At 38.1% G+C, this 144179-nt stretch overlaps 5 protein-coding genes and 3 long non-coding RNA genes across 26 annotated transcripts; 6 read left to right on the top strand and 2 right to left on the bottom strand.

Annotated features, from left to right (window-relative positions):
* Window positions 1-4626: 4626 nt before the first annotated feature.
* LOC136244731 (uncharacterized) lies at window positions 4627-6229 on the bottom strand. Its single transcript, XR_010695552.1, has 4 exons — window positions 5581-6229; window positions 5098-5250; window positions 4821-5009; window positions 4627-4760 (listed from the first exon to the last, which is right to left on the bottom strand). It is a non-coding gene; the product is annotated as an uncharacterized lncRNA (long non-coding RNA).
* Window positions 6230-44307: 38078 nt separating this feature from the next.
* LOC136244402 (uncharacterized) lies at window positions 44308-51523 on the bottom strand. Of its 2 annotated transcripts, XM_066035983.1 has the most exons (11): window positions 51403-51523; window positions 50507-50549; window positions 50277-50351; window positions 49380-49462; window positions 48215-48262; window positions 47880-47927; window positions 46955-46984; window positions 46858-46902; window positions 45633-45785; window positions 44587-44806; window positions 44308-44537 (listed from the first exon to the last, which is right to left on the bottom strand). In XM_066035983.1, the coding sequence occupies exons 2-11, from the start codon at window positions 50547-50549 to the stop codon at window positions 44428-44430; spliced, it is 855 nt and encodes a 284-aa protein (XP_065892055.1). In that variant the 5' UTR covers window positions 51403-51523; the 3' UTR covers window positions 44308-44427. The 2 variants fall into 2 exon arrangements, with proteins under 2 accessions (XP_065892055.1, XP_065892056.1); XM_066035984.1 differs by lacking the exons at window positions 50507-50549; window positions 51403-51523 and adding an exon at window positions 48812-48849 and having other exon boundaries at window positions 50277-50292.
* Window positions 51524-59473: 7950 nt separating this feature from the next.
* Window positions 59474-67547, top strand: LOC136244866 (uncharacterized). The gene is made up of 4 exons (XM_066036405.1): window positions 59474-59639; window positions 59742-59840; window positions 63523-63664; window positions 67284-67547. Coding segments are annotated over exons 1-4 (357 nt in total). The 5' UTR covers window positions 59474-59637; the 3' UTR covers window positions 67398-67547.
* Window positions 64832-66053, top strand: LOC136244363 (uncharacterized). 7 transcript variants are annotated; one of them, XM_066035935.1, is made up of 6 exons: window positions 64832-65062; window positions 65209-65252; window positions 65303-65455; window positions 65535-65586; window positions 65718-65826; window positions 65866-66053. In XM_066035935.1, exons 2-6 carry the CDS (start codon window positions 65212-65214, stop codon window positions 65997-65999), a joined length of 489 nt encoding a protein of 162 aa, XP_065892007.1. In that variant the 5' UTR covers window positions 64832-65062; window positions 65209-65211; the 3' UTR covers window positions 66000-66053. The 7 variants fall into 7 exon arrangements, 3 of the variants coding, with proteins under 3 accessions (XP_065892007.1, XP_065892008.1, XP_065892006.1); XR_010695177.1 differs by lacking the exon at window positions 64832-65062 and having other exon boundaries at window positions 65069-65252; window positions 65303-65480; window positions 65530-65586; window positions 65877-66053; XR_010695175.1 differs by lacking the exon at window positions 64832-65062 and having other exon boundaries at window positions 65069-65252; window positions 65303-65480; window positions 65530-65586; window positions 65642-65826; window positions 65877-66053.
* Window positions 66077-66960, top strand: LOC136244365 (uncharacterized). The gene is made up of 4 exons (XR_010695179.1): window positions 66077-66147; window positions 66199-66286; window positions 66340-66408; window positions 66837-66960. It is a non-coding gene; the product is annotated as an uncharacterized lncRNA (long non-coding RNA).
* A 3635-nt stretch (window positions 67548-71182) lies between the features above and the next one.
* Window positions 71183-107216, top strand: LOC136244396 (integumentary mucin C.1-like). Of its 11 annotated transcripts, none has more exons than XR_010695223.1 (6): window positions 104484-105746; window positions 105805-105847; window positions 105906-106007; window positions 106276-106512; window positions 106564-106661; window positions 106712-107216. XR_010695223.1 is itself a non-coding variant. In XM_066035977.1 (4 exons), the coding sequence occupies exons 1-4, from the start codon at window positions 71198-71200 to the stop codon at window positions 106722-106724; spliced, it is 414 nt and encodes a 137-aa protein (XP_065892049.1). In that variant the 5' UTR covers window positions 71183-71197; the 3' UTR covers window positions 106725-107216. The 11 variants fall into 11 exon arrangements, 4 of the variants coding, with proteins under 4 accessions (XP_065892049.1, XP_065892050.1, XP_065892051.1 ...); XR_010695222.1 differs by having other exon boundaries at window positions 104484-105754; XR_010695220.1 differs by having other exon boundaries at window positions 104483-105746; window positions 105805-106007.
* On the top strand, window positions 72208-73892 carry LOC136244403 (uncharacterized). The gene has a single exon (XM_066035985.1). It carries the CDS (start codon window positions 72223-72225, stop codon window positions 73747-73749), a length of 1527 nt encoding a protein of 508 aa, XP_065892057.1. The 5' UTR covers window positions 72208-72222; the 3' UTR covers window positions 73750-73892.
* A 4854-nt stretch (window positions 107217-112070) lies between the features above and the next one.
* Window positions 112071-116429, top strand: LOC136244684 (uncharacterized). 2 transcript variants are annotated; one of them, XR_010695521.1, is made up of 9 exons: window positions 112071-112310; window positions 112404-112791; window positions 112841-112882; window positions 114193-114225; window positions 114535-114638; window positions 114689-114750; window positions 114814-114884; window positions 116185-116258; window positions 116310-116429. It is a non-coding gene; the product is annotated as an uncharacterized lncRNA (long non-coding RNA). The 2 variants fall into 2 exon arrangements; XR_010695520.1 differs by having other exon boundaries at window positions 112075-112791.
* Window positions 116430-144179: the final 27750 nt, after the last annotated feature.

The following is a 144179-nucleotide window of genomic DNA, read 5'->3' as shown; positions in this document are numbered from 1 at the left end:
TTTAAATCAACACTAAAATGTACAATAATTATACATACCTCAAAAACTTTACATTTTGTGGCTCAATTTCACCTGTCAAGTTTCCACTCTGAATTTAGGCGATCCAAATGAAAATATCACAGTTGTAGTGCCTAATCCAGCAGTATCCAGTCAACTTCTGAAGGAGATACAGTCATGGAAAAATGAAGGAGCCTCAACAGATGATGTGATTACCAGATTGAGAATGAGAACAGTGCTGCCTGGATATGTTGGTACCATTCATAACTGGTGTGATGGTATGTACATACGTGTTGTGTAAGTTATTCAAGCAAATCATGTGTACTTCAGGTAAGGAAGAAACGACTGTTGAAAAGCTACGTTCCATCATGGCACAGCTTGAATACAGTCACCAGATAAACACTTGGCATGCAAAGGAGTCCCTTTTAAGTATCATGTTTACGTTCCAGAAGTCCATCCAGTGACTGGAATAGAATTTTGTGAACGAGAGGATGAAGGACATGTGCTTAAGGTGAGTAGCTCATGACTAATCCTTGTTACTTGCATGTACTTACCTGTATAGCGTATTGGTCAAAGCTTGCGACAAGGTAGTCCAAATAATCTTGAACTAGAAAGATTTGAAGAAGCTCTGCATGATCCATCTGCACAGTTAAAATATGCTGCTCTTGCAGGTACTTTCACTGAAACAGGCTTACTTCTATACACATTTTGCATTTTCTTAGGTGTGCGAAAGCAGTCTGTTGAGGACGTGGAGAGACTGTTTAGCAGTTCATTAATCACATGGATGGAATATAAGTCATATACCTCAGAAGCAGAATATCTTCGGGTTGTACGTAATTGGAGAGGAGCATGTCATGAGAGAGGGGATTCCAGATGCTCACCGTAGTCAGTACCAACAGGATATGCTAGATTATATATTGGATGACCTTATGCCACATCATAGAGAATGTATAGACTTCAGTCTTCTAGAAGTCAACAGGTATAAGTTCATAGTAATATTCAATATCTCCAAGTGATGTGTATATCTACAGAAGCATTTCTGGTGTCAGAGGATTTAGCAGGGAAACACTTGTGGAATTATTTGCTAACATTGAATCTAGACAGTGGAGGCATGCTTACAATGCAAAGAACAACATGCTACCTGAACATCCGAGGTCATCCACTACTGATGACGTGGAATGCTTTTTTAGTGTCCTCCGTGATAGCGTTGGTAAAGATTTTACATTACAAGAGGTAAAACACTAAAATATACTGCGTAACAACACACTTTGGTAGACATACTGTTTCCTAATCATGCTTTGTAATCTGCCATCTATACTCAGTTGTTAATGTTATAGTTTCCTTTGCCTTTCAAACCCTTTTCTCCAACACTTATAATAAAAACTACCTCCCACCATTGTGCATGCAGATTCCAAATGGAAACAAATTAAATGATCATGAGCTGGTGTGACACAGGGTAATGCCTACTGATCCATTGACTTAATTCTTTTTCTACTTAAAGTTCAACAGGTTTACTTTTTATTCTTCTTTCTTATTCTTATTCAGCTTTACAGTGACCAGCACTGAAGGTCTTCTTACAGCAACATGTTTTTTAGTTTGTTTACATGTACAAAATTTTGTGCGTTAGTAAATGAATTACAGTGCAGCACAGTTTTATAGTGCTAAGCGGATTCCTAGATACGAATTGCTTGGTTCAAATGACCGAGTCACAATGGCTGTCCGTGGTGCCACTTCCATACGAACCAAGTTTCACAATACACCAATTGAATTGCCACCAACTCCAGGAAATCATAATGTAATAATACATGATCATTCATATTTAACATGAAATCAATGAATAAATAACTGAAACTGTATTAATGAAATCCAGTAGCTTGACTGCGCTGCACAACTTGAGACCATTCCCCACTTCTTGTAATTATGATTGCTGCATACCACCCAGGATTTCTGTAGTCAAGCACCTTTTGTATTCTATCAAAGTATACATTGATGACTTTGTTCTCATCCATGGCTTGGTGAACATCTGGCAATGCTTCTTTTACCACATTCCCTTTTCTTTCCCAGTCATGTTCTGCTTTGCACATAAAAGCTATGGCCCGTGCATCATACTGATTGTCAGGTTCTTTCTGAAATTTTACTGGGACAGTCTCTCCCTGTTTGAATTTCTTACTGGCAATTGCCAGCAATTCCTGGTATCGATTCTCTTTTAAATGGCCAATGCATTTAAATGCTATGGAATGGGTAATACTGGGAATGGGTCATCATCTAATTTTTCCTCTTCACTTGACTGCGACTCTTCTAAATGATCATTGCCCAACTCTTCATCACTGGAACTGCCATCATCAACCCAACACCAATCCCACATAACAAATACCACATGGTTTTCAAATAACTGGTAGTTGAAAAACGTTTGACAAGGGATTCCATCATAGAGAGTAGAACCTAGATACATTTTTATAACTACTTTCATAACAGCAAAACTTTATCCGTTGCCGACGAGGAAGTCGCCATTTTTCAATTGCAACTGATCAAGAATATTCGAGAAATGCAATTACTACAAATTGTTAAAAGAGGCGCTTATATCGTGTCCAACCATAGATAATATAGTATAGGGATTCACAATGGTGACCTCACTGCGGACAATCCTCGTTACGGGTAGTGGTTACTAGGGTCTTAGTTAAAACATTACAGGGGATGGAGGTGCATCCACCACACACAACACTCTGTGTACGTCCAGTCAGAAAAGATGTGATTCAGTTTAGTATATTACCTCTAACTCCATAATAGTTCAATTATAAAAGTAAGTGACGATGTGATACTTTGTCGAAAGCTTTACTGAAATCAAGTAAAATCATGTCTGTTTGGCTTTTTTGATTTAAATTGTAAGCTAGATCATGGATTGTTTGCAATAACTGTAACTCAGCAGAACGCCGTTTCCGAAATCCAAATTGCATGTCTGACAAGATATTTTTTTTGATTCTATGTGTTACATGATATTGCTGTATATAATATGTTCCATGACTTTACTGCATACGCTAGTAAGAGACACTGGCCGATAATTTGATGGATCCTTTCTGTTTCCTTTTGTGAACAGTGGGCAAACTAATGCTTTTTTCCATTCTGATGGTACTGTACATTGATTTAAGGAGGCAGAAAAAAGTAGCTGGAGACAAGGAGATACCTCAGTTGCTAGAACTTTCAGTAGTTTGGTAGGGATGAGGTCTAGACCTCAATCCAATGCATGAAATAGGCACTCACGTGATCGAAATTAAAATCGCAGAAATACCCACGAAATTGCTTTCATTTCTGAATAGGAACCATGCAGTGTGCTCCTTTTGTAAATATTTATGTTAATTGTTCACTCAGGCGTGGTCTGGGCCAGTGCAGGTCTGTTTTATGCTGTGATGGCATCATAGGGAGAGTGTCAGACTGCTGGGCTAATCGAGATGTTGAACCTAATGTACACAAACTGATTGTCACCTGATTCCAAGTGATTTTAATGTCATTGGAATAAATTATGGTTGTATTTTCCGAGATTTGAATATCGATCACGTGAGTGCCTATTTCATGCATTGGATTGCTCTATGCGTTTACTGGGCGAGATAGCCGTATTGTTAGGTGTTTATAAGCTTCGTATCCTTGCTGTTGGAGACTGTCTCACTGATGTATCAACCATTCTGGTATTTGTTTGCAAAAATGGCGTCATTTAGGCCGAATTTCAGCATATAGATGGCTAACAAGCTTCAATTATAACCATACTCCACATGCAGGTACTTTACCTAGTACTGGTCATTGCTGACCCACGGCGCAGTTGCTGCTCTGCTTGTCCTGTGCTTCAGAGCAAGAAACATTTTTGTCTGTCGCCAAAATGCTGCACAGGTCGTGCTTCCACCGGAAACTGACCAATAAAATCAAACCACCAATACTTTGAGTTGATGATAGACTACTTGAACAATGTTGAGAGTGAATATCGTGGCATACGAAGAACCCTACCGACTGCTGCAACGAAAAATCACGTGATTTTAAGACATTTGTATCGTTTTCTACCAGAGGAAAGTGACAAACTTGGCTGCCACGCTGGTGTTATTCAAGTTACACTTAGCCTAACACATGACAATAGTTAGGTAGTTGATTGGAGGATATCGATTTTTCGCGTTGCGGACCCTACCATGGTTTCTTTAAATGTGTATCTATACTGCAATAAAATGATTTGTAAATCATTATTATTCACAATAAATTGTAACTGCTGTCATATAACAGAGTCTGTATTTATTAAAGCTCAGGTGCCTTTAATGCCTTCCGGGGACGTTTTGGCAAAGGTTCACAGTTTTCCTTGTCTTCCACATCTTGCCTTCCACCTCGACAGTTGCCTCTCAATGGAGCTCTAGCAACACTATCAACAATTCTCATTGTTTGGGCATTCTTTGAAAACTCTTCAATATTTGAATTGTCATGTACTGAACCTCTCTGTCTCTGGCAGCCAAAATATCTTTCTATTGAATCCTGGCATAGTCTTTGACTTAGAAAGGAATCCAAATCTTCCAACGTGAACAAGTAATGGACTAATTCAATGAAGGATTTGCCTGCGAACATCGTATAATTTCAATCACATACCACTGAAATTACTCACATGTCGTTTTTAAACCTAATCGTGTAGGTTGACTTAACAACATTTTCCCCTTTTCTGTCTTACTAAAGCCCTCACGTTTCTCCACACTTTCTTCCCAGTCTGTTAGGTATTTCATAAATTCTTCCTCTAACCACTATGTTGTACACAAGATCATAAATGTATGGGAGAAATGTACTATATGCTTATCTCGTACAGTTAGGCGAGTGTCCTTGGCTGATCTGTAAGGCATTTGGAACTTCTTTTTTGCATGCATTTCATGGTCATAATTATGGACATTAAGGGTGTCAAAGAATTTATCCATCATCAACACAAACTTAGCTGTTTCTGAACCTTCTTCTCCAACTATTTTTGAAATTCCATTGTTCACTGTCTCACTTAAAACCTATAGTTATGGAAATGTCAGACAGTATAAAGTTACAGGTCTGTAATAGGAGGCTTTTAAAATAATTATTACATTAAAGTTCACTGACCTGAGTAGCAAGGTAAACTCTCATTTTTGAAAAGGATGTTAACGAAATATGTTCCAGTTTGACTTTAGGAATCAACCTAATACCAGAGCCTGAAGCAGTATCTTTGTTATACACTGCCACAAGATGCTTCCACAGGATGTGCTTTCCATTGTTCTATTATGTACACGGGAATATATAGAATATACTGTATATATATATATATACGTAGATATGTGACCGGATTTGCGAAAAGGTACCTTTTCCACACATTTGACATACCAGCAAACAAAATGTCATAACTGTTGACTTCTTGCACTGATTGACTTTCTGTTTGTATCAAAATGTAACCAACTAATGTAGGCATATTCATGGAAAAGTTCAGACACATACTTGCAATGATACAAAAGTTACAACGTTTAGAAGTTGAAAAAATGGGTCAAATTTTATGTGTGAAAAAGGTACCTTTTCGCAAATCCGGTCACATATATTATTCTGCATGCTTACCCACATACACCGTTTTGTGGAGTTCCAGCAATTTCTCACTGTCTTCATTAAATGAAGAGGATCTGCAAAGAAATAAAGATCTTTCTTATTTTGAGAATAAGGATTTCGTGTTTTGTACATCAGTTGTTTTTGGCCATGCATTTTAACCAGACGTCAATTGACACTGCAACCATCCATTGTAGCACCAAGCACCTATCATAACATTTGAGAATACCTGAATAGTAAGTATTGTATGGCAAACCTTCAATCCACAATTCTCAATTCTTCTAACTGCTTCCCAAAATGGATCATAAAGCATCTCTCCACTAACATCAGTACCAGGAAAGTGTGGATAAGGGAACTGCAGACTACTGAACAGTCCCTGAACCATGAACACCGTCATAGTCTTAGCAATTTTAGGACTTGGTGTATCATTACTGACCCTCTCCTCAAATTCAGCTAGATGGTTTACAATTTCACTAATGTTGACATAGCCAATGATAGACCCAGAGTGTTTATCAAAAACAAGCTGTTGCCTGATGTGCATCTCATCTAACAATAGGAGAACACACTTTTCTCGTTCTGGACAAGAATTTGCTTTTGATGCTTTGATTAGCATTTTATCAACATCTACAGAAAACCCAGACTTGTTATCAACATAGTGTGTGTAGTCCTGAGATTCATCATCAACTACTATGCCTTCAGATTGCACTATTTTATCCAGCTTTGTCTTCAGGCGATCTAATTTCTTAGCTAAACTTGTTGCATGGCGTAGTGCACCCTCCAGTCGCTTTATCACAGTAGGGAGAGGTTGATACCTGCTTTGTTAATAAACACTATAAATCTAAAGTTAAGCCCTGTGTACTTGTAACTGATATGACTGGAATGTGAAGTGTCTTCAGCTACTTTAGTTGAACGACTGCTTTGCGCCCTTAGAGCAGATTGGTGTTTTATGCATATGCTACACCTCTTGCACCGAGTTGATCCTTTTAAAATAAGATGGTGACAATTAATATGGCGAACTGTTGGAATATGAAGAGTAGATTCATCAAGTTTTTTATACTTCACGTGACCTACGGAAATATTCACGGTACAGAATTGATTTTTCAATAATTCTGCAATCGGCTGTATGGACCTTATCCGTAATGACGTCACAAATAAAAATGGACGCTATAGTAGGGGGACTTTGTACAGAGAGTGATGTGAGAGATTAGCGTAACGCCACAATTGTTGTGAATAATTCCTCCATATCGACTGGTAAGGTTTATAAGTTATAATCCGATGTAGGCACACATGTCATTCCGCTTGTTATCAGCGTGATGGTTGTTTTGTGGCACGAATTATTTTGAACCGAATCGGGAGGGAGAGCAATCGCTAGTAAAACTGTGTGTCAAGGAACGCTTGCTTCTTAACTTGTCCATATGTGCATTTTAGGCAGTTTTTCACCAAGTTGCAAGGTGTTCTGGGGCATGGTCAGTCTGTACTGGTTGTGCATGAATGGGCTGACTGCAATGGCACTCCACTGGCTATATAAATGTGTCTCTGGAACATTAATGATCGTTATTTTACCATTAAAGGTTACAAAGATAGTAAAACTGACCAAGATTAAGGTGCTGCCTCACTGACTGTCGGAGGAGACGATGAGTACTTATCACACGATGGTACTGCAATGTTTTTTCAAGCTTAACTCTTGCTATATATTGCACTCTGTTTTGTAGATTACAATGACAACGTACTGCCTAGAGATGGCAGTGACAAGCCTGATTGTGGTGAGTAAAAGTAGTAGAGGTGCATTTATCCCATAGATTGTCTGTTGTAGTGAGCAATGACACACTTCACACCGAACCATCCACAGAAATAAACAAAAGTTTAGACCATGGTATGATGGTTCGTAGCTCTAGATGCCTATTACTATTTTATTCAATAGGCCTACCAGAAGTAGTGAGCAGTGACACAGTCAAAACTGAATTGTCTGCAGAAATAAATGAAGGTCTAACTCAGAGTAAGATGTGAATGGTAGAGCGTTTTGATATAAACATATGCGCTGTAGATCATGAAGATTTCGTCAGGACAGAACCAACAGGTAGAGTCTAATTTAAAACAAATGTAATTATGTATGTATACATAGATAAACAACAAGATCGAGTTATTATGAAAACCCTGAAGAGTGTATAAGCAGCAAACAGTTATGGCGGGGTGACTACTGTTGTGTTCCAAAATGTAAAAACTCATCGACAATTGCATCAACCAAAAATATCATCTATATCAGACCGTAAATTAGTAGAAGTTAGTGGATTGTTACAAAAATTGGAACCAGGTGATGAAATCATGGCGGATAAGGGATTTACCATTCAAGATCTGTTAATTCCCTATGGTATTCGCCTGAATATGCCTCCATTCCTTTCATCAAACAGTCAGATGGCAGCTAGTGATGTATTTTGAACAAAAAAAATTGCTTGCTTGAGAGTACATGTAGAAAGAGCCATAGGACGTGTCAAGGAATCTCGTATATTACGAGGTGAAATCCCTGCATCCATGTGGGATTGTGCTAGTAATTTGATTTATGTCTGTTGCATGCTTAGTAATTTTGGACCACCTCTGGTATGTTAACACTTAGAATTATAAGAAAAATTTATGTCATCAATATTTATTTAATTTGTCAATGAAAATTGTTGAGTCATAATGATTAATGCCATTGTATATAATAAGTAGAGGTAATGGATTGTAGCATTTCCACTGATCAAGTAATTCAGCAGCAATCATAGGAATAAAAATTCCACCTTTCTTCTTCAGAATAGGGGGTGGGTGACAAGGAAACCGTCATGCAAATGTAGATTTATTCATTGAGCTAGTAATCACAATGATTTCTCTGCTTAATCCAATGGCAAGCAACCGTACCTCTAAATCACCTCCCCACTCTCCATGACATAAAATCTGCAACTTCTTTTCTTCCCACTGATGAGGTGTCATGCCATCTTCTAAGCACACATCCGGATATTTTTGCATACAGATTAATGCCAGAGTTCTTAACTGGTTTGCAATGGAATGATCACCATGACAATCCTGCCCAATTAAACTGGACTGGTGTGCAACCAAATAATACAGGCAATTGTCATCACCATTAACTGGGTGACGAATACATCCTAGTTGTTGTAACAAACAGATCGACGGTCTGTTTGTTGGTGAAACTGATAAAAGCTGGTCTTCTTTTGAAACACAAGTAGTTACAGATGAAGATGCTACACGAGGTGAAGTAATTGAAATAATAGTGCACGGAACTTCAGATGGCAAAAATGTGTCAAATAAAATGTGCGTGCCTTGGAAACCATTTGCTTACTAAATTCCTCATCATAGTTGATTCTCTCAACTAAAATACCTTCACTAAGGGACCATACCACAAAATCGCACCACAACATTTGAGTGACAAACAATTGAGTTTGTATCTGGTAATAATACTGGTGTTTCCTTTTCAATTGCAATTTTCCATCATTACCTTCTAAGCAGAATGAAGGAACCTCTGCTGAAGCTACACAAAAAAGCTTCTTCAAACAAACAAAAGGACATTTCACCTCCAGACACCCAGTATCTTGGCCAATTTCAACTATGGAATCTGGGGTAGCAGCTAGCTATGGAATAGCTGGATTCACTAACAGTCCACACTTTTGGACATTCAGTATAACTCCCTTCTCTTCCTGATACTTGATGTAACACTGAATTGCAATTTCCTCGTTCCTTTGTCCATATCTAATAGCAGGTGAGTTTATATCCTTGGGAAACAGCTTATTATTTAAGAAAACTTTTACATCAGATTTTACTCGTCTGTTACAAACCATCTTCATTATTGATGACGTTATTCTCAATTTCCGTTCTTCATGCCAAAGATTTGACTGTGATTGATGGTGAGTAGTCATTTCTAATTCTGTAGCTTCGGATGGTCCTATACAGATGTGTTCTTCGTAAAGATGTCTAATAAGGTGTGGAGGTGCAGGTTTATCCTTTACTTCATGTTGACTGGTGGCACTGGCATCTGAGCTGCAGTAACAGTGGTCATGGCCCACATTGTCAACCAGCCTTGACAAATCTTGTTTGAATTTAAGTTGCTTTGACACTACCCTGGCTCTTCTCTCTTCCCTTGTCTGCTGTGTTCTGTTTACTGACGGAGCTGGCTCATCATCAAACAATTGGATAAAGCAAGAACTTCCATACCTAATTAACTTTGATTGAGTTGCAATTGCTTTCTTTTTGCCAGCATTATCGGTAGCAGAGTAAATGGCAGTGGTAGAAGCAACTTTCTTAGATTGATCTAATGTCACCAATCGTCTCCATAAATTAGCTTTTTGCTCTGATTGCATGACTCTCCTCGATGTTGGACGGCAATCCCAGCTGTTCACCGTATGAACCTTTGGTCTCTTTTCAATACCATAAACTTTCTTTGTTAGACGAACCAAATCAGTTGGCCATTCATCAACCTTCTTGCTCCTTGGCTGAATCCATGTTTGAAGTTTCTCTGTGCAGCCCTTTCTGTCTTCCTCGTCCATGCCTAATCGGAAGTACTCTTCAATGTAGTACAGTGTGGCAGTCATGTGATTGCAACACCCAGACAGTCCAGCTGGGCAAACACAAAATGCTATTTTAACCTGAGCAGTAAGCTTGGATAACACAATGAACACATCATACATCTTGTTCTTTCACATTGAAGGTAAAACTAAAGCTCCAATACAAGTAAAATCTAGCTGAGATGGCATTGGATGGTATCTAATTTTCTGGACATGTCCGTCCAGGAAAAAACGATAAGCCTTGTCCAATGTGCGAGTATATGCAATCGGATCACCATCATTAAGATCTAATGGTTCGCCATCTTGACAATACAGTGGTGAACTGTTTCTTCTGTCTATGATATTATTGACATGGTCAGCTTTCTGAACCAGCACCTTACGCTCAACTAAAAATTGGTAGATTGTACTGAAAGTAATTTTTGGAATTTTGTATATTTCTTTTGACCATTGTTTGTCGTTAGGCTTTGGAATGGACTGCAGTAAAACAGTTTCTTTATTTGAGGGTGTTTCCTGTAACCTCTTCTTAATGTTGGCACCACCATCTGGATCGATTACGTAGCTATCCCAGCCGTATTTGATATAAACGTGTATTGTATAAAGTACAAATACATAAAGCATGGTAAAAGCTGACTTGTAAGTAGCCTAAATATTACTCCAGAGACATTCCTTTCGCTAACTGCAGTACGTACAATACACTCTCACAGACTTACCTGTGTCCTCCTTTGTTTCCCAGCTCTTTTTGCTGACATCACAAGGATTCATGGTAGTGCAATATAGTTTCCCTGGTAGTTATGATGCATATTGCCTGTATTTTCCATGACAATTACAGAGGCATTCTCATACTGTTCTACATTTGTGTAGTTGCGTAAAGGGTGATAATTGTATAATTTTGACTTGACAAAATCAAATACTATACTATACTATAATATACATATACCACTTTCACACCTCAGATCAAAGGCAAGCCAGTGCACATATATCACATATTGCACTGACTCAAAATGTTAACGAGATATATGCACTGCTACCAAGGGAATCAAGCAAGCTGTGATTGTGGGATTGTACTATTTTAGCAAAGTAATGGGTCTATGTACAGGTGAATAAGTTTGGCAATATGAAAAAGATTGTCAGAAGTAACCCCGAGAATTTCCCTAAATTTTAACCTAATATGTTCTTCAGTATTCACATTTTGCATGCATTATGCTCCTAGGTTAGCAAAATTTCATACAGTAATCTTAGAACATTTTGATCAGTGAATTCTTTATTAAAGCATTTCACTACATATTGACTGTTCTATCAGAGAGTATCGATCAAAGGACTGTACACAATGCATTTGAGTAATCTATGAAGTTTGCAGCTTCCACTGACTGCTGTATTAGGGAGTATTGATGTATATTCATGGAATTAAGGTTCACAATTTGAAATATCCACCTAATGTGCTAGCAGTATACCGGCATAACACTCCGGATCCCTACTACGCTTTTCATTGTGCTGGTATATTTGATGCAGGCCTAGTCAGAAGTTTGACCCTCAGATATGTATTATAACACAGAACTTAGCATCACCTGCTACTAGTTACTATGAACATTACGTGATGTGATTACATATTGGATATAAGATAAATGGAGTTTTAACCCTGTGAATATTTTGCATTTGTGTTCATCAACAAAATCAATTGTAATTTAAATTGAGATGCAAGCAACATACATTTATGTATTCTATGTATACCAAATTATGAGTGATTTAATATAGCCATAACAGAGATATGACACAAAGTATCTACATAGCTGTGTCAAAAATGCATATGGGGTAGCTTCCATGAATTACTGATACAAAAGCCAGCAACATCACCAATCTTGTTATAATTCAAGAAAATGATCTTATACTTTGTTAGAAAAACATGCCAGAAAAGCATATCAGTCCTTAATAAAGATGCCAGCTTACGAAGTTACCTCCATTTTATATGTCTCTCATACACACAAGGATTTTACAATTTCCTCACTGTTGCTCGGTACGTCACCATACTTTCAGCAGGAACCTCGCAAATGTGGTGCCGTTTTCCATATCCCAGCTGCTTTGGCAGCTTCACGTATAACAATCCATTGGGATAGCAAATAGAGTATTATACGTAGTAATAGGCATGGTCATGAATATATCCTAGAAAATGTTAAGGTTAGAGAAACTAAAATCAAAACTATATAGACTAACCAATATACCAGCTACAATGTAGCCATAACAATAGACCAGTGTCATGACAAATTTGTGACCCAATTTTGGAAAACCATCCTATTGGGCACATACAAAATTTGCAGGAAAACTCAATTCAAAATTTCAGCAATATTTTTTTAAATAATTTTTTTTTGCATATTTGGACAAAGCAACTATTAAACCTTCCTGCTGTAAAATTTCACAACCAATGCTTCTTTCTGCTATATAGGAGATATGGATGATTTTATCAGACCATGTAGTGATTTCACCATGCGTGGGACACCAATTAACTTACAAATGGGGTGATTTGTTCAGGTGCTAGAATGGTCTAAACTAAGTCTTAGACAATGATACAAGGCATTTAATTGAAGAAAATGACCAGGAACACTTGATTTAACTATCAGAAGCCTTAAAAGTTACTTTGTAATGTATTAGACAATAAATTGACCATATCTCTGGAACCCTTTAAGATATCAAGATGAAATTTTGACACAAGATGGACAAACACCCAGTTCCTCATTTTAGCTACAAAACAGAAAATTGACCAATGTGCCAAAAAGGATGGTTTTCCAAATTGGGTCACATCTTTGTTTGGACTACATGCCACCAAAGAAACAGAACAATTGGATTCTCCAAAAAGTAAGTCTCTGAAATGTAAATGAAAAGTAAGTCCTTACTGCAACCATGCCAAATAACACAGATATAATGCCTTAGACTAAGTAGAACAGCAGTTATATTCTATACCGAATGCTCTGTTAGAGTATTGCATTGACCGTTCTATTGGAGTATATTATGATGACTGCTCTATTAGAGTATCTCAATCTTTTTACAAATCCAAGTAGCTGAAAAGCGGTCCGAGACCATGAGCTCTGGCCCTGCCTCAGTGAGTGGTATATGTAAGTCATTGACATATTTCTACACTAAAACACCACCTGCAGCTACAAAACGTACTATATACAGCAAAGCTACTTACATGACAGTAGCTGTGTGCTTCTGAAGACTTGCTATTCTTTTGTTTCGTTGAAAACAGATCTTTGTATGAATATTTTGGGCTCTTGCATAAGCCCTTGCCATTAGGCTTACTGCTTTCTGTCCGGCTCATTTCTGTCTCTTCTGGCTCTAGCTCTTTATCTGGTGTTTCTTCCAAGTCACTGTGTTCTTGCTCTTCTGACTCACTGAAGCTGCCTGTGTTAACCTGCCGGGTTGCTTCTAACTGGGTTTCCTCAGGGTCCAGGCTCTTCTCGCCAAATTTCATTTTAAGCAATGACATAAACAAATGAGCTTGTTGCTTGCTTAAGGCATTAATTAGTACTTCCATAGGCTAAGCTCCAAAGCCCCAGGTAAAACTCCTAAATTACCGCTGGTTTCCGTAGTGATGGTTTAGCTCACACCACGGTTTCCGTAGTGACAGTTTAGCCCGCGCGCCAATTTAAATAATTCCAGCTGGACATGAGCAAACTACTGTGCCCTTGCCATTTATGCAATGGTGAATTGATCTCATATTATCTTCAATGTCAACACATGAAGATCTTCGCGGCTAATACAGAAGAACGGCTCGAAGATGGTGCAGCGGAGCTTTCTTGCCAGGTAGCTAATGCAGTTAATCTATTCAGTATGCTAAAACTTGTGCAGGCATAGCTACACTAATCGTACACGGCCAAATTAGAGATGGTAGGGTAATAAGTTATTATGTTTAGGTGATCATGTTTCACTCATGTAGATATTTGCAGATGAACAGGATAATAATGACTGCAGAATTAGCCAATCAGGTGAGAGAGGTATGCATCCACAGCCTATTACAGATTTTCAGGCATTGGCAAGTCATGAAGTTCTAGTTGATAATTGTGTCATTGGCAGTATGGCCAGCAACATTTGTGACTTTGAGAAAAACTCTCAATCGTCCACCATTATGTTGGTTAATCAATTTGATAATGCAGAAGCTACTCCGAATTATAGCCAACACCAATCACTGCTAGAATTGTCTTCACAGTCTCCCACAAATTTATCATATGAAAAAGATACAGTATCATTTTCAAGTAATCATTCTAATGAGGAAATATATACCGATAGTGATAGCTCACATTCCATTGAAAATGTTTCAATTGAAGTACATCATCAGATCAGCTAGAGTTACCCTTTGAGCATTCCGACAGCATCGACTTCTCACAATCTTCATGTTTGTATGACACTTCAATATATGGTACTGAAACATTGTCTACTACTCCTTTGTATGATGGTAGTGAAGTTACTCTGATGGAAGCATTAGTTAAGCACCTGCTTTGGTTTAGTGATCATCCTGGAATCAGCAAGGAAGTACTTTCTGATTTTCTTAGCATGCAGCACACTGATATTCTTCCCTTTGGAAATAAATTACCATCTTCATAATTATTGTGATGCCATGAAATTAATTGAACCATATCTCATTCAACCAATTACTTTTCATGTGTGCCCAAATGATTGCATGGTTTTTAGGAAACAGTACATCAATCACACAGAATGTCCAAAATGTGGAGCATCCAGATATATCCCAAAAAAGATTGCAGCAAAATGATTCATATACCTACCTGTTGGCCCAAGGTTGGTAAGGTTATTTGGTACTTTTGAACTTTCAAAAATAGTTCAAGATCATGGCCTTTGTATTATCTTTATCTTTATTATTAATTACTAGGCAGGCAGCACAGCTGGTTTACCTAGGATGTAAATCACAGAACACATTACAATCAATAAGTTAAAGTATGTATGCTACAATGTGTATGTTACAGTTACTAATAATAAACAGTACATGTGTTGATTACAATTACTATTCATAAATAATAAGTTACAGCATACAGTACATACATATAATTGCTAGTTATAATCAATCAGTGAGTTATAGTGCATATATTACAATAAAAAGAAAAGTTACGATAATATAGTTATACAATTAATAACTTACATAGTTGATTAGTAAAATTATCTAGAGTAGCAGCTTCGATAGCAGAAATGGGTAGTAAGTTCCAATCACGAAAGGATTTTAGAAAGTAACTATTATGATAATAATTAGTTCTAGCAGTAGGTATATTGAAGTGAAAATAATGTTGAAATCTAGTGAAGGGTGTGGTGGTAGTGGCTGTAATATAGGTAGGTATTTCTAGTGAAACTGAATTGTGTAGTCCTTGGTATAAGATAGAGAGCCTTGAAATTTGTCTTCTAATGTTCAATGCGGGCCATTGCAACTCTGAAAGCATGCTGGTCACACTGTTTTCCCAGTTGTAGTTAGATTTTACCCATCTGGCAGCAATTCTCTGCACCCTCTCAATGGCTTGGATATCTTTAGATAAGTGAGGATCCCAGACTGAGGATGCATACTCTAGTTTTGGTCGAATTAGTCCCAGGTAGGCAGCGGATTTAACTGATTCATCACAATTGTTTAAGTTACGTCTCACAAAGTTTAGTGACTTTATTGCATTACTAGTGATGTTGCTAATGTGTGGAGAGAATGACATTGATGAGTGGAATAGGACTCCGAGATATAGATGCTGATTTGTACGAGTAAGTGCTTCATTGTCTATGTAATACTGGAACTCAGGTGGTGAGGTAGATCTAGAACAGGTGAGTATAGCACATTTGTTGGTATTTAGGCTCATCTGCCATCGCTTAGTCCATTGGATGATGTAGTTTAAGTCCTGTTGTAAAAGATGATGATCTTGTTCTGAGTGAATGACACGGTATAGTACACAGTCATCTGCAAATAGCCTGACACTGGATGTGATGTTAGTAGTAATGTCATTGATGTATAATAAAAACATTAGTGGGCCTAAGACTGTACCCTGTGGAACTCCTGAATCAACATGAATAGATGTTGAACTGTGACCCTTGATGACTACCCTTTGCGTTCTCTTTGTTAGCCAGCTGAATATCCAATTATAGATGTTACCTTGAATTCCATAATGGTGTAGTTTCTTCATTAAGCGTTGGTGTGGTACAGTATCAAATGCTTTACGGAAATCGATGAACACTAGGTCAACTGCATGGTGATGATCCAGTGATAGCTGGATTACTTCTACAATATTAAGTAATTGGGTCTCGCAAGAGTGATTGGGTCTGAAGCCGTACTGTTTATCACAAAGTATTTGGTAAGCAGTCAAGTGATCCATTATGCTGTGGTAGAGGATGTGTTCTAACAGTTTACTACATATGGAAGTTAAGGAGATAGGTCGATAGTTACTGGGATTAGCTCTATCTCCCTTTTTGAATGTTGGTGTGACATTGGCTGTAAGCCAATCTTCTGGTAGGTTGCCAGAGTTCAAGGACTGAGTGAATATTACTGTCAAGATTGGAGCTATTTCATCACAACAGTGCTTGAGAATGCGAGCTGGTATGTTATCAGGGCCACACGATTTGGAGGAGTCCAGGGTAGAAAGCAACTTTTTAACTCCGTCAACTGAGATTGGTATATTGAGCAATGGTGTTATGGGAAGTTCAGGGCTTTCAGGAATATAAGGTAGGTCTTCTTTAGTAAAACAGATTGAAATTGTTTGTTGAGAATCTCAGCCTGGTCTTTAGAATGGTACACAAGTGAACCCTTCACTTTATGAGGTGCAATTCCATGAGTATCTTTACGAATGGTTTTGACATACCTACAGAATTTCTTATAATTAACACCACCATTATTAGAGAACATCTTGTTTTGATACTTGCTATGAGCTTCACGGATAAGATTAGTTATGCTGTTCTTTATGCTGCGATAGTTATGCCATGCTTCTTCTGTTTGTAAACGTCTTGCCTTATTGTATAATTTTTTACGTTGTTTCATTTGTTTCTTGATGTTGCTAGTTATCCATGGTAATTCTTTATTAGGTTTAGACATTGTTTGAGGTATAGTAGTGGTTATTGCATTATTAATGGCCTGCTTGAATTTGTCCCAGTTTTCTTGAACACTATTAGAGTAAGGGTCAGAGGAAAGAAATTCAGCCTGAAAGGTTGAAATATCAGATCTGAGTTGAGTCATGTTACCCCTGTCATAAAGAAATATTGGGTGCACAATATCGTCAGATTCTTGTTTGTTGTTTAGCATTAGTTCACAGTACACAGCTTCATGATCTGAGATACCAGGAATGATCTCCAAATTATTGACTGATTCAGGGTGTGATGAAAAGATTAGATCAAGGATGTTTTCTCCGCGGGTAGGTTCAGTAACTAGTTGATCTAACCCAAACTCGTTTATGGATTCTAACAGTAACTGGTTTACATCAGTACCATAAGTCGGATTAGGGCTGATTTGGCCTGTACCATCTATCCAAGAGATACTAGGAAGATTGAAATCTCCTGCTAATAGTATTTGCGGTGTTTGAGATGATTCATTATGGGACATGTTTGAAAGAAAGTTATTTAACATGGTAATAGGTGTGACATTGTTATTAGGAGGTCTATAAAATGAACACAGACACAAAGGTTTGCTATTTAAGATTTGGAGTTTCGCCCAGATCATTTCTGCTTCATTAGATGGATTTGAAAGAACTGAGATAATAATACTGTCTCTAAAACCTATAAATACGCCACCACCACCCAATGAACGGTCTTTTCTGATAATTTTGTAATAGCTAGGTAAGATTTCGGATGATAAAAATGTTGAATCGATATGAGATTCATTTCCAAGGACGATATCAATGTTGTAGTGTAAAAGTAGTGCAGATAACTCATTTCTTTTATTTTGGCTTCTAATACTTCGACAATTGATGATTAAAAATTTGAGGGTATGATTACTTTGATTTTTACATTGTACTAGTGGGTCTAGTTAATTGCTTGATGATTCCATTTGATCATCTGGCAATACAGCTTGAGATAGAACAAGATTACGGTTTTTGACTTCACCATGGAGCTTGTTGTTAACAAAGATCCTATTACCGCGAATTTTAATTACTTTACAATTGATGTCTTTTTGGATTAGACTCCATCTTTCCTTGAGGAGAAGAGATTCAATTTGTCGTGGTCTGCACAGCAGTACTAATGTCTATGACATTCATGCTTCATCTACCTGGAAGTCAGTGTATTCAAATGATGGGTACTTTTCTTCTGATTGCCAAGGGATATCTTTTGCTTTGAATACAGATGGAGTCAATCCATTTAGTCATAACAAAACTCAATACTCCATGTGGCCAATTATTATGACGGTGTTGAACTTGTGTAGAGATATTACGTTCAGCTTCAGCAACTTTTGGCTAGTTGGTACAGTCCCAGGAAATGGAAACAAAGAGCCAAACAACCTGGATCCCTACTTAAGCATTCTTGTAGATGAGCTGTTAGCACTGACTGATTTAAACATTTATGATTCTTACCAAAATGCACCATTTAAGCTCAAGGTTAATGTGCTTATGTACATTTTGGATTACCCAGGAATCAGCAAAATGTTTACCATTAAAGGCTCTAATGCTTACCAAGGATGTGCCTGGTGTGAGATAGAGGGTAGATATTATATGTGTGTGGTTTCAGTGCTATTAAAGTTTAGAAAGCAGAATGTTAATGTGGTTCATGTCTTTAGTTTTATGTTTATATACTTTCTTGTTTAGGAACATACTCCCCTAAGTTGCACAAGACAGTCTATTTACAAAATAGGAGATATCTGCCAGAAGATGACGAACTTCGACTTGATGTTAAGAGCTTTTCAATTAAGGTAATTGAGCAACGACCAGCTCCTAACAAGCGGCAGTTTGAGATCTTAAGCCAAACCCACCTAGCTTATGATGTAGTAAAGTCTAGGTAAGACGATTACTTGCACTTTTGAGTATAATAATTAAGTGGTAAAATGTGATCTATAGTTTAATCAAAATCTATAGTTTAATCAAAATAAATTTTGCAAAGCTAACTATACTACTATCAATGCATTGCCAAGCATACACACATTAAAGTATATCGAATGATAGTATAAAGTTTTACGTACAGCATATATGCAGTGCATGTCTTAATGGCCTTAGAAATGCTTCATGGTTAATAATTATTAAATATAATGATAATAAATTCAAGAAATCATGAAACATTGTCACCAGTAAAATATATCTTATAACATACAGTATCACCACATTCACAGGATTCACATTATTTCCTAGGCATTGATGTCTTCTAAATTCAATTTTATGTACCTGGAAATACATACACACTGAAAAAAAACTGACTACTAACATATGTCACCAAATCAGTTTTATAGCCGGAAATGCTGTAAGTTTTTGGAAAATCTGCATAAATTTCTACATAAGTGATGAAAATGTTTAAATAGTTTCATGTTCACAGAAAAGTAAATCATGGTGAAAAATTGATGATAATGTGCATGCACTTACATCAAATCACATTACTTATGCACTTACTCTAATTATGTAGTGTGTGATAATATGCACTTATATTACTTAGGGCAGAATTACCAGCAGTAGCTGCCGAATCACTTGCCAAGTTTACTGGTTGCAAACAGTCTTACAGATTAGTGGATCTTCCCAATCACAACAGGGTTCTGCAAATTTCCCTGATGCAATGCACACTATTAAAGATTGCATTGAGCGAATCTGTAACCTTATTTTTGGAAAAGCAAATCTAGACACTATACTGGAATGTGAATCATCACTACAAAGATTTGGTCTGAAGAGAAAACGTAATGGGAGAAAAATAACTTCTAAAGCAAGCCAACCTTACATTTTAAGTAAAGATAAAATGACACTTGCTACTCAACGCTCAAGGGAAATAGTTTTGCCAATCAGCGGTTTTAATCCCAGTTTGCTGTTTTTAAGACCATCTAGTCTAAAATCACATGATTGGAAAGAGGTTTGTGTGTTTTATTTATAATTTTGAGTTTAAAATAAACAGTAGGGCTGCCAGCTAATATCTGGCCACAACTGAAAGTGTTTAGACCACATGAAAATGTACAAAAGTTATAGTTTGCCACTGGTAAAGCAGCTTTTGAAATGACTAGTCACTTTACAAATATATTAAGCAAGATATTAGGTCATTTGAAATCATTCACCATTGTATGTTATTTTGAACTCTGATATATGTGCATATACTACATATAGATCCATCATGATACTGTTTTTGGTACATATAGGTAGTTGCTAAGAACATTTTAAAGTTCTGCATTCGTGGATTGCTTAAGGAACGTCAAAGAACAACCCTTTTCAAATTTTTGGATGCACTGAGCAAGATACTAGTGGAGTATGTGAATGATGACTACTTGGAAGATCTGCAAAAAGAGTTAAACATAGCTATGGCTTTGATGGAAAGAGATTTTCCTATTAGTATTCCATTATAATATTGTACATGATCATAAATGGGCATGCAACACTATAGCAAAACTGTAAGATTCTACATGTCCGTATACATTGCTTAGCCTAATTTACTCAGCAACACATGTATGTATAAACATACATACATGCATACATACACATACAAACATACATACATACGTACGTACATACATACATACATACATACATACATACATACATACATACATACATACATACATACATACATACATACATACATACACATACATACATACATACATACATACACATACAAACATACATACATACATACACATACATACATACATACATACATACATACTATACATCGCTTGTGTGTTTCTTTGCAGGTCATTACTACTCACATAGTACGCCACATTGTTGAAGGCCTGGCCCAGTTTACAATACTTGGATGTTTGCATATGAGTGGTTCAATAGTTGGTTACACAGACGTGTGTTGAATCGAAGGTATCCAGAGGCCACTTTGACGGAAACATGTAGGGTATGATTAAGAATAAAATATTATAGTATAGTGTCCAGGAATATTAACATCAAATAGCAAATTACAGTTAAATAAGTTTTTAAAAATGTGTCCTGCACACAATATACATACCGATTGGCAATTGGTGTGTATATTGTGACATTTTGGTGAGCAGGACACACATACGTTACACTTTTTACACACTTCATTTTTTACAGTGCATGATAAAAGATTACATAAATAATACTGATATTATAGCAATTTTTATATATGTAAAATGGTAATTTGATAAGTAGTGTTATTTGATCGAATGTTTACAAGTTACAGCATATGTACACTGTTCTTGTTAGGACTGTACCTCTAACATTAACCAATCCTCATTAATGGTTTCCAGTTTTCACTTGGTTTAGTGGCCAAAGTAGGCTAAATACAAATGAAGTAAGTAACCATGTTGAATCATTTATCACGAGGAAATATTTTATGCTGTTCAGTATTCTTGGTTACTACTACACTACTCTTGGTATGATATAAGTATAGCTGTGATATATCAGACTATATGGTAGTACTGTCTAAGGATAGGCATCACTTGATGCACATGACCTTCATCATCCTAGAAACATTTACACAACAAAAACCACCTTCACAGCATTACATAAGTCCACCTCACATCAAATACAGGAAAAACACTTACAGGAAGTAAGATATAGAATTTTACTAACTAATTTTTTTGACTCTGCTTGCCTGCCTGACCACGGTCACAAGACTGGAGGAATAAGTTGAGTTCTGATGAGTGTTTGCCCTCTACGCCTAGTCTTTCCTCTTGATCTTATTTTTAACCAGGCTGATTCTGAGACCCTGTCATCCTTTTGCTATGTTCGAGTTTGTAAGGAGGGGAATTCACCAATGTTTGGTATAGTCACTTCATGCCTGAGTCATAACTTTCTTAATGTTACTACACAGTTTGATCTAATAAGTCTTTTTGAAGAAGCACAGCAAGATTTTGAGTCCAGTTTGTGGTGGGTCAGCACAATGCGCCTATCTACAACAAAGATGACTAAACTTGCATTGCCACTAAAATCTCTTTCAGCACCTTTATTAGTGGCTATATCCTCCTCTGAATAGAGACTGTGGTTCTTGACAACGTGATTTTGTGGACTAATAATATTTATATTTGTAGCTACGTAGTATAAGACATGTATATTTATATGTGTACATACACTGTAATGGTATTGTTCACGCATATACCACATTATGTAGCCATATTATGCATCATAATAATATTGTACACTACTAAAAAACTTAGAGCTTGCACACTGCAGCAGTTAATAATTTGTTATAATGTTCTATTTAATTTGTCCAAATCACTTAAATAACTATGCACATGATCATCACATAAAGTGTTTACGAGGATACAATTTACATATAAGGCATATCAGAACATAGATAATAGGTTCCCTCTTCTTTGAATTGGAAACCGTAGAAATGCATATCATTCTACCCCAATATCATCTATAGGTAGCTATATAGCTTAACACTCATCTGTCGGTTAGCCAGTTATTACAGTGTAATGAAGATATCATTAATAGAGGTAGTAAAATTGGAAAGCTAAAGTAATCTGCTTTTCACAAACCCATGGTCCATGAAAAAATCGTAAAAAAATGTTTTCAAAAATTCATCACATTATATAATATGCTTTAAACCATAGTTTGTGAAAATGTCATGATTTTTCTCTCAAAAATTCATTACATTTTCAGTGCATGAAAATGATGTGAAAAGATACTACTAAAATCAAGCAGTGACAGAAGTCGCCATTCATTATTTTTTCATTACCTTTTCATTCATATGTGTATCTAATGAAAATGCAATGAAACGTGAAATCACAACACATGGCATAATTTAAATATAAATTCATTACATTTTAATACCTTTCACTGTCTCAAATGCTGTATGTGAAAATGTTGTGAAATGTGAATTCACAACATTTTAATTTATTTAGGGAGAGTTTAATTACATTTTAATTCAATTTTCAAAGTAAAAATCCTAGTAGTGATTAAACATAAGATAAAAAGAATTAAAAGATCGATTGTGGGTTCTTGTTGGTTGTCATTAGTAACGAAGTATTAATAGTGGGATGAGCTGTGTCAGTGATGTTCATCCATGGTTCATCTACGGATATATACTTTATGTGAGCTGTTTTGCTTATTTTGACTTTAGAAAACAGTCAGGGCCAGCTTTTCAAGTCATAAGTCAGTGTACAAATAAAGCAATCAAGAAGACAATGGTAACAGGAAAGAGCCAACTGAATTAAAACTTGAAGAATTTTGTGCAGTTTGTGAGGAGCAAATATTTTGCAAGGCAGCTATATTCTGCAAACATCACTGAAGTGTATGCATGGAGTTATTAACAGCCGGTGCAATGGACTAATGCCATGTTCAATAATAAAGAAGAAGTGATTTTTTCTGCTACACAAATTCAAGGATGTGTCTGACTACTAGCCTTGAATCAGGCTAAATGCCAAAACTCCAAGATCTCAATTATAAGCCTTCTATGCATGTGAAACTATGCCCATAGCCACCAGGTAAATGTGATTTGAACCAAGATGTGTGTGTAATTTCGGTGTATCTAGTCAGATCTGAAAATGGAACACTCACATTAATTTAATTACATACCACCTAAGAATCCTAGTATTTCTTAAGTGTAGCATTTCACATGCTTCACTTCTAACAAAACAGGTTAAATTTGTTCGTCTATTTTCAAGTGATTCCCAATCCAGCTGGTCCATGAAATTACAGTGGGATCACATGTATTTGTACTCTAGAGTTGAGATTTCAAGGTAGACTGCCAATGTACCGACACTGTTGTAGCATATTTAAGTGGAGGACAAATGAATACAGTAATGCTAGATTATTTATGTATACAAATTTTTCATAATGAAATTGATATCCCATTTTGATTTGTACCTCTACTTTGCAACATATTCAAGAAGTTACCACCCTTTTAATCTCCAACCACTGTCGTTAATTAACCAAGATCTCACCAGTCTTTGTTTTTTTCCATCTACAATTTTGCTTTGGAATAATAATTATCTAAAGGCTCTAATTCATATGAAGTATTTAAATGTGTAATTCACCTTATTGTAGTTGTAATAATTTCATTGATTTGTCTGTATGCTTTCTTCATTTTCTTTGAAGTTGTAGAAGTTGTTATAGGTAAACAGAGATAAAATTTCTCTCCCATCTTATTCTAGTATTTCTATTGCCTAAGAAAAAGTTAATTATTTGTAGACAGGCTCAAAATATAAAGAAAGTGAATAATATAATATCACCTTATTGTAGTTGTACTAATTTTATTGATTTGTCTGTATATTTTCTTCATTTTCCTTTGAAGTTGTACTGTATAGGTAAACAAAGATAATTTTCTCTCCCAGCTTATTCTAGGATTTCTATATTGACTAAGAAAAATTTTATTATTTGTATACAGGCTCAAAATTGAGAAATTATAAAGAAAGTGAACTAATATATTATACAGTCAATTTGCTTTTGGATATTTAATGTCTCCAACCGCAACAAAAATTCGATGAATCCATGCATCTCATCGCTGGTTGCCTGAACATTCTGAAAGTGATACCTCAATCAATCAACCATAAATTATATTCTGTTCGTTAGACTGAATAAAGTCATGATCACCTAGGCTTTTCCCCCTGTCACCAGTAACTTTCTAGTTAATTTCTCTGTGGATATTATGCTCTGAAACTGAAGAAATTGAGTGGTCTTCTACACTATTTATCTTGTCAAGATCAGCAGAAACAACTGACATCCAATCGGCTACTGTATTGTAGTAACAAAACTTGCCTTGGTCATGCAATAAATGAATTGAAGAGACCTGCTTGATATATCAGGTAGTAGAACAATCACTGCATGAGACAGCTATTAAAATTTTATTATTATGCTATTTCATTTTCCTGGAGGCTCTACTGATAAAAGCAATTTCAGCAATGATAGCAGCTAGCCAAGCTGCAAGTTTTGATTCAGAAAGCATTCCATTCTGTAGAATACACCCCATCCTGGATTCAACTCACTACTCAGGCTGAGATATCTGGCATTAGTCAACTACTCTGTCCACGAATCATTGATGTTCACACAATATAGCCTCCTTGAGGTATCTGAATGTTTGCTCCTCACACACTGCACAAAATTCCTTTAGATTCTGCTTAGACTGAGTTGATTCAGCTTGTCACCCATACCTGTTTCCTTTGTAGTGTAGCTATATACTGATTTATGCCGTCCCAGACTGTGCATTCTAAAGTCAAAGTAAGCAAAAACAACTCACATATTAGCAAAAACAAGTCATGCATTAAGTTCCCTACTTGATACATCCGAAGATGAACACATTGAGTCGTTACTAATGCCACAATCGATCCTTAAATTCGTTTTATCTTTCTTGGGAGGTGTTTGATTACCTGCAGGAAGCGCCACCAATAACTTGTACAGCAATGGTAGCTAAGCTGCAAGCTTCAATTTGAGAAAGCATTCTGTTCCGTAGTTTAGTCCCGTAGTTTAGTCCATTGTTCATTGATGTTCACACAATATAGCCTCCTTGAGGTATCTGAATGTTTGCTCCTCACACACTGCACAAAATTGCTTTAGATTCTGCTTAGACTGAGTTGATTCAGCTTGTCACCCATACTTGTTCAAGGGCGTAGGCAAGGGGGGTTCAGATGGTTCGGACAAACCCCCCTTTCAGAAGCAGATTTTTTAAAAATTAAAAATCACACCAAATCTTACAGCCCTGGAGCTCTCCGGTAGCTACTTTCCAACTGGCGCTCCTCTGTACTACTCTTGAGGGTCACATCACATTAATGCTGAACCCTGCAAATCATATCTATTGCATCACGTGATCACTTGCGCACGTGAAACGGCGAAGGACAGTTCAGTGATTGGTTGAGACATATTACAAGCTTAAGGCAGCAGCTACTAAACTTGAGTGGTCGAGTTATACATCTGTCAGGTTAGCACGAACTGTGAATTGTTGATGTATATTTACCTGATGAATTGTTTGTTTATTTATTACATGTTGTGGTCACGTGATGTCTCGAACATATTGGAGTACAAGCCAAGTCTGAAGTTATTGACCATCAACAGGAGGACCGGCCGAGAATAATGTATATAGCTGGAAAGAAGTATTGCCAACTAAGGGACTCAAGTGTGGAGGGCTTCTGTGTGCCAGGAAATTGAAGTTGGCTGTCAGTATGCTGTCTGGAAGTGAAGATTAGTTAGTATTACAATAGGTTTATAGTTTCTATAAGCTGCATAAACAACAGTGTGTAGGTTTTAGCTAGTTAGATGCACAAACATCTTTTAATGTTACTGCCTAAGGGCACATTTTGTGTATGCAAAATTTTCATTCAAACGTGGTCTAGGGGAAGCACCCAGGCCTTCCCCTTAAGACATTCCAGTTACTTTAAATCCAAACCCCCTTCAAACTATTCCTGGCTACGCCCCTGTTGTTTCCTTTGTAGTGTAGCTATATACTGATTTATGCCGCCCCAGACTGTGCATTCTAAAGTCAAAGTAAGTAAAAACAACTCACATACTATAGTAAAAACAAGTCATGCATTAAGTTCCCTACTTGATACATCCGAAGATGAACACATTGAGTCGTTACTAATGCCACAATCGATCCTTAAATTCGTTTTATCTTTCTTGGGAGGTGTTTTATTACCTGCAGGAAGCGCCACCGATAACTTGTACAGCAATGGTAGCTAAGCTGCAAGCTTCAATTTGAGAAAGCATTCTGTTCCGTAGTTTAGTCCATCGTTCCGTTCCGTTCCTTTCCGTAGAATAGACCACACCTCTTAGTTAGCTGTTTTAGTGTTTTTTTCCTCCCGACCGACCCATTTTGTTGAATACATTCAAGCAACAACTTTTCAGACATTACAAAAGTCTACAGCCACGTGATTTAGGAATAACATAATCAGAAAGCCAATGGCACACGTGCTCCCTCACGCTCGTGATGGTTTCTGGTGAGGTTTCTGGTACTGTACGAAAAGCCTTGTAGGCTGACTGTCGTTCAGGTTCGCTTTGTAATGTTAGTTTATACGGTGTTTAGGGACCCGCCGATTATGCTCATAATCTTACCTATTATGCTATGCTGCACTGCTCAAAAATTTACCTATTATGCTTAAATATATGCTCAATACTTACCCATTATGCTCAAATTATGCCCAATTATTTATGCTTCAGTTCCCATGCTCTAGTAATAATTTCCAATTCATGGATAAATAATAAGTGGCTGAAGCACAAACTTACTTGTCAAAATGTATATCACAGAAAAATCGATATACTCTAATAGAACAGTCAGTTATATGATTGTTCTATTAGAGTTACTGACTGTTCTATTAGAGTATATTGATCTTTTTGTGATAGCTATTTTTATAAGCAAGAATTCATACTATTACACAAATATTCTACCTATTATGCTAGCATTATGCTCAATGCTTTCAGGCACCTATTATGCTCATAATTATGCCAGCATAATCAGCGGGTCCCTAACGGTGTTGCTTGACAGTGGATTTCTTTCAGCGCTTCAGAAGTTTGGGAGCATGGTGCGAAAACCAGTCTTGATGGCCATGCAGTGATGCAAGGAAGGGAGCAGGCACCAGTAAACCGGTGAGCAGTTAATAAGTGTGTTGCATGGCCTGCCATTTTCTAGCCCAGCCACTGCATGCTGTCACTAGTCTGGCGGCGCCCGCCCCTTCGCATAGAGTAAGGGTCTGGTACACTTAGTATCACCGAGTTGTTCTTGAGGAATTTAATTTGAATGTAATGACGTAACGAAAATGGTCTTAACGGAAGTGCCTCACCCAAAACTGTGGCAGTGATATTGAACTTTCTTTGCCTTTACACAGGCGAAAGTTGGTCTACTTTTATAGAATACACATGTCTCCCTACTGTGGTACCTAGGAAATCAGCGTAACCCGGATTTTTTGCGTATCAAACAAGGCGAAAAGCCCTTCCCGAAATAACACCATTCTAAGGGAGTGAGGATTACTTGTTAATTTGTTTCCTGGAGAAGAATCTGTCTTATGATTATGATTATAATTACTGAAAACACAGTTATAAACTGATATGTTCAGGTAAGGAAAAACATTACAAATCACATAGATAAGAGTCAGTTATAATTTATCTAAAAATACTTGTAGAGATTGGGATTCTATTGTGTCAGTAAATTGTTCCAATTGCAGATAGATTTGGGATAATAGCTAAATTTATAATGATCTGTTCTAGCAAACCTCAAAATGGAAGGGGTGGTAGTGGCGGGTGGGATATGTGGTGTTAGTGAAGTAATTTGGGACTGTCAAGACTGATGAGGAGTAAACAATGTCTTGATGGCCATCTGAAAAATATTTGACCTCGTAAGGGTACCATGGGTACACAAGTACCTGCGGCACAATTCTTAAATGCACTAGCATCTTGGAGAGCACTGTGAGCTTTAAAAAACTTTTTTTTTTATTGGATCACATCAGAACAATTGAGAAAACAATATTTGTCATCATTTGTGATTCATACCATTAAAAAAATATCATACAGTACAATAGTACTGTATATTAGGGACATCGAAGGTGTGGGGGCGATCCGTGATATAATATAACCCAAAAACCTGCCACAATTTTTTCCTCACAACGACATGACAGTATTGGTTGGGTAAAACCAAGCCCAAAAGTGTCTTCAGATTAACACAAAACATTTCCATCAAGTTGCTACAGAATTTAAAAAAAAAATTATTATAGTCAATGGAATTTTCTATCGCCTGCCTGCCTGACGCCTTTAGTCAAGCGTAGCGGAAAACTGGCTATAGCTACAGCCCTAATTCTTTCGCAGAAACGTTTCTAGATCGCTTAAGAAAAAACCTTTGGTATATTGATAAACATACAATGCTTACGCTATTGTCTTACCTTTTATCCTTCTTTACCATGGCCATCAGTCAAGGTTCTACCGCTGAGTGTTAATAGACTACAGTACGGCTTCCACACCAGTGTATATTGCATCAAACTATTTGAATACACATGGTCGCCGGTTGTACCAAAAACACGCGTACGTCAGACTCGCTGTTGATATTGATCAGAGAGAGCAACTCACTGCGAACTATATAGCAATGTGTAAGTCAATAAATATAGTTTATTTAGTAACAATGCTAAACCGAGTCGGGTCATCCAGGTCCTGCTTTACAGATTATTTGGGTCTGACACCACGTGCTAAATTAAATGTGGACATGTTACCACACGTCATAGCGTAGCTCTGCTTCTTTAGTGAGCCACGCCCACTTACGTAACTTACAGTCTGTAGACATATGGTAGCCACGTCCATTCATCAGTGTGTAGGTATGCACAAATCCATGCAAATTACTGTCTGTAGACATATGGTAGCCACGCCCATGTAGATATGCACGAATCCACGTCCATTATTGCCTGCAGGCTTATGTAGAGCCACGCCCACTGATCAGTTGTTATTGTATGAGTCATAATCCAGTATAATAGTGCTGTGAGTAACTCAGCAGATATTTAGTGGTCATGAGCTTGCATAAAAACTTCACAAACAAGTATAAGAAAAAAATTGGAATTTTAAATTAGATTAGGGACAGTGTATAATGCTGCAATAAAAAGTACTGAAACAAGCTGGATCGGAGTAGTACATAATGTCCAAATACTGTAAAACAATAAGAAGTGAATATCCCTACTGTGCATTGAGTTGTTATAATTAAGTTTTACTCACCAAATTTGTGAAACTGGAGGCAATGTGTTAATGCTGCTTTTGGCACCATAAAAGGTCATGGGAAGATATGGAAGAAATAAAACAAGTGAAGTCTCCAGGGAATTTATTTGAGCATAGAGGTTTACTGCATTTAAAATTGATGGTTTGACAAGGGCCTGAAGGGTATTGTGTGTCTATATCTGTGATGTGGCATGACCCTGGGCATGCAACCATAGGTGTGGTTGTTATAATATGGTACTATGTGTAGGAGGTAATTAGTTGGTAATACTCCCCAATCAGCCACAAAGTCAAATAGTACCTAAAGTTGGGTAATAATAATAATGTTTCTGTATGGGAGTGTATAAACAGTGGAATGGACTACTGGAATGGACTACTGGTATGGTGGAATACTGGAATGGTGGAATACTGGAATGGTGGAATGGGATTTTTTAAGTTCAATATCATTTTTTACATCCAAATAAGTACAACTCCTCCCCTTATGTAAGCAAATAAATAGGATTCCCCTTGAAGTCAGCATACTTTTCCTCACCACAACACTTGTTTGACTTAGTTTCCACTTTATTACTTGTGTGAAACTAACTGTGGTTCAGTTCAGTGTGCAATGTGGCACTGCCACAATGAACTTTGGCTTAAATTTTGTTTTCTGGCATAATTGTGTAGCTAACTTTTTATCATTTGGGAACAAGGGTTAAGTCAGGAGGCTTCTTGGTGTTCCCAATAAACTGCTATTGTGCATGTTCATAACTGACTTTACAGTACAATACACTGGTAAACTTTGTCTATGGTGAGGTGAAGTATGCTAAATAAGCTGACTTCAAGGGAAATCCTATTTATTTGCTTACATAAGGGGGGGGAGTTGTACTTATTTGGATGTATAAACTGATATTGAACTTTAAAAAATTCCATTCCACCATTCCAGTAGTCCATTCCACTGTTTATACACTCCCTTTCTGTATCCCATGGTGGACAATAGCTAATATATCAGGTGTTTGTTCACCATAGGGTAGCATTGTTAATTGTAAACAGGGTGGTGGTGTTCACACTTTTCCATCAATTACAAGGTCACATTAAAACAATTTTGTACAATCAGAATATTATAAACAGTGATCATGATGCCATTGACAAACATGACTAATACAAAATACACTTTCTTGATGACTTAACTATTCCTCATTACAGTTGTGGTGTGTATGCACACTCTAAACCAGTAGGTAGTGATCACCCACAAGAGTATACAGAAGAAATATCTTTGAGAATAAATAGCTTCAAGAGTTTATCATTGTGTAATCGTCAGTTTTCTCTTGAAAAGCATGATCTTCACACTCGTACATTCTTTACATGCTGCACAGTTGGAGAGTAAAACAGGGTTTCTTTTTCTTCTTTTGCAAAGATGGACGGTCTTTCTCAGATGTAGTGCAACATGATTATCGAATGTAAAGTTAACTGAGTTAACAGTTGCTGAATCAAGTACTGTGTCATTAATAGGTTAAGCTAACTTCATTAGCTTTAAATATTGAAATCGATGATAGTTGATTAATGACCAGTTTTTGTTCCAAATGATCATTACAGTTCTGTGCCCTTCTAAAGTTGGAACGTAATTCTAATGTACGTACTCTTGCAATTGCTGGACCAGACAACAGCTGGATTGGATCTATATAGTGAACATTCCAATGGTAGATAATTCTCTTCGTATTTCTTGATTACATTGTGAACTATTCTGTATGTATCAAAATCTGCAAAATTTCAGTGACATTTTTATGAACTACTTATCAGTGCTCATACTAACCTGTGAGTTTAAATAGCATACACTTCCACTTCGTAACTATGATGTGTGCCTCAACATCACCAGGCAAAAGCTGTGCTCACCCTACCATCAGACTGTACCCTATAAAACATTCCTCGCAATCTAAAAGTGGCTTTACTAAAGAACTGGATTTGAGTTATACGAAACCGTGTAACTGGTTTCAACCCTTTACTGTCCATAAGATGGCCTAATTCATCTTTGTGCCAGCCTTATTAATAGAAATTTTTAAAAGCACCTGCTTGCTCACACTAACAGTAGTTCAAGGAAAACAAGAACACTAAACTACAGTTACAAACTTACAATAGTCAAGTAATCAAGTTACAAACTTAATAACTATACCGGTTACCAACCAATTCTGTTTCTCTATCATCATGCAGGTTACCTGCTGGTGAGAACAATCGTTCTGAAGGAACAGAAGTTGCTGGTGGACACAAGTAATGCTGTGCTAGCTTTGACAGTACAGGAAACCGTTTATTGTTCTGGCCCCACCATGTGTAAGAGTTTCCGGTCTTGTGATCCAACAAAGACTCAGATAAGAATTTCTCTACTTCTGTTGTGGTAGCAGGAGTGTCACCAGTGGAGTCACTAATTATTTCTGATATTACGTCAAGTAAGACTGCACTTTTAAGTGGACACATTCTCTTTGGTTGGCTAGGACCAGGCTCATCACTTTCTCTTGTGGAATCAGTAAATCAGCTCATTTCCTCAATCAGCATTTACTTGACTGTAGCCTTGATGATATTACCTGAAAAAAATTTATCTTTGAACCTGGGATCCAATAAAGTAATTCTTTTCTTTCTTCAATCCCCACAAACCGAGACGTTAGAGATTTCAGTAACTCCCCCTTCATTGTACGGATGCCACTGTCATTTTTATTCTCTCAAGTGTTTTGGTCAGTATCCTTATGTATGGATTGACAATGGATATTGAAGCCAAGTCAGCTGATATAGAATCTGTAATTTCTTCTATGGGGCTCAAAATATCGACACCTTTCTTCATCAATTCCAGCTGATAGGGTGTAAGCTGCTGGGTAGTGCCACTTTCTGCACAGTAGGATGCCAGCACCATTTTTTGCTCCAAGACAGATTGAAACATATATAAAGTGAAATTCCATCTAGTAGTGACATCTAATTTGAGCTTATGTTGAGGTATACTTAAACTTTCCTGTATTCTTTTTAGATTGTGGCTGGCAACTGAAGAGTGATGAAAGTGTCCCACTATGTTTCGGCATATTGCAAGTATATCATTTATGGCCCTTTATACAAACAGCCCATCTTTTACTACAAGTTGCAGAGAACGTGCAAAGCACCCGAAACGTGTAAAAGAGGCATCATTCATGGCTTTAACCATATTGCTTGCATTGTCACTAATAACTATATGCACTTTATCACAAGGTATCTCCCAGTTTTGAAGCATCTGCTCCATTTGTGCTGCAACGTGCTCACCAGTATGAGATTCTTCCACTGCCTGTGCATGCAGGACTGCAGAAACCTTAACAAATGCATCATCAATCCAGTGTGCAGTTAAACTTAGTAAAGAAGTTATATTAACCCTACTGCTCCATAGATCTGTGGTGAAACTTATGTACTTGGCTGTACCAATCAGCTTAGACACTTCTTCAATTGTATCTGTACAATACTTACGGCTTGGACATTTGTAGTGAGGTTCCAAAACTTGTAGGACTCTTTTGAAACCAACATCTTCAACCATCCATAACGGCTGGCAATCTACTGCTAACATCTTACCAATTCTCTTGTGCACATGCTGAGATCTGGTGTCATTTATGTCCCAAGGCTTTGATAGTTCTTGTGCTTCCTGTATAGAGAGTTGGTGCTTGATTTTTCTTTTACAGGTTTCTTTCCGAGGTGGAGTTTCTTCAGCAGCTTTACGTTCACTATAATGTGTGTTTATGTCCGGGTGTTTAGTGAGATGGCTCACTAAGTTTGTAGTTGTATACGACTTCGTACTGCTCCCTCCCCTTGAAACCTTTGCCTGGCAAGTATTACAAATAATTACAAACTGCATATTTTGTGTCTTCATCCACCACAAAGAACTCCCAAATGACAGAGTGTTTCTTTGCCATTTTATTTTGTTTATTTCAAGAACAAATGAAATAATACGCATGCGCAAATATCACATGATTATATCATATCGGCTAACTTTTAAAACTTCGATCTGATCTGATACTGATATACAAAAATCTTACTGTTATATGGGTTAAACCGTTACCCGATTCGATTATCGGTGCAACACTACTGCCATCAGTGCCATGGTAGACAGTGATGTTGTTACTGTGTGTAGTAGAAACTACCTCTGCCATAGTAGTTAATGTGGGAGGAGCTGCTGCTATAGTGCTGAGTTGGTGCTGTGCAATTGTGGACAGCAAGCCTATTATTTGCCCCTGTTGCTCTGCGAGCTTGTCTTGTTGCTCCACGAGTTTGTTTAGTACCTCAGTATTTTCACCTACAGGGTGTACGTTAATGATTACCTATGTGATAATGTCTTTAGCTATCAATTGTTATAGCTTCCTCTCAAATGGTAACCAGTCCCTTTATAGAGAGTGATTTGGTCTCTTAAGAAAAATTTAGTAAGGGAAAAGGTTAATTAAGGTATTTGCATATGATAATTTTACAAGCTGTGCTTTGCCAAACCATACAATACTAGTATATTAAAATTATAAATGAAGTAGGAATCCAAGTGATAAAAAGTAGTGAAACTAGATGAACAATGGTAGCTATTACAGTATAGCTCAGTGGGAAATCCTACTTTGGCATTGAACACAAAATAATTGTTATACCATGCCAAAGTAGGGATTTCCCACTGAGCTATACTGTAATAGCTACCACCGTTCATCTCTTGTTTCACTACTTTTTATTGCTTGGATTCCTAATTCATTTATAAATTTATAATATACTAGTTTGTTTAGTTTTTTTGATAAGCATACAGCTAGCTATAAACATGTGACTGTTCTATTAGGGTGACTGCTGTATTAGAGTATCTCGAGTCAGCCTGCAAAGATGTTTGCATTCCCAAAAGGGGTGTGGTCACAAATACAGCTAGAGTAAAAGGGGCATGGTCTCGATTGATAGATCGATAATACGTAGAATAAAGAATGGACGTGATATTGTGACCTATTGTGGAGTACTGGTACCTCCATACAGTAGTGTAGCCTAAGCACCTTAAATAATTTTGTGGCTTCTATTATGCTACTTAAAGAAAGTGTTGATATGGAAAATTAATGCCTCGATATGGTTTCGTTGGATGAAGAAGACAAGCAGCCTGATTGAAGATAAAATAAAGTCAACTGTGCATGGCTCATGGTACATGCCAATAGTAACGTATTTCGCTGTGCTTACCAAGTGAGATCAAATGTGGAACTATTGCTCAATGATTGTATCTTAGTATTCGGTCACATAAAGACTACCTCAGTGGTGCTCAGAAATTTTCTTGATGCTGTATGATTGTGTCCAGCCATTCCTCTATACAGGTCCTTCCCTTATTGCTCATAAAATTGATATCTAATTGTGGTCCTAGTGTTCACCATCAGAGTCATTCACACACAGAGTGATTTTGAGGGTGACAACTAGCCCACCACAGTTAATAGACTAACACTGTCACATGTGTAACTAACATAGTCCTGGGTATCAACTCTTGTAAAGAATTGTGTGACCTTGAGAGTCTAGCTAGCTATGCTATTGAGATTTTATTATTAAGTATTACTACTGTTGTAACTAAAACATTTGCGGTTTAATTGCAGCAACTGTTACTATACAGTACTTCCCTTGTTGTATACATAGTGGGCTCTAAATTATCAAATGGTATGTCCACACTACTAAATTATCAAATGGTATGTCCATATTATCAAATTATCAAATGGTATATCCACACTACTTCAATCTTAGCTTAAAGTAGTGTGGATATACATCGCAAAAATGCAAAATGTATGCTCTAATATAAACTGAACTCTCTCTGGTGCATAGGAATGGCATTCTCAGGTCTAGGACTTGATGTGTCTGCGGACGGTAAAGTGGCCAACTAACTGTAAAATAAACACAAGATAAAATAACAATGAAAATTACACCATATTGTAGAGTTTATGAACTGATTACTTTCCTTGTTGTATATACAGCTGACCATAGGTTATCAAATGTGACCGTCTCTGGGACAACCGGTCTTATCGCCCATTTTAAAGTATCGAGAAACGTCGGTTTTAAGTATTCAAGGTGTTGTAGCTGGCCAATGATGGTACTGTATAGTAAAAAACTTTGGCGAATTTGACGAATAGCATTCAATTTGCCAAAGTTTTGTTTTTGCCAATTATTTTAGATGATCACATGCGCACATTGCATAACTAGAACTTGAAATGAAGGTCAGCTCGTACCACTGCACAATAAAGATCGAGCTGACTTGGAGATCTTCAAAATGTGTCCCACAGTTGTAAGCACTCCTTGGGATAGCATTTACAACCGGCTTGCTATTCGCACGTCAGCTACTTCATCGTCTCGCGATGGATTTGGCCAAATACTTTGATATACGTGATAACCTCTGCTACTGAAAAAGTAAAATACATGTAGTCGTTCTCGGCTTTGCAGGATATAGTGAAGCATGCCTTTGGTAACATGTCGTCAGATCAGTAGCTACAAAAGTACTGCCACTACAAAACAATGCTAGCTACCTATACACTTACTACACTACTTAACTAATGAGTTGACAACTTGTCATTATCCTTACGTACCATACAGTAAAAACTTTGGCAGTAAAATCTTTGGCAAATATTATTGCAATTGCCAAAGTTTTTCCACCAATTTTTTCAACAGAGAGGTTTTGTCACACTTTTCCGCTAAAGTTTTTAACTATACGGTAGCTACGCATACCAAATTTTCTCACATTTTACAACAATTTCTTGCCTTCCTGATCATATACTGAAGAAATAGTCAACAGCTAAGTTTCCTGCCATTTTAGATAATTTTAAAACCAAGGTTGACTGTATCAGGCGAGCTGCAAAATGGGTGGGAGCTGGGGCCCTGGAAGGTGGACAAAGTGGTGTTCAAAAATTGTAAAGGAACGTGTTGGGATGAATTAGGCCAAGTTATGGGCCATTCAGGCTCAGAACTAGCTAAATTGAAAGGAAATTTACAGCACAGGTCATTGTCCACATCACAGAACTGTACAGCCACACAGTCATGGCCAGGGCTCCATCAATACTCCAGACCACTCGTATAGCTCGCCACTGTGCTTTAAAAAAAGCAGCCAGCAAAAGCAGACCACTTTATTCTGGTCGACTGTGACTGTGAAATTTGTTAGTGCATTCATTAAGCTTTGTGTTTGTGTGAAAAAAATCAAACTTCCTGTCTTGGGTTATAAAAACGGTTTTCGCAGATCCAGTCACAAATGGTTATGTAATAACAGTTCAATCTTAAGCTGAGAATGGTTAAAGTGGAAAGCCAACTTCTCCATTAACATAACATGGTGATATATCAAGGTGGAGATGAAGAAGTGGTTGTCTCGGTTGATCCACTGAGTCATGACCTGCATGGAGTGTCTATTGGGTCGATAATATATATCAACCTCTTTCCATTCAGTTACTACCTTTTTAGAGATGATTTTGTCCTTAGCATCTAGGAGCAGTCTTGCTTCACTTTGTCGTTCATCTGCGTGGTGCTCTTGAATAGCGATAGTCTCATCTGTAGGTTCTAAAAGCAGTTGTACTCTACTTCTTTTCTCCAGTAGTCACGCTTAGCAACTCCACCATCACCAACCAAGACATATACACCTCTGGTGACACACTTACTATAAATAACACTCAAAAATAGATTGCTATTTATATTATTATTCATGAAAGCAGGTTGCTATTAGTAGCAAGCATTTATACTTTGTACATTTTTTGGCTAATATTTTGCAAAGTACACGTAACAGGTTGTGACATGATTTGTAATTAATAGTGATTTAACTTCCGTAATACGCATCGTGATACAAATAGTAGTTCATAACATATTATAGTGTATGAAAATAGTGCCAGTGCACCTAGTTAAGCAGAGAGTTTATCAAGATAGCTACAATGTTGTACATATCAACTCATATCAAAAACTTTATCACATTTACTGTGCAGTTAATTTTTTATGAATTAAAAATTACAGAAAATAACACCATCTTTCAAACAATGCATCATAACTTCAGCATACTTCAGTTTATGGAGATGGGGTTGAATTTATCAGAATCCTTGATAAATTGTGCATCAGGTGATATGCAAGATTTTGTATAGTGAACAACAGAAAAGAGAGGCGAGAGCCTTACGGCACGAGGTGGGGACCCATCTGTGATGGGTCTTCACCTCATATCAGGCGTAAAAGTGACTTCTAAGTTACCAGTCTAGAATTAATCTCACGATTTTGTTATTGAGTTTCTGTTCAGTTCTTGCTGCGATCTCAAAAGTTAGAAAGGTGACCTCGGTTTTACAGTCTTTCTGCTTTAGTTGGTCCAGTTCCTCCTTTAATTGACACATCTCCTTCTCCAATAATAAAAATAAAAGCCCAAGAGCAGGCCCTATCCACAAATGCTGTTAAAGTTCATATATATAAAACCCCATGCTCAGCTAGATGCCGGCTTTGTGGCTCTTTTGTTGAGACCATTGACCACCTTGTAAGCTGTTGTTCCTTTTTAGCACAAAAGGAATAAGAGCCGGCATGATCATGTTGCTGCTCATGTTCACTGGATGCTAGCAAAGCAAGCTGGATTCCCTAAATCAATATGGTAATTATCATAACAAGTTGTGTGTTGTTTGTACATGTTGAATATTGTCTGATAATAATAATAATTTACCAAACATACCAATAGTGAACAGATAGTATCATTCACACTAATACATGCACAATTTTCTTGAATCGTCACTTGTTACACAGTCAGGTCCAATATGATGATTCCACCTTTACTTTCCACCACTCTTCCATGTTTTTTTTGCTAAGAAACAAAATAGTAGTTTTAGGTCATCAGAATAGTAGCGGGGCAGAGAGAGCCCCACAGTGGAAATCTGCTAATAAGAAAATCATCAGCCTGTTATTGTGGCTACTTGCAATCACTTGGTATGTCTACAGAATCACTGGGTTTATGGCGACTGTGAATATCTTTAATAGAACATTTGCTGCAATCGCTGGGTTACTGGTGACTTAATATGTTTACTATATATAATACAACATTGCTACAATAGTAGAAGCTTCTGTAACTTGCTAGGTTTGTGGTGAATATGAATTTCTTTAACAGAAACCTCATCTGCATCTCTGGGTTTAAATCGGGTCACATATACCAAGCTATACATTTTACATCGAGTATCTTAAGTTCTCTCTTTTCTATTGATTTTGTTTCAGTGATTTGACCACCTCTTTCTCCACTAGCCCACACCCATCGAAGGTGATTAAGTATTCCTGCTTGCTATAACCAATAATGGTTCCCTTGTACCATGTAATCTTCTTGCAATCTTCATTGGTGTAAAATTCCACACTGATGCAGGTTCCTATTGCCCTCTTTCCTGATGGGATGGTAGTGGCGCACAGTTGATTTTGTTTCTCTGGAGGCGTAACTAGTCGATATCTCCTTCTCCTCTTTATTGTGTGGTAGCTAATTGTGATATTGGCTGTTGTTACCAATTGTAAGATAGTTTGTCTCCTGTCCTCTAAGTAAAAGTGTTCCACCAATGGCCTAAGAGAGACAGGCTTAACATTCTGGAGAACACTCTGACGATTGATGGACTCTACTGGATTAGTAGTACCAGGGAGATCTTCCCAATCCAGGGTTCTGTCCAGAAATTCCTGAGTGGTGACCTAAAGTTAACATAAACTGATAATGCTGTGTGCGTATATTAGAGTATATTGCATGTGTATCAGTGATATATGTAAGAATTGTACTGGTCAGATTTAAGAGGGTACTGGTCGGATTTTAGAGGTACTGGTTGGATTTTAGAGGTACTGGTTGCTTTGAACCACTGCCGACCAGTGTGGGCAGAACCCTGCCAATCTTCTGAAGACAGGAGACTGTACGCATTAGACAGTATCTTCAGTACACAAGGTTGCTTCTTCCAATCTGCCAATGTCTTGATTCCTTTCCATGTACTAGTATCAACCTGGGTATCGTCATACTTCCTTAAATCTGGTGGCAATTTGTCTGAAATGACTCCAATCCACATAATACATTGAATGCTGTGTCAATGATTTGCTGCGTTGGCTCATCTGGTATCCTCTTTGCAATGGACACAAATATGTTATATCCAGTTGAAACTGTCAAGGAATTGAGAAACCGTCAAGGAATTGACTTGCTTTGCAACTTGCATTGCTGACCTTATAAAATGCACAGAGCATCCACACAGGCTATTTGACATGTCCCTACTGAAACTTTCTGTAAAAGCATTAGCCTCAGTATCGCCAAAGTCCACCAGTATTTCCTTGTGTGCGGTCTTAATTTTATATTGATTTTTAACATTTTTAGCTAACTTAAAACAATACCATCCCTATTGAACTAGCATCTTGCTGGTTCAGTAATCTTTGTCCACAGGCCATGTATTTGGATGATACTTTGTTTAAGCACACAACATTTAAGAGGTATGAGAGGTGGTGGCAACCTGTATGTTCTATGTCTACAAACAGCACCTCTGCTTTACTCCAATGGAATGCTTTGATAGGACATTGAAACAAAGCAAACTGCTTTTCCCGGCCTAAACAAAACATGTCATTTCTATCAAGCTGATAAATGCCAACTAACTTGTTAATTTCTTTGCTATTCTCACACACACTGCTTTTGTCTATTCTTTCCTTTATTGATGGAAATGATGCTATTATCTTGAAAGGGTTCACCCTTTCATTATCAATCTTTTCCACATCTTGTCTAGCTTTCTTCACATGAGCTCTTACGCATTCAATGTTGGCAGCTGGTAGCAAAACTTCCATAGGAATGTAACTCATCCCTACTCTATTTTAAAACTCTTTTGGAGTAACTCGGCTATTGTTTTGAGCAGTTCTTGTAATATCTCTTAACACTTTTGGTGATATCTTCCATTCTGAAGGAAGAGCATGGTTATGTAGTTCATCCAGTCTCTCAGCATTTAGCAAAACAAACCATCTCCTCTGCATTCTTTGGATAAACATAAGTAATATAACATGGACATGGGCCAGATGGGATCAGAGCCACACTCTTGTGATCAGTGCAACGATTACTCTTTGTTTAGTTGATACAGAGTATGTACATCCTTCCCTGCACATACCTTAACACCTGAGCAATAAGAGTGATTGGCCACGAGACTTGTTGCAACTCCATCTATACCAAAGGTTATTTCCTTAACCCCAGCTTGTGTTCTAGAAAACTAAATACAGTTAAAAAGATAATGCAATAAAAAATACTTTAACTACACTGTTATAGGAACAGTACTTGTATACTACCCATCTTTTACAGTAGATATCTGTAGGGACCCGCCGATTATGCTGGCGCAATTTTGAGCATAATAGGTACCTAAAAGCATTGAGCATAATAGGTTAAATATTTGTACGATAGTATAAATTCTTGCTGGAAAAATGACAATTGCAAAATAGATCGATATACTCTAATAGAGCACTCAGTAACTCTAATAGAACAATCATCAAACTGACTGTTCTATTAGAGTATATCGATCTTTTCTCTTTATATGCAGCAAGAATTTATTATTTGTGTTCCAGCCACTCATTTTTTTTCTTTCTATACAGTGTTAAACTAGTAGCAAAGCATATGAACTAAGGCATGAACATTGAGCATAATCGAGCATAATAGGTAAATATTGAGCATTAATTTAAGCATAATAGGTGAATTTTTGAGCAGTGCAGCATAGCATAATAGGTAAAATTATGAGCATAATCGGCGGGTCCCTAGATATCTGTCATATTCTACTAATCTTGAGAGAGCCGTCAACCTTCCCAAAGAATCACGGTCATCTGTTCAACAACCACTACCTCCGCCGACACAAACAGCATCAATAAAGGCTGTACTTGAAGATGTTGCCAGTTGATGTGATTCAATAGTGGCCATAGACTGTGAAATGGTTGGAGTTTGGAAAATGCAGCCAGCTGTGGTATAGTAGGGTATAATGGAGAAGTGTTATACCATTCTTACATCAAGCAATCAAAACTGATAACTGCTTATCGAACTAGATGGAGTGTTATTAAGCCATATCATATGAAGTTTGCTGTAACTGTGAAACAAGCCTTAAAATGGATACAGTCAATTCTAAAGCACAAAATTAATGTAGGTCATGATTTAAAGTGTGATTCTAGGGTGTTAGGCATCACGGTTCATCCTGATATTTTATTAAGATATACAATGAAGTGTCCAGTAATTTACAGATTAACTGGTAAAAAGCAGCCATCACTAAAGTTTCTTTATAAAGTTGTTTAATATGAGTGGGAGGAACTTTGTTTAGTTTCATCTGGCAATGTAAAGCAATTGTCAAAGTACAAGCAGATACTACCATGTATACCAATACCTAGGTACTTCAGCTTATCAATAGTCCCTTGAATCCACAGCCCTTGTAGAGTGTCAATCACTAGTGGCTTTAATTGCTTGCCACGGTTTTGATGACATTTTCTAAATGGAACAGTTTCCATAGCTCCTAGCAGTATATCAATTACATTGGACTGAAGATCAATGAACATCACTGGATAGGGTTTGCTAACATATTCCTTACCAGACAAGGACAAGAAGTATCTACAGTGTACGTCATGATGACTATCATAAGGTCGAAAATCAAACATCTTATTCTGCAAGCCAATATGCACACTAATGTAAATAACTTGGCATGTTGGTTTTGTAACCCTCAAGTTGTTCACATACAATCCACTTCCCCAGCAGGATTCATCATTTTCAGATATGTCTTTAAGGGAATCAAATTTCTTCTCGTTGGTTTGAAGCAACAAATATGCAAGGTTTTAGTGACATTCTTAATTCCTATTCATGTATTTGTTTAACTGCACCAAGCAAAATCACTGAAAAGAGCTCTATATCTATTCTACATTGACAGATATCTTCGGAGTGTCTGCAAACTACCACAGAGGACTATTGGTAATGAAACATGTTGGAGGATCAACATCTCCAGCTCTTCCATAGAGCACAGAAAGTTCCCTAGATGAGCATTTGCCATGGTAAATAGAATAAATGAATTTCCACACCTGAATATATGTGTGTGTGTGTGTGTGAGTGAATCAGAGCATGCGAATCATATCTGATCGCTTTTTGTCATTTTCAGCTGTTTTATTGCTATCTTTCGAACTTAATGCCAACTTAAGCCATAAACCCAACCCTATCATCAATAACTTCATTAAAGTACACAACACCGATCCAGGCTTTCTACAGGCTCAACCTACGTCTTGTAATAACCCAGGTAAAATGATCCTGCAAGATCTTGCACAATAATCTTGCAGGAATCCTGCTATATGCAAGAGATTCCGGTCATTTCTTGCGGGAATCTTGTAAGAATGTGCTGGATCCTGCAGGAATCTTGCAATGAAATCTTGAAAGAGCTCTTGCAAGAATGTACATATTGCAAAATTTCAATTGTGCATGAAATCTTGCAAGAAATACTGGTCAAATTGTGCAGGAAATTTACCTACAATCTTGCAGGAAATTGTGGTGAAATCTTGCAAACACTTGCAGGAAATTGCAGTCAAATCTTGCAGGAAATTGTGGTGAAATCTTGCAGGAAATAGATCTTGTCTTACAAACTTGCAGGAAATTGCAGTCAAATCTTGCAAAAAAATGTGGTGAAATTGCAGTCAAATCTTGCAGGAAATGGCCCGGATCTCATCTTACAAACTTGCAAGAATTTGTGGTCAAATCTTACAAGAAATTGCAGTCAAATTTTGCAGGAAATAATGATTGTACATATAATAAACTAGCTGTGCTGAATCTTTGCAAGATGTATATACATGTGATTATAAATTTTGTGCAAAAAATTTCATGATCATTTTTTGTGTATATGTTTATGCATCCATGCATGTATGCGTACATGAATGAAATTAAGGTAATCTTGAAGTACTTGCATGCACCTTGCAAGAGTTCTGCAAGCTTTACAATAGATTGCCTTTGTCTTGAGGATTTTGTTCAGATTTGAATCCTATATGTAGTCTTCAAATGGACACTATATTATATATGTGCAGTCTACATCAGAGTTCCTCCCTAGCATGTCATGCATATTTCACTGCATGGATTGATACCACAAAGTTGGTGACATGGTCATATCATAATTAGCTACACACAAAAAACCATGTGTACAGCTCATGTGTGTGCTTTACAATTAGTTTATATAAGTGCATGCAGGCATGCATACATGTTGTTTTGCTGCTATATAAACAGTATATGTACATGCATGGTCTTCTACATGCTGATGTATTTTCAAGGTATACCGTTCACCATACATACCTAGAGAGGGAAACTTTGAATTTTGGTGAACAGCAAGCTAAACTGCACATGGCGAAATAAACTTTGGCAAATCTGTTTAGCTACCAAGATGCTAAATGTGAGGTGCTACAAGTAATTGACAGGTTATAACATTGGCAAATTTGTATCAAATCACCAAATTTGCCAAAGTTTTCCCCCGCCAAAGTTTCCCTCTATACAGTAATACATGCACGTGTGAAATTAAACTGTGTTCATATCAGAGTATAATATGTATACATACATGCATATTACTGCTCTATTGCCTGAAGAAATAAATATGTCAGCTATATACAGTTTGATATTAAACAAGTTACAGTATATTCTACAGAACCTATTACTTGAGCCTTAGTTCTTTATGGTTTTTGTACATGTCTGTACACTTTTGTATGAGGCTTTTCATTAGTGGCCCAAAATGTCTTTTACCAAATTTATGCTCAATGTGGTCTGTAAAAATAATAATTATCATTCAGTAAACGGCATACAGTTTAGATACCTTTGATGTAATTTATTCTTCTAGGGTCCAGTTGACAAATGTTTTTCTTCCTTGCCTTGTCGCTGGAATTTGTAACCCCCCTGGGGTTACCATTGACAAGCTCCTCATCAGAAAAAAGCATCCCGAGTAGCTGGAGTGCAGCGTTTCCTTTATTGCTGTTGAGTTTTGCACTCTCTGGCTGTAGTCGATTAACCTTCTTTCCAAAAATCTGGATGTGGTCCTTTAACAAAATAATACAACATAACATGCGTAAAGTTACAAATTATCACTCTTTTATTTATTTTGAATATGGAGATACAAGTGTGCGCAGATAATATGTAAACTAGTATAATTCAACCAGTGCTTGTTCTATACTTTTTTCTACAAAGACTTTAGTTTCACAAACTGCTGTAATTAAATTTTAATCCTTCTAGTGGCAATGACAATGTCTTCTTGCACCTGTCTCTCTGCACAAAATTGTGCTACAAGTACATACCATGAAACCAGTAAAGAACAAACTGCACATCCTTGGGAGGGTACATACATGGCATGGATACTGTCTAAGTGTAGTCATACAACTACCTTATATTTTTTCGACGGGAAAATATCACTACCTTCAAAAATTTCAAGAGAATTTTTTTTGCATTTAAAAGACACATTAATGCTTAAACAATGCCGTTTTGATCAAGCTGCAAATTTTGAGTAGGTACATTCTTATGGATAACTGCCAATTCACGAAATAAAATTTCCCCCTCAAAAAACACTATTATTATGGTATGTAAACAATATTATGTTCATCACATTCCCCACTTCTCTATTGCAAGTAAGCTCTTCACCAATGACAGGAGTCCAAATGTCTTATAAACATGGTAAACATGTTAACAACTACTTAACTTTCCTCTTCCACCATGAATAATTGACATGAATTTTTAGTAGGTTTTTCTACATGAATAATTGACATGAATTTTTAGTAGGTTTTTCTACAGTGAGCTGCAGTTGCAGAAATTTGTTTAAAGATTACTGATTAATTATAGAAGTGGTACAAAATATGGTATATGAGGACTTACATCATCGATAACAATCTCATTTGTTTCAGAAGCATCCTCTGCATCAACATCTATCGACGCATTGCTAGCTTCAGATGGTGGATATTTTTGCATAAGTGATTTAAGCAACTTCCCTTGCTTCTTGACTCTTGCTTTAATTTCAAAGATCATTGTCTGTGTACTATATTAAAAGAACAGTTTTACAATACTACTATACACTATACAGTACGATAGTAACCATAAACAAGCCCAAAAGTGTATTGAGAATAGCCAAAAACACTTCAGATTAATTACTAAGTAAGTTTAAAAAGTAGTAGAATTGTATACGGACTGCTTTATGTCTTCAGCCAAGTGTAATGTGATAACTGTTAAGGTTATAGGCTTGATTTTTTCACTGTTTAAACATTGCTTCATCTGGACTGGTACCTTTTAGGGGTACTGCAGTACATATAATGCATGAATCATGAACCTACCATTTCCCTCCATTGTGCCCCATTTCTTTTCAGTTGCCGAAAGGCCTAGGTTAAAAAGGCCTTTTCAAGGTAAATCCATGCTTAATGCACTGTGGCAACTGTGATTGGAAAACGACCCTATATACACATATCAGACTAAGGAGATATCAAACAGTGAAGAAATCGATCTTGTAGCCCGTAACCATAGTTGTATACTTGGCTGGAGGCATCAGTTAGTTAGTTGGTTAACAGAAAATTCATTGAATTTACAATTCCACAGAAAATTGTTGGGATCACTCTGCAGGCATTTTTGGGTTTCATTACCGCATTGCCTCAAATAGTGGCTGGTCTTGAATAAACGCCTGGTCTTTCTTTAAATTAACCTCAATCCATTCCTATGAGTAGATATTGTTCTACGCACTATGCATGACTGTTGTAAGAGTATATAGATCTTTTCAATACAAAATGTGACAAGTTACTGTTCCCAAATGTCCAGTTTTATAAATTTCCAATAATTTTCCAGCATTTTGCTCTTTGGTTTTGCTGACGTATTTTTCCAAACAAAATTTCTGGTAAAATTGGTGCATCCCTAATGTGAGGCAATATGGTATATAAGCTAAGCTGTCATAAAGGGAAAATGAGGAGATTTTAGGGTAATATTGTTGGCCAGAAAGCCCAAACCTTTTCAGAAATGCTGCAACAAATACTTATAGTATATATTAACACATTAACTGGTTTGCACACACAGGTTATCAGATAATACAAGTACATATATATATATAAAATATACATACCTCCAACTCATCTGCTTTTCCTTCAAGAATGCTAATCCTGTTATCCTACATCATTCAGTTCTAATATAATTGCATGTACATTGGTATTGATTCTTACATTCATTGACTGATCATGAGATGTAGTTTTCTGTATAAAAATAAAATGAACATAAGGTATACTAACTACTTGCACAAACATGGACATGCAGATTTTTTAAAATAACATGATGAGTTCAAGGCAAACTAGGGTTGGCCTGCGAAGTGGTGTACAGTATTCAGTTAGGATCACTGTACTGCCTTGGGTTTACAAATCTGGCTTACACACGTAACATTGCATGAAAGACTGAAATAGTAACTTGTATAAAGAAGTCAACAACTCTATAACCTTCTATTAGTACTAGTAATAGCATGGGTAGCAGTGAAATTTGGGATAAATACCACAAGTGTTGGATTGAAAATGGGTAAAATTTCATAAGGCGAAGCCAAGTGAAATTTCTATTTTCAATGCAACAAGAGTGGTATTTATCCCAAATTTCATTGCTATACCCATGCTATTCCCAGTTAATACCATACTCGCTGCATATACGCATGCTGTGCATTAGCGTTGCTATGTACACAATTTGTCACTATGTACGTACTAAACACGTGTCAACACTAAATGGCGCTACATTGTTAACATGGATTCTAGCCAATGAAATTGCAATTACAACTTTTTCACTGCTACCAGTGATAAATTTCACTGCTACTATTAAGACTTGTATGGGCAGTGAAACAGGTATGGTATTAAAATATATATTCATATTGAAAGATTGTCAACTGTACAAAACACCATGATATGTATCTGTATTGTAGAGAAGTAGAATACCCTTGAACAGGCTGAGCCATTCCTGTCTTTTGGATAATTACGTAAACAAAACTACGATTATATCTAGGTTGTGAAAATATATAATTCTCGTACAATACCCGACCCTACTGTAGTCTTAGAGTTACTGAACTCTTTATCCACATGTGTTTTGAAATCTGTATAAGTATTGTTTGTTTACCTCAACTAAATCTTTTGATCCTCTCCCATTATCACCTTCACTTGTACTCTATACAATAAGACAACAATCTAAGTAGAGTGTATAAGTATTCTTGTACAGTCTGAGCCATTTGGTACAGCAGCAGCTCTAGATCTGTCCTTTTGACAAATTTGATGGTAAGTAAAATAAAAACTTTACAAATAACAAATAAATTACAATACATTTATATAGCAGTTTCGTGATATTATTCCATGGTATAATATGCCACTACAATACTTTAAAGCCTTAGTGTTAACCTTCGTTACTGAACTTCTTATCTGCATAATTATTTGTAAAAGCATTGTTTGCGTGTTTACCTCATCAAAACTTTTAGATCCTCTTCCACTATCACCTTCACTTGAACTCTATAAATGCAATAAAACAGCAATCTAAGTAGAGTGCAGGGGAAAAGGCCACATAACTTGTAGGGAACAAGTTTGAGAACTTGTTCCCTATATACAAGTTATGTGGTACAATACAGAAATATTACACTAAATGTTTGTCTATACCGTACATAATTAAGGTATTGTCTTTCAAATATTTTGCAAACTGTAGCAGCAGTTTGGACAAAAACCAACCATGTGTAATGTGATGTACCACAATTGAGACACTCCAATAGAGCACTCATTAAAAATAAAAAATACTTTGCCTCTTTACGTTACAGCTTATCTTTGTGCCATATATACAAATAACCTAATATGGATTGTAATGAACAAAATATGTTAGGCAAATTTTAGTTTTTGAAATGCCCTGCCAAATTCCCAGACTTTCTTCTGGTCAAACGTATCAAATTAACTGCATGAGTACATACTCATGGCATATTTGTTAAAACCTATTTAAGTATACACAAGTACAGTAGCTAATTGCATTGTTATATCTATTCCATATGTACATTTGAACATAGCTTAACGTACCTCAGCCATATCTTTCCACTTTCACTCTCTGTTGATCTCTAAACAACAAGTATGTGTTATTTTGTATCTAATATTTAAACCATGCAATATCCATGCATGAAATTAACATCTCAGACCCAAACAGGAATGAGTCCCAGTAATGTCCGTATAAGCGAGTACATTGCTGAGTCAGTTTACAAGGCAGAAATTTATAGAAAACATATAGGATTACTCTAAAAGCACAATCAGTCTTGGCTATACCCAGTCAAGCAATGTGAGGCTGGTTTTGAGTAATATTTTTGGTAGGAAAGTTCAAAGTGTCCAAGTTACTTAGACCTTTTTATGTTCACTTAACTTAGATGGTCCTTTTCATGTTTAGTTACTATGTGCACCAACACTGGTAGTGCTTACAACAAATCATACAATGATAAAATTAATGTATAGCATAATTACGTATTAGAAACACGCCCATCTACTTTACCCATGACTTAATTGTCATGTGGTGAAGCACATTCCTAACACTTAATGTATGCACTAAGTTAAAAGTGAATATCTCAAGCAATACACTAACTATTCTGCTTATAAATACCTCCATAAACATTTGGTGTTGCAACTCTTTAGTAGTGGCTGCAATAAGGCTCTTCCTCTTCTTCTCGATTACACTAGCAGAGTCTTTAGAAAGAGATATACCATTAAAACACAGCCAAGAAAGGTATTACAGTGAATCCTCACTAATCTGAACAGCTTTTTTCAAGTTAACGAAAGTCTATTCAGATTTGTGAATTTGTTCAGATTGAACCCACTGATCACGACCAGAGACTAGTTCAATTTCCCTAATAGAACATACACTTTTGCCTAATAGAACAGTCACTTCTACTGTTTGGATTAGTGAGTGTTTAGATTACTGGAGTTCAGATTAGTGAGGATCCACACATGTATACTAAATGTCAGATATACAATGTAATGTAGCATAGCAGTGAAGCATCCACAATAGAAGAAACCTGACAATGTAAAAATATTTTAAAGCAACTTTCAACCTGCTTATAGTAATTCATCACCTACACACAACAGCATCATTAGTACAGTGGTTCCTTTATTATCCCAACTCGTGTACATTCAGATAATTAAAAGTTGGGATAAACAAAGCCCATTCGTTTATACACAGAACCTTGTTCAACTACTATAATGGATCACATACTTTAGACAAAATACTCTAATAAAACAACCATTTCTACATGTGGGAAACAGAATATTTAGCTGATCGACAACCAGATAATGGAGGGACCATTGAATTAATTTTGTCACAATAAATATGAGTGCAGTTTGCATCATAGCAGTATAATCAAATAGCTAGAGAATGTTTCCTCTTTCAAAGGTAAAAATTGGATCGATCAGACAAGTCATGATCCAGACCAAACTTTTTGTCGTTAATTTGGAGAGTTTGTTAAGCGAGGTACCAGTACGTATGTGTATAATCACAGTGTACCTGTAAAGTCTTCACGTGTCTCAGCAGTTGCACCAAGGCTATACAAATCTATTATGCTTGTTTGACTGCTACTTCCTATTAAATACAGAATTACATGGTGTAAAATTTGAAGACAAAAGCATACAATAGCAAATAAAATCTGTGCATGAACTAGTGAGAGTTTCTCATTTATGTATATAGCATAACCAGCATTATTATACTTAAGTCTGCAGCGTGCGTGCTTACTGTACCTGCAGTTGGTGTTGCTACACAATGACTTATCCCTTTAACCATCTAAATAAAATCATATTTAACAAGTAATTGTACATTACACTATACTATTAAGAATAAAACAAACAGTAGAGTGACTATACAATATATGCAATAAAATCATTTACGCTTTACGCTTTTTCAGTCAAGTTACGCTTACCTGAATGCTAGTAGAAAATTCAGTTCAAGTTCATTATAGAAATTTGCTCCAAGGATTTGGTTTTGCCTAACTAGCTAACACTGCCAAGCTGGTGTGAAGACCGCTTTTTGGGGTAGGATAACCCGGAAAATGACTTAGCCATTATGCTTCGTTGTCAGCTATGTGCTCAGCCCATTACACAGTATTACGAATGGAAAACTGCTTGAGAAATTGACCCTGCATGCAGTCAAAGTAACCATGGAAAATAAGGACAGTATTTGTTACAAAGTAAAGCTGGGAACCATCACATGCTACCACGAATCAACATCTTTCACTTTCAACAAAGATAAATGGGACACAAAGGAGGACACAGGCAAGTCCATGAAACATGCATTGTGTGTATGGTAGTGTGCCAAATGGCACCTACGTATATATTATTATTGAGATGAAGTGACATCGAACCAAGCCCAAAGCCTAGCCATTATCAAGTTGCACCTGTCTGAAGGCATCAGTCAGTCCTTTAGGCAGCCAGTCAGTCAGTAGAAAATTTCACTGAGTAAATTAAAAAGTTTGTAGCAACCTATTGGTATTCTTACTGAAGGCACTTTTGGTAAAATCTGGTTATATTTACAATATCGTCAAGGAACTGATGAAGCTGATTTCTTGTTAGTGAAAAAGTGTAAACCTCCATGATCCCTAACTACATGTACCATACTGTATGATGTGAAATCATCTTACCTTTCTTTATTTCTTTTGATTGCCGACATCTGGTGCACTTCTCTTCTTGCCAGCTGTAGCTTCTGTTTCACGTTTCTTCTCTTCATCCTTTTTCTTCTTGTTGGATACCTCTTCACTTTTTCCTGTATCAAAAATGGGATTCATAAAACTTTCTGTTTACACTGACACTCCAGCATATACACTCTATACATTCCCATGCATGTGGTAAGTTTGCAATAATATAATGGAATTTGTGTCTCAATATTTCTGTTGCACTGAGACATGCATGTCACTTTCCCTCATTGATATAGGCCTACACCAACATCACATATTGTATCTGGGTCTTCTCCCTGCAGATTATAATATTATACACTTGCATATTGTGTCCTCACTATGTGAGGCCTCAACCACCCAACCACCACACCGTGACTCAGAAGATACCGCATGTAAGTTTTTTGGGTTACCAATGGGCCAACTGAGGAGGGCAATATGGGCACTTTGACGGATCTAACACATCAGCATACACGTGCCGGGTAGTGATTATCAGCACACACATGTGCCAGGTAGGACACATCAGCACACACGTGCCGGAAAGAACACATCAGCACACACACGTGCCGGGTAGGAAACATTACATCAGCACACACACGTGCCGGGAAAAAAGGACACATCAGCACACCCACGTGCCGAACAGGACACCTCAGCACACACACGTGCCGGATAGGACATATTAGCACACACACGTACCAGATAGGACATGTCAGCACACACACGTGCCGACAAGGGACATATCAGCACACACACGTGCCAGGAAGGGAATATCAGCACACACACGTGCTGGGAGGGGACATCTCAGCACACACACGTGCCAGGAAGGGACTTATCAGCACACACACGTGCTGGGAAGGGACATATAAGCACATACACGTGCCAGGAAGGAACATATCAGCACACACACGTGCTGGTAAGGACACATCAGTACACATGTACTAGATAGAGTTTATCTACTTTGTATTTTAATAATGAATTTGCAAGCTTCACCGCCCACCCCTTCCTCGGTCGCCAGGTATTTACAACATACAGGGATAGGGTGGGACGGGATAATTGTATTGCTAGTATCCCGCTGCTGTTATTGACAGGTGAGCAAAACGTGGCTGGAAACTTGCTTGACTGGTTTTTGTAACCGGTTTATTGTAGTGCGCGATCTGGTATTTTAGCGCATGTGACTTATACTAGCTGTAGCGCAATAAATCCCTTGACAGTGATCCCTGCATGTTAACTTAAATTTATTGTGAACAATAAATTACACTTATTTAGCTTGACGACAGCAAAGAGTTTTTATTTATCTGAGTGGGGTAGGGATCAATCTTGGGTCCTTTACTCTTTCCTTTAGCTGTATATTAATAATTTGCCTTCTGTTGTCAATTACTGTTTGTTAGATCTTAATGTGCTGATGATGCAGAGATACACTGTAGCCATTCAGATTTGCATGTAGTCGAGTCATGTTTGCAGTATGACCTGGATTCTCTGTCTATACCTGGCTTCATAGTTCTCATTTATGTTGATAATTGCATGCTTATTGGAGCCGTCAAAGAGTGTCAGGTAAAGCTCTGAGTGTCTCAGTTGGTGGTAACATGTTGACTCAAGTTAACTCTGTTCGGTAGCTACTTGGGTGTTTTGATTGACTCTGTGTTGTCTTAGAACTTACATTTTCGTAGCATGGTCTCTAGAGTCAGATCAAGACTTAATTGCTTCAGTTGCTCACTGTAGGTCACTGCTGCCTGCAGTGCTGTGTGTACTATTTATATGTGTACTATAATCACATGCATACGTATCATTCAAAATTGAAATTTAGCATTCTACATTGCAGCATGGGTTAGGATGTAGCTAGCCAAACAGCTGATTATATGCTAAAATAAAATTTCAATGTTGCAATTTGAAAAATGTGTGCCAAGTGAAGCGCAAAATGTTTATTATTTATATGATGTAAGATTTATGTGTGTTATTTAGACAGAATACTTCATGCATACTCTATACACTTTTGGTACAGGAAAGAAGTGAATGGTCTGTCGCTATGTTATCAATGATGCAGAAGCATAGCTTGACTAATGCATGCATGAATAATATACTCAAGCTGTTCACTATGACATCTACTACATTATTACCTCCATCACTGTATATGCTGCAGAAAAGCTTTGTGGATTTTAATGAATTTACAATAACTCATCAGCGCTGTGGTCACTGTACTCGCCCAATACTAAAAGGGCAGAAGTGTTCTTCTGCCGATTGCCAAAGAGCATCATCTACGTGCTCCTCATTCTTACAAGTAGATCTTTGCAAGCAATTACAGATTCTGTTTTCAGGTAATTGAATTGTGAGTGACTAAAAAAGCACTCTAATTATCCAGCACCATAATTGTATACTTATACCCATGTATGTGGATTTTTAAGCCAAGGTCTTCATGCGGGCAAAGTATGAAATGGTTAATTGGATGTAGGTGTATGGCAATGCACTCTTTGACATGGCATAAAAGATTTAAAAACCTTATTTCTTTATAGCCTGCATGTACAAACGTTCCATATACATGCAGGCAAACAGTATTATAAGAAAGATTCTCCAACCAAATCTGGTCAAAATGCTCATTATTACACGTACTAGCTGTATTATATAGATTAATGTAGCTTATACGTAGTTACACCATCACAAATTCTATACGCATATACCATCTTATTGCCAAGCCATAGAGCTAAATAGGTACATACTGTGTCACGTGAAATTCTAAAATTTGATGTGCATTGAAGCCATGTGCTTTGAACTGTGATACTATATCCTACTGTAATACATATAGTTACAATTGTATTATGAGTGATTGACTAATTGTACTACATAATACACAAGTATTGTCATGAAGCCACATAAAATTTGCATTAATGTGTGTATAAATTATGTATTATCAGATAATAACTTTGTGGAATTGCTACAGTACAGATTCAAGAGGGTCGACAATGGTGGACAAATACTTTCTGACATTTACGATGGGTGTATTTATAAAGAGCAATCTTCTTTCTTTTCATCAGTATACAATATCTCTTTCACCCTAAACTTTGATGGTGCACCAAAATTCAAGTCCTCCAATATGCAAATATGGCCAGTTCATTTATCTATAAATGAGCTCCCTCCATCTGAAAGGTATGCTACTATCATACATGTACATCTATTAATACAAGGAAATAATATTATTAGAAAAAATGAGCACTACATGGACTATGGTGTGCTAAGGAAAAGCCACCATGCTTTACATTTCTAGGTCCACTTGTCAGTTCCCTTAAGTCATTGGAACAGAATGGTACATGTACCTGTGAGTGCATAGCATAGTAATATATAATATACTTACCATCTAGGAGTTGAGATCACCATTCCTGAGCATGGTACTCAAATTGTGAAAGCAACTCTTTTGTGTGTGGTGGTTGATTTACCGGCCAAGGCTGCACTGCTAAACTGCATTCAGTTCAATGGGAAACATGGTTGTTTAACATGCAAAACACCTGGATGTTCGGTAATTGCATTACCAAATAAATTATTGGACATGTGTATAAAAATGTCATTCAAATGTAGATTGCGGTAGGTAGAGGAAACACACAACACTATTTAGGTTGTTTTGGGTGAGTAATAAATCCCATGTACTCCACCTTGTTTTTTTCCTATATACTCCACGTTTTCAGGCACAATATAATATAAACTTTGTCCCATGCAAAATGCATGTGCATAAAGAGTGTTGTATGAGAATCTCTAACATTGCAACCTTTACCATTATATATATATAATAGATCTCCGAATATTCTGCAATCTGCAGAATATGGATCGGCATCATTTCTTGGAAAAGGGAAGTACTGTCTCCTAACATCTACAGAAAAGGACGATATAAACTATCTCATGATGAAGAACAACTTTGAAGAAATTTCAAATACTGAAGCAAGAAGCTATAACAGATGCATCGTAAACAACAGAAAAATATGCACAAGATGTTATGGTAGTGACAAGAAGCGAAATAACTACACAATTTCTTTTGAAAACGATGGTACAATGAACTACGCAATAGAAAAATTTATCTATGTTGGAAACCATCACCTTGCTTTTGTAACAAGCCTAAAAGTTGTTGGAAAAGGGCTTGATAGAAGCTTTGATGATTGCATTACAGAACAAACAAAAAGAATTATTATTTGAAGATTACCTAGCCTTTGAAGAAGACCACGGGATGGTTATTTTTAGTAACCAAATTAGGAAGTTGTGTTGTAACCTTAGTAGTTCTAGCTGTAACCTTATAACATTACCTGTAAATAGTATTGAAATAGAGTGATTTGTCAACAAATAGCTGACATATTTTTGTACACAATATTATATTATGTGATACTTCAATATACTGTATGTATAATTATCACATTATAATGACTATGTGTTATATAGCTAAACTCTCTATATCAATTTCAAGTATGTCTGAGAGGCAACGGTTAGCCATTACTATAAAATTTGTGCAACAAAAATTATATGGGTAATATAATACTAAATGGAAAATTTCATGGCTAAGCAATAATTCAATACTAAGTTATGATGCATCAAAATTTTAAAAAGTAGGGCAATTTATGTGTCCATGTATCCTATTTTTTCATGCAGGCATGGAACCTTCCTTATCTGGACCTCTCTATTATTCAGGCACCTCCATTGTCCGGACAGCCCAAATTGGTCACGTGGCTTGTAGTTTATTGACCATAATGAAGTTTGGTTTAGATGAAAGCACAAGGAAGGAGCCTAAAGGTTGCTGTTTACCTGTTTGGTAGCTTGTTTATTCTACTACCACTTGGTTGCTAGGTGATATTGCATTTTATACCCCAGGGGGAGTGACCTTGAATGTTCTGTAGTGACTTCCCCCTCTGCCCACTAAACTGCATAGCACTAACTGATAGCAATAACAACACTACTTGTATTTAAGTTAGTCACTTTAGCGCAATGGCATGTTATTTTTAGTTACGGACATTTTTGAGATACGGACAGTAGTATGTACCAGACCGCCCAGATAAGAGAGATTCCACTGTATATAGTATTATGTAAGCAAGCAATAACTAGGTTGGAGCCAATTATGCTTTGAAAATAACCTATTGTGCTTTTGAGCAGTGCTCAAAAATCCAGCCTATTATGCTCAAAATTATGCTTTCAATATATATCAAGATTATGCTCTAGAGTTGGCTGAATTATTAGAGTATATCAGTCCTTCCTGGCTGCTGTATTAGAGTAAATGACTACTCTATTAGAGTATCTCGATATTATTTCCATGAAGTGTATAATCAGCTAGCTATAACTAGTTGGATATATTGCACAATTCAATGAGAAGGATTCTTGCAAGAAAACAAATTTTTGATCATATTACGTACAAGATATAGTCCTATATATTTTCTTGCAAGAGATATACATAAGTAATATTTTCTTGCAAGACTTCTGCAAAATCTGTTTAAGTATTATTTTCTTGCAGGATTCTTGCAGGAAATCATAGCACAGGTACATTCCTGCAAGACTGTGCAAGATCTTGATGAAATAGTACTATTCTTGCAAGATTCTTGCAAGAACATTTAGACACATCTTGCTACATCTACTATCCTGCAAGAATGGTCAAGATCTTGCAGGATCCTGCACAGTCTTGCAGGATCATTTTGCCTGGGAACACCCCAAGGTCTCGTGGATACCCTATTCAAATTACTTGGGTAATGTTGGGATTATCAACCCCTAGCTCAAATGCTTCTGTAGCTACAAGCACAGGGGTGTCACATCACCCTGAGGAAAGTTCTCGTCAGCCAACCTGCAACTTCATCTTGCCTGTTGTACACAAGTCTATGTTTGTCAAATATGACAACTTGTAAATCTTCAGTCACAAAGATGAAGGCCAATAGCAATTCTCATTGGATTCTGTACTGGTTTATGCGGTATCTGTAAATACCATCTAGTGTAAGTGTGTGTATACAGTTAGCACAGCAGTCAGCAATGAGTACACCCTCACCACAGATTTCCTTTTGTAAAGTTCTTAGCAAACTCTACCTCTAGATTCTTCGTATCCTAGGTCTTCTGCCATCTGTTCTTTTTTTCTGGCCTTTCTGTCAGTTCTGATTCCTCATTTCCAGTCTCTCCCATTGCTTACTAGCTGTGTATTACACAATATACAATAGAATATTGTCATTGCTGTTTACCTGATACACATACAATGTGTATACAATTACTCTTTATAAACAGTTTTCTAGTTCAAGGGTTTTCTGTAGGCTTTCTTGACAATTTATAAATGCCTTTTTGCATTCATTTAACACCTATGTGTGTAAGTACATTCCTACTTCAGCTACTTTATCCCTTCATACAGTTTCTTGTTAACTGTCACTTTTAACCCTTTAAGGACCAGCGTCATACATGTATGTCCAAATATATCCTCCAGTGAAACCCCAACGTCGTACATGTACGTCCAATATGTTAAGCAGTAAACAAAGAGCTATATCTTCGCAGTATTAGAAACTATGAGCTTTAAACAAAGATGATTTTGTTCGCCATTAGTAGGCAATTCTTTTGATATACAATGCCAATATAGTACGTGAAACTATACTAGAAAGAACTAGCCCTCTATTTTTAAGTATATTAGCTATATTTACATAACAACAAAACTAACCTTGTACAAATCCGTACATAACTTTCACCTTGCACGGGTGTAGCAAAGCAAAACACTATAGGGGGGCCACTACTGGTAACTAAAGCAGTGGTGGAGGAGGGTGTAGCTACTTGTGGTGGGTACATGCACAGTGCGCGAAGTGCACTCAGAGCATGCACTCCTTCTAGGGGGGTCTGGGGGCATGCCCCCCCCCCCCCCCCAAGAAAAAATTTTGAAAAATAGGAGCTATGAGGTTGAATCTGGAGGCAATTTTAGCCAATAATCGTAATCACAGTTATGCTAGATAAGTAATCTTATAGCAACCTTGTATACCACGTTAATGATGTGATAGAATGATGACATCACAAAACACAATTAATAAGGCCTTTAAGGGGCTGTTACTTGAACTAATTTCATGTTGTTAAATATACCCCCAGAAATACACATAGATAGGATAGCTAGTTATAAATTACTAATATGGATGAAGTAATGAATTAACATCTACCCTCCTGAGTAGCTATTAGCTACATTCTGTATTAGTTCGCAGATCCGTAGTTGTCTGGGAAGTGCAAGGGGAAGTGGGACTGCTCTGATTCAGCTTCCTCCATCACAGGTTCATTATTAGGGCTAGAGCCAGGGCTAGAACAATACTACCTCTGCTAGAACCGCTTGGGAACCGCTAGAAGCTCCTTCAGTATCACTAACAACTGGACTCAGGTCTACCACGACTATGAATTAATTCTGACAAAGTTTTCTGGCAGTGAGACTGAGATATAAGTTAACTCTCTGCAGCTGCACAGTTCTTTAATTATTTTCAATAGTTTATTTTCACCGGAAACTAAAAATGGCGTTCTAGACCCGTGGTGGATTTTTAAGGTTTTCAACCATTCCGGACTTGACTGATAGACAGTAGTAAAAGAAATGAAAGGTGTAACTGTATGTAAGTTTTCCTGTGTTATAAAATTCGTGAAACTTGACGTTGTGTTTCCAAACTCAGATGACAGTTATAATATCGCGAATCTTTGACTTGCTTGTGGAGTTGCAGTGGGTAATACAAGCCTCGTTTTATCATAACACTTTGGTCCTATGCATAGGCCTTCTATGTGGAAAAGATTAACCATTTGCGTACTTTTATATGGAAGTGTACTGCACTTTTATGAGCACGTACATAATGGATTGCAGTATTGGAGCTTGTAACTTAGCCTTTCCATGCAAGATTCTAGAATATAACATAATCATTGTTCAGCTGATTAATGATGATTAGTTTGTATTCAAATACCTTAGATATCTACCTTTGTAACTATAAGCTATATAGATTATATAATACAAATAATACTAAGTCACTATAGTATTGTTAAACAAGTTCAGAAATTTCAAAATCATCAGTGACTACTTCTGTTTGCAGGGTATCATCATCTGAGTCCACATCGAAGTCATTGTCGCTGCTACTACTACTGCTGTTGTCACTTTCAAAATTACTGTTGTCACGGGAATTATGGGAATTGTCAGTGCGTACATTTGTGCAACCTAGGCACAAGCATCCTGGACCACAAAAGCTGTTTTTCTTTCAGCATCCACAAATGTGAGTCTTGCACCCCTTTTTACAACTGCATCCTTAAGTAAAAAATCTATACTACGTTGGATTTTTTGCTGTACTTCACTTGATTCCCAATCAATTGTATAGGTGCCATCAGAGAATCTCCAACCGGATTGTTCTGGAGGAGGAAGAGATGAATAGATATCTGGAAGAAATGAATTCCTCCACATTTCTACTATCCAACATGTACGTAGCCAGTGTCTCCATAAAGATGTATAAGATGGCACTTTCTCATCCTCAGTAATGATTCTAATATTGACTACAGACTGTATTTCATGAAGCCACTTCTTATGCTTTGCTTCTGGATCCAACGATTCCTCTAGTGAATTAAACAGATGCTTTGGTGTTTCGTGACCATATTGTGATGTAAAAGCTGATAAATGTTTTTTTAAAATAGCTGGTGCCTACCAATCTAATAAAAGCCAAAAATCCATCATCTTTATTACTTGGCAGAGTCTTGTGTAGGCAACCTATGAATTCTGCATACTGATAAAAGTTATTAAGTATAGTTGCCTTCCCTAGTGATTTGAAGAACGATAGAAAGTCACACCCAGTGCAAATAAACAAAACCTGTAAAATTTCAGAAATATTGTGGCTTGGTAAGGTAGCTAAGTCAGGATCGTTCAGCAGTGCTGTTTGTAGATTGTTTAGGTATAAATACTTCCTTTCAGTTGTATGAAAAACATTCAGCTGGATTACGTATTGTTTGGTGTCTCTGTTTAGTAAACCTAAACCTATGTTCAGTGTTGGGAGTAACGCGCTACTTATGTATCGCGTTACGTAATATTATTACTTTTGTGGTAACAAAGTAATATAACGAAATACACTATAAAAACAGGTAATATAACTCAAGTTACTTTACTTACAAGTGTAACGCGTTACCTAAGTAATATAGTTACTGTAACGGATCTAATATTACATAATATTATTACTACAAGTAACGAAGTTACTAATCTCGTTAGTAATCCATTGAGTAATGTCTAGCCACAACGAAGTAATGAAGCCTACTGAATGAAGCTTATTCACCAGCTTCTTACTTATAACCAACATTTACACATTGCCCAACAACGCAATCATGTCACGTGATAAGGTGGTAGTTTCACACGTGACAGCTTAAGGCTGTGGACACAAAGTAATATAATATGTAATATTATTACAGTTACTTTATTTTATGGGTAATATGTAACTGTAACTAAATAGTTCAGTTGCAAGTAATATGTAATATATAACTAGTTACTTGTAAAAAGTAACTTGCCCAACACTGCAGATAGCAAGCTGGCTGCCTTAGTGAACCATCTGTAGGGTCAAACAGCCTGCGAAATGACTAGCTTTGGTTGTTTCAATATATAATACTTTACATATGTTTCAAAAGACTGGTTACCTATTTGTCGACAGTTTAACATATCAGTTGCTTGTTCTGTTGTTGCTTTTTGTCCTGTAAATACATTAAGTATTCCTCTGTTGTTAGTAGTCAGTTGTAATTCAAATAGTTTGTTGGTTTTAATTGCTGTGCACATTTGTATGATGTTCTCTTCTTGCTGCTTAGTTAATGGTGTGGTATCTGTAGTGGTGTTGGTCTGTGCGGCTACTTTACCTTTCTCAGGAAATAACTGTTCTTCTAGGTTCTTATAAATCTTAATTCTATCATTGTGAAATAGTGTAGTCTTCTGTATGTAAGCATCAGTGGGGCGCACAACAGCAACCTTTAGGTCTTTATTTATGCACATTTCATGTGCCTCATCAAGTGCTAGTGCGTGCCACTTCTGTCCTGTAATGTTGACTGTAATCCCACCAGACTGTAAGCATGTTAAAATTGATCCAGGATATTTTTGGATATCTGCCAAGTGATGTGGAATTATTCTTTGGTATGTAGTGTGGTCAAATACTCCAAACAGAGGGGCCATCAATTTTAGGCTAGATATGCGCATGTCCCAGTTGCTAGTACTTGCTACCTCTAATTGCTAAGTAGAGACTAATGTAGCAGTAGCAATCGTGAAATAAAAATTGCACCCATAATTTCCATGCATCGTCCATTTGTTGCTGGGCAAAATTAAGAAACTTATTGTATACATTAGAATCATTTAGTAATTGTTTGATTCGTAAAGCTATACCGTCTGTTGTTTGGTTTTCTTGTATAGCAGTGGCTATAATACACCTAACACTTTCAACAATATTCTTTGAATCAGTGTTTGTAATGTACACATTTAACATTTCTCTGTACAGAGCTTCCCAAACTTGCAGTAAAAATCGGTGTGTGCACTTAAAGTTACTGCAACCTTCCAGTGAAGTAAGTGTTGCACCCTGAAAACCTAATGCCTTAGCTAGCTCCCTTAGGCCAGCATTATAATATAGCTTCATAAGAACTGGTTGAAAATTCTTTAATATGTGCCAGTCACCAGGAAAATCAATAGTTTATGTAATGCCTTGCCATACGTAGTTTTTATGTTCATTAAATGCTGGTATGTTTTTCCATCCCCAACAAGCACTATCCAGCCTTCTTGTACTTTTTCTTCAAACTTTTCTAACACTTCCTCTGCTACCAAAGACATTGTTTTGTCACTATCAGGGTTTTCATTGATCAATTCCATATAGTGTACACGTGAAGCTTGTAGTTGAATAGGAAAACTTGCATTTAAAAAGTACCGCATGTCTCTCAAAATGGTGGCTTCATTGGAATGTTGGTAAAGTGAACATTTTTGAAATACATACATTAACATATTTTCTTTGAGTTCCTCTTGTTTTTTGTGTTTGTTTACATTCTCAAAAAAATTGTTAAGCGTTAATGTTGTTACAGGTGGCTGTCCAATCAAGTTAATCCCTACAGACTGGGTATCTGACAACCGGCTCTCCAGGCTACTTTCACTAATGGATTTTGTTATATCTCTTGGTGTAACTGTTCTCATTCGTTTCGGTCCAACTTTACCCAACTTATGTGGAGAGGTACCTGGAGATGATGATCTCCTTCAATGTTGAGTGTATGTCAGTGGCTGTGGTGTGTCTTCTATAGCAGGTTGTGGTGTCATAACATTGTCTTCCATGGCTATAGGATGGTAAATAAGTGATGGATCTGGCTGTACAAGTTGTAAGGTAGTACCATGATAGCTACGATTTTGATCTCCACAGTATACTGCTGAATGGCTTTTTAGTATATCAAAATTATCGACAGATGCTATTGTAAATACATTGCTGTTCAGCTCGTCCCATACATCTTTACACCATCTACTTTCTGCATGTTGGGTAACAAATCTGTCGTGTGTATCTGATGAACGTGTACACCCTAGTCTGTTTAGTATCTTTAATAGATGACGTGATCCAGAACAAACTTCTACTGCATCAGCAAGGATGTTGTGTATTGGTGTTGGCTGTTTGGGGTTTTTACAAAAAAAGCAGTAGACATAGTATAAAGTAAATGCGAACCTTTTTAACATGGCTGCTTATCTGTCTTTCTGAGGCACTTGCTTCTTGCCTTGTACTTACCGCTGATGTTTAAAAATTGCACCAGTAAAGAGTTTATATTGTCTAAGTATGTGTCCACATTAAAGTACAATAAACTTTCATCTTTTGGTAACTTCTTGGATTCTTCTTGCAGTAAGCGATTCACAATTTTGCTTGCCTTGTAGAGTATTAGTTTATCTGTCGTTTCGTGCTCAAGAATAGTAGCGTGAATTGTTTCATCATCATCAACATGCATGTTACTGTTACTTAGTGCCCATGAAAGACTAGTGAGTATGTCTCCTCCCTTACGATACAATATTGTTCCAAATCTTTTGTGTATGCATTTGTATGACATGTGTTGGTTAAGGTATAAAATCAGCTGGTTAAGGAGCCAGCGTGAACTAAACTTAACAGTGCTTTCTCCAACCTCCAGGATTGGTGACGGTGTTGGCTTACTTCCTGCTAGTGCCTGTGAGTGTGTGTCCAGAAATACATTGCACACCCATGGAAGAAGCACTGCTTTCTGGTGTATCAAATGTTCAGCCACAAATATGACTGCATTCAAAATGGACTTGGTAAGTATGTTTGTTCCTTTATCATTAACAGTGGATGCCCATTCATGCCTTTTGTCCTGTAGTGTACCATTTGACCCTGCATTGCCTGGGTTCCTCATTTCTTTTAGTATGTTGTTATGTAGCTTATAACAACTGTGGCACAGTATGTCTTGTGGGGTAATATTGATATCACTATCTATTGTTTTCCTAAGTGCTCGGTTACTTTTCCTGAATGAGGACTGTGTCGGTTGAAAGTTTCACCTGCCTTAGGGACGGCTCCACATGATTTACAAATTTCCTTGGGATGGAATACATTATATGCATAGCAGTAGCATTTTTGACACAGCACAAAAGTGCTCTCAAGACTGCGTAGATTAAACAAGGCCTTAATCTCATTTAGTGGTGCAAATGATGGTTTTATTACCCTTTCACACTCCAAATTGGCACAAATTGGATTACCACACCTTTTATTAATATCTGGGGGTGTCCTACAGGTGCTGACCCTTTTCCACTTAGGCACATAGCCATCATTATTACAGTACCTCTGTGCCTCTATCACATGCTTCCTACAGATCCATTCCTCACCTTGTAAACTTTGATCACAGTGTTGTGTGATGAAGCTTTTTACTTGTGCTCCAACACTGTGAAAAAAGAGGAATATAAGATGGTATATCTAATGGCTTAAACTATACAAATAATCTCAGTATAGTCTTGCATTATACTAACTATCTTATACTTTAGTATAAACCCCATCTTATATTATGAGAAACAGATTATACTTTAGTTTAATACACATTCTTTGTATGGCTTTGTTTACTTAACTAAATGTGATAACTTTTTAGCTTCACCATCAGATCTCATTATTGTCTTATTTTTATAGCTTCACCATCCCATGTGACTTGAGATTTTTTTACTGTACCAAACAAAGTCATGATGATTTTACAATAAGTAGCTACGCTTCTGTTAATCACTATATCTAGCTAACTAGCTTCAGTTTGTTGTGATAATTTCATACACACACATTTTCATATGGCAAAGCATATAATACCAGAAAAATTAATTATTAAATCTAAGATCTAGATTTTCTGGCACAGTTAGCACACCTGCAAAACTTCGTAGTAATGCTTGTCTAAAATTGATGGGGTCAGTGGTGTGCGCATGCGTATTAGATGCAATTAAGTTGCCATCTTTGTCGCTATTGTTGTATCATAGGTTGTAAATGTGAGTGATATGGTGGTGTGCTCGGACGGTGTATCTCGCGGAGAGAGTGTGTGCGATCGGCGCCATCGCCCAATGAGCCACGATGATAGTTATGGACCACAACTGTACATCCCTGCTGGCCTGTCATAGTAGTGGTGAAGTGGCGCAGCCAAGTGGACAATTCCTTCAATGGCAGCCATCGAAAACAGCTCTAGATGAGTAAGTATTAGACTAAAATGATAGCTTGTACGATAGGTTTAGCCGTATTAAATTGTTTATTGTGTATTGTATGACAATGGCCTGCAAATGATTCAACTTTGGTGTTGCTGTGTACGTATTACATGTTTTATATCCTGTTATCTCAGCTTATGGCGGATGACGAGTGGACACAGTTCATCAGCCATCAACGGTAAGAGTATGCATGGTCTGCTCATATGATTTTGTATATTATCTCTTCAGAGGTACAGTTTCTTGTCGAACCTCTTGGTTCTACAGGCTGTCAGTGTACAACATCTGCAGTGTTAGTTTCCTTCAATGGCAGCTGCTTCCGTTAAAGAATCTGGTAGCGACCATGTGTGGACTTTTTGGTTCTTTTTTCACGGAGTTGTTCAACGTCATCTTCTAATTACTTACAGCTGTAAGTGCAATAAACCTGATTGTGTTTTTATTCATTTTCTTTTCAATAGGGTAGGAATTACAGACTTGGTCTCAGTTCTAGGAGATTCTTTGTATTGCTAACATCTGTAAGTAAATACACTGAGAGTGTCCAGTATACAATTTATATTTACCTTCGCTTAGGTTTGTGGAAACTGGTCTCATTTCTTCTGGGAACCGGTCTCATTTCTTCATGTTTTTCACTACTTTTTATCAACAGCTGACGGCTGCTACCTCGTCTGGCACTGTAAATGAGTTGAGTGCTTTCAAGAACCTGTTCCATCTTGTTTGTCCTTATTTCACTGACCATGCTCATATTGCTAACAAAAGTAAGTTCACTGAGAATATGCAAATTATATTATATTTAGTCTTGTTTCAGTTGTACTTAGTGATTACAAGATTCTTGGACTTGGTTATCAGTGTATCAGATGCTTCTTGTGAGCTTACGTACACATTAGCCCAACAAAGTCACATACTAAGTGGCTGTTTTATGTCTGGTTAGACTCACTGATAACACCTGTAAGTACACCAAGTAATCCAGAATATGAATTATGTTTGCCTCCTTTTGGGGTTGCGAGACCTGGTCTTATCAGACTTGTCTTAGTTGTACATGGATTGTCGGTCTCAGTTTTAAAAGATTGTTACAAACTGTAAGTACAATGATTGTTCAGTATACGCATTATATTTACCATCTTTAATAGAGTTGTGGGACCTAGCCGTCATTCTACATGGTAATGCTAGGCTTCCAGACAAGGTCTCGGTTTTATGAGATTCTTATTGTTACAAACTGTAAGTCCAACGATTGTCCAGAATAAACATTATATTTACCATCTTTGTATTAGAGCTGTGCGACAGTTCTACCAGACGGCTAACAGATTGTCATAGAGTTCTACATAGTGATGATAATACAGGTAATTTGTACTAGTAATAGCATGGGTAGCAGTGAAATTTGGGATAAATATCACGAGTGTTGTATTGGAAATGGGGATAAATTTCACGAGGCGGAGCCGAGTGAAATTTTCCAATACAACAAGAATGGTATTTATCCCAAATTTCACTGCTACCCATGCTATTCCCAGTTAATACCATACTCGCTGCATATGCTGCATTAGCTTTGCTATGTACGCAATTTGTCACTATGTACTAAACACGCATCGACACTAATTGGCGCTACATTAAATTCTAGCCAATGAAATTGCAATTACAACTTTTTCACTGCTACCAGTGAAATACGGGATAAATTTCACTGCTACTATTGAGACTTTTGTACGAGCAGTGAAACAGGTATGGTATTAGTAATGGAACTTGTGAATTGTATTTACTGTCTTACCTGCTGCAGTTGGATAAAGACTGATAAATGATGAAATTGATTTGATACTGTCATGGCCAAGGAGACATTGATTTACTAGCTGTACCTATTGTGGTTTAACATATTTACAGAATTAAATTCATTACAAATATAATTATAGAAATTATTTAATTAAGGTAGCCACAGATTATAGGAAAGTAAAAAAGTACAGTAGTATAGTAACCAATATATGGTTGAAATAGGCTTAGTATAGTCTGATAATACACCGCACTATACTAGTGATTTAATCTCTAATATATGACTGTCTTAAATGTATTCAATAAGCTTGTTATAGTAAAGTCTTAATCTATTAATATATGCTGTACTATTTCATTCCAATACTAACATAATAAGACTGTTATAGACCTTATTATTCTGAGCTTTTTTCACAGTGCAACCTTTTTGTATTGTGACATTGTACTGTCTTTCCCCCCACAGAGACAGCACTGCTTATCATTTCTGGCTGCACTGGAGCATGGTGATGAGTGGTTGTCGCCAGATACTGGAGACTTGGAAGTCATAGAAGATGAGACTTGGAAGTCATCAAATTGACCTGTTTTTTTTTGTAAAATTTTTATCAACTCTTGTAACAGTGGGACACATTATTTAACTATACTATAGGCTAGTGTAAACATTATTGTTGCTAACAATGTTTGAAAATACTGTATGCAATGTATAATACAAAAGTGTACCAAGCTTGAATGCGGTACTTACCTTTTTAAAACTCTGCGATGTAGCTACCTCACGAAAGCAGCTTCGTTGCTAATTAACTACCACGTGTTAGAACGATGATGTAACGTTATGTATGTAGAATTACGTATGGATCAAGACTTTCAAGGCAAGTTACGATGGCGCTAGTGACGGTTGCGGACTTAGCGCGTATGGTATTTAGAAATTTTATTTTAATGGCGTTAGCAAATAAAACTGACGAAATATGCGTTTTTTGGAGAGGTTGCGTTTTGACTGGAATCACACGTGAGGTGTAGCTTATTATCATAGCATTTTAAGCGCCTCTAATATTATTTCAAATAAACTAGGACCATAGATAATCTATGCTAGGACCAACATTTCACTAGTTAAGGAAGGAACATAAGGTAGGGACGGGCGTTTCCGGACAAACTTTGCATGTACTTCAAAGAATCGTTTGTATTTTCTGTAAACCAAGGCTGTTTCTAATACTTTTGGGCTATAACGATAGCCAATAGATAGGCGTATCAACGTGCAAAATTTCAGCCCTGCACGTTTACTGTGGCTGCAGAACGAATGACGTAAACTTAAAGTTTCAATTTTTGTAATAATTTTGTGGGGCGGGGGTTTCCGGACACTATAGTTTTGTGTTCATTTGGCAGGCTTGGTGACTGTGATGGCTCGTATTAATACTTATAACGATTTTCAATTATGTAAAGGTGTATAAGAAGTAGAGATATATAGTTTACAATGTCAGAAGTGAATGATTTGAATGCGGATTTCAGGACGGATTTGAACCCCAGACGGAAAATCAACAAAACTCTCTACAGAATTAACACTGTTGTGTATGGACTCAGAAAGTCTTCAGCAATATTTGCAGATGAACTGCTTCCAAGAACTCCGCTTTCTGCGGAAACCAGCACACCAATAATGGAACCATCGCCCACAATCGTCATTGTCACAGCCAATCCATGCCTCAGGGTGCTCATCATTATCATAAAGGCAGCCGCACTCCTGGCACTTATTTTCATCCACATCTGCACTGGCTTCTGTGAAATAAGGAAACTGTGAGATCACTGTACAGAAATTTATTTGCATTAGCTGTATGACACTAATAGCACATACCTGCAACTTGTTCCTCACCGTGACACTTCTTCGCTTTTCCTTTGCTTTTGCCCTTCTCCTTGGTGCTTTTTTCCTCTTCTAGAAGCTCAATCAACTCATCAGTTGTCAGCACTTCACCTTCAAGACGGATTTCAAATTGTTTCTCTCCCCAACTTTTGGCTTATGCTTTTGTATTTCTAAAATACCAGCAAAGTACGATGTAATGCACATCTTCACTGTGGGAGTTGTGGGCACCATTTCATTTCCACAACTGGTGCATGTAACTTTTGTTGTACGTTGCTTGGGTGGATTGACTGGATTGACCTTGTCAATTTGTTTGTCTTGCTCTGGTTCAAGCTCTAGTGCTGGTGCAGTCATGGATGGGCATTAGCTTTTGCAGCACATGCTCTGGAGAGAATGGAGTGAGACCTGCAGAACGAAATCCGCCTATGCAGTGTTTTGGCATGAAGGATGTTTCCCACAACTTGGCAATTAAACTTGGGAAAACCTCTTTGCTGGCATGTTCTCCTCTGGTTTCCAGCTTGTACTGCTTAAGGATAGCTCGCCATGCATTCTTCAATGGTGCAAATACTCCAACATCAAGAGGCTGGAGCAAGTGTGTGGTGTTTGGTGGAAAGTACATAAGCACATCTTTATTGGCTCTAGCTTGATTAATTAGTTCTATGCTGATGTGTGAGTAGTGACCATCAAAGAATAATACTACTGGTGCAGTTTTGGTCAAATGTGCCACAGCAGGTAAAAACAACTTACAAAACCATGATAAGAAGTTGCTTGCATCCATCCAACCTGACTCACTTATACCATAAACTGCACCTGCAGGACCACCCTGCATCCATCTCTGATACATGTTTTCCCCTTGTAGAGAATAAATGGCGGCAGCCTTTCCCCATGAGCATTACCAGCACAATACACTGTGATATACTGCCGACCTGATCCACCTCCAATCTCATGGACTGTCCTCATTCCACGTCTTGCTAACAGTTTCTGGGAGGACACTGAAGTACAAAAGGCTGTTTCATCACAGTTCCATAGCCTAGTAGAAATAGCCTCATCATCAATTTGTAAGCAGTTCTTGGATAGTGCCTCCTTCACCTTATCAAACCAAGCTCTCAGAATCTCTTCATTCCCTGCTTGAGCCCTTTTTAAGCTTAAATGCTGAGGCTTCCTTTCACTGATCATTGGCCACCTTCTCTTAAAGCGTTGCCACCAATCTTTCCCAGGTACTCCTCCACGAAAGGGATTCTCAATACCATTATCTTTCAGGTAGTCAAATATAACTACTTCAACCAGTGCACGAGTTATTCCAAACCCTATCTCAGCAAGTGCAACGCATGTCATGGCAATTTCTCTCTCTTCAGACATGGTCAATACAGTCGGACCACCAGCTCCAACTTTCTTTACAGTTCCATGTAAAATTAATGATCATGCAGTGTACTGGAAGCCAAACCATACTTCCTTGCTGCTGCACGAGCAGTTAATCCATCCGTTTTACGAACCTCAGAAAGTGCCTTCTCAATGTCGTTCCCACTATAACTCTTCTGCATGCTAAATAGGTAAATAGCTATTGAAATTCCCGCGCAGAAATTCAAATACATTTTGTGCGCATGTGTGTTTACAATACCGGGGTTTTCAAGTCCGTTGTCCTATGTATTTTGGCGCATGCGCTTAGCAGTGCGAAAGAAATGGCAGATTCAAGTGAGATCAGGTAACTGTGTGTGCCCTATTATGGATGATTGTAAATGTGGTAAAACTATTACTCACTGTGTTGTTGTGACTCCTTTATCACCAGCGAATGGCGCTTCGGTTAGTAGGTTTTTAGCGCATGCGCAATTATAATAGGACAACGGACTTGAAAACCCCCGTACGAAACAACGTAATGCTCGGTAATGCTACTGTGTGCAGTGATTGTAACAACTTTACAGGCTTGATACATCACAAACAATGATTGCTAAGTGTAGTGAATTCCTTTATTCATGCTTATTGGGTTTAATTTTGTCGTGAGGGTTCTCAAAAAAAAGTTTTTGAGCGAAAATACTAATGCATCTTTTAGGAGTTCGCAAGCCCCTGCTACAGTCAAAAGCGTTTGGAGTCTGTTTATACCACTATCGAAGAGAGCAATGTTACAGCATTGCTAGCTCCAAATTTCAGCAAAATCGGTTTCGTTTGTGTGATGTAAGAGCAAGTTGACTGTGAAATGTCCGGAAACCACAGCTGTCCGGAAACCCCCTTACTTACCTCAGCTTATCAGCGTCCAAGTAGGCCAGTGATATATAATTATTACGTGTCACATGGTGCATTACTGTAAAAATGATTCCTGCTGCAAACTGGAGGGGCCCTGGCCTGTTCTATCTATCCATGGCCACAGACTAGGGGGGCCCTGGCCCCTGTGGCCTCCCCTGTTCCTGTGGCATCCCCTGTTCCTACGCCTATGCCTTGTAGCTCATATTGAACTACAATAAACTTCACGGTGTTCTTCATTTAGAGATGCATATAATGATATACAAGATCACATGATGGCGCTCTTTAAAAGGAGTAAAGCAATGGTTTGTAACAGATCGCATCGTGAAGAAGACAGATCGTCACCAGTGTTAACAAAGCTTAAAATGGTAAGTTCTACACACTAATAACTTAGATAGTTCTGCTTATTATTGATAGGCGAATCTGTACTACAGTTTGTATTAGCCCTTATGCACCTATCAATGTTAAGCCCCACTACTATCATAAAACTTACGGGTTTTCAGGGTAGGCACTGCGTAAATTACTGTAGTCCTTAAAGGGTTAATTAACTAGTCAACCAATGATAGGCATTCCTAGTCTCGCGTGGCCAGACCGCTTTTTTCCGTATACTGAGTGGGGAAAAAAGGGTCTGGTGCAACTCCAATAGCTGTTTACTTCTGAGCCGTCCCCACATTCCGGGGACGCTAATTGAATAACATTGGTCACAAAGGAGGTGCCATGACGTCAGTAAACTATGAAGTATTCCTACACTTCTGCTCCGGTTGTGAGTCTTGTTACACGATGAGGATTAACTTTCAAGACGCTAAAAAAAAGAGACATCGGAGCAAATTAAGATTCGTTTAAAAGATAAACAGATCTCTAGTTAACTTACTGACGTCATGGCACCTCCTTTGTGACCAATGTTATTCAATTAGCGTCCCCGGAATGTGGGGACGGCTCAGAAGTAAACAGCTATTGGAGTTGCACCAGACCCTTTTTTTCCCCACCCAATATACGGAAAAAAGCGGTCTGGCCACGCGAGACTAGTCTCGCGTGGCCAGACCCTTTCCGCGCAGCCGCTTATCGATTGGAAATTTTTTTTTCCGGGCTTGATGGACTGCCCTTACCTACCACCCCCAGCACATAAATGGCCTGTGCTGGACAAACCGGGACTTTCTTAGTCCACGGCAAACTGAGACTCTGCCCGAATCAGCTCCACAATTGGGGGAGTCTTAATATAGTGACCGATGGATGAGCGGGCTCCGCGGATGCATTGTATAGAGGAGTTTCATCGCGTGATCAAAATGATGTAACATCCAGGAAGTCGCCATTTTTGTGCACAGGAAGTATGGTGATATGTGCAATTATAGACTGCTCAAGCCGTTCAGATCGAGACAAAGGCATTTCCTTCTACAAACTTCCGGCTGTGTCTGACCACCAAGGACAGAAGGACTGTGAACTTCGAAGGAAACGCTTAGACGGATATTTGGCGGCTATTTCTAGAGACGATATAGATCCCTCCTCTCTAGAAGAACATGACTACAGAATTTGCTTGAAGCATTTTGCATCAGGGAAACCGGCTCCACTGTATCGTATTAACGATCCAGATTGGCTACCAACCCTCAATCTGGGCCATTCGAAACGGAGTGCGACAGTTCCAGTTAGTGTACACGTGGAGAGGTATGAAAGGCTTGTACAGAGAGAAAGGAGAAAGGATGCTTTTGAAGCAATGCTGAAAGAGGTACCGGTCATAGTGTCACAACTTATTGATGAAATAGTCACCAAAGAGACTGGCTTTATTGCCTCTCAGGAAATCGAGTTTGGGAAGCAGTATGTTAAAATTGGTGTTCGTCACAAAGAAACCACTGAATGTAAATGTGCAAGTAAGGTTGAAAGTTTGCAGAAAGAGTTAGCCTATTACAAATATAAGGTTGATAGCCTGACAAAGCAACTCAATGACTATTTACCTCCATTTTGTGAAGAAAGCTTCATTAGTGATGAATACACCATATTTCATACTGGACTGCCAAAATTCAAGCTGGTAAAAGCTGTATTTGATCATGTTGCAAAAGGTTTGCCAGCTAATGAAGGCACAAAGTTGTCTCACTTTCAGGAGTTCATGTGTGTTATGCTAAAGCTAAGAATGAATTTACCAAATGAATTTATTTCCTTTCTTTTTCATGTTTCCCCTGCCACTATGTCTAGAGTTATTTTGAAATGGCTCAAAAGGATGGACATAAGATTGTCAGATCTGATACGTTGGCCAGAGCGTGATGTTCTCAGAAAAACTATGCCGGAATGTTTTAAGACATCATTTGGTTCAAAGGTGGCAGTAATTGTTGACTGTTTTGAGATTTTCACGGAAAGGCCTTCTAATTTAGTGGCAAGGGCAGCTACTTGGTCTAACTACAAGCATCACAATACATCAAAGGTGCTTCTAGGAATCACCCCACAAGGTACAATTTCTTTTGTATCAGAGTGCTGGGGTGGACGTGTGAGTGATAAATTTTTGACTGAGAACAGTGGCCTGCTTCAGAAGCTTTTGCCTGGCAACATTGTGTTAGCAGACCGTGGGTTTGACATTGTGGAATCTGTGGGTACAATGCAAGCCAGACTACATATTCCAGCATTTACGAGGGGGAAAAGCCAATTGACAGCTACTGAAGTTGAAGAAACCAGGAGTATTGCAAATGTTCGAATCCATGTTGAATGTGTAATAGGCTGTGTTAGGCAGAAATTAACCATTCTGCAAAGCACAATACCGGTCACATTTTTGACTACGAGGAAAGGTGAAGACATCCCCATTATTGATCGTATAGTAAGAGTCTGTTGTGCTTTAACAAACTTGTGTGATTCTGTTGTGCCATTTGAGTAACTGAAATGCACATAGTTATGTAAATGAGTACACTTTTTCTGCAATTCCTTCTATTGTATAAATTGTGGTTTGTGATTTATTTTTGTATATTAAGCTATGTAATTGTTGTAAGTATTGTAAATCACATGATGGAAATAATATAAGGATAACACTACATGAAGTAAAAGTTACTTTTTCTTCTTTTTTCCTTTCAAAAATTGTGGTAATATGCGACAATCAGGGCAATACCATTTGCCTCTAGGTATGATCTCGAGTTTGAGGCAGCTCTGATGAAACCACTCAATTTTGCATTCACTATTGTCGCACGCAATCATTGATCCTTCATCAGGACCACGGCAATAGCAGAACAAGTCATTTCCTTGGCTGTTATTTGCATCGTTGTTGTCATATTGGTTGTTATCTACTGATTGACTAGCAGAAAATGTGGCAAAGAATCCTCTCTTTCTGCTGGAAAGGTGAACACACAGAAGTCACAGTATTCCACATTGCAAATGAACATTTGGGTCTGTACTTGATAGTAGTATGCATGCCCATGATCCAGATGTAGTGAACCATCATCACTCTTCGTCAAGCAAAACTGTTTATCACTGATCACTGCCGATAAAATGCTCTCACTACGATGGGAATAAGGGCATTTTATTTCTAAAACACCTTTCCCACAGCAATCACATTCTACGATGCCATCTGGAGATGCCCCAAGAAATGGCCACTCTTGATTAATTACCAACCCACTGTTGGATACCACAAAACAATCGTGGTTTGGGGCAATATGTTTTAGGTACAGTTCCCTGGCAATGTTTTCTTGCTTTAGACCCCAACTTGTTGGCTTACTTGTGAAAGCAAATTCTTCGGGATAGCAAATCGATTTAATTAAACTCTGCGCAGGGTTTGCAGAGTCAGTATGGCAGACTGACTTCATATAGGATGCTGTAACCCTGCCAGCTCTGTATTTAAACCACAAACTAGATTTGGCTTGGGATCTGGTCTCTTTTTCTACCAACTGCGACATCCTCTCTGTGAACTCTAATGAAAGTGAAACAGATTCACACACTTCCAGCAGTTCATGGTACTTCAACTGCATGTACGATATGTCATACAGAGATTTCAAAGGCTTTGGAAAAACACTTTGAGATGATTTAGGAACATAATTATCTGAATATGGATCTACAATAGACGATATGCGTACCGTATATCTCTAATTCTCGTGATCCTCTTTACGTCACAACGGTGAACGGTGTCAGTGAGCTGAATGGCGGAAGGTGTAGAGTTGTATCGTTCGTAGACTGTTGATCAATTGAAGACTTTTCTGCGAGAGAGGCGGATACCCCTAACTGGAAACAAGGCTGAACTGGTTCAAAAAGTTGCTGATGTTGTTTATACAGATAGATTAGAAGAGGAAATTGAGGCTACCGCATTTCAATGTGTCACGTATACAAGTCCACCAAGCTTTGAGCAACTGCCAGCTGATGGTTGGACAGGAGACGACTTTCCGTTAGTGAGGGAAGGTAATGTTACCGCATATCTTAAGGAAAAGGGAGGCTACACCAAGAATTTTCAAACTGGTGTTCGTTTATGTCAGTGTAGCCACTTGTTTGATTTGGAGATGGCAAAAGCTGATGACACTACTTTCATAAAAGCTAAATGTCGACCTACTATGCGGAAGAACCCTCCATTCTACTCTCTATTTACAAAGTTACAGGATGGAAGACCTGTAGCTGGAAATTGTAAGTGTCCTGCTGGGGAAACACAGTTGTGTACATATAGCTGCACTACTTATTACACTTACCGAGATCACTCCACAAGCATGCACAAGTGTGAGGTGTGCTTGGTCTAGGCCTACACAAAGTGGAAAGCCATCCTTTGTAGTAGACTTAGATTTTGGAAAGTCATCTGTTGATGGCTATGTTGCATTCACTGGGCCTGTTGTAAAAGTTGATGACTTGTTGCAACAGTTGGAGAGTGCTGGATGTGACTCAGGTGTCCAGCATTATTTTAAGCAGGAAGAAGAAAGGTCCTTGCAATCAGCTCCTCCACCTAGTGCTAATCCTGTATTAATCGACCCACTTGATAAGTTATCTGACATCGCTTCTATTCGAGATGTTAATGTCGATGATCTTGTTGAGGCGCTAAAGCCGACAGCTGAAGAGGTTGAGTTAATCCAAGTCATGACCATTGGTCAAAGACATAATCCATTGTGGTTAGATGCAAGACAGTGGAGAATCACGTCTAGCAATTTTGGTAGGGTTTGCAACAGAGCATTCCGACGATTGTATCCTCCTTCACTGGTTAAATCTCTGTTAGGAGATTATGGTATTCCCCACACAGCAGCACTGCGGTGGGGATGTGACCACGAGTCAAATGCTATACACCAATACATTCAGCAGAGTGGTGCTCAGGTTGAAGAATGTGGTGTATACCTGAGTGTAGAATTTCCTTACCTGGCAACATCTCCTGATGGAATCATTCCCCTTGCAAATGGAAAGTTTGGAGTGGTAGAGGTTAAGTGTCCCTATAAGCACCGAAATAATTCTATTGAAGTGGCTTGCAAGGACCCTGCATTTTGTTTGTTTAGAAATACCGAAAATGGCCAAATATCTCTCAATCGCCGGCATGATTACTACTTTCAAGTGACAGGTCAGATTGCACTCACAGGTGCAGAATTTTGTGATTTTGTGGTATGGACAGACGTAGACATTCATATTGAGCGGATTATGTTTGATGTTGAACTATGGACAGATATGAAGGATAAACTCTCTCATTTTTACTTCTCTACACTAGGTGTTGAAGCTTTAGATAGGTTATGTAATATGTAGTATTAATTTATATAAGGTTATGTGTGTTATTACGCATGGGTTATGTATACATGTAGTATTGATGGGTTGTGTAGTTCAATGTAAGCTAATTATTTTATGTCACTTGTAAATTACAATAAATGTTCTGCTATAAAGTACCAACTACACTTATTGTTGTACAATACCCAGAAAATAAAAAAAATACATATATATGTATACATTATAGTTACTTAATCAATTTTTGTTTCAAGTTACATAGTGCACCAGCTACAAGGACCATATCATCCACAATCTTCTTGTTCACTCTGTTGCTTAATGTTTCAGATAAAGCCTTGTACTCCTTTAACCGTTTGATGGCATTCTCCACTCTAATCCGTGCACTGGCAATTGTCCGAGAATTCAAACCTTCCTGTGCAGTAAGGCGACCTTCACTTAAGAAACTCGGAATGGTCAAAAAACATCTCTTCTGAGCAAAAAGATCCCGTGCATTGTATCCTTTGTCAGCAAGGATTCTTTGGCCTGGTTTCAATTGATGTAGTATCCCACTATGCTCTATAGTAAACCGATCACTGCTGTTTCCAGAAAATCCGGGTGAAACATACACAAAAACTCCAGTAAAAGTGTCTATAGCTACTAAATACTTTACTGTGGTATGACTTTTATAATCACTGTATGAAGATTTCTGTGTAGCTAAGTTACTTGGCCTTTCAATAAAAATTTCAGTTCCATCAATAATGGCTACAGCATTGGGTAATAAATTGTAGGGAGGATCAATTGGGCCAATAGTTGTTTGTGGCCATCTAATAAGTTGTTTCAACTGAACTTTCAGCATTGGTATCCACTGATTTAGGATACGGGATACTGTGCTTTGATCAATATTAAAGCGAAAAGCTAAATCACTTTGCGGAAAGTTGTAACGAACCCTCATCATAACCAAGAGCAACTTTTGAGATGGATCTAGTTCATCACGTGCTCCTCTTTTTCTTACTGCAGGAATTATCCACGCTAAAAGACATTCAAATACCTTCCGAGGAAGGCCAGTGTACATTTGTAGTTTACTTTCTGTAAGTAGGCTCAAACTTAATCGCTGCACAGTGCTGTTGAAAGTCTCAAGTTTTTGTTTCAATGCCAAGTTCTCTGCACGTAGCTCACTGTTTTCTTGCTCTACCTGAGCACACCTGGAGACAATACTTGCAACATCAGGTGAACTAAGATCATGTGGTTGTGAAACAGGTGTACCACTTAGTATCATAGCAGGTTCACAGCACAGCTCAGCATTAACCAGTTGAGTACTACTGGAGGCTGTACCTGGGTCTTCAGCATCAAGACCATGCAAATGTGATTGTATGGGAACAGTATCTGACTGAGTATCTTCAGTTGTATCAGTAAATTCAGTAGATTCAAGGTACAACTCAGCATCCAAGTCCAGTTGAGAAGTACTTGAGGCTGTACAAATATCAAGGCTTACACGGATAGTTTCTGGCTGAGTATCTTGCAGTGACAAATCATCAAGATCTTCATCCTGATATCCACTGGTTGTATCCTGCATATCTTCTTCCTCTCTCCTAGCTTTCTTTGATGCTGGAGTGGTGCTGGGCTTCTTAAAATACACAGGAATACAAAATTTGTTTGTCTTGCTAGGACCCATGAAGTCCTCATAATGCACGTTGCAGATCACCGCGGTTGAAGAAGCTTTCCACCTGCTCTGTTCTGGACCTTGTCTAGTAAGGTTGATTCTTTGTATAACAGCGCGTTTAATAGACTGGGGCATTTTGCTAATGGTGTAGAGTGTCACCAATTCGGGCTTGGGGCAACCGTCAACCTGCAGCTGAGGGCATCCACAAAGACGATTTCCATCAATATCCTCCACACATCTTCCTTTCCTGTTGTGGCAACCCCAAACACAGCATTGTCGTTTAGACATCATTCGTCGTTGGTCTAGTTTTCAAGTTCAAAATAATCGCTCCGGTAGTCGTTCACCGTCAACTTTTTTTTGTAAAATAATTCCGTTGCGTTTTTAGACCATGCATATGGTCTATTGATAGGGTAGCAGGCCGTGTACCTGCAAGGCTTATAGCTTCAAATAGCAGACTCAGTTCTTCTTCAGTTGGTTGCTCGCAATGTTTAAGACAACTGTCTGAACTGGGCTCTGCAGAATCATTTTCATCAACTGATTCATGCAACATCTCATCCAATTTTCTTTTCTTCCCACTTGCAGATGTAAAGTCAATTTTTCTGATAGGCATGTAATCAATTGACTTCATGTAAGATGGGATAACCCAAGCACACTGTGACTGGGTGCAAATCCTGGCACCCTGCATTCGCACTACAGCTTCTACATAAAATAAAACAGCTGCAATATGTGTGCACGTCTCTCCGAGCCCAGCCATACAATTACAGTGTGCACAGCAAATTTCTCCAGTCTCCTCTACAATTATCCAGCAACCAAGTCGTGTCTCATTGATTTTTTGGGAATGCCGAACCTTAAAATAGAAAGACTTCACATAATAGTAGAACACACATAACTGTACATGCATTTACAACAGATTTGGTTGGAAGGTGCCGGTCAGGCAGCTACTAGCTACAGTCATTATTTTAAAACACAACTTTATGATTTTCTAGACTGGGTCATCCCAAAATATTTACAGTACACAATTATACTAGTAAGTATTATTATCAGCTCAGTGCAATGTTACTTCTGTAAATTTAACATCCCTACTATGTCGTTACAACATACAATCAGTAGCTTACTCGAGAGGTAATCAGGTACTTTCCACAAACAAGGCGGCTGCGCACATCTTTAACCCACCCACAAACGAACTGATTATAAGCTTCAAGGCCCTTACGAGCTTGAAATTGCTTTGCCGAAATAAAACTTGTCTGCAAGACCAGGTACGAAACTAGATCCAATGCATCTAAATCAGGCAAACGATCAACCACTTCGCCAATCCGTCCAGACAGAAAAGGATCATTCCCACCAATAACCTCTAACTTCTCTCTATATCGAGCCTTAGCGTCACTCGGTAGATCCTCGGCATAAGTAGATAACCGCTGCATTGAGAGTACTGAACAGTGACCTGAACTGTGCACAAAAATGGCGACTTCCTGGATGTTACGTAATTTTGATCACGCGATGAAACTCCTCTATGGAGGACCGCAAGAGAGAAAAAGATAGACAGCACCTTAACCACCCCATGACAACAGAGTAATCATCGCCCCACTTATTTGAAAGTTGATGAGCCAAGCGTTGATGAAAAACAGAAGCCTCATGAGCCAGACCACCAGAGGCAGACATTACCAGGGGGGTAAAAGAGGCATGCTCCTCCTCACGAATTCTCTGAGCATACACGCCTTTCTTAATGTTCTCGTGCCTCCGATAACAGGAGGCCAGTGATGAGGATGCATTAGAAGCAGCCAGAGGGTTGAACACCCGCACATCCACAAAACATCTTTCACTTCTTCCACCCCAAAAACCATTCATGGCGATGTCAAGATGGGCACCATCTTGGATATTGGCAGAAGCAGGGTAGTCCTGCTGTGAAACCGGCTGGAGCTCTGGTTAAACAGCTACCTGAGAGCATACTTCAGTCAACAGGGTAGCAGTTAGATCTCTGATCTCATTGTGTCGGATAGAAGGTAAGCCACCCTTGGGACAGGATAAAGCATGCTCCACTGAAAAGGAAGTTCCACATGCACAGTGAGCAGGAGTCCGCTGAGGAGACCACCCATAACGTAGTGCCACGGCATAGTGAAACGCGGACTTATGCAGTGCAAAGCCATGTTCCTGTAGGGGCCGGGTGGTAAGCCAGTTGGAGGCCCCTTTGGCTGAGGCTAGATCTAAAGCGCGTTGAGAGGGGGGATCTAAATGGGTACGCAAACTGGAAGATCTATCCGAATAGTTGGAAGATTTGGAATTGCGGACTTGCGAGATAGCTGTTCTGATTTAACAATAGCCGAATTGGTACCCCGTTCCAGAATGAATTGTGAAAGAGGCTCAGTAATGTGACACGAGGCTAAATACTCCTCAGCTGCAATAAGAGTTGGGTTTATGATACCCAAACCACCATATCGAGGTGGAAGGGCAAATAATTTACGGATTGTGTCATTTGGTGGAGAGCATCCCATCAAAGTAGGGATAAGTACCAGCCGGATGTTGTCCTCAAGGGGTTGTAAAGCCTCTGATATGTTTGGAGTAGTGCGACAAAGGTAGAGCCAATGGCTTGACAAGCCATGAGTGAGAGCGGAATAAGCAGCATGCGGCTGAACTTGTGCGAACTTGGCAAGCCGTGTAATCTCTGCTGACCATCCAACAACCTTGTCCCTCACAAATTCCTGGACATAAGCGTTTGAACCAATGGCAGCCCCAAGGTAGGAACGGCCCCGCAGAAGTAATTTGAACATCAGTATCTGAGAACAGAGTAGTAGCAATTGAATGGAACCTTTCCTTAGAAACTAACCAAGTTTTAGGAGCATTTACAAAATAGCCAAAAGCAGGTCCCTTAATACAGAGCTGGTTCCACCAGATGAGCAAGTCCTGTATACTGCCACAAGCACAAGCATCATCAGCATACCAGATCTGGTCCACTGATTGATTAAAGGCACTGTAGCAAGGGCATACATAGGCATAGCTAGTGGGTCTCCCTGTGTAGTACCTTCCTCTGATAAAATAACCTCCCCAGAAACAAGCAAAGAGGCTGGAGACCTAAAAATATTGATCAGAATAGTGGAAAGTGGCGGGCACAGTTGTCTGATGTTGTGTAGAGCCACCAAACAGTTCAGCGAGTTAAAGGCATTGGAGGCGTCCACCAGCAACACAGCCTCAGTGCTTCCTTCCTCAAAAACCTTTCGGACAGCATGAACCGCAGCCTCCGCCCCAGAAAGTTGCCCCGCACAAAGTTGGTGTGAACCAGCTGCCTCCTGAATGTCATCCCGCAGGATAGCACAGCCTTAGCAACAATACGTCTCATAACCTCGCACACACCAATAGGCCGCACCCCAGGATTTGAAATTATAAGCGCCGCGCTACAAGGGTCTGGAATAGTTCGCGTATTTAAAAAATCTACAATCCTCAGTGTTTGGGGAGTGTAAATTGGCTCACGCGATCCCTTAATCGCCAAAGTGATCTGATTACTGAAGAATGAGCAGAAGAAGGCCTCTGGGGATGACGAGTATCGACCCGTGTAGGGTTTTCCTCTTACCTACTACTGAATCTTCAACAAGTACGGCTGAATAAAGACAAACAAGCTCAGTTCATCTCGAGTTACAAGGAAAGTAGGCGAAAGGTTTTAAGCTGATTTGCCGATCAAAACAGACTAAAGATTCAAGGGAACATCCATTGCATTTTAAATCTTTGGATCTTAGGTGTTACCCAATCAATCAATTGTCACCGACAACGTGTCGAAAAATTTCATGTTCATGAACTATTCCAGACCCTTGTAGCGCGGCGCTTATAATTTCCAATCGATAAGCGGCTGCGTGGAAAGGGTCTGGCCACGCGAGACTAAGGCATTCCTTTACCATCTAATGTTGCCGTCACTTCTTCTGTTTGAGTGGGTGCTTGCACTGTTTTCACCTTGCCAGTATATTAAACACATATTGTTATGCAAAAAGATAGAGTAGCTATATGTTCTGAACTAGAGGAATGCCTGACCCAGCCACATGTTTCACTATATTCAATACACTCTGATTAAAGTACAATCGCCGTATGCATGCATGCATTATAGATATACACATACAACACTCCTCCCCCCTTAAAAAAGGTAAATATTGCAACATGTGAGTACAATTGTGTGTGCATAATCAAGTTTGCAGTCTAAGAATGTTACCCATTCAGTACAGTTCTTCAATCAACCGCTTTGGTGGAACTTTATAGAGCGCTCTGGCCGAGTATTGAATGCTGAACTCTGATTTTATGTGGGCAGCTCTAGCCGATCTATTGATCTGTCAACTCCAGTAGACTCCTCATTTGCTGTCTCTTGGTTAGCTACTGGTAGTTGTAGTTGGCCAGGTGCTGAATCTTGATCATCATTATTAGGCTAGGGTCGCAAATGGTCTGCAAAGCGGATGTAGAACTTACAACAAACACTTCAGGCCATTTTGAAAATGCATCAATAGCCACTAACAGCAACCATTTACCCCACTGTGCATGGTCAACATGAACACGCTCCCATGGTTGCTGAGGCACCAACCATGGATGTGCTGGTGCGTGAGGAGGGTTGATTGCCATCAAGCAACATTCATTACAGTTCTTAGAGATGTCTTCTATGTCTCCATCCAACCGTGGCCACCATATGAAACTGCGAGCTAGTGATTTCATGCGAGTGATTCCAAGATGAACACTGTAGTTCGGTCTTCTTTTTCCGTGATTGGCATACTCTGACCAGGTGGCCTGTCTTCTGGCACGCATGGCATGTAGCATCCTTATAGTGACAGTCTGCAGCTGAATGATATGACTTCCCACACCGGTAGCATTCTAACTTAGCTGAGTGAATTCTGTGTGTCCCACCAGTTCCTTTTTCGTTTTCCTTGTGGGATTTTTGTATGCCTTCTGTCTCTTTGCGAATTACTTCAGCTGCTTTGACCCGTTGTAGAGCAAGGTCTGCAGTCAAGTCTGCAACACAGAGTAGTTCCTTCTGACATTTCGAGTCTTGTAGTCCACAAACAAATTGGTCACGAATGGCAAGTTCCAAATATTGCTTAAAGTTAACAAGTTTTTGCCAATCATCGTAATTGTGTCATAAACTCAGCCGCTGATTCTGAATTCTGCTGACTTCTCTTGAAAAACTTGAAGCATTCTGCTATTTCTGTGGTTTGTGGGTGATAGTGGCCTTCTAAATGTCTCATGGTATCATCATTCCGCTATTTCTATGGTTTGTGGGCGATAGTGGCCTTCTAAATGTCTCATGATATCATCAAGTGTTAGCTTGCTTACTGGCATAGGGCTAGCCAAATCCTTTAACTTTCCATATGTTGTTTGTCCCTGTAGCGTAAGAAAAAGTGCCTTCTTATGTCGTGCGGCATCGTTACGAGTATTATTCACCACACAGTAGAATTCAAACCTTTTCCGAAAGTCCTCAATTGATTCTTTCGTTGAGTCAAACTCCCGTAGACCTCCATGATCCCATCCTCGTCACCAAATATGTTCTGAACTAGAGGAACGCCTGACCCAGCCACGTGCTTCACTCTATTCAATACACTCTGATTAAAGTACAATCACCATATGCATGCGTGCATTATAGATATACACATACAACACTATATTTACATGTGCTAGTCTTTTTCTGAAAGCTCTAGGGCTTTTGTAGCCACACAAGCAGCCATTTCCACACAGCATGGTCAATACCATAATTCCACTTGTAATAAAAAAAATTTTGGTGTAGTACATGCATTTTTATTTATGTAGTATGAGCCATACTATGAGCTACATCATACTGTAGTATGACTAGAAATTTTGTACTACAATCCTAGTTCCGTGTATACTACGTTAACTTTATTTTTTATGCATACCCTATGCAGATACATCATCATGTGAGTGATCATGCATGTGTCAATTTGTGTGTGTGTGTTGGGCATTTGCTTCCCCAGTTAATACCAGGTACCCATTGATGTTACAGCTAGGTAGGCTGCTTCCCCAGTTGACATGAGGCAACCAGGTCCCCATTTAAACAGCTGGGTAGACTGGAGCAATGTGAGGAAAATTTCTTGGTCAAGGAAACCAACAACACCAAAATGGCATAGCTGGGAATCGAACCTGGGATCCCTTGATCACCAGGCAGATGCCCTAACCACTTGGCTATGCTGCCTCATTTGGCTCGTTTAGCAGTGTTGAGGTCGTCGTGGAACTTTGGGTTCCGCGACCTCTCTATGTGAGACCTGGACAGTCCTCCTGTGGGTTACTAGCTTTGCCCCAGGAGGATTTGCCTGCACAAGGCTCAAGCGCCTGAGTGGTGCACAGGCATCCCAGTGCTGGTTTGCTAGGCAGCAATAGCTTAGTTTCTTATGGCTGCCGTTGGCTTTGCTTTGTGTGTGTGCGTGTGTGTGTACGTGCTCGCTCACTCACTGAGTGCATGTGTGCAGTGGAAATTGTAGGCACAGTGTGCTAACACTTATCTTAGAGGAAAACACAAGTCAGTGTTAGTTCAACTATCTTTGCTGCATAATATCAGCCAGTGTTTCATTGGATGGTCTGACCTTAGTATCACAAAATGGAACTGTAATAGGTGGGGCACACGATTATTGTTAGAGCATCTGGTACTAATCAATTTCATTAAAAACTATATGAATAATTCAGAATATTACATATCATCTGCATATAATACTGCTTACATGTGGCTATCCAGTGATATCTCCTAGAAAAGGATAGCTTCATTTTCGAAACCATTTCGTCTTCTGTGACAGTATATTAGACAGTATATTGCTGTTGATAACGTCAATGGGCAAGTGTGAACAAACAGTATTATCATTTAGAGGTACGTTGTATAATTATATCCTGGAATTTCCGGATCTCCATAGCCTCTCTAACAACATTTTAGTTATGCAAAGATATAGTGGGGGCCACCATAAAATTCACATAATTTTTAGAATTACACCATTCCCACACAATATGCAACACCCACTTGTTATCATACTTCAAAGGTCTTTGATATTGAAGCCATGTAATTGTTAGTGGTGTATGCTATATGGCTTTAAAGTAAAACTTGGTGATTTTACTTTAATAGTCATTTCTGCATTATCCCTTATCACATGCAGCTGAAAGTTTGTACACTGCATCACATTTGCACCAGTAACAAACTTTACCAGATTTTACGATTTTTGTTTCATTCAGAAGTTATGGGCAGTTTTTCATTATTGCATGCTTGTATTTAAATAGACATTTGAGGTTTAATCAATAATTAATCATGTTCACATTACACACATATGAAGTACATAAGATAACTAAAAAACTTGTTTACCAGATTTTTAAATTTCTCAATAAAAATCAAGTTATGATGTTGCGAATTCTGTCACTCTGCAATGACTTTTAAATATTTTTAAATTGTTTGCATCTCTTTTCCCAGTGTGTTTCCCTCTCTGTATGCTCTGTACTATTCTCTAATTTTTCTAAAGTACTTTCTGATCAATTCAAGACTGACAGAGTCCAAAGCCTCATCAACGATTTTCTCTAAATGGGAAAAACTAATCTTGGTGGCAGCTTTGCAACAGTCAATGGATCTGTACGTAAAGATGATAATAAGAGAGACAGTGCTTCTTGTGCATTACCCATCTCTCCTGTAGTTGATTGCTTAGAGAAGATGGAACTGCATTGTCGGTGATCACCAAAATAATGACAAATGCCATACCTCAGATCACAACAAAGAGCATCAACATCACCAGTGGCACTGTGCATTTTGGTGACATACAGAGCTCCATGAGTGATCCTCTTCATACGTGTCTGTGATAGTCCAAAGCACCCTCAATAATAAGGGTGGCTATTGCAGAGTGACTCCAACCGATTGTGGAAACACTTCACTGTGTGATTGGCACATTCAACCTTCTCAACGTCACGACCATATGATGTAACTTCCAACTGTACAGCATGGTGCACAGAGCTGTCACCATCTCCAATTAACCAAATGTACCTCACCCTGTGCATCTTCCATGATTCTTTGAAACCTGCAACAATGATGCCAGTTTCCATTGCACAGGATGAGCCACTCCAGTTCTTAAAGCAGGTGTGTTCGGGAGTTGGAGACTGCTTCCTTTCATAAATGGTACAGACTGCACAATATTTGTTCCTGATACCAATATACAGCAGTTTCTTGGTGGCTGCACCAAAGATCACACCAACCCCTGACTTGGCAGTCAATGGTGTGTGCCCTCTTGTAATCCAGCCACCATCCACTACTTCAGTGACAGCATGTACTAATGTGTCCTAAGACAGCTTATATGTTGGTGGAGTAGTTACTTGTTCAACCTTGCTTCACCTTGTCAGCAGTGTGATGCCAAAAGATAGTGTTGCATTTTGTACACTTTGATACCAAGACAGATGCCAAACCATACTGATGACTCTCCCCTGAAAATGCAGCACGTGACCCACAAGCTGCAGCATACTCTGTAGGATCATTGATGTATTGTCCAAGGAGAGCCAGTGACAACACTCTGTTCCCAACCAACCATAGTGCATGGTGGTACTGAAATAGTCAGTTACTACAAAATTTCTGTAGTTTTTTTGATTGACTTTTCTTGAATGCCATACATGACTATGCTATATTTCTTGTCCATGGCTGAAAGTGATGGTTTGTTTGTAGGGACAGTGTGAGGATAAAAATTTACAGTAAATAGATCAGGTAGTATTGAAGTGGTTGCTATGTGCTTGTTAGCATGGGCTCGTGTGTAGGTTGTTCAAAAAGAAGACTAGACGAGGGACTGGAGAGTGCTGAGATTCTTGCTGAGTGAATCTATACAGCTTTTATTTTAATGATTTCTCCAACTTACTGTTCAGTTAACAGTGTGGGCAGAAGAAAGGATCAGATGACTTCTCCAATGGGCTCAATGAGTTCAGATATTAGAGGGACGATGTACATGAAATAGGATGAACATCAAACTGATCAAATGCAATTACCTGTGTGTTTAGCCACTAAAGTAGGACTGCTCTTCTTGATAGTCTGTTTTTGGTTGAAAGCAGTTTTGGTAAAACATCAAGGTTACAGTCATAGAGACATACCTGAAACTGTGTTAAGTCAACAAGAATAATAGTCATAGCTGCTGGCATATCAGGGTGAAGTTTCACATGTTACAAAGTTTTCTGTGATTTTTATTTTATTTTGGCATCCACTATTCATCGGTCCTATCAGAGTCTGCAGTGGCTGTGTTTGGTCACCAAGAGAGGCTCTCAAGACATCTTGAGCCAGTCGAAGTGGAAAACCAGATGGAACTCCCCACTACCTCTGGTATAGTTTATGGCAGCACTTACTTATACATGTCAACACACATAGCATATAAATATAGTAATTCTGCACTATTCGTAATGTGGGTATAATTGTCACATTACTTTCTGCAGTTGGTCAGACTCTAACCGGGTTGATTATAGACAAAGATGCTGCACATTACTATATTGCATCATCTCTAATATTGTTGGTGGAAATACAATATGGAAGATATAATAGTTTGATATGTTGTCCACAAACTAGAAACACATTCTTCAAACTACAAACCTCACAACTGTCAATATAAGGCCTGTGATGCTTTAATTTAGCATATATCAACAACAGTAGCTAGACGGTTGTAAGAGTTTGTTCTGTTAGTGCACTGAGACTAGTGTCTTGTAGCCAACCCCCTCAGCAGATATTGCCTTCATACTATTGTTATGTGCCACCTCTTGATATTTGACTCCGTAGATTTTCCTTCAACTGGTTAAGCATACCTACTTGTTAACTGCTAATTGTTTTGACGGCATTGATGAACAACTCTACTCAGGAAACAGAGTACAGTGTATAATCCCTGATAAGAATAAGGGCTGTGGGATAATGAAAATGCTTAAAATTTAATGAAGACCAATTTTATCTCTAATGATTTAAGGAGTGATCTGCACAAAACAATATAACTACACTTTCATATCATACATTAGTATATAGATCATCTAAGGTTAGTTTAGCAAGTAGCTGTACATTGAAAGTAATTTAAAACAGTCTATAAGTTGAGTTGGCAGTAGAGTAGAACTTACGGAAGTTTACTATTATCTCGATAGTAAAAAAAAACAAAAACAGTTATCTTTATCACAATAATAGAAAATTATCTCGATAGGCATTTTATCTAAATTGTCTCCCAACCCTACTAAGAGTGATAGTTGAATATCCGATCTTTCGTTTCCCTTGTACACTTATTCTTTCTTTTTCTTATCAGCATTCCCTGGTGGTTTATCCTTGGAAAATTCTGTTTGCACTTTGAGGATGACAGTGCCTGCCAAACTGACTGTGCTAATCTGTCTTCTGTGTAATGATAAATGAAACACCATCAAAATCAATCACTCTACCCCCTACACTGTATTTCAGTACATTATACGTTGACTTCTGTGTTTTCTTTATGAGTTTTTGTTCGGGATCTCTTTTTACAACTGTTGGCTTCTTCGAAGTCTTTGTCATAAGTTGTCACTGTGACATTCTAATATTTCTTCTAAATTATCCATTGTCAAACCAACTTTCTTTAAACCATGAAGTATTCTCCATAACACCATTATCAATTTTAAACCTAGTGTGCAAGCACATATAAGAACTTTATGAGGATGCGTGGTAGTATCAGGTTGTATTTTCCTAGTCAAAACAATCTTTGATCGAGCTGGCCTGAATTGGAAGTTCAACATTGGTAAATTCCTTTATATAGGTTGTAGGTCATTTTCCATAGGTAGGTAAAAACAAGGGACCTGGAGACTCAACTCCTCTTGGAATTTTTTCTGCTTTCTATACTAACCTTTGCAAGTATACTTGCGTGACCAATCCACTTTTCCCCCCGTCACAGTGTCTCACACGATGTTTAAACCAATTAGTAATATTCACCTCTGATAAAAGTGTCTAAAGCTGTAGGCCACTCACCTGCTGCATAATGAGCATACTAATCTATTATTTCGACTTGCTACTAAAGTAATAGCAATAGATAAAGCAATATTCACTGGGAAATAGCGATTGGCTAATAGCTAAGCAAGTTTCAGTCCAACAGCTCGACATTCAACCAGACTTCATTCATTGTGGTGCATTTGCGCAATGTTTCTAAACTTTAGTGGCGAGTCGACATGATAATAGACTAGTATGCTCACTCACTAGTATGCTCATTGTGCAGCAGGCAAGTGGCCTATAAATGCAGTCAACTTCAGACACTTTTTCAAAGGCGCTTACAATTTCTAATTGGTTTAAATTACAGGTAAGCATTGTTTGAGACACAGTAACAGGGAAAAGTGGATTGGCCATGCAAGACTACTTGCAAAGGTACCTAGTATACTCCTGTAAGTATAGAATATTGTGAAGGGTATAAAATTTCAATAAGAGTCTTGTCCTTGGTCCCTGGGTCCACTGTTTTTGCCTACCCATTTTCCAGGTGGTCGGTTAATCACTGGTGCACCCAGGGGGTTTCAAACCTGAAACCCCTTTAAGTTTTACACACTAAAAGAAATTGAAACTTGAGATTTCCTGAATCTGTCATAAAACAGGACATTTAATTTTATATCATTGGGGCGAGCCTGAGCGAGCCCCACACTAGCAGGACTTTCGTAGCATGTTTCATGCACAAAAACTATGACAAAAATCGAAAAACTTACACGTACATCGTGGATAACACAGAGAATAATCACCGTCATTTACTAATCATCCATATAAGGGTACGTATGTCATTGATAAGAGTGAGAATAATCAGTGTCATTTACTGATGATCCATATAAGGGTACGTACGTCGTTGATAACACAGAATAATCAGTGTCGTTTACTGATGATCCATATAAGGTACATTGATAGTACAACGAATAATCAATGTTGTTGACAGGCGTCGTTATCTTTAGTTTGCAATCATTAATGGAGAAGAGCAGCTTAGATGAAGTAATGAGCGTGAGAGATCTAGAACACTGTGTGGCTAGTCAGTGCATGCTCCGTATATCAGTAACCCTGCGATGACCAGAGTTGTGACAAGCTAATAGTTTTAAAGTGTGAATTACGTTAGTTGTATCAACAACAGTAGCTGGATGGTCCCCCCTTTTCCCTGCAACACAGCTGGCCACGCCAGACTACAATGAGATGCTTTACTGTGGTCTATGGATTCCGCGTTTGTTTGCGCATTACCACTAACATATTGTCCAATAAATTTTGTACGGCTGCCCTTAATCGGTTCAGTGCCACCTTAATAAGTGCAGACTAGCCCTACAGTATGTATGAGGTGCATGCCAATCCAGAGAAGTCTGAGCGTATTATCCCCACAGAGAAATTTTAATATTACTGGGACGGCATCCACAGGAGCACTATGTAGAAGCTAACTGCAGCTTACATCCTTTAATAAGTTACAATTGACTCATGTCCAGTGTATCATGGATACATATAGCTATGTGAATCCTTATTGGCTATTAATTCAACAGCAAACGGACAGACATCTTCCCAAAATTACTTTATCATATCAAGTAGTTCAGCAGATAATGCCTACACACTATTATGTGCTGCCTCTTGGTGTTTGACTCCATAGATTTTCCTTCAACTAGTAATCATGACAGCTGAACATCCATGCAATCTTTAGTTTCCCTTGTACATTTATTCTTTCTTTGTCCTTATCAGCATTCGCTGGTGGTTTATCTGTCTCCTTCCTGGAAAATTCTGTTTGCACTTTGAGGATAATAGTGAATGCCAAACTGACTGTGCAAATCCCTCTTCTGTCTAATGGTAAATGAAACACCATCAAAATCAATCACTCTACCCCCTACACTGTATTTCAGTACAATTATACGTTGACTTCTGTGTTTTCTTTATGATTTTTTGCTGGAGATCTCTTTTCTACAACTGTTGGCCCCTTCGAGGTCTTTGTCATAAGTTGTCACTGATATTTCTTCTAAATTGTCCACCATAGTAAAGCCAATCCTTTTTGAACCATGAAGTATTCTCCATAACACCATTGATCGATTTAATCTGTGCAAGCACATGTAAGAACTTTATGAGCATTGACATGCAGCATCAGGTTTGTATTTTCCTAGTCAAAACAATCTTTGATCGAGTTGGCCTGAATTAGAAGTTCAACATTGGCGAATTCCTTTATATAGGTTGTAGGTAATTTTCCAGGTGGTCAGTTAATCACTGGTGCATCCAGGAGGGTTTCCAGGGACTTCAAGAAACCCCTTTAAATCTTACACACTACTTGAAACAAAAATAAAGTGAAACTTTAGATTTCCAGAATCTGTATGAAACAAGGCATATTATTATTAATTTTTTTATCACTTTCAAGTAATAGCTTCTCACACTTGTAGCATAGTTGTGACCAATAATTTTGCACATACCTTTATCAGATCAACAGACTGTGTCCCATGGTAAGTGTGTCAGAATTATACAAGTCAAAAATAGGACGAGACAACACATTCAAATAAAAGCTTAAGAATAAACTTCTTTAAATAAGGTTGTACTAATTCAGTTTGTTCTTAGCCTAATCCCAAGTTCCATATACATTATTTTGTTCATCACTACTGATGCAGTGTACACTGTTGAATAAATTAGCTATTAATGACTCATCTTATATATCTTTGAATTTTACAGATTTGAAACAATAATTACAGCAGCAGTAGGTAAACACTGTTAACTAGGTAAACTAATTGTGTTGAAGGAAATAACTACATCTACACAAAAACGAAAACTGGACAAGATGCAATATATTTCACTACCATATCGGCTGCCACTTGGAGTTCCATGGAAATAGCAGAGATACAAATATGTTAATATAAATCTTGGGAAATGAATGAGCTAACTTTGCTAAACACATAGGATACAAAACTACAGTGTCTGGGTTTTAGCATGTCCCATAGGGCATCGCCGGTCAAATAATGCGCTGACACTTCTGAGGCAGGTGGCCTCAAAGCATGGTTGTGTTGCCAAGACCTCTGAAGTGTGCTAGCTATAGCTATTGATGTACTGTGAGGAAGAGAAGGGCGGTGCCCATGTTTAACTCGGTCAATAAGATCAATGCTCACATGTTTCCAAGAACTCAAGCACAATATCACTTCATACTCCAGGATACCCAAACAGTAAACGTCACTGGCCATAGTTTTTTTTCATTATGACACCCGTTTGTTGCCTAGCAACTCTGCAGGTGTCATTAACTGTTTCATTGATAGTGATCTTGAGGAGATTTTTGTATATGCATTTATTTTACTCCCAACACATTAATAGTCTGTAATTTTAAATATGTATTCATCGACATCCCCACATATTAAAATGTTATGTGGTTTAATATCCCTGTGCATGATACCTTTGTCATGTAAGTGCTACATCAGTTATTACAGAAACCCTGAGGTCTTCAGGTAAGCTACTATCAAAGTTCAATAATAAATCGGCGAATGTTCAAGCACAACACCATAAAAATTAGAGAAAATTAGTAAAGTTTAGTTAACCCTTAAACCCGCACGTAATTATATACGTGATTACACAAAAACCATTATGAATGGCCTGTCTGGCTAGACTAATCTAACTCTATTAGCTTAAAGCTATATACCAATAGAAAGTTTATTCATTGGGCTATGCTGCTTCTCTTGAAACTGCTTCCACTCTTCTAACTGTTCTTGTAACTGCTTCCACTCTTCTTGTAACTCTCATAACTTCTTCAATACATTCCAGGCTTCTGTTACATCTTTTTGAACCAATTAAATATACTTCAGGAAGTCTAAATAACCACTGTAACAACAGTGGCTTACCTGTTATGGAGCATATACCCACCACCTTTACAACATTGCAATGGTTCAGATCAAATATTTCATAAGCTGCAATCAACATAGACACATGTTGTGGTGCATAGAGCTTCAATTGTTTAACTACTACCAGTTTACCTTCTAGAGAATCTTTATAAACACAACTTGACCTGCCATCCCCAATGGGTAAGTGCAGGCTTACTTGTTAACAAATTGTAGTGTTCCACCTGCCTCAAGCTACACTGTAGCTACATAATAACATTAAATATGAAGGGCTTCACCTTCATTAAAAAGATTCTGTGCTGCTAAATTGGTTTTAGGGGCTTCTCAAAAAGTATCGATAGGCATTCAAACTTTTGAATGATGGCCCATGACTATACTGTAACCTTAAGCACACGTATAGATTATTAAATGCTTACTCGTTTCTTGTACCTAATCTTGGTTGATAAACACAAGGTGTAGAGATACCTCCATAGCATCAGTAATTGTGTCCAGTGAAGATCTCTGTATTTGGTATAAACGTGAATCTATTCTGACACAGATGACAGTTTGCTCTAAAGAATGTGGAGGGAAGCAAAACTCCAACACAAAGGGAAGCTTTACAAGAGAAGACATGGTACAGGTTTGTCAGCAATGATACACAGCTAATAACGTATTTCACTATGCTAACCAAGTGAAATCCAATATGGAACTATTGCTCAATGATTGTAACTTAGTATTCAGCCACATGAAAACTTCCTCAATGGTACAGAGATTTTCTTGATGCTGTATGATTGTGTCCAACCATTCCTCTATACAGGTCCTTCCCTCATTGCTCAAGCATTGCTGCTAAAGTAGGTATCTAATTGTGGTCCTAGTGTTCACCATCAGAGCCATTATCACACAGAGTGATTTTGAGGGTGACAACTAGTCCACCACAGTCAATAGACTAGCACTGTCACATGTGTCACTAACATAGTCCTGGGTATCAACTCTTGTAAAGGTCACTGAAATGTGTGACCTTGGGAGTTGATGTCTGGCTAGCTATGCTTAACTGCAAATTAGCTGTAAGTGTTTAAAATGTATTCTCCTTTCATGTCCATCAAAATATAAACCTTTTAAGGGAGAAAATCGAAGTACATGCAACCATCTTCTAGCAGTGCAAAGAGCATCCCTGGCAGCAAATGGGCATTTGGTATTAAGTCTGAATTCATCCAATTGGCAAATGTGGCAACTGTCATTGATGGCTGGCTTTCACCATATGCCCTCTCATGTAACCAAGCTAAGGCTTTTTTCCCTGCAAATTTTGTGATCCAATACCTCTCATTGTTTCTTCACATTCACCTTCATTTTTATAAAACTCTGTATGCCAAGCATGGATGCTTCTTTCACTATACCCTACAGAACACTGTATGTCCAGCTTCAGTTGTCCAGTCCATGCATGACACAACCACTTGTTCAGTCCGTAGACACTCACTTGTTCTGGTCCAGTCCAATCCGTAACACATTTGTTCTTGTCCAGTTTGAGATAAGCCTGTTGATTTCTGTCGCAGTATATTTCCCACCCTTTTGTTTGATCATTCTTAAATTGTTTTGCTATCGGATTACACGTTAACTTTGTACTGAACTAGGTATGTAAAATTTAAGCAAATCCTTAAAATCAACCAAATTCACTCCGTTATTATAAGTTCTATTGACTTATTTCTGCATGTGGGAGATATTTAGTGTTTGCTCTAATTGTTTGATTGATTTTGAGAGTGACAACTAGTCCACCACAGTCAATACACTAACACTGTCACATGTGTCACTAACATTATCCTGGGTATCAACTCTTGTGAAAGTCACTGAATCGTGTGACCTTGCGAGTTGATGTCTGGCTTGCTGTGCTATTAAGATTTTAATATATTACTACTAAAACATAAATTGTAGGTTACTTGCGGCAACTGTTACTCTACTGTACTTTCCTTGTTGTATAGATAGGTAGTGGGCTATTTGCTATCAGTGGTATGTAAGTACCACTCCAGTCTTACTGTAGCTCAATGGTCGAAAATATACAAAATTCAGTAAAATACTCTGATGGTTCTATGCTTTCTCGCTACAATTCTTGTGCCTTTTTGTTATGTACCTAAATAATCAAAAGCTGGTGTGCTTGTTTTAGACAATTGTTATTCAGTGCTTGCACTATCAAGTTTGTGTCAGAACAAAGGCCAACAAGAGTTCAATAACCCAAGTTGAAAACACTCTGAACGGGGTGTAAGTTAGAAAAAGAATGTTATAGTTGCCATCTTTTGCCAGGAATTTAAAGCGTCAATTGAACGTAACTGTCACAAAGTCTACCAGAACTGCTGATGTCGTAGCCATTTTGAAAAACAGTTTTAGAGTATAGAATATGTTCACTGTAGAAGCAAGTTATATTATCAACTTGAGTTAGCGCTAGCTCAGAATGTGTTCACCGTACCCTATCCCAGGCCAACCCATGCCAGCACACCTCTCCTTGCTTCATCATATGGTAAACGTGGTTCTCTCCCATACAATAAGTAGCAAGTACTCTCCCCCATTGAATGTTGTAAGCTACTCCTATAGGCAAACAACACATATGGCAAATGTTCTCATTCTTAGCTATTCTTTTCGACGCCCTTAGCCAGCATGTCTGTCAGCATTTGGTTAAACTGCTTGACTAATCCATCTGTATGCGGATGGTAGGTGGGAGATGATTTTGTCCTTAGCCTCTAAGAGCAGTCTTCCTTCACCTTTTCATTCATCTGTGTGGTTCTCTTGAACAGCGATAGTCTCTTCGTTAGCTTCTAAGAGCAGTTGTACTCTACTTTTCTCCACTGCTACAGTAGTCGCACTTGGCAAGCTCTACCATCACCAACCAAGACATTAAAAGCACACACCTCTGGTGACATACTTTCTAAAAATACAAGTACTCAAAAATTGTTGCTATTTATATTGCAAAACATCCTTATGAAGTTTGATTTTTAGTAGTTTTATTGTTGGGCTGAAGCAACGTCAACCATTGAAAAAATCAAGTCCATAGCCTTAATTGTTATTGAGTGTTGCTTGTCTGAAGGCAGCCAGGCAGGCAGTTAGTCAGTCATTGAATAAGAACTTGTTAAAATTTTGTAGCAATCTATTGGAAGCATTTAGTACAAAAGGTAGTTTTGTGCTTGGTTATGCCTTGCCAATACCACCAAGGTGCCAGGATGGTATTGTGAAGCTGGTTTTTGGGTGAGGTTTTTGGCCAGAGAAACCCAAACCTCCATGATCCCTAATATACAGTACTACCATACTGTTTGATGTCATTTACTAGTACAATAGCCTCTATGAGTAATCAATATTATTCAAATACAATGATTCCCAAATGAATACATTGTTTAATTCTATCGCAGCTTCAGCACTGTCACCTTAGCTATGTGTTCAAGTTCTTAAGTAGGTTAGAGACCTAGCACAAAGATCTAATGGCGTGGTCTCTAACCGACTTAGAAAATGTGTGCATTATATATGGGCATATAAGTGGAGTCATTGTGGGATTGGGCTATATGTCATACTGAAACCGTCGCTCAATGTTAAATAATCATGGAAGAGTGAACGTGCTTTTGTTGATGTGTTGAAAAAGATCAAAGCACGTACTGCTTCCTTTTGCAAGTTAAACTTGAATCTGGCACAACTGGGAAATGGCAGTGATCAGTAATGTTGAACCAGGCTAGCGGTAGCCAGTGCCTATGGTGTCACAGCAGTGTATAGAATGCGTGTGTCGAAGAAGCAGCGTGTGTGGATTTATATGATGGGAACGAGTTGTCACAATTTGTGCCTTCAGTGATGCCACAGTAGCACGAAGAACAGGCTCAGTTTCTAATATGAACCACACCCACATTACACATAGTACAAAATAACATTTTACAAGGAAGCTTACCCAGTTAGGTAAAGTCCATCCATAGTTTAATAGAAGACGAAAACAGTGTAGAAACAGATGAGTGCTTAACAGATTTTTCCTTGATATATATATTGGACTTCTCCATTAATCATGACAAACAGGTACAAGAGTTCTAATAAACAGGTACTCCACGAACAATCTGTAGCTGGGTCATCTTTTTGTCTTGCTAAATGATTGTTGACCAAGTTGCCTTGGGTCTTGTAGTTGGACATGCGACAAGTAGTTCATAGGCGAACCTAAGGTTAGGTTAGAGTCAGGTTTATCAAAATTAATTATTTACATTGTTAGCATCAATTAATTTTCAATCTATTATTTGCTGCAAATCTCAGTGGCTTTTAATCGTATTTTCTATATGACTGAAAGAAAATTCTATGATAATTAATCCATTTGTCCAATGTAAACAATGAAATGGTATCCATTCATTCTATTGGTACATGACAAATCTGCTGGTTAGTGGTGGTGTCATAGAATTGATGTGCAGTGTACATCTTGTATCCTTATGTGTCATTTTCTGTCCATAAACAACAAGGCATACAACCTTGACATTGTTCCGGACTGAACATTCCACTAAACCAGTATGGCTGCACAATGACTCCCTGTTCACTTAGTGACAAACACTGTCCAACCTTCTGCTCCTCGGTCAAATACATTCACAGATGGCAACCATAAACAAACTGCCTCAGGTAGCCAGCACACATCATTTTAGAGGGACCCCTACTTAATATACAGCAAGTGCATTTTGTGTATCACGTATCACCATCAATATACTGTTCAATACAATACCGTGTCACAATACGATAGTGAAGTGGTCATGGCTATTCATATTGGCTAATAGTTGTAATTTATCTGTACCTTAAGAGCTGACACCAATTCTATATACATTCACTGTGTATACAATGAATACAAATTTCCTCAAGTTATTCAGTGAAAGCCAATAAGCTACACAGATGTGACAATTAGCTAGTGTGTTATGATTCTTTTAGTATGGAGAAAACAGAGGTGCTGTTAGAAAGCATATCTCTACCTGGATACCTGCCTGTATTTCACCACCCAGACAATTAGCTACCACAAACATGTTAATGCATGCTCCCATAAAGGCTTGTCCAGATTACTCTGGATTTTGATGAGCTGTCGAGATGGCTAGTACATGACAGCAGATTGTTTCCTGCTTAGTGGTGCAGTTCTTTATACTTAAAGTGTAACAGCTACTGTTACTAGAAGTCCCAGGTAAAAATATTTTAGCCATAACAGCAGTCCTACGTGTGTTGTATTGCTCTTCATAACATATGCTTTCTTACATCACTGTTGCAGTAGTAGAGCAATCACTGACTGTTGTACTAGAAATTTTGATATATTGATATTTTTAAGTACAGTATCGTATTGTGATACTTGTAACCGATCCAGGTACAACGTGCTTTATGGTGCCAAAAAGACTGATCTTAATAATTTGACACACATATGTAAATACAATTATATAGTAATTACAAGCAATCATAAAATTATAATTAATAATAAATAAATAAGTTCAGTTCGATTACATTCGCCCCTCCTAGACTAAGCTCGCCCTCGAGCTAAGGTGGTCTAAACCTCTACGATCACGAGTTGGGTAACGAGATCTTGCTGGTGGTTCTTCTGTGTCCATAATTATGTGTTCGACAGATGGGGGTGACCATTGGCTAACTTTTTCTGGCCTTAGCTCGGTGGCAGCTCTTAGGGCAGGTTGAATGTGAGGTCGCAGTCTATTGACATGAACAGTTTGTGTCCATTTCCCGTCAGAGATAGTGTATGTTGTTGATCCATTTACAGTTAGTACTTCTCAATCTCCCTCCCACTTTGGATCTAACTTGTAAGCTGTCAGGGATGTTAGCCACACAGAATCACTAGGTTTGAAAGAACGATATGTAGTATGCTGGTCATAATACAACTTTTGTTTGCGTGCTGCCTCTGTCATATGTGCTTCCACAAAATCAGCTATTTGTGCTAGTTTTGAGCGTAATTGGTTCTGGTATGATATAACATCGTAAGCTGTGATTTCAGGAAGGGGTGGCTGATGTGGTGGGCGCCCAAACATCATCTCAAAGGGTGACACACCAGTTGAGGCATGTACAGCTGTGCGATATGCAAACAGAACAAATGTCAAGTATCGTTCCCACTCTGCATGATCATAAACATAAGCGTGAAGCATTTGCAGCAAAGAGCGGTTAAAACACTCAACCATTCCATCTCCTTGTGGGTGGTATGCTGTGGTGTGGGATTTTTGCACTCCAAAAGCTTCAAGTGTCTGTCTTAAAATGCAACTCTCAAAATTACTCTCCTGATCTGAGTGTAGGATGTCAGGCATGCCATAGGTGGAAAACACCTTCACTAACTTTTTGTGATGTGATCAGCTGTCTGGTTTGGGAGTGGAATGGCGTCTGCCCACTTACTAAAGTAATCTTGAATAACAAGTAGATAATGATTCCTGTTAAAAGACAATGGCACTTCCAGGATGTCGACAGCAACCATCTGCCATAGTTTCCAATTGACATACTGATGAGTGGAACTTTCTGTGGAGCGGGTGGTTTAGAGCTCTGGCACACTGTACACTCTGCATCATCCCAATTGTTGGCATCGCAACATATTTCGTATTTCTGGAACCACTCCGTTGGCTCACCCTCCGAAAATTGTCTTGGCAGGCTGATATGCTTACTAGTAGTAGACATTTCTTCACAAACCGTCCTCTGCTACCAGTGTAACCGATCCAGGTACTACGTGCTTTATGGCGCCAAAAAGACTGATCTTAATAATTTCACACACATACATAAATACAATTATATAGTAATTACAAGCAATCATAAAATTATAATTAATAATAAATAATTTCAGTTCGATTGCGTACTTATTTGTTGTATCAATATATTGCTGTATCAATATGTATTGCAGATCCCTAGTAAGCAATAAATTTATTTCCACTTACCTCAACAGCCTGAAACCCCCTCTGAAAATTGTCGATCTGCCAATACACAATATACGCCATTGTGGATACACACAAACGTGCTTAACTCCTTGAGAAGAATATAACACAATATGTTGAAACAAACAAACAAAAAAAAAACAAAATTAAAATAAAGAAAACAGAAACAAAAATAAATAAGTCATCACTGGTACCGGATTAGCTCCACTAATGCTCTACTTATTCCACATTGGCCAGCACCAGAAGCTGTAACTTTCAATACCCTGCCACATGACTATCTTCACCACACACCAACAGACCCCCATTCCTCAAGTTTACTAGTTATCTTGACCATAAACTGGCTACATTGCTCACCAGACATGTGATGATACACCCCTCATTTGGCATGTCTTGTTCCAGGTTCTGATTCTGATGCATCATATGACAATTTTATAAATTGGCTTGACCAGATGACTACGAACTGCTTCCATCCAGCTGCAAGGCTACTTGATATTTTAATCATGGAAAACAAGAGTTCATAATAAAACACATTTTAAGTAGGGGAGAGTGTCTAACTGCAATGTAGCCTGTACAAACATACCAGGTAAAATATAGTTCTTTTCGCTGACAAAAATTCATGGTGGCACTATATGGCTTCCCTGTGGTTGTACTATGCATATCACCAGTATTTTCCATGGTGATTTCAGAAACACTTCTCACACTACTCTTAATTCATATCGTTGTGTAATGGGCAGATACCTATACAGCTAACTAATTAATCTGGAATTAGCCAGGTTTTAGCCAGTAGGTTTTTGGTTTTACAATAAAATTTATTGTGATTTTGTAATCATGAAATTTTCATAATTCTTTAATTTCGTTGCTATGCACTGACTGCTAAGGAAGTGCTTGTTAAACAAACCACTTTAAACAGCATACAGTATTACGCACAGAAGTATATTCTAAACTGTTGTATAGTTTAACTATCACTTTTTCTGTCGACAGAACCTCAAAGCTGCTCTTAATTTTTGTCATGTACATAAAGGTCAAGCCCAAAGGGATAGCCCATTCCTGGTAGGCCCAAACGCCTGTAAAACCTAAAGGGAATGTAATTCACGAAGTCTGAGAAGAGTTGCCACACCAGTATTTCAGACCGCTGAAATGAAACCACCTCAGAACAAAGTTTACCTGTGCAGGAGTTTAATGCAGACATGTAAGAAGACACCACTACGAATCTACACTGTGATCTGCAGGCACTGCTCTTCCTTAAAAGTCACTAATGAAGGTCGTGCATGCACTATTTTTTTTAGAAACTTTGCAATGCATGACAGTATTCAATTTATAGCTTTTAGGGTGGCATGGCTATTCCTACACAGGCTAACAATAAGCTATAGTGATGTATATCAGTATAAACTTACTAGTCAGAGTACTGAGGTGGGTGGGCATGAGACTACTTGACAATGTAACTAAGAATACGTACTGGCTCATTACTGAAACCTAAACACCTGTGCTAAGTATTTGAGGAGCAAAGGAATGAATCTATGCTAGAGTAGTAGCCCCTATCACTGCAAGTATACACAAGTACATGTGTTTCGTAAATATTCTAATAAATTGGTGTGGGCACGAAGTGTGTGATTTGTTTAGAAGAGCAGCAAGCAGTAAACTCTGATCCAGATCAACCACCTGAAATTCTTGTAAACACTCATACATGGGGTTGTAATTGTGTAAGCAACACAAGCTATATAATAGCTATTGTTCTGCTACATGTACAAGTTAATAATTTTAAGGCATGATAAGGTCAGTAATATATTTACAATACCTAGTCTTTTGCATGGTTGCAATAGCATAATTTTTGTAAATGATATCACTTCTTGATAGCATGATAATATTTTGGATTCTGTGCTATGTATAGTCAGTAGATGACCTGCACAAATTTCACTTGTGATATTACATTGTCATTTATGTAGATTCCTAGCCTGCATAATATGTTGTATTTGCATTGCAATGGAGTAACACAGTTGGCACTCGGAGTATTTGTGTATGAGACTAGAAGGTTGGGAATGTTTATCATCACACAGTTACAGTGATGTGTAGGGGGTTTACAGTTTAATAGGACATGCAGGCTGCTCACACTGCGTATATGCTATTATATGCACTTGGTATATATCATACTATGTCAAGTATGTTAAACTATCGGCATTATGTAGACTAACCAAGTCTGTAGCAGCTTCAGTTAGAAGCTCAACGAAGTCGCATTCAGCCCCTTCTATCTCATTATTTTTTTGTGCTGGTTATTGGTATTGTTTTTATTTCCTTTTTAAGTTTCTTTATCTATATACAGATGACACGTAACCATTACATTTGTATGGGTGCATAAAATAATTTACTTTACCTCATATGTGACAGGATTTTGGAAAAACGATCCAAATCGCACATTAGAAGTTTCGAGATAAACGGTTTTAAAGAATTGAAGCCAGCATAACTCTCCAAGGATAGCAAGCACGCATATGAAATTTACACAAAAGATGCATCAATCTGTTACCTTTCAAGCCACTTCCAGTACTTGTAGCTGCTTGTACAGTTTCCCGCCAAATAAGATAGAAAATCTGAGCAGTTGGACGAGCGAAGTAGCATCACGAGTGCTCACAAAGGGTGGAGGCTGGGGGGTGGCAGGGAGGGCAAAAGATAGGCCTCAAAATGGTGGCAGACCACGATTGGAGTCCAGACACGAGATTACAGGGCTGTGCTGGCTCCTTAGTGGCTGATATGTAGCAAAATCTACAGAGAACACGTCTGGCCAACATTATAAGGCTGTCCACCAGTAAACCACTGATTCTTGCCAAGCCAGGTCCTTCACAAGGCCTGAAACCGCCATTTGGGCACTCCACACCACCCAGAAAAGACGTCTATTAAAACCAGCCTCGTGTAGTTTGAGTAGTGCTGAGGGTCAAAACTTGTAGTACGATAGTGTAGCTATCCACTGGTGGTGTTAGTTTGATTTTGCCTGATGTGCAATTTGGTTCGGTTCTGTAAAATCTGGTCACATATGCTCTTGGCAGGGATGGAAACAGTGAGGCTATCTCATGATAAACTTTGAATGATACATTATTTACGGTGAGGGTGTGCAATAGAGCTTTCTGTGTGTCTTTGGTAGCAGTTCTTTGCTTGACAATCCTAGATCTGCGGCCTGATTTCCCCAACTTAATGTTTATGTCTTCTCCTCCAGTCTCCACAGTCAGCATTGCTGCTTTTAGCCCTATTGCCTCTAACCCTTTTAAGTATTTGGTTTTAGCTTTTATCAAGGCCAGTTTTCGTTGTTGGGTACTTAGCCGTACTTCAGTATATGGCATTCCTGCAAGTAAAAACAAGGTATATAAGGCCACATAAACTTAATTATTAGTTTCTCATCCTCCTGCACTAAAAATAGCATTGCTGGAGGGCGGATTATGTTTTTTTTTAATTTTTATTTTACTAACTGGATAGCTGAGATAAACCATCATTATTGAATGAATTAGCTAGTTAAAATGGCTCAGAATGCAGTTTTCTTAGACTGCTCTAGCAAGGCACCAACTTTAAAAGGTGCTGGATGGCTGCACTAAGCCACCAGTGGTGCAAAAAAATCCTTGATGAGGTAGGAAAAATGGTGATGTGGGTGGGGATGTGAACTAATAATTAAGTTTATGTGGCCTAATATATATAGCTAGTACACAGCTACAGTGAATCATCAGTAGATTATAAGCTAAGTTATCAGTGCCAACCTACCTGAAATTCCTATGTGTTGACTGTGAAAGCACACCTTTTTTTCAAATTGTAAAAATTTACGAGAACCAGATTCCTTGAAGGCAGTTTTTTTTGTCCCCATTAACTCGGTATATCTTGATCTGATTTTACAGAATTCCCTCTTCAGCCTGCACTCTATAGCTGTTCACCAATGAGAACACGCCTGTCCTGGCAAGACTAAAATTTAGGAGATCAGCGTAAGTTGAAACACAGCAGTGTAATTTTCTCTAATTTAATTTTAGCCTCCCAGTTGTAGTACAAAGAATTAGGTATCACTATCTTTGTAATTGGGTTATTTTGCAAGCAAGCCTTGTACTGACGGTGGTCTCTGGGAATAATTTTACCCTTGCTCTTGTTGTCAATACATTCCATGTCTTTCTTAAGTTCTTGCTGAGGCGATTCGGAGCTCAGGCTTCCTAACGGAGAAGTCATATTATAGCTACAAATTAGCCTGCTGAGCACTATAACAAGCTTCACAAAATATAACCTAAATAGCCTATATTCCGGTGTTTTATAGTGTTTTAAATCTCGCCAGTCAGCTAATCCCGCCAAATTTAGCTTTATTCTCTGTAGCTCAATTCTCTGTACATGTTGTACCCTCTATCATTTGCCCCTTATTTGGTGCATACCCATGCATAGCAGCAAGAGTAAATAATGGAAGAGAGAGTATCCAACTGCCATATACTGCATCAAAAATGAGCAGGTCAAGTAGAGAAGCCATCCTGTAGTGCTTTCAAAGGCAGTGTTGAATGAAGTAATAAACACCTTCTAGCTCAGACTGTTTGACAGACACTTCAAACTGTCTGAGCTAGCAGGTGTTTATTACTTCATTCAACACTGCCTTTGAAAGCACTACAGGTTGGCTTCTCTAGTTGACCTGCTCATTTTTGATGCAGTATATGGCAGTTGGATACTCTCTCTTCCATTATTTACTCTTGATAGCAGCTATACATGCCAAGTACCAGGTATACGCAGCATGTGCTTACCATCGAATACAGTCTTGACCAACTTAAGGCGCTGGTGCAACATACATAGACTAGCTATCTATAAGCTACTAGCTAAGTCAAATTGAAAATCAAATCAAGCAGCATTATCCAAACAGTAATCAAGACCCGAGTGTCCTTTGTTTCATTTTTATAATATATCAAGCAACGATTAGTAAGATTGCGGTGATCAATAGCTTTACAAAAGGTGCACTCCCTGCAAGACTTTAAAAGTTGAAGGCTATGCATCTGTGCAAGGTAGAGAATTGTCTATATCGACCCGGTCTATATACTTGAAGGCAGTATAATTATACATACTAACTGGCTATAATGGAAACAAGGAGAAAGAGAGTGGACGCAGTAGCTTTGCTGCAAGGAAGGTGGATGTAAGGTCAAAGGTAAGCTCTACTTTCTTGTCCATTCACGTCATGTCATGCAGGTGTACAGTAGCTATACAAGTAGCTATACTATGTAAGTCTTATAGTGATATTATGTGGTGTACAGTAGACCCTCGGTTATCCGAACCCCTTTGTTCTCAGGCAATGATAAAAGTGTTCGGATAAGTGAATAGTTCGGATAATTGAAGTCCATACATTTATATACAGAGCTCCGTTGAAATACTCTAATAGAACGCACACCTATATTCAAAATACTCTAATAGAATGGTCATGTTCAATTCCGGATAATCAAGGTTCCGGATAAACGAGGGCCAGATAACCAAGGGTCTACTGTATTATAATTTTATAGCATGGTCGTTTTGATGACCACCTGCAGTCCAAATCTGATTGCTTCGAAATGGTAAGTGTTTCCCATACCTATAGCACGATTATATAGCAAGGTAGATGTATATAATCACGTTTTATTTATTACTGTGTAGGACTCCATCAAGGAGTATAACACACAGATACAAAACAAAATCAAAGTAAATTCAGATGGTTTAACAAAACGTCCTTGTATAGATGGCTGATTGTCCACATCTTCTGGCAAAGTGTTCCATAATTTAATAGTGGATAGTAAAAAGGAAAATAAGTACTAGTTGATTCTTGCTTGTGGGATTCTGAAAGATTTTGAATGACCTCTGGTAACTGATGACATTGATGTTAATGAGATAGATGGAACTTCCATTTGACAATTGATTATCTTATAAAACATGACTAGTTTGCAAAATGTACGTCGTGATTCTAGAGGGGGCCAATTAAGTGATGTGAGCATGTTAGTAACACTACTTCTCCAGGAGTAATTGTTCATTGTATACCTTGCAGCACAATGTTGAATCTTTTCTATGGCACAAATATCAGATTGAAGGTGAGGAGCCCATATAGGTGAAGCATATTCTAGTATGGGTCTGACAAGGGACTTATAGCAATGAGATCTTACAGACATTGGACAATGATTGATGTTCCTCCTCTGAAAAGCTAAGGCTGAATTGGCCTTATGACAGATGTTATGAATATGATTTTTCCAAGTAAGATGTTCATCAAATGTTATTCCTAGATATTTTGCCTTAGAGACCTTTTGAATTAGGTGATCAAATAAGTAATAGTTATGTTCAATAATATGACATTCAAGGCAACCACTTATTTCTGCTTTTGCATGGATGTCCAATGCCAACAAATAAGAAAACTATGGCTATAGATTAGCTATACTCAGGACTATGCATGGTCATTGGTCAAATAGCTATAGCTCATTCAACGTTGTATTTTAAATCATGCATGTATGTAATTGTTGTACAGAATGATGTAGCTGAGTCAAGAGATACCACCACCATCGCTACTGCTGCTATTGCTACAGATACCACTACCACAGCTGTTGCTACAGATACCACTACCTCCACCACTGCTGCCGTTGCTACTGAAACCGATACCACCACTGTTGGTACATGTACCACTGCTACTGTTGCTGCAACTAATTTTTCAGATACCCACTCGGTCTACTATGAAGTAGAAAGGGTTTTAGCCACTAACAAGAAGGTATGCATATGTTTATGCTATACACCCTTATATTTGTGATTTATTCATCAGAAGAACCAACCGAGACAATTCCTGGTCAAGTGGAGGAATTATCCCACTGACCAGGCAGGGTGGGTATCTGAAAAGGATTGTACACAGGAAGTGTTAAGGTATAGCATATTATTTCATCCCCAGTTTTGTTAATGGTATTATCTTACAGACAATTTACATAGAGGACATTCCTGAGGCAGTAGTGATGGACCATGTAAATAGGTTAATTATAGGAAGCTAAATAGTACAAAGGAGAGCTGTGACAAATACATTAGGATACCATTCAGTTTATTATAAATTATTCGGGAATAGGACACATCTGTCCTATCAAAAGATTGGTCCCACCCTCTTTCAAAATATGTACAATTAAAACCCCTAGCCCTAAGATGTGTCCTATTCCCGAATAATTTATAATAAACTGAATGCATGAATGATATCCTAATGTATTTAATTGTACATATTTTGAAAGAGAGTGGGACCAATCTTTTGATAAGGCAGTAGGTAGAAATAGAACAATTTATAGTGGTATTAAGGTTATATATCGTATTGTAAGTACCTTTATCATACTAGTAAGGATGGTCGTTTTTGTAGGGATGCACATACTTGTACATATAGTAAAAAATCTGTAGCCTATAATGATATGTTACGTATATTTGTAATAAGAAAGATCGTAAATAAACAATGCCATTTATTAAATGCTATCCCACTAGGGACTTGTGAAAGGTTAAAGCCTGTGAATACATAAATTTAATTACATAAGTGACAGTTTGACAGCTTGTGACCACTCTGTGGTCTGACATGTGACAATTCTGTGGTCTGACATGCAGATGAGTACCTGTAGTATATTGCTTTATCCTGTAATAATTGACCATAATTAAATATAATTGCGGTGACCAACATTGTGCTACTCCAGTACTGCCTACACTTTAGTCACTTACCACTTTTCATAAATATTAAAGTTAGCATATAATATCTACCATTGTCCTGATCATGACCTCTTATTCAACTACATATCCTGTCAATATTTTTGTTGTTTTTGCTATAGCCATTCTTGGCATTTATCGACTGTATCAAACAGGAGTGCATGAGGTAACAATCTGTGTATTCCCTAGCTCTCTTTATAATATACCTCATACCTAGCTCACATGAAGCTAAGATTGAGACTGAGCTGAGCTTCATGAGAGGAAATCAACATTAATATGAACCTGCATCATCTGGATAGCCCTAAATACCTTTGACCTTTATAAAATTCTTGGTCCAAAGGTGTTTACTGAATTAACATAATGGGAGCTGATGATGGAATTCTACACTTAAAACATCAGTATAGCAAGTACTTGTACAAGTAATCCTGTAGAGATTTCAGTTTCATCACAAGTCTTCCTGTAAAGTAACAAGTCAATAATGGTCTTCATCCTTGACCAGCATGTGACAGTTGGCAGGCATTCTTGTGGTTCAAGCCATATTTTATATGAAGTGATTGTTGAATTATTTTTTTATTTTTTAAATTTATTATTACTGAGCAGCCAGCACTGCTGATGCGCCCAGGAAAAAAAAATCACAATTGTACATTACCACAATAATTAGAAATGTTAACTGAGAAAGAGTCAGAGTCATTTAAATCAATTAGGAATTGTGGCAACGAGTTCCAGTCTTGAGCTGTTCTGGAGAAAAAACTTTTTTGGTAAGCTGTAGTAGATGTTGTAGGGAGTATGAAATGGTACTGATGATATTGCCTGGTTTCTCTGGTCATTGGAAGATAATTGGATGGAATAGATAAGGGAATTTGGTTGTGAAGTGCTTTGTGAAATGTCTGCAGTCTGGTTATCTTGCGTCGAGTTTTAAGTTCAGGCCAGGAGAGATGTTGGAGCATGGAAGTAACTGAACTGTATCTACTGTAATCTTTCAATACCCATCTTGCTGCTCTTCTTTGAATATTTTCAAGTTTATGTACATCACTGTTATAAATAGGGTCTCATACTACTGAAGCATATTCCAGTTGTGGTCTTACCATTGCTAAATATGCTGCTGCTTTCACTTGTGTAGAACAATTGCTTACTGAGGTTTCTCTTAAGAAAGTTTAATGTTCTGGATGCTTTTCCTGTTATTTTGGATACATGAGGTGACCAAGATAAATGTTTATCCAAGAGTACTCCGAGGTATGTATGTCTATCAGTAATTGTTAAGGTATGGTTGTTCGGTTCATAGTTATGAATGATAGGTGACTGAGATCTGGTGCATCTTATTACAACACATTTGGATACATTAAACCTAAGTTACCATATGTGTACCCATTCTGATAGTCTGTCAAGATCTTGCTGAAGGATAGAAGCATCATTCTGGGAATCAATTACTCTATATAACAAGCAGTCATCAGCAAACAGCCGTAGTGGTGATGAAATACTTCTGATAATGTCATTAATATATACAACAAGAACATCAGAGGACCAAGTACTGTTCCTTGTGGTACCCCTGATGTAACTGTACGGGGTTGAGGATTTGCCATTAAGAAGTACACATTGTGTCCGATCAGTTAACCATGTTTTGATCCAGTTAAATGTATTGTTTCTAATGCCATAGTATTGTAATTTCGTAAGTAATCGCTGGTGTGGAACTGTGTCAAAAGCTTTAGCAAAATCAAGCAATATGATGTCAACTTGTTTCTGATGGTCTAGAGCATGTAGAATATCTTCTGTTAGGGTAATGAGTTGGGTAGCACATGAATGACCAGCACTGAAGCCATGTTGGTTTTCTATTAGGATGTCATTGGCATTAAGGTGACTCATTATGTTGTGAAAAATGATGTGTTCCATTGTTTTTGAGCATATAGAAGTAAGGGGTATCGGTCTATAATTACTTGCTTCATCACGCCTACCTTTCTTAAAGACTGGACAAATGTTTGCTTTTTTCCAATCTGATGGTAGTAAGCCTGAAGATAGTGATTGTGTAAAAATGACTTGTAAGATAGGAGAAATTTCCACAGCAAACTGTTTAAGGATGAATGATGGACCGGACCACAGGCTTTATTTGTATCAAGGTAGTGGAAATACAACCTTTCTACTACCATTCCTTGACCTCAAAAGACAAGGAAATCTATTCCTTTTTTGTAGTGCTCCATGTCGGAGAAGTCTAAAAACCTTAGTTGACTTGCTGCCATGATGTGGTTAATAAGATTTGTTGTTCAAACGAAAACATAGTTATTCCAGGGCCATAGCAGACTTTTATCTAGGTAGGTTCTTTTAGAAGAAAAGTGGACCTTTTTGAGGCCCTTTTTATATGGATGCTGAAACTAGGGGGGTCTGGGGGCATGCCCCCCCAGGAAATTTTTTGAAAATAGGCACTAAAAGGTTGAATTTAGTGGCATTTCAGTCAATAAAAATAACAATTTTTAGGTAAGCTCAAGACCAGCTATGTGGATGACATCTGGGAAATATCTCTACTGTTACTGTAATTATACCATCTGTGATTATACCGTCTGTGTCTATAATATATTGGGATGTCACAGTGCATAAGACTGATGGGAAAGATGGAGCGCTCTGTTGGATTGTGCATTGAAGCATGGATGCTATTTATGGGCTCTGCATGGGAGGGGCTTGCCCACCAAAAATTTTATATTATGAAAGTTTTAGTTTAGACAACGAATATGGTTTTGTAAATAAATTAAGTAGCTAGCCTACACGATAAAAGAAAATGTAATTGTGACTGTTCTATTAGAGTGATTGTTCTATTAGGGTGGTTGACTGCTTTATTAGAGTATCTCGATCTTGCATTGCATTACAAGCACTGAATGAGCTAGCTACTCGAAGCACTTAATTTAACTGGACTTGTATGCTAAAATTGTGGACCTTTTTGCTAAAATTGTGCTTCTGCTGACGACATAATCAGTTTGATCCATCTAGGTAATGCAGCCAGCTGTTGTTTAATAGCTGTATCTAGTGGAATGGGAACAGCCTTTAGCAACACAGCTAGTGTGGATCAACTTGAAAGTGCATTACTTGGATACCAGATGGTTAACTTTTTTCCATTTAATAAACCAGAGGCAATTTTATTTGCGAAGGTTAAAAAAGGTATTACTGATGAGGTAGTATTGCCACTCCTAAAACGATTGAAGCCCTATACAAGCTATAACCCTTACTTACTTACTCATGCACTAGATAAGGAAGTGCTTACTGATTCTCATACAACCTGTTATTGTTTACACAATTTGACTTATGTTGTCAATCATAATGAAAATACAAATCAGGTTAGAATAAAAATTAACTTCCCCCTATTACCAGTGATATTAAAAGAATACCTCTATACTAAGCTGTCTAACAGGAGTGAAAAAGTTAATATCGCCACCTATACTGCAGTAAGAGGTTACATGCTGGAAGCACACCTTTTTAAGTGGGATCGAAATAACATAGATGTCACCATATTGTTAAATGATAATCCATTGCTTACTGTTTTAAATTTTCCTCAAGTAAACCAAGTAAATGAAGTCCTCGATGACATTACAAAGAATATTCTATACCAGTTGAGATCTGACCATCCAATTATTGATGGGATTGAATTTATCACTAATGAACTTGGAGATTATTGGCTGGTTTTTATCCAAGTATCAGTTTCACCATATTCAAATCATGATCCTAACTTGGAGACCTTACTGTCACAGAAGGAAGGCTCAAAACATTACAAAGAGCTTGCAGGTGATGATGCACCACCAACCATGTTTGAGTACTATGAAAATTTGACATCAAAAATGGATGCCTTTGATAAGTCCCGCATTTTGTACATTTATATATCAACTACAACATTTTATAATAACGATACAAATGTATTTAAGCCAATGTCACGTCATTCACAACAAAAATGTGTTGTAGGTCTCTTGAGTAATGAATCGGATTTCTTAAAGTCATGCTCAATGTTGTATATTTGAATTTATTGTAATATATGTGACCGGCTCTGAGAAAACCCGTCTTATAGCCTTTCCAATTGTGCAACTTTATCAACTCATAATCTGACGTATGAATAAGATATCAACTTGAAACTTGTCATGACCATAGCCGTTACATACTGCTATTAGGTAGAAAAGTGTCAAGCCTATATGTCAGTTACATTAGAAGTTATGATTGCTCAAACTTGGAACTTTAGAAAGGCTATAAGACAGGTTTTTGCAGAGCTGGTCACATATTATATATTGTTGCCGAGAATTGTTCCTTTCACACATTGCATACATTCATATTGTGTTGTATATTATTCTATTATTTAACAATTAATATCCTCCTAGTTATATATTTGAAGTTGTGGTAATATATTATTATATTGTTGTTACTATAAAATCTAATCTTATATTGTTAATTGTCAGTCTAAAATAGTGGTAACAATAAGTAACCTCTTACCACGGTACGCATAGTGCGCATTAGGTTTGGCAATGGGTGGACCTATTTTTAAGTTTGCTGGTGGGCATTAGTTTAGAGATAAAACTTTATTATAGTGAGGCGTTAAATACCATTAGGCAGTGAACAAAGTTCTTCTATATCTATTGGCAATCAGTGGCACAAGAATATCTGCAATCAGTGTCGGTACTAAGCTTTTATTTGTTAAATCATTCTCTGTGATTGTGTATTAGTGGAACTGCTCGTATTGCTGGCTATGATCTAGCTACTGAGGTGAGTCAAGTGCTAAGGGTACTTCCCCTGCAGGTATAATCACTGGAGTACTATGGTGGATGGATTGCCTTCTTCAAAAATGCTATTATTTGGCCTATGGCCATTTGGTCAAGTGCTAAGGTAGATAACTGACACCTCTTGTCTGATTATGACAATGATTATGTTTATTCTGTTACTCTGATGTCGTAATAACCATCTGTGTTACCTCCTTAGTGGACTGATCTGTTTGGATCACTGTGGTAAAGAAGTGGTCTTATTTATAAGGGACTATGTCATGTAACAAGCTCCTCCTTTTTTTTTTCTTTTAACTTTTTTTTCACAATTACAAAGGCTTCCTTTGTGAGGTGATTTCTATACACAGACAGTTTGAGACCAAGTTGCATCTACCGTATTTTACTAATAGTCTTGCCTCATGTAATAGTTTTTCCTGGATAGTAGTTGCAGCACAACCTTATTTATGTCATATGCTAATGTACTGTACTACAGATAATGCTGGAGTCCTGTAAGAACATTGGCCAACATGTGGGTGCTAATGATGGGACCATAAAGTCACCTAACAACCAGTTGCCATGCTCAATAGCATGTAGTCCTTGACGAAAAGGTATATACAAAGGTCATTAATCAGAGGTGTTGGTGATTTTCTCCCTTAGGCTGATCGTAGACAACAACTACCAACGACTCCTGGTACCCGAGTGAGTATAATTGTTTTATGTGTCATCCAAAGTGTGTAAACCACAGCAAAAATAGTGTTCCAATACTACCCCCCGTCTTTATTCAGTATTGGAACAACTATTTTTAAAAACTCCCTGTAACAAGACCAAATGAATCAAACCTATAAAAAACTCTAATATTATTCACTAATGGGGACTGTGGTCTGTTTTTGTTTGGGTAAAGGTAGAATTTTGGACTGCTAGTTCCAACACCTAACAAGTAAATACAGTCTGTATTTGTGTATGAATTATGCTGTGAACTGTTATTATTGGAGGATGTTTTGTGAGTAGAAAATGTTCTCATGGTCTTACAGTCCTCATGGTAAGGACTATCACTTCATACACTATAACCTGGCCATGGGCTACTGTACAGCTTGGAAACCAGTCAAGCCTGGTTTAACCCAACAGTGTTATGGTGCTAGAATATGATGTATACACTGTGAAGGTGCAGCGAAACTTCTCTTAACAAACCCCCCAAATAAGGACACAATAGGAAACAACTCATAATAAGGACAACAATTTTAGTCCCAACAGGTCTGGTTAATACATTTTTTAGCTCTGAAAGAGGAATACCTCTATATTACAGCAAAAAGTAGCCAAAACTTCTGGGTCCCAAAATGTCCGTATGAGAAAGGTTCCACTGCATTGTGAAGCTGGTTGGTTTCTGATCAATATTTTTGTGAGAATGTGCAAGCCTCTATTGCATGAATAGTAACGTCATGGCAATGAATATAATTAAGGGGCTTGTTAGTTATGAGTAAATAAATACCACAATCACATATCACAAGGTTTGCTTTAAAAGTAATGGTAAGGTCCCTGTTTTAGGCAACACTGATCACTTAGTTCAGGCAAATGTTTGGCAGCAACAATGTCACTTACTGCTTGCCGACCAAATCTAGTTTTAATTTTTAAATTTTTTTTATAGCCGCCATAAAATGGTGGCATAAAGATAGCAGAGAGGGGGTTGGCACACTTGCATACACACACACACACACACACACGTATGTACATACTACACCACACACATGCAGTATGCCAGGGACAAATTCAGATTACTTAGATGTTCATAGTCTGCTGGCGCCTATGGGCTCCTGGTCCGTTACATACTTAAATAAAGTGTGGACAATCCCAATTTGTGCATATATGAGGCCATAAGGTATACAAATGGATGCACTGTGTGGCTTACAATTAAATTTCATTTTAAGCATTTGATCACTGTGGCATGGTAATGAATATAGCTTGTTAATTATCAATAATCAAATACCACAATGACATTAATATTTTTCTTACAGAGCGAAGAAGTTGGTGCAAGTGGACACCATAAAGTGAGTGGGTTGTGTGTAGGATAGATGGTGAGTGTTTGGCCCAGCACAACCGGTCAGACACAGCAATTCGAAGGTGCTGTGTAAATATGACAGTGACTTTTTAGTAAACATGTTTTTGATTGATATTTCAATGCATACCATAGTGTACCCATAATTGGCATTACCAAACTTTGAGGTCCCTTGTGTTAAAAAAATGTGGCTTAGTTATAGTGAATATGTGGATGCTCTTGTGATTTTATTCATTGTTTCATAATTGTGTTGTAGCTAACTATACTTTTATTCATTTTGTTTTGTTTTGTTTACGTGTAGTAAAGTGTTCCTCTGGGCAAGGCAGAATGACTATATTCTAACACAATCGTACAGGCATACTGGATATTGGTCAATTGGAGTGATCATGTATGAAATATTGATAGGTGAGTGGGTGAGAGTAATGATTAATCTTTGTAAATATCTCATTCCTCAGACAGGTTTTCTACCAGAAGTACAACAACCTTTCCATACAGTGGACAACAATATGTACTAAAGGTATGGACATACCCCTCAATCCCATACATATATGACAGTCACTTGCCACGGTTATTCCATTAGAATGCCTTTAATGTCAACGATGTTAATTAGGTCTTAGAAAATAAATTGACTGGGACCACATACAGTGTAAGGTGAGATTTGACTAAATTGTGTTTGTACAGTATGTGTAGTTCGTGTGTGTGTGTTGTTGTGTGTGTTGTCGTACATCACAGAACGGTATAAAAGTCTAACTTAATTGGTAATACGTAAGCACACATTCAGAGTAGCCCTTTTTTAGATTCAGGATCATCATAGAGGTCAAAGTAGATTGTTAATACTAAGTGTGACCAGATCTGTGAAAAGGGGTCTTATAACATTTCCAAATTTCCAAGTTTGACAAGTCATAACCCATCGTGTGTTTAACCTATTGTCTTAAAATTACATCCAGCAATAGTGCTATGTTAGGAGTGTAAGGTGACCAAATTTCAGGCTGATACCATACCCACACAAGTTAAGTTATGGACTGCCAAATACATACCATTGGAAAAGCTATTAGACCTCTTTTGCAGATGTGGTCACATATGTGACCGTCTCAGTGAAAACCCATTTAATTCACACAAGCATGCGTATTGAGAAAATCAAAATGTAAAAATAATTCATAAAATTGCTCATGCTACAAGAAAAAAATAAGCAAGTTTTTATCAGGCAAGTACTTGAAGAAGGAAGACTCAGATCGATTAAAACTATAAACCATCTTATTCGCCTACTCATGGAGAGTTCGAAAATCTTTGTTTCATTTCTGCAGCCCTAATGGTTTGCGTGTCAGGTGCATTTGTTTAAAATTGTTGCCATTTCTTCAACAAAACTGCCTTCATACACCTATGCGCAAGTGACTGCAAGGCTAAAACTATACTTTGGTTGATCTGCCAATCCATGGTGTACATTGTAAGCCAAATTCCAACTCTGTAGACTAATCCAAACGGAAGTTATTACTGCGAATGCACACGCCTGTAGTTTATTTTTAGTATAGTCACTGTATAAATCAATTTCCTTGCTCTCTCTACTTTCTATTTCTGTAATTCCAAAACTACTCACCACAGAAGGCTGAAACTTTGGTGAACCATTCCTTGGACAATGCTGAGAAATAAAAATATAAAAAATTCGGGGCTGTGTGAACTATACGGGGTTTTGCTGAGATGGTCACATATGTTTGTGTCCTACATACCACTGCACTCCCCCAACTCTTGATTTAAGGCTAGCTGTAAAAGTCAGCTACATTTATTTCACATAGTTGTAGTATTGGAATCTTGAGAGGTGATGGTAGCTGTGGATAGCTGTTATTGAATAGTAATTGCTGTGTACTGTTGTTTGTACGCACACGCACACACACATCCATGCACACGTACACACACATACAATACATATACACAAACATATCCTTTTTTTCTTTAGATGAGAGTCTTCACTCGCTTCTACAACACATCTAATTGGGTAATCGACTTGATTTATGTCCACCATAATATTGGGTATGAGTGCATACATATTGGTGTTTCATTTCATGCTCTTTCAATTAATAGAATTCCATTGGATTCCATGGGTGGATTATCATGCAGCTGTTGGGAGATCTAATCGTCATGGGAACTGTGACAATATTCTGGATGTTTTTATGTAGTATATGCAAGTGATTTAATTGATTTTATCAAATAATAATATATTAAAAAACGTCATAGCGATGTAGTTGGGTGGTTTAGTAGCATGGTTTCATATAAGGCAGTAGACATAATAATGTACAGCTTTAATAGTAAATGGTGTGAATGATTCATTAAATTATACACATCTAACATTTGTTTGTGGTGTTTACCAATGGCGGATCCAGGATGGGGCATTTGGGGCAAATGCCCCCCCCCCCCCCCACTTTGTGGAGGAGCCATGCTGGCATGCAGCCATATTTCTGATTAAAGCACTAAACTTTGTCAGGCCAAGATCAGTTTATAAAACTCATGAAGATATGCACATTTTACTAGCATTTATTACAAATTCACCAAACCTAAGCGAACCAAAGTGAAACTAACTGCGAAATTGTCACCCAGCACCTTCGTGCGTACTAAGCGCCTCAAAAAATATTTAACGTGTTGCTATTTTAAAAACAACTTTTAAGACTTCACAATCAAAAACCAACAGTGTGACACTGCTAAGAGGTGGTTATTTGCTGCTTCAAAAATGCAGCAACTAACAAGAGAATCTGGTTCTCCCAAACTACCTACAACCACCTACAAGATTAGATTAGATTAGATTATCGATTTTTACCTACAACTTAACCTGTTTGTGCCCCTCCCCTTGCCAGCTCCTGGATCCGCCCCTGTTTACCCATCACTTTTATAAAGTAAGAGAATAGCCTGTTGGTTCATGTGGCTTCCCAAAGTATCTGGACAGTTCATGGCTAAGTGACACTCTAATAGAGCATCACTGCTTGGAAACACGCACAATTGGCATGGTTGAATAATATGACTGCATGCCCACACATGGTAAACATATATTTGGTAAGTGTGTGGCATACATTATTTCAAGTGTTATATAGGAGAGTACCACCATTGAAAATTAAAGCCACTAGATAGAGTAGAAATATGTGACGACTTTATGTAATTATTGACATCCCATAAAGGAATTATTTGTTGACCACAATTCTTATTTGCATACATGGGTAGCTACACAGTACCATTACTAGAGTTTCACCCTTCAAATTGACTGATCCAGAGAATGATTTGTAATTCGCTCCCTATTCCAAGTTTATAATATAAGCTCAAATATACTTTTCATGGATTAAAAAGTCTGTTTATGGGCTCAATGACACTTAAAACATCTTCAGGTGCCTATAGTTTGTAAATTTACAGTCTCGTTTGTAGTTTTAAGTTTAATAATCATAACTATAATAATATTTTAAGGAAACAGTAATATATAGTACAGTGTGCTGACACCCATTAGTTATGCAACTGGAAATATTTATGGGTGCCCAAGCACTCATGGCACCCATGCTTCCTACACCCCTGTATTATCTATGGACATTCTCTTATTCCAAATAACGCTTTTTCGCTCGCCGCTTTTTGCTTGCGTGATATATATTTTTTTCAATTTATTATTTTTTTTAAATAATACAGTTAGCTACAATACAAATTACTTTACAACTACACTACAAACACAATTAATTACAACAGGGGTTTGGGGAAAGGAAAATCAGAGTCCTCGCACTGCAAAGCCCAGTACCGTAAAATCATATGGGCATTGTTCGTCCATAAAGAAACTGAAAGTTGTTGTAACAAATGTTTGCGAGCCTGTTTGGTTGATGCACCACTTCTGGCTGTGGTGCGTTCAGCGATGGTACGATGGGTTTGAAGCGCAAATAGTGACCAAAACCCAAAAGTTTCTACAACAAGTGGGACAAAGCCACACCCCGCCTCCTCTACAGCATCTTGATGTCTCTGGTCCTTGGCTAACTCACCAGCTGCAGCAGCTACCCCAGCACAAGAAGAAAAAGAAATGTGAGAAGGCTGGGTAGTGCTACGAACAGACACATCAAAATAAGCTGGACGACCATGCTGAAAATTAGGGTGGTACACATCACCTGGGCGAGAATTATCTTCATAAGGAACAGATTGTTCCTTCAAAACTCCTGAGTGACTCTGGGACAAAGCATGACAAACAATGTCAACTAGAGCATCATGGCGACGAATTCTCATAGGACCATGAGAACATTCTAGAAGATGGTCACCAAATTGGTCAATGGAAGCAAGACACACACATAATGGAGAAAGTGGAAATAGACGGATTCCGAGCCACAAACGAAGGCCAACAACAAACTCAGGACCAGGAATAGCCAGAGCAAGGGAGATTGAGGAATAGCTTTGAGCCATCCACTGCTAGTACCAGATGAGTGAGAGAGAGCAGTAAGTCGAGCACGGTTTCGGATGTTGAAAGAAGCAAATAGTTGGTCATACTGATTTTGATCTAACAGAGCCTGTAAGTCCTGCTGGGGGTGCTCGCGTGATTGCATGTTGATAACTAGTCTCGTGCACAGCCGGGCTCGCGCTAATGCATGGTGTTTGCGCATTAGCGCGAACCCGGATGGGCACGAGACTAGTTGATGACAGCATAGATAATGTATGCGTTCCTACTGGATTGGAAACGCCCGTATTATTTACGTAGTGACGTCATAGGCCATCCTCGTTTCGCTGCGCGTAAACTTTATGGCCTCGACAGGTGGAAGATTTCGCTGTTCTTGTAACCAGCAAATTAGTGTTTGTTGTTTACAGCTGGGTTAGTTATCACCTACACTAATTGGAGGCTGGACTGGGTAGGGACGCTGGAGGGCAGTAAACAATAGCGTAAGAAAATTCAGGTTCAAAGGTGAAATATGGTGTTTCAAAACGGTTGTGCAAATTTCCTGAAGAAACAGAAAGTGTAGCATTGTTTCTTTGCTGCTGTTTACACCACTTGTAGCAGGTAGAGTGTAGTAGGCTAGCTAGATATTCACTGCTTCACTGTATATTTCCACTGCCTCGATAAAACTTCAGAAAACAAGCACTACTTTGTGCTATTGTTTAGCTCAAGCTGAGCAGTACTGAAGCATAAAATTTATTTCAATGTATCACACATTTCTTTGGTTGTGTAAATGCGGTGACGAGAAGTTGGCTAATAGTACTGCTGTTGAATTATTAGCTGGTGCGTACCTGCCATTGTCACCTGTCGCAAACAATATTTCTCCCAGTGCCCACAGACACGCTGTGTTCTTGTTCAGTACACAACGCAACACAATAAACAATGTAAAAGGAATGTCCACGCCTTCGAACCGGCCTTCAAACAAGCAAGAGAAAGCCAAACAGCCACTCAACAAATTTCCCAATGTTTGGCGCACCGTAACTAGGATAGGAAAATAATTTAACTGGCGTTTCCAATCCAGTAGGAACGCATGCATTATCTATGATGACAGCGTGACGGTTGCAGCTCGAAGGTTCTGTCGCGATGAGTAATTACTCATTTGTTTTTCATGGTTAGTTTACCAGTTGAGTTTGATTCGATGTGTTGTTGTGTTGGTAGGTCACGCAAGACTCACAGCTCAACTACACCGGCATCGCCAGGACCGACCAGGACACCCACGGCGCGTGCGATATATTAAACACAAGCATCCCTTTCGAAATGTGTTTTGTGATGCTTGTGTTTTTCTTGTGTGTTATTTAAATTTGTTAATTATGCGTTTTAAGCTGTATGTGTGTAGTCTCGCGTGGCCAGACCGCTTTTTTCCGTATATTGGGTGGGGAAAAAAGGGTCTGGTGCAACTCCAATAGCTGTTTACTTCTGAGCCGTCCCCACATTCCGGGGACGCTAATTGAATAACATTGGTCACAAAGGAGGTGCCATGACGTCAGTAAAACTATAAAGTATTCCTACACTCCTGCTCCGGTTGTGAGTCTTGTTACACGATGAGGATTAACTTTTAAGACGCTATAAAGAGCAAATTAAGATTCGTTTAAAGGATAAACAGATCTCTAGTTAACTTACTGATGTCATGGCACCTCCTTTGTATTCAATTAGCATCCCCGGAATGTGGGGACGGCTCAGAAGTAAACAGCTATTGGAGTTGCACCAGACCCTTTTTTTCCTACCCAATATACGGAAAAAAGCGGTCTGGCCACGCGAGACTAGTATGTGTGTTGGTGGCAAAGGAATTGCGTACTGTAAGGCAAGAAATTTTCGTGGGATAATAATTTTCGTGGTGCAAACAATATTCACGAAAATTAGTGATTATTCAGCCCACACGTAATGTGAAGCTAATTGTAGCGCGAAGATTGTTTAAGCGGTTAACAGTATGCAAATCGTGTGATTGGTTGTTTTCCTGACGCATGGCAGCACTTCTCCAAAATTTGCCAGCCAGAACTCTTTGTAAATGTGATAGTCATGCACAACTGTATGAAAAGAAAACAACATAAGCTGCAGCTGACGATCACTAAACTGCTAAGCAACTAATGAGCTAAACCATGTGGTAGCTAGTGACAAAATTATGTGTTCAATAGACACGAAAATTTATTGCCACAAAAATTACACGTACGAAGATTTTTGCTAATCCACAAAAATTTAATACCATGAAAATTTTTGCCCTATGGTATGGCATTTCTATTTAAATAGGTGCTGATTTAGTCTGGCAGTGCATGCTCTTTCACATAGGGTCTGGTGATGACAGTGTACAGTGCTTGTGCAAACAAATGCACTACAAACATGGTTTCAAAATTGAGCATGATCTTTTAACCTGTTGTAACTCAATGACAAAAGTACAAAACTTCATACTTCTCAACATAAATCTGTATCTCGGAGAGTGTCAGCCACATTCCAACTGTTCTAAATTTTGGTTGCCATGGTTATTGTGTTATTCATGGCACAAACTACACTGTAATACTTATTTAAATTATTGCAATTTGATTGTCTATACCACTATAGTGGTAATAGCACAAGTGCCATACAGAGAATTGCAGAATCTATGTAGTACAGGAAATGACTAGAACATGACCTATTAAAGTTGTGGTGACACATAATTTAGCTCATTTCAAACTTGATGGATCACCTTTTTTGGTTGGTGCTTTACAGTTTTGTTGCAAATATTTCACAAACCTCTGTAGACTGGTCATGAGACTCTTCCTCAGTACTGTGAAGGGGTGGGTGCTGCTAGACTAGTGTTGATTGTGATGTGTATGTGACTTGTACTGGCCTTTGAACCTGTTTTGACTGGTCAAGGAATAGGTTGCACCTTAGCAGGAAGCATGTGTTGTCAGAGAACAATGTTGTTGGTAACAAGTTTATCACATTTTCACGCCTGTGAACAAGCTATCCCATAACATGTTCAGGGGTGGTGTGTAGTAGACCTATTAATTTAGGTTGTCATGACTACTGCCCCTAGTGGCATGTTAATGAAGTTGGTAATTTGGTATATAAACAGGACCAACCTTTCCTTGGAATTTTAAACGTTTATTCTATTTAGACTGTCACACATAGTATGCTTTGAAGTTTCATGGCTAATGAGATATTTAAAATCCAATAGATACCTACAGGTAGGTATTTAAACTGTTAGATACCTGTCATGTGCTTTAGAAAGCATCGCCAACTATTGCATTCATCTGGGAAACCTACCAGAGAGTTATTTAGCACTAGGAATTCACCATTAGCATGTGCTCAATTATAGGTTATCATGTACTCATAGTAACTATGTGTGATATAGTGTAATTTAAACACACAACAACAACCACATTTTCTGTCAACACACTTCATTGTTACACTGGATTTCAAGTCCGTTGTCCTATTTAAACTCGCGCATGCGTACGGCGCGAGCATTTGAATGACTGACTGACAGCCATCTTGCACATAAATGAAACGCATGTGCGAGTTTAAATAGGACAACGGACTTGAAATCCAGTGTATTTACCAAATCACTGTATATGCGCACTGTAACTACATAAAAAGTACACATATTTTGTAGTAGTTAGTTCACTGTTCATTTAACTAGTTCCACTGTTCATTTAGACATTTAAAGTTAATAGTAAAGTTAGTAGCACCTTCTAGATTCAACACTGGACCAAATCATTCACTTTCTTGTTCTCAATATAACCACAAGATACACCAGTAGATTTCACCTCCTGGTACTTATCCACAGATTCCTTATACTTATCATGTACTTTGACTCCTTGTCCTGTGCTTGTTGTATCCTAGTGCTTCCATTCAAAACATCAGACATAATAGCTTTTAGCTTTTCTTCAATTCTCTTATAAGAACGCATACCACTGGTAGTTGAATAACCAGTGCGCTGCATTATCAACTGCTCATCAACATCATTCTCAAACAGCCTGGTAGTAGCTGGCACATAGTGAATGGTTTATAAAATATCCTGACATGCCCGCCTTTTCACACAACCATATCACAGTTGTTCCTAGGGGGTTATCTCCCACAGCACAAGGATGATACCAGTAACAACCTGCAACTGGATTAGAGACTGGTTGTAGGTAAAAGGCATCTTAGGACGATCAGCTGGACACTTCTCATTATAAAGCTTGTACAGTCTCACAATGCAACGATCAGGGTTGTCTGTATTAGCATATTGGATAACTTCTTTGGCTCTTTCCTCCTGTGCTTTAAGCCACCTTGATTCGTCTTTAATACATCCTCCTTGTAGTGCAGATATGGACGAGTCCCTGGATTCTCAACAAGAGTTCACTGGGAGGGATAGTAACGTAGACATTGTTGTTCCATTCCGCTTCTAAGGGCAAAGTAATACCCCAAATAGTACACCATTGTATCCAATAGCACTAGAGGATTAGAATCCCCAAGTAACTCTTTTTCCCAAAATACATCCTCAAGCTCTTCAGATGTAGTATTGGCTTTCTTTTTTTCGTATGCTGCATTAGATTTTCGTTGCTTCATATAAGCATCAAGTGTATCTTTGAATTTGGAGAATTCAGGTGAATTAAATATGTCTATCAGTGCATCCTGCATAACGAAAAGCTCGTCCAAGACCACAACAAATTTAGTACATGGAGTTCGGTGGGTAATAATTTCCATCTTTTTATTTTATCTCTGCAACAAATTTCACTAACCAGTACTGTATTTCATTGATATTTACCAGCAACTGGTGAGCAGTTTCACTTTGTTTGATCACAACAGTCTGCCGATGTGCAGCTCATTCCATCCAAACAGATATACTCCACTGGGTCTACTTTTGTGTTGTTTTAGGTATTCCATCTAGTCGTAATTCCTCTAGTTGAGCATCTGACACTGGTTTACCTCATCTAGAAGGTTCTGACAATAGTTTTTCAGCTGGTTTTTTTTTCATTCTGAGGGCTATTTTGTGGCTCGCCTAGTAGTTCGTCTAATTTAGACTCGATCTCTTAAGATGCTCGAAGAAACAACTTGTCTTCTTCTGGAGAAAAAGTTAAAGACACCAATTCAAAACACTTTATATTACAAAGGTAAAGAACATAACTAGAGAAACCATAAGATTAAAAACAGTACAATTAAAACAGCGAAAGTCACCTGAAGTTGAGTACTCCCATGGATACAGCTCCCACGGACGCCCTAGGCCCAACAGAAACTGCTTGGGCACAACCCAGTCTGGTGGTGTTTTAGATACGTCCGCTATAAGCAAAGGTGACACGATCACATTCTTTGCCCTTGCGCCAATGTGACTGCTTGATTGAAATGTGCTGGAGAAATTTCATTGGTTATATTTGCTGTTGCTATGGATATTCATTTTTGCTATAATAAACTTGAGGCAATTTCATTGGCTACATTGTTTTTGATCCCATTTTTATAGTTTACATGTAGCATTACCGTACAAACCTCCCTACGACTACCAAGTTAACTAGACACAGTCTAAATTGGTTATCATTCGAACCCTTGGATCTACGCTATTTAGATAACCTCAGGGTGTGATTATGTCACATTCTTCAGGTATCTAAAATAGCGCAGATCCTTGTATTCAAATGATAACCTACACGTACTAGATACTAAGTCATAGTGTTATGGTCTCTCCCATCAGTCCTCACTATATCAATAAGCGCCTACCCTGAAAATGGTTCTGTTCTGATAGCTGGCTGGTCAAAAAGTCCTACATGATGAGTTCACCAACTTATAGCCCAATATATACTGTAAGCTCAGAAACTTTGTGCCAACAAGTTAAAACTACTGTTTGAGCCTTCACTAGGACTTGGTTAATGTCTACAAGAGTTTATTTGCATCCTTTTAGGATCTTCATAAACTACGTGTAATGTTTGTGGTAGCTTATTGTGGAGTGGTCTTCATACATATTGTAAAATGCATGTTATCAAACAGTATCTGTTACCGATTACATTCCAACCAACTCTGTATAGTCTGTGTACACATTGCAATGTTCTTTCCAGTGAAATCAGGAATACTAACTCCCTCATAATATGGGAATTCAATTAATGTCCAAGACTACCAAGTCTAGTATTTTGTTGCAAGTGTCACTAGTAGTCACCCAAAGATGAGCATAGTGTATCATGCTAGATCGACAAGAAGTGTTGAATCATCATCCATACAAACCAGTAGGACACATATTAGTTCGTTAACATGAGGGGGAAAGCCAGGAAAGAGAAATCAGCCTTTGGAAGGAAAGGGAAAACAATCAGTATCAGTAAATGTGAAAATATGCCACTACCATTTTCCTAGAATTCTACTTACCTTATAGCTATTGAGTATTGTAATTTTGTCTACATCCTGTCCTTGCATAATAGTAGTTCTTCCAAATTGTCCCCACTAAAGGATACTCTACCGTAAGTTCTTTTCCATCAAGAACTTTTGTTTTGGATTATACTTGTTGTCCAGGATAGCTATATCATAGTCATTCTGCTGGAGTTGATCAGCCTATTCAAAGTACACATACATAATACTCCAATACCAATACACAGCTTAAGAAGATAGGGTCCGTCATTTAGTTTTTTTGCCAATTTCCACCAGTGCCCTATGGGTTAGAAACATTATGACATGGCATTGATGTAGGGCTCTTGATAATTGATAGTTCTCAGACTACCTTTATTTTTATACGGGTTTTTGTGTGGAAATAATTGATAATTTTTATTATAAAATCATGCAATAACCTATGTGCATGATCTGCCCAGCTTGATGATTATTGGTATGACTTTGTCCAGTTGTTGTATATATACTTGACACTTCTCAGCAGACACTGAACCCCAAATTTTCATATCTTCATCTGCCAATTCATTATCCTTCACTTCTCTTCTGATGTACTCCATTTCATGCCACAAGTTCTCTATGGGGTTCAGGTCTGGTGATTCAGTAGGAATCTTCCTTGTTGTCACTCAGAAATGTCTGACCCATCCTGGAAGTGTGTTTTGGGTCATTGTCTTGCATGAATCTGTGTGAGCCAGGATAGACTGATTCAGTGAAAAACAACAGTTACTAGCATGGACTGTTTAAGTCATTTTTGGATATGCTGGAGTGAGTGCTTGAGTCTTGGCCACTTGTCTGATACACATTCTATGATGATTGTAATTGTTGTAATGACGTGGTTCCATCACTCTGGCTATCACCACTACCTAAGAAATTGCAAAATATCTTTGAAGGGCTTACTCATGATTTGTAGTGAAGATGTGTCTGATTTCACTAAGCTGAGAGCCAAGATCACTTGTTATCTGCAGACTATGCACTAAAATAACTCACTTTGCTCTGTCGTGATAAACAAAACCATTAAAACAATAATGTAGCCAATACTTCTTGTGACATATTAATTGACAAGAAGGCCGCTTGTGGATTTTGTAACCAAGTGACACAACGTCAAGAAACTAATTATTTTTGGCGTCTGCTTCAAGATGTACTGTAGTTCCAGTTCTGCTGCAATTTGACTGCTGTTGAAGTCCTGTTGTATACGCTCTAAAGCATCTACTTGGTTTTGTAATTAATTCCCCCCTGGCTGTTCTAACTAAAGCTGCGGACATCAATTTGGAGACACATACACTGGCAAGATACATTTGTGAAATCAACGCTACAAGAGTACCAATTTATTGGAGTATGGCCAAGTCAATCTGCAGGTGTAATGTATTTAACAATACAAATGAAAAAATTTGGAAATCGGACTACCACTTTGAGGCACTACAGTGGCATGGACATGGAAGAAATACTGCCACTGGCTCACAGGTTAAATAGTATGCTTAAAGCTCCTCTTGGTTAAACTTGTACTGTCAGAAACAAGTATTCACATGAAGCATTCTTCAAAGTGGTTTCTATCCCATCACTAGAAGATATGTCTATACCAATGCTATCACCATATTGATTGAATCAGTACATATATGCATGTAGACTGGTAACTTTTAATATTGCACAATGGGAGATTATGCAATGGTCATGGAGTGTACAACATAAGTGATACCATCTGTCTTTATGAGTGGCATTGGTGATAGTCAACACTTGTGGTGTGAAGTAGCCACATATTTGTAGAAATATACACGTTTGCTTTTAAGATATTGAGGCCCTGACACACAAGTCCTAAACGTGCAATAAGGAACCACTCCAAGGTAGAGAGTGAACTTAAGGAACATGAGTATTTTTGTGCATTTTTCATTCGTGTCTTGGTTGTTGTGACAGTGTTAATTTATTAGAATACTGTTCTTAAGTACGTAATGTAGACATTTGAGTGAAAAGATTTTAAAATATTTTTAGTGGGTCAAGCAATGCTGCAAATGAGTCAAATTTCAAGATCATGTGTAATTGCATCCACGAGTTATTAAATGTTTTTAAGGATCCAGCTCAACTCATGCATACTATAGTAGGTTCCCATCAAAGTGGCATGTACCACTAAAATACCGTGTCCCATAGAAAAATCACATGTGACGAAAATCATGTGAAATAGTCTCAATATCAAATACAGAAGACAACCATTTGGATATAAGATTTTATAAAATCATCAAAACCTGCATTTTGGTCGGCCTTCCTGCTTCACTGCCTCTCTGATCACAGTAGCAAGGCCATAGGCCAAACAGCAGCACACAGCCACCATTTTACACCACAACAATAAACACATGTTCCCAAACATACGTATCTTGACCATTCTCTTGCACTATCAGGAGAAAAGGGCATTATAAAATTTTATTGTTGTAGAGCACAGTATGCTTTCCATCCGTTTGATGTGGTCTTCTTGTGCCAACAAATAAAGATAATGTGGGATAGGTACAGAATTTCTTCTGTGCCCAAGTATTAAAATGTTGTATCCCAACAGATTGAGTTGTTGGCCTGAGAGAATATTGTATTATGGCATAAACACTTGGAGTACATGCTAGAATATTTGTGAGCTACAACTTGTCCATGAGCTTTGGTACTAATCTGCACTTGCGGTATTACTCAGATTGCTCAGGGAATGGGATCACACTTAGGCAGTGGGTGGGGGTATAGTGGAATGTATTTAGGGAAGAAAAGAAGATGAAGGGATGAGAAACTTTATAATCATGTCCTCAGGGTAAACACAATGATACACCCTGGCCTGCAGCTCTAGTCTTGAAAAGGGTGTGTGTATATACGCAAATCTCTTCCATTGGTGGCATAACGATTACATACATACAGCAGGAGATTTGGATTTTCATCACACACATAAGGAGCGAATCCTAGTTAATGTTTCACCAGTTAGTTTCGTAAATGTTTTTAAGTGGTGTACTCTAACACAACAACATCTGGGGGTGCTTGTACATATGTGCCACGTCTCCTGGTAAATGCATGGGTTATATTGACCCCTGAGTTTTTACCTCAGGCCCTAGGCTTTTAGCTTTTATTCAAGATGGGGTGTTTGTTTTTGGTTATGCCAGTGCATTATACCATACGGAGGAAAACTTTGGAGGGGGGAAAATTTGGCGAATCAAGCAAAATATCACTGTTGGTGAAATAAAATTTGGTGAATTGTTAGCAAAGTGCACGCCCTATTTAATTAATTCAATCACTAATCGCTGTGCCTGGAGCAAGAACTGGAGTGCCATGCCTCTCAGCGGTCGGCGCCTGAAGCCAGCTACCAACCAAAAGGTAATACTATATAGATAGTAGATCTAGACCCTCTGGAATAGTGAATATCACACTTAATATGGTAGGACTCGCTACTTGTCATGCCCGTTTCGAGGTGAAGTTTGAGGATACTACGTGTACAGTAACTAGCTACCTAGTGAGGTAGTCGAGGCAGACTTGGCTCTAGCTTAATGTCTGGCCCACTGTCCCTTGGTTGAGTAAAAAATTGATTAGTTCGAGACATGGTTTGCTATTTTCTTTGCCACCAAAATATTTGGATGGGGAAAAATGAGCAAATTCATGATCATTCGCCAAATTCGCCAAATTTAATGGTGCCAAAGTTTCCCTCCATTTGGTATCTTGGTTGCAGTCAGCACTGTGCATTGAGAATCATTTTAGCAGTGTTATTATCAGTGTTGGTGGTAACGTGTTATGTAATATTACTACCGTTTTTGGTAACTAAGTAATATAACAAAATACGCTACAAAACCTAGTAATATAATGCAAGTTACTTCACTCACAACTATAACGCATTACATAGTAGCAAATATTACATAACAATATTACTAGTAAAGTAGCGAAATAACTGTAATGTGTATTATTACCAGCTACCAAAGTAAAGTTACTGTTAATATTAGCATTATAACTATCTAAATAGCAAACGGTAGCTAACGACTTGGTAACTAGTAAAGTATACAAGTTAGTTATCGAGCAAATTAAACACCTAGATGTAACAAAGTTAATATTGTGGCAGTAACGAAATTATCAACCATCCCTGAAACTCACCTCTAAATAATCATCTTCAAACTAAGTTACTGACCATGCAGGAAATGGTTTTACCCTCCCTTGAATATGATTATAATCTCTGTCACATGGCTAGCTACACACATGTGATGGTTATTTGAGATACACATAGAAAATAGCTAATAGTTTATTCCACATGGCTGATGATTTTCAGCAATGGCAGAGGAGCTACAAGACTCTGATGATGGCAATGGCAGTGCAAGTGTGGAGGAGGTAAAGAAAGCAATGTTCTACCAATGGAGACTTAGGCACTACTTTACTGTGGTGGAGGAAGGTGACAAAAACATATGAGTTCGGTGCACCAAGTAATAAAACGCTCTCCAGCGCTCGTAACACTACTACAAATCTTAGGAAGCATTTGAATACAGTACATAAAATGACACTGCTAGTGCCATTGACAACAGAGAAAACTAGGAAACGAAAATCAGTCAATGATGATGAGGAACACCAAAGCCAGACAAAGAGGCAGTGCACACTGTCATTAATGAGCTTGTCAATTAACCCATCGAGGTTGTGAGGTTTGGTTGCTGAATATACTATTGAAGATATGTTGCCAATATCAAAAGTTAAGTCTCCATATTTTAGTAAATTGGTGTGTGGTATATCAATGTGCATTTGCCCAACAGAAAGTATGTTCTTGGACAAGACTTGTGACTCTATGATAACGAAAGTGAAGGGTACATCGGTAATGGTGGAAAGAGTATGCACAACTGCATATGTGTGGTCAGCTAACAGAAGAAGTTACCTAGGGATGACCGTGACCGTGCACTGGATAGATCCCAGTGCATCACACATACAATGTTCTTGCAGCTAAAATTGAAAGTGTCCATGAGTCCTTTGGGCTTTCTAGTAAAGTAAGTTCAACAGTTACAGACAACAAGTCTAATTTTGTCAAAGCTTTTACCACTTTTGTGCTACCAATTCTAGATGTTCCAGAATCATCAGATACTGAAGACAACATTGAGCTTGAAGAAGAAATGACTTTGTAGATGTAGCAGAGTTGATTGTGCCTGATCAAGTAGATACACAAGATGATTCATCACAAATTGATTATGAATCACCACCTCACCAGAGATTTGCAGCTCACACTCTCAACCTGGTTGCCAGCACTGATGTTAACAAATTCCTTTCGTCATCTCCAGCATATAGGAGCTTATACAGAAGCACTTTTAGTAAATGCATGACTATTTTACAAGGCCAGCCGCTCAACTGTTGCTTCAGATCAACTACAAGAAATACTGAAAAGAAAGCTTTTAGTTCCTTCTCCGACTTGTTGGAACTCTTATTATGATATCATAGAAAGAGTGGCTGAGAATTCCCTTGCAGTTTTGAATGATTTATGTGCTAAACTTGTTTTGCATGGCTTTAGTGAGAGAGAGACCATGTTTTTGAAAGAACACTGCACTGTACTGAAGCTTGAATGCTTACGGAAATATCCACCTTTAAAAAGAAAGTTTTTTTGAGGTACAATACAACACTTCCCTCAAGTGCACCAGTGGAGTAACTCTTCAGCTTATGAGCACTTGTATTAGCGCCAAAACGAAATCGATTAACGGATGCATGGTTTGAGAGACTTCTGCTCATGAGATTCAACAAAGATTTTACTTGAGTAACTAGCCATAATGACTTAGCAGTGACAGGAATATATACAACTTTGTCATGTAAGTGATTTATTTCTAAACAGGTATTTGCACTGAAGAGTCACTCTACTGGTGCACTTGAGGGAAGTGTTGTATTGTACTTCAGAAAATCTTTCTTTACAAGTGGATACTTCCGTAAGCATTCAAATGTTTTTTCATCAATGAGATATATCCGATAGCTTCAGCATCTACATTGTTGGTTGAGGTTTTATCATCACTGTCAAACTCATAGAAGTCTGTCTTCTTTTTCCCTGTCAATCATTGAATGTCAGTAATGAACTTTTAGGAACTTTTCATCATTTTTGGGCTACTAACAAAAGTAATATAATATGTAATGTATTATTATAGTTACTTCTTTATTTTATGGGTAATATGTAACTGTAACTAACAGTTGCAACTGGTAAGTAATATGTAACTAGTTACTGTTAAAAGTAACTGCCCCAACACTGGTTATTACTACACGTATGATGCACTGGTAATACATATATTTACATTCACAATCATTAAGTCACTTTCATTGGCAATGCATTATACATTTTGAACAATTCAAGATAGGGGCAATACATGTATATGTATGGATTGATGAGTGGGTTGAAAATGATACTGTTTTAAGAATGTATCACATAAGTTGTCGAAGTTATCAATGGAGGCTCATGTAAATCTGTTGTTGGGGATTTCATCCCAGATTATAGATCGACGTCTATCCATAGCGTGTTGAGTTACAAATCTATCTTGGGTGTCTGCAGAGGTGACACATCCTAGTCTTTTACAGTACTAGTCAGTAGACGTGACCCTCCACAAATTTCTATAAGGTGGATTGGTGTGGGTATCTTTGGATTAGTACATAACTATAATTGACTTAGAATGAAAAATAATCAACTTTTTATGAGTTTATGAGTTCTGTAACATTGGTGATTTCTCTATTTCAAACTGAAGTTGTTAAAAAAAATCGAGTAATAGAGGATTGATGTTGTCTATCTCTTCATTGATGTTAAGTAAAATACAGCTAACAGATACGGCTGTAAACAACATGACCTCTTTATTTCTTCATGTATTAAATTGTTGACAATAGTGCCTGCTTCCTTTAGGGTTGTCTCTGCGTCTAATGCTTGACATAGGATTTCAGGTTTATGAGCTTTTTTTAGGAGATATTCAAAGTATTTTTTAACAAATGTTATTTACTTCGTGTTACAATGACTTTATTAATCACAAAAACTATTCATACATACAAACCTGTAATTGGAGTCAATCACATAGTATTCAGTCAGCTTTTATTACATGGCACATAAAACTCCATAATGGCTGTTTGCTAGAAAGAAGATAAGTCCTTTCATCATGACTTGGCTTACTTATTCTTCTGTTAACATTATACTCATGCACATCCTGACATAAACCACCACCTTCAAATTTGACATTGAATTGGATAGTGATGAATGGGCTGAAAGTTGAAACTACCTGTACCTATGCATATACTGTTAATGAATGTTGAAAGCATAATATGTGTGTCAGGTGGAAGATGAAAGAACAGCTGCAGAACGTAAACCAATCAGTTTTAAAGCAAAATACGGTTCACTGAAGAAAGCTTATCAGGTGACCAGACAGCAAACCAAAAGGCATGAGGTGTTGTATGGTACACAAGCTGGCGATAACAAACAGACAGGTCAATCCCCTCAACCCATTGTCCAAATGTCATATCCTTCAATTTGTCCTTGCACGTACACCCCAGAGATTTCTGTAAAATTCAACAATCATTTTGTCATCTTTGCAGCACTTATCTCAGTTTCATCCTTATCATGCTTTGTATGATCAACAAATGGAATGGCCATTCTCAGCCTTTCTTATTTACAATTACTGTTGTAGTAGTTTATGGTTAATTTCAGTAAATATGCCTCCTGGTGTCTGTGAATGGCAACTAATATGCCATAAATTGTTACAGTATTTATAAGTCTCTACTCAAGGATTCAAAAGTCAACCTGACTGCTTCCCCAAACATGTTATAAAATGTTTCATTCTCTGCAGCTGTAAATGGTACTGGCAGCTCCACCTTCAGCTCGGTGACACTGGTGGTTAGTAAGAGTTCTCCTGCAGTCATACCCTGAGCTTTCATATCACCTACAACCTCAATTATATTGGCTATGTATTCATCGACTATAACCTTTTTATTGTTCATTTCCTTGTGATGCACTAAATGCCCACAACAATGCAGCTATGATGTCTCCTCCATTGTGATATAATATTGTCCCAAACTTGTTGAGAACACACTTGTGCATCATGTAACCATCAAGGTGAGTGATTGGTTGGTGCAATAGCCAATGAGAAGTGAATTGCACGCTGCTATCTCCCATATCCAGGGTAGCTAGAATAGTACTGGTGTTTTCAGAGGATTGATACTTAGCATACCCATGGAAGTAAAAGGGCCTTCTGGACCAACAAGTTTTTGGGTACATATATCGCATAGCTTTGGCGAAATGATCTAGCTTCCTTTGTTGCTTCCATTTCATCTGGATACATTCTGTGGACTTAACAATAGTGCAGCATGTGTTATAACGGCTAGTGTATATTTGGTGATAAAACAGTATCAGTTCCTAAAACACACTGCATTCAAAGATTGCACAATAACTATCAGTGCCATAATGTATTAGATTGCTACTATAAGGGGTGTCAATTCTACTGAAGTGCAGCTGCTTAGGGTCTTTCACAAGGCAAAGCACTACAAACACTTCCCTTTGATAAACCAACTCAGTTTCGATACCCCAATGTGTCTTTGAATGCACTGTGTTTGACCAGGTAATAAAGTGTTGGATGCTCTCCCTCCCTATCTATTTTGTTACAATTTATATTAATGTAATTTAATTGTAATTATAAGGATAAAGGCTTGTGCCTGTATATCACAAACAAATTGCACATAAAATAGCTAATTACTATACAAAAATCAAATAAACAACTATAATTAGTACACAAGTATAAACAATTTCTGCATTGCAATTTCCTGTTTTTATGTTCTCTTCAGCTATGGCATATATATTCATGTTATCTGTCCAGAGATCATCTACGTAAAGAAGCATTACTTTGATCAATTATGAACAAATGAATGAACATTTGCATCTTGTCTCCGGTGGGTAATACATATATAATGAGAAACCAATGCTCTATACCACCCTACCTTCTTGCTCACATGGAATTTACCTATAAACAATATACCTCGAAAAGTCCCTGTGCTGACTGGGTATACCTGTGTGTGCCCAAGATTGTTTATTGTCTCTTGCTGGTAAGACGTTCTGAGTGAATGTCCTGCAATTCTTAAGTCATGAGACCACGGAACTCAGCTACCTCTTCATAGGACTGGTTGTGTCACAAAAATTTTGTATGTTTTGGAGGTTCATCTACTTTCCAGTAATGGATTTATGTTATTGATAATAAAGATTGTTGTAAATAGTGTAATTTTGCATTCTGCAGCGATGCCTTCACATTTCAGTACACATACGAAACTGATCAAATTGCGGTGTACATACAGAGTAAACTAGGATTTACATTGCATAGTAAAGATATATGCTACTGCATTACCAGAGTATTTACGCATGACTGCTCTATTAGAGTATTTAATTGAATGCATGGAGCAAAAAACCACTTTGCGACAAAGTCTTCACAGATTAAGCTTCCTGGCCTATACTGAATTTAATAAGAACAGATATTATTAGCAACAAGCAGCGCACACTGGAAAATCTAACTCTGGAGCGTGATCTTGCATGGCTTTGCGTGCAGAATGGCATTTTGGCAAACAGAAACGGCTTGGTTTGCCCTCTTTCCAGCCATCTGAAAAAGAACTCATAAATAGGTCATGGACACGCACAATGATCCATTCAGCAAGTTTTGCTACTTTTTAATACCAGGTTTCTCCTTGTAAATTTCGCTATGCTTGTGAAAGAAATTTAAATTGTCTTTGACAACCACTCGTTACCTCTGTCAGTGGGCATGATCCGTCATGCGTAGTGTTGTGAATAGCAGTTGGCAGCTGTAAAACCCTGTGTGCAGTGTCCCTGCTTTCTGGTGTAATTATAATAGAAGAAGTTTATGACATTTTTGTACTTATAGAGCAAGTGCATTATTGCCAGCTATCCAGCTATTTTATAATATTCAAAAACCACAGGTGTGCATGATTGACATCCAGTCATGCACTCCTATATGACTTCATTTCTATATATAGCTTAGCATTTTATGTAGCTCTACAGAGTTTTGTTGTGCTAACTGACTATGTCAACTGTAATATTTAGACCAGGCATTGCTGATACCATACACCAGGAATTGTTGTTACATAGTGTAGGGAGTATACCAACTCTGCAAAGAGGTATGTAAATTGTATATTGTAAAGTAGAATGTAGTTACCATAACTTTAACTGTATTAGCTATGGGCGTGGTCACTTGCGAACAAGCTAATTAATTTGCCAGACCAGCTATCAGCTTTGTGTTCAACCAGCTTAAATTATCTTCTAGTGTGTCAAGTGTAACTCTCTATGGTGAAATGATTTGCTTCGTGTGGCTATTACTAGTGCATTAAACAAAATGTATGTATGTTTGTAGCTACTAGCATACCATAGAGTCTGGTTGTTTGGTGCATACCTATTTGCAATAGAGTTTGTTGCTTTTGCAGTAGAATTCATTGTTTGCACAAGAATTCATCTGTAACAAGATTGGCAGCTGCAGTAAAACATGAAAATAAGATGTTGCAGCTGCTTCATAATCTTGCACATTTTTGCTTACAACCAACTACTGTAAATTCCCTAAAATTTTTGCATCTCAAAATATTCAGCACTTCCGTTGAATGAGATGTGCTCTAAATTTCGGCAAGCATGATAAAGCTTCTTATGATAGGTGTGCAAATTTTTTGACACCTACTCTTGAGTAGTCCCTTACGAAAATGTACTTGTATACTGCATGCAAACTGTTTGCATACTGAATGCAATTTACTCACAAGTACTGTAGATGTTTATATGCAGAAGTATAAGATTTGGCCTATTTGCATGTAAACATAGAATTGCAAGCAGCATGCATGCATGCACTTGTGTGCAAATTCTTGTAATTCACTTGCAACTATTTGCTTGTATGTTTGTGCATGTATGCACTTGCAAATGTATGCATGCAACCGCTAGATCACAATCTTTGATCCATTCATCTGGACACTTAGTATGAGGCCTGTAATGATGAATTACAAAAATAATAAGTTAAGTTTAAATTGTACACACCTTTGATGGCATTCAACTTTATTGAGTTCAGCGGCTGCGTTGTTGAATTCTTCATCGGCCTCCCCACAGCACATGATCCTGCCAAAGCATCTATCACAAACACTATCACTAAAAATTTTCTTATAGCCACCATCCAGCTTGCATTACTTGACAGGATCATGTGCACAGTTAGCTCCTGCTCTCTTGTCAACTCCAATACTCCTGGTATACCATTCCTTTCTGAATCATCACCACTACCCCTACCAGAAGCTAGTGCCTGCTTCACTCGTTCATTTAAGGAGTGGTACAGTACAAGCAGATCTGTAGCAGGCAGGAGCTTCCTGCTGGGGAGGAGGATAGATGTTGGCAGGATATGGTGGTGGATAGTATTGACGACTGACCATACCAGAACCTGGAATTGTGTGTATATAGCATAATAAACATGTAGTATTTTATTACCACAACCAAACATGTCATAATATTGCTGTTGTTGCGTAGGGAAAGCAGCACTCTCAAGGTCATGAGGCACTAGACCCATGCGTGATGTTGACCTGGCAGTCCTATCAGTTGTAGTGATGGCACTTCTACCTCTGGCCATGGTAGTTGCAGTGGCAGTACTAGTCACAGTGGCACTTCTACGATCCACTGCCATCATGGTGGAAGTACTTCATACTACTGCTGTCATGGTGGAAGTACTTCGTGCTGTTGCTGTCATGGTGGCACTACTACTTCGAGCTGCCATTGTCATGGTGGAAGTACTTTGAACCACTGCTGTCATGGTGGCACTACTTTGCTGCCAACAGAACTAGTTGCTGTTATAGTGCTGCTACCCACAGTAGTAGTGGTGACACTATTGAAAGTAAGTCCAGGGAGCACCAAAGGAGAGGGGAAGTGGTGGGACTTCTTCTAAGTCTTCCATAATCTCAGCTTCAATAACTTTGTCTACTTCAGATTTTTCGGTTTTCTTTTTCTTCTGGGTTTTAGCTCCAGCATTGTGATTTCCCATTTCCTTCCGAATTTTTGCATTGTAAGTTCCCATTTCATTATGCAGAGCTTTATTGTCATTTCCTGAATGAAACAGGAAGTATTATTTATTAATGGAATGGTAAAACGTCATTTTTAGCTAAAGCAACTAGTTTTACAAACTTACCAACTGAAATGATTTTAGTCTTGTAGCATCTTCCCTTCCATTTAACCGATACGTTGTTTTTAGGAGCAAAAATGCCATTTGTTACGTTCTTGCGTTTAACTACACTGGTTTTTTGGTACCCAGCCCACACAACAAAAGCTTCAGTAGGTTCCGTCATGTTCTACGCGTACTAACTAAGTCGTTAACAACAGGTGCAGGCTATTATAACGAGTGTTCTTTTTCTTTAACCCAGCTGATTGGCTTATATTTCATGGCACGAGTATTGCATAATCATCTATTAGAGCCAAGTTTTTTGTGCGATTTTACAATGGCAGAGCAAAACGAAAAGGGAGAATGATTTTCGTATAAATGATACTTGGAGGCAGATAATCCAATTTCCTCTATGCCAAGACAAACACGACATTGCTATAAGAAAGCCGTTAAAGCGCTAGAGGGGAATTCATTACAAGGATAATTGTGTTGTGACTAACCATCATTTACATAGGCAGTTATGTTTACAGCTAGTGGTTTACAACTTAACTTACCACAGTCAATTACCCACGCATTCCAGGATGACCAAACTCCACCAGGTGCTACTATATGACTAGCTATATACTCTATACAATAGCATACAATAGCATAAGATAAGTTTCACATAACCATTACCAGTTTACCACATGCTTGCACATAACTAGTACCTACATGTAACCAATAAATTGAATTTTTGGTGGCTTTTAATTCAATAATTAGTGTTATACTGTGCACAAGTGATTATTCTTATGTGAAACTATCTATCCTGTTCAATTTAATAACTTCATATCATGGTATACACACAATTACAGAAGTCATGGTCCCGTTTTGACGATTTACAGCACTTTGAACACCTTAACGATGATGACCAGCACTTCGAAAACCTTGATGATGATGACCAGTACTTTGAACACCTTAACAATGATGACCAGCACTTCGAAAACCTTGATGATGATGACCAATACTTTGAAAACCTTGATAATGTTGACCAGCACTTTGAACACTTTGACAATGATGACCAGCACGTTGACCTTCTAGATTATCATGACCAGTACTTTGACTGCCTTGATTATGATGACCAATGCTTTGAACAACCTGATGATGATGATTGTGAAGACCAAAACATTAAACATTTTGATGACCAGTATTTTGAACGCCCTGATGATGATCTTGATTTTGAACAACAGAGTGATGAGGAAGACACTGATAGTTATAGAGCATCAACTGATGACGAAGCAGATAATCTGCCGGCCAATGATACCCCCCTTTTATGCAGGTGCTTCCATCACAGTCAATGTAACAATGGTACTTTTGCTGGCCTTTGCAGTTCGTCACAAACTTACTAATGAGGCCATATCTGATTTACTATACCTCATCCGCACCATCTGTCCACAACCTAATAATACCTGCACTTCTGTATACAAATTTAGAACAAAAAATTCTAGGTTGATCATACCAGTCCATTTCTGCTATAATTGTTCGAGCTGTTTTAATCCTATCAATGATATTGCTACCTCTGCATGCTCTGTTTGTGAAAAGGCTTTTAGTTCCATTAAAGATTTCAGCTATTTTGTACATTTCTCAGTAAGTAACCGAATTAAGTCCCTTTTTGCTGGGTACTGATGAAAGCCGGAACGGAATGAAATGAAGAGGGGCGGGCGCTCACTGACTAATCGTGTTTAGAGCCATGATTGCTGATTTATTATACTGGGGGATACATTTTATAATACTACCACACACACACTCACTTTGGCATGAAAGCCTTCAACTCAACGAGTGGCTAGTCACGCGCAATTCTAAATAGTGCCCATCACGTGACATCGTGAATCTCTCCAATGTAAAATAATCATGGTTGGTAATCTGGCAACAGTTATTTCAGATAATATAATAGTTAGTCTCTTTTGTTATTGCACCTATTAGCTACAAAAGGCTGATTTTTGTGTACTAAACTCGGCATTAATTGGAATAACTCAAATCATTGCAGTGTTACTGATCATACTTGCAAAAAAATTCTAACTCAACATAGCTAAAAATTGATCCATCAAATAACACAGGAAAAAAATGATCATTCAAATAACACAACAAAAAATGAATCAGTCAAATAGTTTGCTTTGTAAACCTAAAGAAAAATGTCAAAGTTATCAAACATGTGTGATTTGTGAATAGGTAAGAGATCATGTGCTAGCTCAGCTGGAATGTCTAGCATGTTAGTATTGAAAGATGGATGCTTCATTTGTATACATCTTTGCATTGGATGATAGTAAGTGTTTTCTTCATTTTTTGTTAACTTCATAGACTGCATAGACTGGGTGGCAGTGTCTCTGTAGTACCTTCGTTCCTTATACCGTACCACTAAATCATATGGAGGATCTGGAATAATGCTGGTGTCAGTGCAGATATTGCTGGCACATCCATAACACTTTCGTATCTTTCCGCTCAGCCATTGCAAAGTGAAAACGGGCTTCCCTTGAGATGAAGCATTTAGTTGACCAGCTGATGTACCAATACTTGGCTGTGCATAGTTACCCACAGGTGGTACCATCTGAAATGAAGGAATCGGCAATGGTGGAGGGTATGGTGAATGGTAAGCATTGTGTGGTGGAGGGTAAGCATTAAATGGTGGAGGGTAGTAATTGGATGGTGGAGGGTAGCAGTTGGATGGTGGAGGGTAGCGATTGGATGGTGGAGGGTATGCATTGTAGGCTGGAGGGTTTAAACTAAAAGGTGAATTAGCAACATTAGAAAACAAGGAATGACATTCTGATGAAAGGTTATCACTGGATGCAAAACTCTCAGGAGTGCAAGAATTCTTAGTTGGAGACACTGTGTCTGTACTTTCAGAAACAACGAATTGTGCACATGTTGAATTTGATGATGGGGAAGGGTTGCAAATTTTACTAGCAGACTGCTTCTTCTTTGTCTTTGCTACACCTTTGCGTCGTGCTGATGGTTTGTTCCCTGCATCACTAGGTATCTTGTCAGCAATAAGCTGTGAGATGTTTAAGCCTTTCTTAGTTTTCCGAAGCCATTGCAGATATGCATCAAGTATACCAAGATCATCTGCTGCAGCTAGAGCATGCTGACAGTCATGTGGAGAGCTGCGATACACTGGGCAATCACATTTGACTTCGTTGCCAACCTTTCGTACCTGTGAGGTTACATTATGAGGTGTTCCTGCAATTCCAGAATCAAAAGCAGATAAACTAGCAACTTGACGAGCTGTTCCCACAGCACCAGCTGTTGGTAACACTAAACCATCACCACTACAGAGTTTTTCAGCTTTTTCCCACATGCGTTTCAACTTATCTCGGCTAACATGTGATATTCATGCATCTTCTAGTTTTATACTCAAATGCTTGCTGATCTGCATTGATGATGACTGTTCAGGCTCTACAAAAACATGAGAATCTTTGTGTAGCTTGGCTTTTTGAGCCCTCTCAATTTTAGATTTTTGCTGTGCAGAGTTCATCTGAATCCAATTCAAATGAGTAACTTGAAGATCTTGACACTCGTCAACCATTTTGTACTCCCCTTGAGAGAAGACAGCCTTTTCAACTCTTCTTGTTGCTCCCTTACTAAGTCAAAGAGAACATTGTTAAACTGAGGCCATTCACTACGTTTGAAGTTGACCTTTCGCTTCAAAACATTATTAAGTGATTCACTTGCATTTGTTGTATAGCCTTCTGGTGGGTTTCCTAAACCAGCAGCAGTGCGGACAGAAGCAATCATGGATGTGCAAAACAATTCTGCCTCGTAAACTGAAAACCATTCTGAAAATCCTGCACATTGTGTTTCCCACTTTGGTTTCAATGTTTCAAGCTTGTCCATAAATTCTCTAGATTCTTTGGCATCTATCAGCCCCTCAAAATATGAGTCATCAACCTTGCTACCAAATATGTCACCCAACACATCCTTCACTACCCAGTCGTCAACTTTGAACTCCCTCAATTTCCTTGTAATGTTATCCCTCTTGTGCAAACTGCACAGCAAATGAATACTACTAGGAAATACTGATAAAAAAGCTGAAGACAATGCTTCTTCCCCGTCTGTCCCAACAGCGATTAAATCTTCTATATCAGGACATAACTTCTTCAACTGAGAGGCAAAATAAGAGTAGGTTGAATACTTTCTGTCTGTGTGAATCAGCACAGGACCAATGAAGATGGGATGTTTCCCAGTCTCTTTGTTCACAATCACTTGGTGCTCATATACAATGGGTGTCACATAGAAATCCCCAAGGTTAAACGTCGGGTCGACACCAAGGACATATCCATCTGCACATCCACTACGTGTACAAAATCGGCTTATGTCATAGAACTGCTGATCTGTACCAACAATGGACATGATTCCATCATCAAAACTGACATTACGTACAAACCCAGGTGCACCATGATAATGTTGTTCTAACAGATCATATATCAGATCTTTATCACAGTTTGAGCTCAAGCCTGATGTGGTTCCTTGGGTAGCCTTCATGTTGTAAACCTGTCTTAAATTGCGCCCCACCTCACTGCAGCTTGACATTGAAGAGATCCTCCAGCCTTTTCTTACGTTTCATTTATAATACCCTTGGGTGTCAGACCAGATAATTTATCCTTCATATAATCAAGAGTGTTGGACTGCGTACAAAAAAATGGTCTCTTGTTGGAAATGAAATTCCCATGAGGTGCCATTTTAATGGGAATCACTGTCCCATCAGAAAATGTATACTGGATAATAGTGAGTGGAATCTTCCGAGGTCCTGAAACATATAATAATATTTACTCCTATCTTTTGTATACTTACCTTTGATATAAAACAAAGTCCGACGAAATGATGGAGTATGCTTATGGTGATAGTACACACGAACTAGGTCATAGATATTTTCTCCACTCTCTTTAGTTAATTCTGCTCCATAAACTTCTCCAGACAACAACCTAGACACCTGGTAGCTTCTAACTGGCTTTCCCTTGTGTTCCCACACGTCTACATCATCAGCTTTTAAGTCATCCAACTTCCCAACAGCTTTATTAGCAACAACAAATGTTGCAGGCTTCACTACCCCAACTGGCTTTGATGAACAGACATCAGGGTGGCCAGGTGACAAATTAAGTAAAAGATCAAAAGCTTCAGAAGGCTGCAACAAAGTCTCAAATAAGAAACATGGCAAATTGTTGGAAGAAGAGCGAATCCTAGGTATAGAAATATAAGCAAATATTCAATGAAACAAATATTGTAATGCATAAAACATACAAAGATTTTCATAGAAATGAAAAGTTATAATGAAATCATACCCTTCCCTGCTATGAACATCAAGCCTCTCCCTTTTCTTGGGTTTTTCATTAGGAATATCATCAGCACTTTCTTCTTCTCTTTCGCTGTCAACAGTTAAGTCTATTATCTCTCCTTCCATTGCTCACGATTCAAACACGTGTTGCCATGCACACTAATTCTAATTAATGTCGAGTTCAGTACACTAAAATCCAGCCTTTCGTAGCTAATAGGTGCAATAACATGCAATAACAAGAGAGACTAACTATTATATTATCTGAAACAACTGTTGCCAGATTACCAACCATGATTATTTTACATTGGAGAGATTCGCGATGTCACGTGATGGGCGCTATTTAGAATTGCGCGTGACTAACCACTCGTGAGTTGAAGGCTTTCATGCCAAAGTGAGTGTGTGTGTGGTAGTAGTATTATAAAATGTATCCCCCAGTATAATAAATCAGCAATCATGGCTCTAAACACGATTAGTCAGTGAGCGCCCGCCCCTCTTCATTCCATTCCGTTCCGTTCCGGCTTTCATCAGTACAGTGGATCCTCACTAATCCGAACAGCTCTGTACTCAAGTTTTCAAAAGTCTGTTCAGATTAGTGAATTTGTTCGGATTATTGAAATATTAATAAATTATCCAGATACTTTTAGAACTAGAGTACACCAATATTATATAACTATATATCATACTGTAATTGTATTATTTTCTCCACATATAGTTATAATACAGTACACTGTAGTTATAATACACCATACACTGTTATATACCTGTACAAGTGTACTGTACTGTAATCCTGTACAATACAGTATAGATCTAACTACAATATTGTTCTGTAAATTTGTATTTAATCCTTATTACCTGTAAATGAGAGAGAACCATCATTGACAGTTGTGATGAAAAGATGTACGACAAAACAAATAGGCATGTGAAACCTCGGACAGCATGCGAACACAAAAAGTAGAGGACTACACTGTGGGCATGGCAAAGCAAAACAACAACAACAAAAAAGACTAATTACTGTAATTACAAAAATAAAACTGTCTAATTTGTGCACCACTCTATACAGTTTCATGCTAGAAAAATTCTCTGAGAGGCAGAGATACTGGCAGAGGCAGCAGCATCTAACCATTCCTTAATAATGTGCTTCGAAATCCTTATATCAGCTTGAACGAAGTTTAACAAACTAGATAAATTCTTGATGGAAGACACTTGAAAATGACCAAGTACCGTGATTTCAATGGTGTCATAATAGTTAGCAATATTTAGGCGATCAAATTCAGCCAACAGCTGCAGATACTCAGTTTTGCTCTGCTTCCTATTGCGAGCAGACTGGATGTGATGGATGGAGTCCAGAGGGCATGTTAGTTCCAACAGAGTGATGGAAGAACTCTGGGAATTATATATTACATTGTCTGGACGGTAGGATGTAATAAGGAGACTCATCGGAATTGTAGACTGTGGAGAATTATCAGCATGGAAATTAGGTATATCAGCAAACACTTTAACAAATGGGATGTCAGCAAATGCTTCAGAAAGTTTAGTGGCCAAAGCATGAAGAACCTGATCATGACGATAGGTATACCGCTGTTGATTTAATGCTGCAGGGAAGCTACTTAAAACATGAGCAGTTGTTGGGCGCCGTGAATCGCAAAGCAAACACTTCGCTTCACATAGGATGGACCATCTCTGTAAATTCACAGCGGTGGGTAGAGTGTCAGATGCTGCACGAAGGAATGACAATTGACCGGGGTGGAATCCCTTCAGTAGCCTGTTCCAAGTTTTACAGGAGCTCTCTAGTTCAGCGGAACTCT

Source organism: Dysidea avara, chromosome 14, assembly GCF_963678975.1.
Source record: "Dysidea avara chromosome 14, odDysAvar1.4, whole genome shotgun sequence".
In the NCBI taxonomy this organism is placed as follows: Eukaryota; Metazoa; Porifera; class Demospongiae; order Dictyoceratida; family Dysideidae; genus Dysidea; species Dysidea avara.
The sequence above is the reverse complement of the archived record's forward strand: the minus strand, read 5'-3'. Positions and strand labels throughout refer to the sequence as shown.

Bases quoted from the DNA above. Each gene is read 5' to 3' on its own strand.
- LOC136244402 (XM_066035983.1), bottom strand. From the start codon at position 50,549: ATGGTTAAAGGGATAAGTCATTGTGTAGCAACACCAACTGCAG. The intron at 49,463-50,276 runs GTACACTGTGAT...CTCTTTCTAAAG, and splicing joins GACACGTGAAGACTTTACAG to ACTCTGCTAGTGTAATCGAG. The intron at 44,807-45,632 runs GTAAGTCCTCAT...ATTTTGTTAAAG, and splicing joins ATGAGATTGTTATCGATGAT to GACCACATCCAGATTTTTGG.
- LOC136244866 (XM_066036405.1), top strand. The intron at 59,841-63,522 runs GTACGTAGCCAG...TCCAACCTCCAG, and splicing joins ACATTTCTACTATCCAACAT to GATTGGTGACGGTGTTGGCT. The intron at 63,665-67,283 runs GTAAGTATGTTT...TTCCCCCCACAG, and splicing joins CTGCATTCAAAATGGACTTG to AGACAGCACTGCTTATCATT.
- LOC136244363 (XM_066035934.1), top strand. From the start codon at position 65,185: ATGTTTTATATCCTGTTATCTCAGCTTATGGCGGATGACGAGTGGACA. The intron at 65,456-65,534 runs CGTCATCTTCTA...TCAATAGGGTAG, and splicing joins TTTTTCACGGAGTTGTTCAA to GAATTACAGACTTGGTCTCA. The intron at 65,587-65,717 runs GTAAGTAAATAC...TTTTATCAACAG, and splicing joins TCTTTGTATTGCTAACATCT to CTGACGGCTGCTACCTCGTC.
- LOC136244403 (XM_066035985.1), top strand. From the start codon at position 72,223: ATGGTGATATGTGCAATTATAGACTGCTCAAGCCGTTCAGATCGAGAC.
- LOC136244396 (XM_066035976.1), top strand. From the start codon at position 106,201: ATGGTCATTGGTCAAATAGCTATAGCTCATTCAACGTTGTATTTTAAA. The intron at 106,513-106,563 runs GTATGCATATGT...TTTATTCATCAG, and splicing joins TTTTAGCCACTAACAAGAAG to AAGAACCAACCGAGACAATT.